This window comes from Hippoglossus hippoglossus, chromosome 11 (genome assembly GCF_009819705.1).
Source record: "Hippoglossus hippoglossus isolate fHipHip1 chromosome 11, fHipHip1.pri, whole genome shotgun sequence".
In the NCBI taxonomy this organism is placed as follows: domain Eukaryota; kingdom Metazoa; phylum Chordata; class Actinopteri; order Pleuronectiformes; family Pleuronectidae; genus Hippoglossus; species Hippoglossus hippoglossus.
Genome location: NC_047161.1, coordinates 7,675,116 through 7,819,294, shown reverse-complemented (window position 1 = coordinate 7,819,294; position 144,179 = coordinate 7,675,116). Strand labels below are relative to the sequence as shown.

The 144,179-nt window shown below is 41.9% G+C and overlaps 1 protein-coding gene across 1 annotated transcript; it reads right to left on the bottom strand.

The window, feature by feature from the left end:
• Window positions 1-24,768: 24,768 nt before the first annotated feature.
• trps1 (trichorhinophalangeal syndrome I) lies at window positions 24,769-132,201 on the bottom strand. The gene is given in 12 exon segments (XM_034599751.1): window positions 24,769-26,554; window positions 30,383-30,505; window positions 67,980-68,766; window positions 72,560-72,791; window positions 72,992-73,145; window positions 73,747-73,961; window positions 74,343-74,955; window positions 80,429-80,544; window positions 81,345-81,606; window positions 81,609-82,045; window positions 112,811-113,284; window positions 131,785-132,201. Coding segments are annotated over 11 exon segments (4,575 nt in total). The 5' UTR covers window positions 112,824-113,284; window positions 131,785-132,201; the 3' UTR covers window positions 24,769-24,931.
• Window positions 132,202-144,179: the final 11,978 nt, after the last annotated feature.

Genomic DNA, 144,179 nt, shown 5'->3' with positions numbered 1-144,179 from the left:
CACACACACACACACACACACACACACACACACACACACACACACACACACACACACACACACACACACACACACACACACACACACACACACACACACACGGAGTGAGTAGTGCTTCAGATCATTAGTCTCACACACAAACATACGGATACAAAACACTCGCACACAAGAGCAGACGTAGAGACTCAGATGAATTCTTGGATCGATACATGAGGTCATAACCCCAGAGATGAACCATATGGAACATCAATAGGCTCATCAATCACTGGAAATGGCAGGGTCCCTGAGGGACGTGTGTGTGTGTCTTGTGTACAAGCTGCTAGTCAGCTCATATTCAAAGGTTATGAATATATTTCCCACATCAACCATGTCTATGGCTTTGTCCAACAGAAACTGTGTCTTTCCGGTGTCCGTGTGTGTCTGTGTACTCAAGATCTATAGTCATTGATTACAGGAAGCAGCAGAGAGTGTGTGTGTGTGTGTGTGTGTGTGTGTGTGTGTGTGTGTGTGCCTTCATGAGATGCTCAAAGGTTATGAATAGGTGTCTGATATTGACTGTGTGTCTAAGTAAGCGCTACTGCATGCATCTGGGGCTGTGTGTGTGTGTGTGTGTGTGTGTGTGTGTGTGTGTGTGTGTGTGTGTACGTGTCAAATATAGACAACCTGCCCAATAAACATCTGAGGGCCCTAAACTTTTATCTTACACATAAATATTATAATTAACTCTTTGGCACTTCATTATCATTTTGACCCCTGGAGCCGGCAGTAAGTGACCTTTCTATTAAAGGGACATTGGCCCTGATTAAAGTAACACGGCTCTGCAATGGGGGAAGAAGATGGCGGGAGCATTTCTTTGTGAAAGGTGATTTTGCTCGAGAGCTCTGAGGTCGCTGGTGAAGAAAATATGGAACAGTTGAAGAGCAAAATGTCATAATTTACATCAGAAAACTACTTTACAAAAAGGTGCATTCAGCAAAAGAGTAATTTGTTTTGTCAGTGGCTGATAAGTGTTATTGAATTATATATTTTTTTACAGAGTGCCCAGACTTCTCTCTTTCTATTTTCCCTTTATTCACAACCTGAAGGCCATCACTTCCTCATCATCAGCTGCTTCATGGTGGACAATGAATTTGAGTGTTCGTACATATGAGACAATACATACTTTCTCTTACCTTTGGTGGGATCAACCCAGCAGTGATGTCAGCGGTTGTCGGTCGGATGTGGTGCAATTTAAAATAGTCAGGACATTGTATCTGGAAGAAAGTTAATTTCTCTACAACCTGTTGAATTCTAATTTTTTTATGCCTTGAAAACCATGAACAAAATTGTATTCAACTCTAATATAATTAAATGAATAGAATGGCATGTAAATATACACATTGCTATTGCTAAGTATGACGTAATTTTAATCTAAACCTTTTCATGAATGTTTCTATTGAATCTACACTTTTCTTCAAAGTCTTGATTAAATAAGTTTCTTTAAAAACACAAAGTGTGTCACAGTTCTCCAAGAGCTCGTCAATGATGACACTTTTTGATTTGTCAGCCTCACCGGGGCCAACATGGAGCCCTTGTAAACTAGTCGCACTAATCTTTTTTTCCCCCAATAAAATTATAGTTAGAATTCTTCCTTTTTCATTGCAAGAGTTACTCATTTAGAATTTTTCTATCTGGCTCTTTCCGGCCTCATCTGGGTCTATCGAGGTGGGAATCATACACACAACCGCATGAACGCACGCGCACAGAATCGCAGGCACAAACAAGGTCGATCGTCACACGAACACAGAGCACGGAGGCAATTCTCACCCCCACGATCTGTTGTCCCCTCACATGATATCACTTTATTTCTGTCTGCCCTGTCCGCTCCCTCCTCATTTCTCAGCTACACTTTCTTTTCCTCTCGCCTCATATCACAGAAACATCAGACACTGGCTCAGCCGCAGCCTCGACGTGACTCATCGATATCAACAACAAACAAACATGCCCTCAATGATCATTAATTTCCTATCGAGGCCCTTAACCAAGCTACAGTATGTGTTGCCATGGTAACTAAATACAAATTAGGATGTCTGGCAACACCACTTCCTGGGAAAAATTCAGTTCAGGTTTGTGTATGTGTTTGTGTGTGTCTTGATTATGAGCTCTGCTGCATCCTAGGCATATATATATATTTATTTTTTTTGTTGTTGTTTTAAAAAGGACACATGATGCTTCTTCAGTGATCCTAGTGTGTTAAATTGTTGTTGAGTATGTAAAAGGTCTGTTAAGTTAAAAAGTCAGAAGTCTGCGGTTAACGGAGCTCCACTCTCCCACAGAAAACACTGCTCCTGAATGCCTCGCCATTCAAAACCAGGTAAAGCAGCGAAAACACTGACATTTCCTTCACATGCTGGAAGAAGATGACCAATCACAACAGAGTGGGACTTCAAGAGACAGGATCTAAAACAAAGTGTTTCAGACAGAGGCTGAAGAGAGGGGCTGCAGCATCAGGAAAGTGGTGCATTTTCTAAACATTAGAGCATATAAACCTTTTCTAGTAAAAACCCAAATTCAAACCTGAATATGAGCAAAGTGTCTTCTTTAAGACATGACAACACAGATTAATAGGCCAGACAATGACCTAACTATATTGGGAATAAAAAAAACAGGTACAACAGCACAGCGGCCCATTTCATAGATTTCAAGAAAGAATTATATTCTATTGTACGAGTAGTCTCCCCCCCCTCCTACAACCTCCTCACACAGATGATGGCTCCTCCAGCGAAACCCTCTGTCAAAGCAGTCAAACTTGCCGATGATACCACACTGGCACTGATGCGAGATGGGTCAGTCGGCTGTCATGGTCGAGTGCAAACAAACAAATTGAAGCCTAATGTGCAGAAAACGGGAGAGATTCAGGTCTCGCACTTACACAGACACTCGCCTACTCATCCCCTCCCGGGTATTAGGGGCGGCAGCATTGCTCAGTTATTAGAGAGACATTATTCAAACAGCCGGACTTGTATTTCAGCTCCATGCTCTGACCTGAGCGGAGGTGAGGGGCAGAGTTAGTGCACGCTGATCAATAAAGCTTCAGTTTATTGTAAAGTAATAGTCACAGCAGTGAGCAGGGGAGAGTTGGTCAAGCTCCCATGCATGATTATTTAAAAACCTCCCAAAAACTGTGCCCACCGTCCACCAACTGAAAGGTACAATTGAGTTTAACTGTCACGCTTAGTAAGAATACATTTGTTATACTAGTCTACAGATGTGTTTGCTTAGCATCAGCACAACCTCAGTCCCTGTCTGGTTCCTTCCTGTCCTCCAGTATCCCTCAGAAATATGTGCAGTGTCGTCTGTCCTGCTAAGAGGGTCAGTAGCTGTTAGCTTCCCTCCATCAAAGACCTGCAAAGGGTCAGAAAAGTGTAGCAGAGATTCCCATGATCCTCCTCACCCAGCCAGAAACCTGCTTGATATAGCACACTTTGAGTGATGGTGCTTGCTCGTCACAGCTATGAGAAAAGCTTTTTCCTAAGAGCGGACTACCACCTTAAAAGCTACCTTAAGACCCCGTCTCAGCTTCTTCCCCCATGTGTAGAAAAATGAATCCATTGGCTGAATCTGCCGTTCTGTGAATTGTTACAACTTAATATCCAAGCAAGCTGATTTTTTCTCCCTTTAAGGAGCCCTGGATAAAAATCCTTTGTTTCTGGTCCAATTCCCACTGTAAATCATGACATGGGCAGCTTCACTGACTATTGATTCTGTGTCTGCAGTGTCTACACAACACAGATAATTTTAATCTGCTCTGGGACCAAAGCAATTTGTTTTTTGTTAGACGATACATTTGAGCAGTTTGGGTTCACAGCTAAGTTATACAGTCCAAACCCTCTCCTGTGGGCTTCTCAGTCACAGGGGCCCTAACGGCCCAAATCCACACCTGCAAGCTAGTCTGTAAGTCAATGACTCCATTTCTTGTAATAGGGGTTTGATTACCAGACAATTACACACATTATACACTATTATAAAATCAAATCAAATGTTTATCCCATTAGATGGTTGATTTTTCTGTTCAAGCTGTGTGTTTTTGCAGAAGAATAGAAAATCAAAACCTAAATCATTGGCCAGGAGACATGTGAATAATGCCGGGCTGTTGTTTCAGAACCACGGACAGCGCTGTTTGTTGTGTGACAGTGAAATGGGGCAGAAAAGAAAAATGACAGAACAGACAGAAAGCATCAAACTTGCTTGCCTTTGTTTGGTTGTGAATAAAACTGCATGGTTGTAAAACTTTCAGCACCAATTCCACCCCTCCACCACGATTGTAATGATCCATAGAGAGAAGAGAAACAACAGGAAAGTGAAGGGACGGTCGATAAGAGAAGATTCCGGGGTTTATACTATTCTAAAAAACATTGCTACTCCATTTCCTTTATCTGACAGCTGTCATTTCTTTGCTGCCCGACCACTAAAAGACACACAAACATATGATTGACCTATAAAATGTGACACTTCAGTGCAGGTGATCATATTTCTACACTTTGATATGAACTAACCGATTTTAGCAAAAAGTCTATTTAAACATCCAGCACAGAGATAAAATAGTTTATAAATGCTACCTTATGTTAAGCTAGCTGCTACCTTGGTGTGTCTGCTGTTTGCTGCAGGGCAGGTCATGTTCACTGGATTTTATCGGACTGTTATTTTCTCCAAAAACATCTGCATGCTGCTCCTGAAAACCACACTGATCCCTGAGAAGTGAAAGTGAAGCAAACGTGAAGTTGCAGGCTAGAAAGCCAAAACATTATAATTGCAATTTTAATCACTCCCGTTGCTCAGAGACCATTTTAGAGTATCCCACTATCAAACCTATGAACTTGTTTAATTTGATTTCAGTGCTGACACCCGTCAGTTTCGTGACACCAAAGCAAAGGAAGTATCACGTCACTGTCAGCTTGAAGACCACTGAGGACCTTGACTGTGGAAAAAGGAAATTCTCCTCAGCTATTGTCATTTTATGGCTCAGAAAAAGTCAAGTCATTAAAAATGAATAGCTGCTATATGTGTAAAAGAAACATGGGCGTCATTGTTGTATATCCAGAGTGTGGGTGTGTTTCAGTTTTGCAGCCCAATGCTGCTGTGTGAGCAATAATTTATACGGCTACGTTTTATGCTCAGGCTAAATTGTCTCAGTACGACATCACACTGAAGATGATATATTCAGTAATCATATTTATTTAAAGGCCATTTGGCTGGGAAGTGTCACAATCCACTTTACACATGGAGGACAAAGAAAAGCAGCAGTGGGGGATTGTGGGAGATCACAAGCAATTAAGCAATTGTAAACAACACCGGATGACGCCGCACAGACAGGTGACACGACACGCAACCCCGCAGGAACATACCAACGCCAAAACAACACAGCAAGGCAGGTTTACACCACATGTGTGTAAGGCTGGCTGTGATAAACAGTGAGGGAAGCGCCCACACACTGCATCCTGGGCTATTTGTGTTGCGCTGCGGTTACAGGGAGAAAACTGCAGCGTGTTCTGCAAATAATAATGACGATGAAAGTTATTCAGTGGAACAGACCAGCAGGGACTGACTCAGTGTGTCGAGCTGAGGCAGGAAATGAGCATCACGCCAGCAGCAAAGAGCGGTGTCGCGAAGAAACGAGGGGCGGAGCACTACAGAGGTGCATTGAGGTTGGATATAGAGGAGCCCTGCTGGAAAGAAAGATTCTCACTTCCTGTTTACATATCCCTCTTTTCTAATCTACTGGTTTTTTTGTCTTCTAAGTCCAGTCTGTGTCTTTACGCCTTCCAACTCTCTCACTGGAAACTGCCTCAGTGATATTCAAATATGAACTGCCAAGAGCTGCCTTAGAATATATACACAAACAAAAACAGACATATTTTGACTGAATATACTGTAAAACACACACCTACCTAGAAAGCACATTCTCACAGCCTGAGAGATGCTCAGTACAAGTCTACACACCACCACGTTTAAGAAGACACAAGGGTTCATTTGCCCAATAACTCGATCAAGCAGAAACACACACACGCACACGCACACGCACACGAGATAGCTGCAGGTGAGACCAATTGTCTCAGCATGGTTTTTCTCGCCCCTCTCTTGAGCTCCTGTCTTTTTCTCTCCTCCTCTTCACGTCTCACCTCTCCTGAACTCCACTCTCCATCTTTTTCCCTCCTTTTCTCACCCTCTCGTCTTCCCATTGTGGCTTCAGCTCTCCTCTTATCCTTTTCATCCTGACAGTTTGTCTACAACCTGGTCTGGCCTGGCTGCTTTTAACATTTTAACATTTTAACAGCACGCACACACACACACACAGACAACCCTCAGACGACGATGGTACATTGTAGACAACAAACTCGATGTCGTTAATTTTTAATGAGCAATTATGGTTGAATTGGACACTGCTGAGGCGGACTGCAAAGCAGCAGGAGCTGAAATCGTGGCTGGTCTTTAAAGCTCCACATTTAAGCAGGGCTGTAGAACAGATCCTCCAACCTATGTTAACAGTAACAGTAGGAAAGTCATCATTTCCAGGTTTGTAAACTTTTAAAATTCATGCTGTGGAAGTTTCTCTGGCTTATCTGACGCTCATATTGCAAAACCTCCCCTTCCAGGAAAAGCTGCTCAAACTATGTTATCCAACACTGACGGTATTATCCATCATCACTGTGGTTACAGTAATAAACACTGTTCTGGAAGGGTCATGGATGAAATAAACTAGAAACAGCAGTCTCATGTGTGAGTCAACACGCATCCTCCTTCTCCAAACACGTATTTTGTTGCTCTTTATATCACATCCCCTCACTTGAACCTTTGCTACCATCATAATTACCATGTCATGCTAAATGGACTGAATTTAAATAGCATTTTTCCATCCTTAGACCACTCAGAGCACTTTACAGTACAAGTCGCATTCATGCATTCATTCATACAGTGTTTCTATACACGCCACTTTTTTTTAAATCACACAATAAGCTGCTTGCACAGACAACAGATATATTTATTAAAATTAAAGTTGTTTTGGAGTTCATTTCATTTATAATGGAAGAATCAGCTGGTTTCCTATTCAGTCTACACTCATCAACCCATATTGACGAACACTTCCTGGCAATAATTGAAAATCAAAAACTCTTATTTACAAACAATGTCCTGCATCAAATCAAACAAATGGCTCTGACTGGAAACCTGACGGGTAAATTGGTTGTTCATTGCCTTGTTGGAGTCTGGGCTGGGAAATATCAACAGCCTTTATGACAGACTACAATTTGGACCAAGTGAACCAATGCAGCAGAAAATCAGCCACTGGCTATGTCAGGTTTTTCTTCCCTGAACTTCACAGAGGAAGGGATGATTTGAATTTTTCCCTGCAATTATTAAGGGCATCAGAAGCAAGGTTAGAGTTTTTTAAGCAGAGGTTTAATCACGGCTCCTTTGAAGGTGGAGGGCACAATAAAAGAGGAGAGGGAGGTAATAATTTAGTGAGCAGAGGGGGTCCTAATATCAGACGGAGCGCCGTAATGAATTTGGCAAAGAGAGGGCTGAATAGCAAGTCGGGCAAGTTCTGGGTTCTTTATTTGTCTGAAGGTATCGGGGGTGACTGTCTCAAACTGAGAGAGTATGTTGCAGGACCGGAGGGCAGCAGAGGCGCAGCGGGCATCACAACAATAATCTCCTCTGTGATATGGTCACAATCGTGATTAAAGACCTCTGACACCTCACACGGTGGCAAACAGCGGTGAGTACCAATCAGCTGACTGAAGCAGCAACAGCTACTGAGGGCCGCTACAGGGGGGGTGCATTACCATCACACTGACAGGAAATTACATTAGAGACAGGGAATTCTTAAAACAAGTTCCTCTCTTCTTCGGCGTAAAAAAACAATAATCTGTTGGTGGTTTGGGTCATAACCTACATTTACACGAGAAAATTGCAAGATAAATACACAGAGGAGTATTTTTGCATTGATCAAACATGTCCTAGAAATACACATCCCAGGCCAATGATAGAGGGATGGGAAACATTAGAAATGAAGAAAATAAGACTTCCTAGTAATTATTTCTTTATGCAAGTTAAACAAAGAGCCTGTTTGTAAGGGGAGAAGAAAGCTCTCACTCTCTCTCTGCTGCACGTGCACACCGAAAACCAACAATATGAATTAGGACTGATTCATACCATCTCTTCAGCCACACGATTGTTAACACAGTTACCACACTGCGCACACAGCCTGTCGACACATTGCCTTTTTCAAGCGCAGGTGTTCTGCCTGCCTGCTGAGGATGGTAAAAAACTTTATGGATGTTTCAACCGTCCAATGACTCAGTGCTGCCAATAGTCAGTCTTACTGTAACAGAAGGGTTTTTGAGTGTGTGTGAGAGAGAGAGAGAGAGAGAGAGGAGGGCAAAGAGCGGTGCACACAGCTCTACCAACATATTAAAAAATAACAAAAAGATCCAGCAGGAGTACAGTCAAACTACCATCAGAGTTCTATTAAAATCTAAACAATGCACATCCAAAAAGATTTTTAAAAAAGGTCCTTGACCAAGAATATAGCTCAGATTGATGGAAATTGAACTGCCCATTTCAATTATCTGAGCTCCCAACCTCCAAACCACATGCTGCAGCAGAGAGGACAAACTTAATTACGCCTTGATTGAAGCATTTAGGTCTGTTTAGTTCAAAAAATTTGCAGTAAAAGGGTCATTGCTGAATTTATGTATTTAACTCACTGCGTTGCTCCGATGGTTAAAGTGGACTGATGTTGTTTAGTTCGAGTTGAAATCATCTTCAAAGCCAATTTTCTCAATCATTTGGTGAAAAAGAACATTCAAAGCCATTCAGGGCCATTTCCCTGCTGCACCACAAATCCCACAGCAGACGTGCGCCGTTAAAATGACTTTCCATTGAGTTCTGGAAAATGTTAAAAACGCCTCTATTGATTTGTGAGGTAAAACTTAAAATTGCCATCTGCCTCATTGTAACCAAGAGTATCTGGGTGTCACCTGACCCCTCTGTGTGCACAACTGGAGAAGTACCACACATCGTGTTTACTTCACTCTCAAAATGTGATTAATGAAACAATATGGGTGACATCCATCATTTTTGGTTTATTAATGAGATAATTGCCGGAGTCTGACTCTGCTTACTCAGTAACCTCTCACTTCCCCACCTGCCTCTGTTTGAAAATCACAGCAGAGGCTGATTGCATTGTTGGCTCGTACAGTGATCGATGGTGGAGTTGTCTGGCCAAACAGGTTTCGTTGGTAAAATAGGAAATGAAAGATGACACATTCAAAAAATAAAAAAATAAAAACAAGGAAAAGATTGATTCAAATTACTGAGTAGTGAGCTCCTATTAACAAATTATAATTTCTATTAACCTTTTCCTGTTTCTCCTTTAATTGGTGTCACTTTAGATACAATTTGAATTCTGTTGTGTTTAGACTTTTGTTTGATTGATTGGTAGAGATGTTCCAATATTGTTTTTCCTTCCCAATACCAATTCCAATATCTTGACTTTGAGTATTAATTGATGGGGTTTCAGTTTCCAGAATCCTTCTCTATCCTGAACCATACAGAAGCTGTGATGCACGGATATTACAGACATTTTTGAAAATAGTGGCATTATAAGTAGAGATGTTCCGATACCATATTTCTCTTACTGAAGGAAGTGATGATTGCCACCATTGCTATGTGACCTGTTGCTAGTGTTGTAATTGGAAACATTAGTGACACTTGAAACTGAAGTCTTGCATACAGTACACGTTGCTTCTGGGACTTTCCAGATTGAAATGTTACCTTATTGCTGAGCTTTAAGTCTTAACTTTGGCTGAAGTTACATTACTAAAAACAATGTAACCTTAACATTACTGAAAATACTAAAAACAGCACCTGCCAGTGGCAGTACAGTGCAACTGCTGTTTCAGAGCGGTGAAGAAGTAGTGATTTTCAGGAAATAGAAAATTACTAGATTTCTGTTCCCGTCAATGCCCGACCCAACATTCTCTGTAGTATCACAGTCATTTCTAATGCTGGTATCGATATCTGAACATCTCTATTAATTGGATTGCAATTAATATTATAAGTAGTAGTAGTGGTATTGGTAGTATTATTAATACAAACAAAAACTTAAAGCTACTGTCATCAGAAATATAAAAGTTTGGTTTTACTCCAGGGGCCCAGAGCAGGAAACAGAGAGAACCTGCTCTTCTCACCTTTTGTGATACTTACTGCGTCTTTTAGTTGAGATTAAACAGCCATTAATCTTGTGTATTTCAATTTTCCGACATTAGCATTTGTGTTTGCATGTGTGGTAATTACGTGCACTTGTATTTGCTTCTGTCAAATTACCCTCTGAGGAATTAACTTTGTATCAAACGACATTAAATATTAGGTCTCACAGAACATTTCACAGTTGGTCAAATAAAAACAAATGAAATTAATTTTATATAAACAAAGAGGAAAAGGGAAGCAGGACCGAAAACGAAGCGGAGAAGGGATAAAAAAGACTGAGGACGTTGTGCAGGAGGGAAAAAAGAAGGGCTTGAATGATGGGATGGCGGCGGGTGATGTAGTATTAGAAAACGAGAGACTCGGAGACACGGGAAGAGAAAGACCTCCACCTTTCTATCTCTGTTGTCATCTTGTCCTCACCATTCATTTCCCTCCGTTTCCTTTTTCTCCGACTCTCCCCTCATCCGTCACTCTCCCTATCTGCACCTTGCTCCTCTCCTAATGCTCCCCCCCCCCCCCCCTTAACTCCTCGTGGATCATTATCTTCCCCTGCTTTCTCTCGCTTCATTTATTCACTCTTTAAGAACTCTCCCCCTCCTCCTCCTCCCATCCGATGCATTTGTACCCCATTTCTCTCTTCCTTTCCCACGTTCACCCTTCCTCTCCATCTCACTCCCCCCCACCCCCACCCCCGCTCTGGTCGGCGGCGCTCTGCTGTATCTTCCCTCACTTGTTTAAAATGCCTTCAGTTCTTCAGTGAGAGATTCTGCGGCCAATTCATATCACTTGGTGGCAGCTTTCATTTTCTTTACAATTCATGTGCCACCCTCAGTGTCGGCCGAGCTACTCCACTCGCTTCATAATTTATGTCCCTCCTTTGTCTTTCTTTGTCTCTCTCATCTCACCTCTTCATTTCCTGGACTTTCTCCACTTTTCAATTTTCAACGGTGAATCCTCTTCTCTTTTTCTTTTTTTTCCCCTTCACACTTACTCATGTACTCAACTTTAAATCGCTCATTCATTCCACAATTGCCGCCTCACCTCACAAAACCCCTTCAACGCTCCGACTGTGTTTTATCCCCCTTGCTTATTTAATTAATTTAGGAATCTAAATGTTTTATCATCCAAAGTCCATTCTCTTCATCACAATCTAATCATTGGAGCTTCTTCAAGTCCAGTTCTCTCTCAATGCTCCGCTCGGTCTCTGAAGAGTTCACAATATAAAGGCCTTCTCACACGAGTGGAGCTTTACACACACACACACACACACACACACACACACACACACACACACACACACACACACACACACACACACACACACACACACACACACACACACACACACACACACACACTACTGCAGTGGTTTCAATCACACCCTCTACACATTGGGACTGTGTTTAAAATAATGAGCAGAAAGTAACTACACCCAGGTATGTGCACACCATGTCACACCAAGGGAAGCTGGTGTGGCCAACAACTGAGTGACAGCAGGGGGTCGGGATGTGTGGTGTGGGGTGGGAATGGTGTTCGTTTTGGTTTGTGTGTTTAAATTGTGAAATTCAATAAAAAGAACATTGAAAGAAAGAAAGAAAGAAAGAAAGAAAGAAAGAAAGAAATTACACCTTCATCTCCTTCACATGGATTCCAATGATGCTTTCTTACATTACGTCATAGGTACATAAAAAAAAAATGTTGTAAGGGTTTTTGCATTCAGAGATTCATAGATTAGACGACCTTGGGTTTTGCTGCCGAGGCCCAACAGGGAACTTAAGGTCAATGAAACTGCACAAACTCAGACATCAGTCGCCTAAATATGCTTTTTACTGTTATTGTTTTCAATCAAGTACCATGAGTAATTCCCTGGGAAATAAGATAAATGTGAAAAGAATGCTCCATCTCACAATATTAAAGAAAGTGAAAAGTAAAAATGTACATCTGCCACCAACGTGCATCCCCACACAAGTCAAGTCTGCACGATGCAGAACCAAAACGAAATGACTTCATCCTGCCACTGGTTCTTGGGCATTTCTCTGTGATGCAAATGAAACCAGTGGGGCCACATAAATAATAAAAAGTACCTCAGGGCACCGCACCACAACTCCACTTAGCTTCTGTTGCTATGGTAATATCTGATCACGGCCCAGAGATGGCCCCAAACTGCTTCCACCAGGTGAACCCTTCACACCTGGAAACACCTGCATGGGATTAGCAAGGGGCACTGAGGGCTGTGGCTAATTGCTGGTGGAGTCCAGCGTCAGTACTCATGAGGACCCCCCCTCCCCTCCCCTCCCTCTGCACCAGTTGTTCCAGAGCTCCCACTCACCTGTCAGTGACGTCCACGTGTCTGTGCTCAGTTTGCATCAGCTCACTTGGTTTGTTTCCACTCGTGTTCAACGTGTCGCTGCGTGAGAAAGTTCTCGTTCCTCTCGACGCACAAATAAGTTCCCTGTTGTTTCTCTTGTTTCCACACGTGGCGCTGCTGATGACGCACCTGTGCTCCATATATGGTTCGCTTCCTGTGTCCTGCTGTTACCTGTCAAAGTAAAAAATACTTTAATGAAGTGTAACTCTGAAGTAAATAAAGACTTGTTTCGTAATGAAAGGGGGGACTTTAGAGGAATAGTTATTTAATTATTAAGATTATTTTGTCGGAATCCTGAGACAAATTTTCACGAACAAAAATCTGCTCTGTTCATCTGAATAAACGAGATAATTATGTCAGAATTCTGTGAAACGTTTTTCTGAGAAATCAAAACCCTGTATAGTTTTTTTCTGAATCAAAAAGCTGACCTTAATAATGATAATAATAATAAACTTTATTTATATAGCACTTTTTAAAAACAGAGTTTGCAAAGTGCTTTGCTGTAAACTCAACCAACAGCAATGCCCTCTGAAGTATTTTATATTGAGTGGCAGCAGTGACTTCCTGAAAAAAAATGAATTTACAAATGAAATGCAGAATGGCTCATGAATACAAGCCGACATTTTCAATTTGTCGCTGCCCTTATTTCCTCGTAGTAGAAAAGTAGAAAAACTGCCATGAAGTCCTCTATGTATATGAGAAGAGAAGAAGATGAATGAAGCGACGAAGAACTGTCACAAAACTTCTCCCGCTCAAAAAGCTGCGTGCATGTGCCTGTAATTAGAATCGTAAAGAAAGAAAACTGAAATACTTTTCTATAAATTTGACATTTCAAAGCTTGGTTTCTCATCCCTGAGGTAATTTCTGTGGAATATGAAAGGGTGACAGTCAGGGAGACGGAGAAAGGAAAGATACAGAGAGAGGAGTGCGGGGGGGGGGGGGGGGGGGGGGGGGGTGCAGTATGGAGAAGAGGAGGGATATGTCAAGAAGACACTGAGAGTTTGACCTGAAGGTATACTGAATAATGAATGGATGAAGTGGAGGGAGGAGAGGAGAGGAGAGGAGAGGAGAGGAGTCGCCAACTCCTCATTCTCACTTTCTGCTTTTCGTTGCTTGTGCTTGTTTTCTTTACTCCCTCTTTAAAAATTCTCCTCTTTCCTCTTTGTTGACACGACATGAATCAGTTGCTCACTGACATTGGAATCCTTGACATGCACATCTGCCTCCTAACTCCACAAACATATTTTCCATAACGTGATTTTTTTTCACAGCGTGCTGATCTCCGTCATGGAAACAACATTCAAAGAATCGCTTTCTACTTAGCAAGTTATTTCCAAAGTAAATTTCAGTGATCGTTTAGTTATGCTTTATACCGCTTTTATTTTGAAAAATAGCAGTGCTGCTGCTTGCTCTGATTGAAGGAGGCGGGGTCTAATGTTACCTGTCCACTCTGATTGGATCAGAAAATCGATTCCCCCTCTCGTTATTGATTACTTTTAAAAATATAAAAAGCAGTGTGAATATGTAATAAAATGATTTGTAAAAAAAATGTGGTGGAGTATAAGGTACAGATATTTGCTGATATATGTAGTGAAGTAACAGTGAAAAGTAATTAAAACTTAAGTTAAGTAACAAAGTAATTTACATAGTTGGGATGCAACATTGTCTGAGGAATCTGAGAAGATTTGCAGTAACAAAAAAGAGCATCTCTTATTTTCTGCCTGTGAATCAATCCCTTGATGATTTGACTTTTTCATTCCGGCCTCTCAACCTGTTGACAAACATATTCAAGCTGTAAGGTTGAATATGTAATGCAGGTTTCATTTTCACAGGTCAGCAGTCAAAACTCCCGTATCAAATAAGACCTTTTTGCAGTTTTAAGCTGCTGCTTGCTGATGTTTCCCTTCATGCACGCCGATAAAGCTCCGTGGCAGTTTTAAGATGCAACTGTTAAAAATCTTGATTGAGCATCGTGATGTGATCGGTGGAAGAGGGTCGATGCTTTCGGGGGAAAGATAGATTTGGAGTAAAACACCTACACAACTTCTGCTTCGGGACAACATCACTGGTGCATACAGAACGTGGCCTGGAGCTGGATGATCCCTTGAAACCCTCACTCATGCACCCACCATCGTTCTGACATCACAGCATGCAGGAGGGAATATATGAATGAAAACAGCTGCTTGATAATCAATAAGCACATCTTTAAAATCCTCGAGGAACTTTGTTTTTCCACGCCTCATATTCCTGTTTTACTGAGCATGAATATATTTGAAGTTGTTGCTGTGAAATCTCTGCGGCCCAGAGCCAAGTTAAGATGTATACATACTATTAGAATCATCATTGGAGAAATTAGGGAATCGTGAAGTGAAGGAAAGTGAATTTGCCCGTGGCTGTGATCTTTAAACTGGGTGTTTTTTTCTGTCCGTGCAGTAGAAAGTCTGATAAGCATGAATAAGAGATTAAATTGCCCAATAAGTTGGTCATTACAATATTTTGCAGGCTCTCATAACGCTGTGAGCGTGCTCCAATCGAGGTTTGTTTGTCCTGTTAATGGCTCTGAGTGTAACTCCATTTAAAACATGGATAAATGTCATTAGTTAAATGACTAATTGTCATTAGTTAAATGGCTAAATTGAGGGCAAAAGCTAATTTGGCTAAATTGTCAGATTTTCCTCATAAAGAAGGAATAATAATAACTTTATTTATATTGCACATTAACAAGGTGCTTTACAAGTTAAAAATGAAAAGTTGAAGGCAAACAACAAGAAACAATTAAAACTAATAGATATATATAAAAAACATGTTGCAGGTGGGAAAAGAGTAAAGACAAAATAATATAAAACATAATCAAATTATTAGATGCTAAGATCAGAACTAGAAGAAAGCACACCTATACAAATGAGAGAATGAGAGGATCTCCTCAGGAAGACATTTCCAAAGAGCGGGGGGGTCCTGACAGAAAAGGCCTTTGGTCCTCAGGAGGCTCTCAGACTGTGGAGTGTGGACAAAGACGTCCTCGTTCATGAACATAAATTAAAAAAGATTTTATTTTACAGTAACTTAATAAACGACTTGAGGCAGTATATAAGTGCTTACTCACTTTTCATCTAATTGCCAGAGAAAATTCCCTCTCACTTCTTTTCTCCATCACGCTGCACCGTAGTCCTGAAGTGCTACTTTCTTTATTAATGATATATAAAATGTTTTAGGGCACCTTGATGCTTCTTTAACTTATTCCACTGCCTTGGCTCTGATTAACTGCTGCCTCTGCGTACATTCAAAGTTGTACAATTATGTCGACACAACATTTTATTTGCTTAAAATGTAGGTTTTTCTATTTCCTCTATTTTTCATCCTCATATTTTCCAGAAATAAAAATCCACCATGTTGACTTCACCAAGTTCTACTTGAAAGTTTAACTCGTTTTATGTCCAACTCGCTACCCAAAGGGGACAGGAAATAGATGATGTGTCCCGTGTTGATCTGCATTTATAGCAGCGTTCTGACCAATTCTCTCCAATTTCCGAAGACGCCAGAATCCAGCGGGGAGATACATCAGTTTCCCTCAATTTGATCAGGTTCCAGTTGTTGGGGAGACGTCGTGAGATGAGATGCGGCTGATGACCGGGCGACGGAGACTGTGGGAGACAATAAAGCAGAAAGGAACACAAGCTCCGGTGCTGAGTGAGTGTGCAGCAGGGCTCTGAGTGCACCGAGCATTGTGGGTAATGTGTTGACTTTAACAGGGGAAGTCATCGTGTGCACCAGGTATCGCAGCTTCACGGAGAACATTAATGAATAAACAATCAAATAAAGACATGAACTTCTGAAAATGTCAAAACATTTTCCTTCCACATACGAAGAACGGAGCAGGAGACTGTCAGGGTCAGATACGAGGTCAGGACATGACGAATGACTTCCGCTACAAGCTCTCGAATCACACATCACATCACACACACACACACATCCCATGAAAACACACAACACAGGAAAATACATATCAAGAAATATAAGTTGGATATAAAAATGCAGAATCCTGATTAGAAACTGTGCAGCCTAAAAATAGCATCAGTCAGAGCAACAAGGATAAAGAAGACAAACAACAATAGTGAGATGAACAAGGAGAGAAAATATTTGACTGACAGCTGTTCGAAGCACACGCCCTCATGTCCTCTAGTGAGTTACAGCGAGAATTTAAATGTGTAAAGTTGAGTGTGTGCGGGTGAGGAAACCGAGCGAAAGCTTATCGGAGTTCTCCACAGAAAGAGAAACAGTCTTTTGAGGACACACACACACACACACTCTCACAGGTGCCTCCCATTATCAGTGTGACTGTGAGGAGATGCTATGAAGGGAATTATTATTAAAAGAACTGAAAGAGCCCTAATGTGAAGGACGGGGCGAGGATGAGCTGTGTGTTTTTGACACAATGTGTGTGGGTGTGACTGTGTGTGCGTTTGAAAGTGTGAAAGATATAAATCCACTTCTGCAGTCTGTGTATTTGCAGACACTATATGTGCATTTCCTCTACTCTTCTCAAGTGTGTCTGCGATATAGAAGAAAACTGAGGGCACCTTTGTATCTTCTCAGCCCGGACGCCTTGAGGACGGCGCCTGAAAAGAGGAGACAAATAAAAGGGAAAATCAAGAGACATCTTTTTTTTTATTCGAACCAAATACGTTAGCAGCTCCGTCAAATACAGAAAACCTAAAAAAAAAAAAAGCCTGTTGCAGTCGATTTCTAAAAGGAAACGTTGGGAAATCTTCTGTTTTCCACAAAAAAGGTCAAAAGGTCAAAAGAGAGAGAGAGAGAGAGAGAGAGAGAGAAGATTTCTCATCACATTGTGATACTGAGGCGATGTCGAGCTGTTATTTTGCTTTCAGCAGAGACCGGGGTTGGTTAGAGGCAGAGATGCATATTACAGCAGTTTATTTTGGTTTCATCTCTCTAAACCTGCATCCATCCATCCATCTATCTATGACTTTCTCTCTGTCAGGTTATGACATTTGGACGTCAATCAACTCAAATAAAAACCTCAAAACGCTGCTTCATGCACGAGCATCATAGACTGTACATAAAAATGTAAAACGATGGGTCACTACATCCTCCCACTCACCTCGTAATGAAGCCTTTTGGATACAAAAAGCTGCCATCTTGCGTATTTGGAGCTAGAGTCTTCGCGGTAGCGATCGGGGGGGCCGAGTCAGTCTCAGCTGTCAATCATGACGAAGAACTACACAAAATTACAGAAACAATTTAAATTGTACTGTTTATTTTTAGCTTGGTCCATGTCCCATCTATAAACACGGAGGAGATGGGGTTTCTGACCTAGGCCGGTACTGCAGCCGGAGATCAAGACGCTTTAGCCTCACTTTTGGGCAACAGTCATGTCATCAATCTTTATATGGTCTATAAAAAGCGCGCACGCGCGCACACGCACACACACACACACACACACACACTTAGAGTCCATCCCTCTGTCAGCGGTGTAGATAATTCACACATAAACATGACGCACAATGAACAGAAATGATGTTTGCGAGAGGATTTAAAAAGTCGGGTCCGGACGCTGCCAACATAAGAGGAAACGCACTGCAAAATAGAAGCCTTCAGTGTGTGCGGGCGCACATCTGCCGTCGGATGCGTTTGTCCCCTTTAGAGAATACACAGTATGCAAACGTGCCTGTGAATTGTTCCGTGTTGTTAAATTCCTTTATGGATTTCTCTCCTTTTCCTGGAACGGGTTCATAATTATGTGCTGCTGCATGTGTCTGCGTGTTGACCTCTCCAGTAGACACCAGGGTGTTTAGTATTCTGGTCCGACGCCGACTTCCTGTGCCCAATCATCACACACTTGTACACTCCCAACACACACACACACACACACACACATTTGAACAGTGCCCTGCTGTCACATAATTTCATTGCGGGCTCTAAAGCAGAGTTAATCAACTCTAATCAATGTTCATATTATAAACACAATGATAAATTGATAATGTCGAACATAAATAGAGCAAAGATTTGAGGCCTTTGTGTCCCGACAGAGTTCCCGACACAAAGGAGGATGGTGGGAGGCGCTCAGGTGATTTTCTGTGGTGAGTTTTGGTGAGAAATGAGCCTTTGGTTACGTTATGTTGCTTCTGCTATCGCATGTCTTTGATATGTTCAGTAACTTAGCTGTTGTCACTTCAACAAGAATAAAAGATGCTGTTCATTACACCCCTGAACGTGTTGCTCAAACAATTCCATTTGATCCGCAGCGAATAAAAAAACGTTTTTTTTGTCAGGAGGGTGGAGTTGAAGGAAAGTGTGTTACTATTTTATTCAGAGCTGGTTTGATTTCGACAGTGTGTTGTGTGTGTGTAAACGCAGGCAGGCAGCAGATCACAAGAGACACACAGACATAAATGTGGTGGAGCTCCAGGACACATTCAGAGAACACGGCAGAATGAAGAGTTGAAGGTTCTTCTGTTGTAAATCCTTCCTAAAAACACAGGTGGAGGATTTAAGCTCTGCATTGATATAATGAAAGACCCATTGTCTATTTCCAGTATGTTTGTTATTACTTTTATTAATTATTATCATCGTCATCATTATTTCTTCAAGTTTAGCTGTGTAACAAACTTTTCTTGGCTGTCAAAATATGTTGTTGAAATATCATTTTTTGCATGAGATAAAACCTAAAAACAATAACATACAGAGAAGTAGCAGAATAAAATACAACACGGAGGAAAAGAAAAAAAAAATCCCATACTTTCTATAAAAGCCATTCGACTGAATAGAGAAATAAAAATTCTACTAAAATATATTGGTTAAATGTACATAGTCATTGTGTGTGTGTGTATGTGTATGTATGTGTGTGTGTGTGCATGCGTATGTTTGTCTGACCAATTACAAACTGGCCATTCGCTCCCTTGTCTCCTATGATTAATACAGTACATCCCAAAATGTACACTGAATCCGTACCACTGTGTGTGTGTGTGTGTGTGTGTGTGTGTGTGTGTGTGTGTGTGTGTGTGTGTGTGTGTGTGTGTTATCCCTTCCTTGGCAATAAGAACATAATAAACTGAGTGCAAGCAACAGCATCAACTCTATAACACATTCGGACAGATTAAAATGAAAACACTTGTTAAGGCCCCCCCCAATGTAAACGCTGATGTGAAATGCCATCAAACCAAAACACATACAATTCAATAATGAAGTAAAAAGTCATGTCCCGTCATGTGTGACCTGCAGAACCTCCATTCTTAGCAAAATGTCCTCTTTTGGACTGAAAACGCTCCAATGTTCCTGCCGCCATTAAAGTCTATTTGTGTCTCAGCCGTACAGTATCCTCACACGACTCGGGAGGCGACGTTCGGCTGGCGAAGACGCAAAAGAAGATATTTGGATAAGGAATGAGTTCTGCAGGCCACTTACAATATGAAGATTGGGCACGAACAAAGGTTTTCATCATCAAGGCTGTGTTTGTTCTGCTCTCAACTCAGTACAGAGAGAGGATCTTCTTTCAAAAGTTAAACCATCCAAACATTTTGGCATCGGGATTCGTCTCCGGCCCACTGAGGGACGAGATGTAAAACCAGACTCAAGAAAAAAAAATGTAAAAGGCAGAACCAGACCATCCCGTTCTCCCACCCATGCAAATCCTCTTTCTGCCGTTTTCTCAGAAATCCAGTGAAAATCTTGAAAATTGTTACCAAAAGAACAAGAGACCAGAAATACACACATTTCTCCCACAAACAAAAAAAAACAATTGAAGGAGGAGAGAAACTTAACCAAGTTAACATGAACAGATTTTGTGGGTTAAAGTCAGAATCAATTATTTTGGGCACAAATCAGAATAACACAGTCAACGAACTCCATCTCAACCCTGTCGACCTGCTGAGAACACCTCAATTACTTTCATTGAAAGTAGGGAGGCAGAAAGGTGCAGGAGCACATGAGAGGTGAGCGGCAGAGGAGAGAACAGACGGGAGATAAACAGAAAGTAAAAGAGGTATGCGTCAAATTAAAGATAATAGATGAGGAAAAAGAGGAGCGATGTTAAAGTAGATAAAGTGAAAACAAACGGGCGAGAGGTGGGATGAATGGACGCATCAACTAAACCACTGAAAGTTTATTTTGATCCCATTCTCCGCCTTTCAATCCACATTATCTCTGTTTATTCTTCAAAGGCACCCAATCCATCCATCTCAGCAGGTGTCCCTCCATTCTTCCCTTTGTTGTCTTTTAGGAAAGCAGTGCTTCATTCCTTTTTTTTTTGCTACATTTGCAAATGTAAACAGTTTGTGTTCAGCTAGCAGCCCCTTGAGAGAAACCCCAAAACAAGTCTATTCTAAAAAACGTAACATTTGCACAAATGATTTCCAGAACATTTGGGATCTGCCTCATCAGTCCTTACACGATGGGACCGATACCAAACAAAGGCCAAAGTTTAGGATAAAAGTTTATCCAACCAATGCAACATGATATGGAGAGTGGAGCCATACATGATTAAGATGTTGAGCAAAATGTTTTGAGGACAAGAATTCTTGCACTGTCAGATATGAGGACGTCAGACTTGCTTCAATGGACACAGTTCTAAAGCAGCAGTGAGACGTCTTCACCCAGCAGCAATGATACTCATGAGAAATACTTCCAACCCCCTAAATGTTTCTTAGCATTTTAAGTAAGATATAACTTTTTGATTGAAGGGTCAAAATGTACGTTTTTCAGTTTAAAACGATTTTTACGTTTTGTGTTGTACCTCAGGAGGTAATAGTGAGTCACTGTGGCATCTGTCCTTGGTCCAACAGAGGATAGAGAATTGGTTACTGCAGGTTCTGTGTAAACCTGTGTTGCAGCCCTCCTCTCTCAGTGGGATCCCTCCACTCTTTCCTCAAACTAAGGGATTTCTCAAATAATCTGAATCCATGTTCCTCCCACTTGCCTTAACGCCGCAGCTGCTCTGTTGTCTGCAGTTCCAATCAATCCCGCTCAAAACTTCACATTGTAGACTAATGCTTCTCCTGGTGATCCTTTATGTGCACCCTGAATGACAGCTACACAGAACAGGCCAGAGGAGACTGACAAGGCCGGTAAAAACGTTATGGATTTTTTTTTCTTGACAGTCAATCTGCCCATCAAGATTTCTCTTGCTTTGCCTTATGGCCACGCCGTCTATGGCTCAGGGGAAGAGGAGGGGGTGGACACACACTAAGATTATGTGAAATAAAATATATATGCTTAGTTGTTTGGGGTATGAACTGAACAGCTGGCCAATTCTAACATATGGCCCCTTTAAGGTATTTAGAAATGCTTTGTTTCTATACATCAAGATGAATTGTTTAAAAGACTGGAAAATCTAATGTAAAAGGGTTGCTGCAGGGTGCGAGTACTCGACAGGGCAGACGGGGGAATTTATCTGATTTTCTACTTTGTTACGTTTTAGAAATTTCTGCAAGAGAGAAACCTCATCTCACTGCTGCTTTGAAAAAAAGAATGAAATTGGATCTTTTGCTGACACAAAAAAAAAGTCCTGAGTTAACCCCTTAAAATCGGATAGAAATGAATTAATAACAAACTCCACCTCAGAATAATACGTTAGAATGAGCTCAACCTTTAGCGTGATGTGGACAAACTGGCGACATGATTTCAAGCTGTAATTCAGCTTCTATCTCCAAATAAACCAAATACACACTAGAGAACATCCCGGTATTCAGGTTTTCATACATAAGTAACTGAGGCATACATTTCTACTTTTCTCCCAAGTAGTGTACATACATGTGAAAATGAAAGCAACAGTTAGCATAGCAACCAAATGGATTTTGGGCTGAAAATGCACATACGGAAAGTATCTGATCGGTGGGAAGCAGAATGTCAGTTTGTTTGTCCAACTTCTGCCCGACGTGGCTCATGACATAGAAAAACTTTTTGACACAGACAGACGCAGCCATTAGAAAAACAAAACAAGTTACCAGGCACTAGGCGGAATATTTTTCATTCATGTCTTTTTGGAAAAAGCATAGAAAAATATCTCTCTCTTTCTTCAGCTTCCTCCTTCCCGACTTTCATTTTCAATCAGCCTATTATTGTTTCCTTCAAAGGAGTCCCTTGGTGATTTTTTTTGTGTGTTTGTTTTCTAGCAACTAAGGCAGCAAGGCTAGAGAAGTGTTTTTTTCTGTTTTTTACAAAAATAAACAAGATGGCCACCGTGTTGCTTCTTTTTAAAGGACGGGGGTCGTTTAACAACTCTGTCAATGACAAACGTAAACTATGAGAAATGCAAAATTTGGTTTAGAGAGACTTAGCTGTGAAGAAGAGCAGGTGCATTTTAAAAGATGGATTTGAAGTGGGTCACGAGAGGCCAATGACCGCGCGCGGGGGGGTTTGCTTGAGTTGAGAGCAACATGATCCATTTTACTTCACTGAATTATAAAAGACGTAACAATCCTGTGTTTTCTTTAGTATTGTTTAGGTCTAACGAGTAACAGTTCCCATTCCGAGTTAAGGCGACTTATTTTGCAGATTTAATAAGACGCTAACATGCTACATAGAGGTAAACTACCAAACTCTCAGCAATATATCGGCTGAATTAAACACTGTAGACGAGAGGCTCCGTAGACTCAGTACAGAGCAAAGATTTATACACTTAACCCAAAGAATTGATCCTTTTGATAAAATTTAGGGTTTTTCTCCCTAAGTTCCTAAGTCTCTCTATAAAACCATGAATCCTAACAACATGTAAAAGACATACAGAAAAAAAAAAGTTACATACTGAGACCATGTTGATCTATTGGCACATAAAGAACATGATAAGAACATATATAAGAGAACATGCTAAAACCATTACACCATTCAACATGTAAAAAGGACGTGTCCCATGCTATGAAACAGGCGGGTTGGTGTGCAACACGTGTGACCCCTGAGGACTGAAAACAAAAAACCAAGCGCAAGCCTTCATTATGTTGAACATCATTGTTTGGGGACGGACACATCCTCTGATCCTCGCACACATAAACGACGCAATAACACAAATGCACACGGACACACAACCCCCCTTGTTTTCTCTGTACCATTTCTGTTAGACGGCTGTAACAAGTCTCCTTAAGAACGACAAATAGCTCCAAAAACGAGAAAACAAAAGGAAATTGCAAATAGACTAATTCTTATAGTACCAATTCCTGCAAAAAAGCATTATTTTCCTTTACAAAATAACGTATTATATAGGAAAGAGTAGCAAATTGCATGTTTTCAACTATAACATTATCATCATTATTATTATTACCTTTATTATTATTAATATAAATGTTAAGCAGGTTAATAGATGGTTGTTCTATTAGGCAGGCAGCCAGGCACGTAGCTAGTATCATGGCACGGAGGAAGGTAGAAAACATTGTCACTTGGTTCAATCCCAATGGATGAAGAGAACACTTCGATCCGGCTTTACACCGGTTCAACCAGTTCAAACTGGTTTTAAGTAAGCAGTTCAAAAAGTCATGGTCAAATCAAATCCAACCAGTCCGCCATTTTTGCACCACTTTGCAGCTGTGGTGAAATTGCATTGATCTGAGCGAACACTGTCAGTTTCAGCAAAGTGTGAAAGAACCCGACTGATCCTTTTTGTACCAATCCAACGGCCGCCCAGAACAAACTGGATTTGTTCTGAACTTCAAGTCTTTAAAATAAGTTTTGGTTTTGAGTTCATTTGCACAGCGGGAAAAGAGTGAAAAACATGCTCCGGGCGAAGTGACCAGATCAGATCTGGATGTACCGGGATATAACAGTCTGCGTGATGCATGGGAGCAGTCGTGGCCAGCTCGGGGTTCAGTTTGGTGCATAAGAGATCAGCTCAGTTCAGCTCAGCTCAAGTGTTTTGCTTCTAGCATTATTTTTTTTTGTATTTTTTGCTCTGCTGTGTGGTGGCTGTGCAGGTGCTGAGCTCCATAAACTCATCCTAAATGAGACCAGTCTCGCTTTCAGTCGAGCTTCCAATCCTCTTATTTGGAAAGCACACAAGTGGCTGTTAATTAATGGTGATTTCAGCTGCATGCCCAGACTCTGTTGTTGAATAAGTTGCTACAGAGCCGTCGAGGGATCCTTTGCTCGACAGACTCTTCCTCCATATTGTCCCTGCAGCCGTGCGGCGGGATCCTACGATGATTTTTTTGACCATTTGACAGCCGAGTGCTTCCAGCATAAGGATGTGTTCCGTTTAGTGCCCGGGATAGGCCCGCTTTGACATGAGCTAGCCTCCAGGAACGTGATGGCATACAGCTTATTCATTTGATGAAACATGTTCGTAAAGGTTTGTGAGAGTCAGAGGTTTCAGGGTTAGTTACTCTCCACGTTCTCTTCCTCGTCTTTAGACTCAGCGACAGTCGTGACCTCGATAGTTTTTGTGACGTCGGCGCTGCCGTCTGACGCAGTTTCGCCTCCTAATTCCTGGTTTGTTTCGTCGTGACTCGCCACTCCTACCTCCATTTCCGCTTCTGCTTCATTATCATTGACATCACTGCCTGTAATTTCTTCTGCTCGATCATCAGGACCCTCTGCTGTGACATCATCACTTCCGCACGTGACCTCATCTTGATCGCCTTCGTCCATCTTTTCCTCTGGAGTCACATCTGCAGACTCCTGCTGTGACGTCTCCACGATGCTCGGAGTTTCGCCCTCCTGCGATTGGCCCTTCTGTTGCGACGTCTTGTCCGTGTACCTGTGTAAGCCCCTCTGTATGTGTGTGGTGAAATCGTAGCGATCCGCACACGTGTGGAGGCAAAAGCTGCATTGGTATGGTCCCTGGTCGCCGTGGCAACTCATGTGCAGGGCATACATGACCTCATCTAAAAAGTAGATCCCACAGTGGATGCAGCGATTGGTCAGGTCATCCTGCGTGGCTACTTCCACCATCGTGCGATTCGACGAAACAACCTTTGTCAAACGATCCTGCTCTTCCTTTCCCGACTCCTCCTTCCTGTTCCCGCCTTCATCAGTACTCTCCTCCTCCTTTTTCTCTCCTTTCCAGTTGTCTCGCAACCTCTCAGCTCGTGGCGACTCCTGCTTTCTCCTCTCTGCCCCGTTTGTTGACACGTGGGCATTTGCAGCACTCGTATCCCTTTGTCTTATTGCGAGATCCAACGGAGCGTCGTTTTCTAATGATGATGATGATGAGGAGGACGAGGTTTGAGGATGAAGAGGAGGAGGGGGATAGTGAGGGGGAGCTGGAGGGGGTGGGAGAGGAGAGTATGGAGAGGCGCAGTAAGGCACCGTGTAGCTTTGCTGATGATGCTGTACTGGCGACACCATTGCACTAAGGTAATGTGCGTTATTGCCGAGGCTACCAGGGCTGCTTAGATTACTGAGGCTACCAGGAACCCCAGAGGTGGCCGCCATCTTGTACTTGGTCCAGAATCTGAGCCAATCGGACTCAGGGGTGAGATCAGGTGAGAGGGTTAACGGCAGGGGTAAAGAGAAAAGTGGATACTGATACTTTTCAATAGGTGACCCAGGAGGCGAATAACTAGACGGTTTGGACGGACGCATGTATTTTTCAATGGGACTGCCTCGTTCGGACCCCCCTCCCCCTTTAACTCCCTCTAACTTTGATGTTATTACACCCTCTGCCATGCCGCCATTGCCCTCGACTACCAGCGAGGAGGGGGGGTGCGAAGGGACGAGGAGGGGAGGCATGCGTCTGTGGATCTCCAGCGTTTGATTGGCTAAGAAGGCTTGAGTGGAGCGGGGCGAGCGCGAGCGAGGGGAGGGCTGCTGGTTTTTCATCGACGTGCAGCTCCGGTCAGACTCCTCCCCGTTCATGCGCTCCTCGCTGGTGATTCGCTGCTGCTTGGGGGTGGGGTTTTCAGACGACAGCGAGTCGGGGTTGAGGCGTTTGCGGGTTCGCCGTCGGATAATTTGTTCACCGTTGTTCTGCTTGATTATGTTTAGAGGTCTGGGTGTCTGGAAGAAACATGAAAAAGAGAAAGGTTAGCAAACATTTAATTGTAAATGTGGTGATCACTTTCTGTTTTGGAACTTTACACAAATCATTTAAAGTGACTTATGCGTAATGTACCTCAGCATTATGTGACGACGCTGAAATTAAAGTAATTGCATTTCAAAAGAAGACAGTTAATATTTGTCATATCGTCTTACACATGACAGTCAAAAATCTAAAACTTGTAATTGTAGAACAAAGTGTGTGCAGCACTCCTGTACACTGTGATTTTTGCCCAAACCACAAGGGGGAGCACTTACATCTGATGTAAATGGAGTTTGCCCTGAAGACTAAACTTTGACTTTGTTATCAGAAGCTCATAAACACGAACATATGTCTTCATTTCTGTCTCAGACATCATCACATAATCTCTCTCACTCAGTAAGTACACGGAAACTTCCTGTTGTATATTTTCGTTGAAGCGCAAACTTATAAAATCTATAAAAAAACTGAAAAATAAACAGGTTTTAAGAGTCTAGCAAACAACCATAAAAACTGCTCCGTAGCATCTGCAAAACTATTTCTGAAGCACTCCTCACTTAATCTATTCCCCACTGCAGGATTAATGAAGTTCTTGTAAAGATTTGTGCAAGATGAAACTTTTTTTCTATCGTGAAGTCCTAAATTTGTGCCAAAAAAAACAACTCAACTGTTTTAAGACAAATTAGAGACAAATTTTACTTCCTGGAAGTCAAATAAACACAGCAGTTTAAAGTGTCTTTTAAAGCGTCGGTACGCTTCGACTCAAAAGTAATGACTTGCTATCCTTTTCATTATTTAACAGTCCTCCCGTCTACATACACATTTGAAACAGTGACCTCCAGGCAGCGTTAATTGAAAACAAGGTCAAATTCAAGCGATATAAAGAGAACAACTTTTCAAAAGCTTAAAAAAAACACTTTCAGCTTATTTAAATGTACACTGTCACGCAGGCATAAATTATTAATGTATGTCTAGAAATTATCCGCTGCGCCTGTATGTGTGTGAGTGATGTAGATCCAAACCAATCACGAAAAGATAGATGTAGAGGGGTGAAGCAAGAGGAAATAGTGAAGGATCAACATGGAGGAATTGAAGTGGATGAAAAGCTAAAAGAAACACGGTGAATAAAAAATAAAAGAAATGCAGTAAAGCTGGCATATTTTTTTAAATATATGCTATGACTGCGACTATGCACAGGAAAGATTCATACGATTTTATACATTTATGGTAAAGGGTGTATCTGTGTAGAAAGGAATGTCTGTGACGGAGATATGTGTCTGATAAAGTATGAAAACATGCAAGTGTGTGTGGTTTATCTGCCTTTGTAGAGCAGCAGTTTCAGGAGAGAAAATACCAGGGATGTTCTGCAGAACATGTGAAATTGTGATCGCCACTTCAGTTCTGACAACAAATCAACAACCATGACTCTGACATGTTCATGTGCCCACAAAAATCTGTTTTGATGATATATTAATGCACATATATTCAGGACCAGCGGCTTCATGCAGCCGCCTGGATCCTTCACTGTAAACAAGTCAATCCCTGAGACGAGGCCGACAGCCAACATGAGGAAAAACACGTATGTCAGTCAAATCACAGAAATGTATCCTTTATGGTCCTTGTGTTTCTACCTATAGAGGAAGGAGGAGAATAAAAATAAAACCAAAGAGAGTCAGGGGGAGAGAAGAGAGACAGATGTGACGTGAATGAGAGAAGAGGGAGAGTCATGTATGTTGAGAAGAGGAAAGTGGAAAGAAGAGACATGAGATGCAGAGGAAGAGCGACAGGAAGGAGGGAATGACATTTCAGTCGAGGGAGAAAAGAACAGCAGCCGAGTCTGATTCCTTACAACAAATAGATTCTAAGGCAACATCCATACTGACAGATTCGAAAACAGCGATTTAAAGCCAAAACAATCCCTGTACAGAATCTTAGCTCCATGTCCAGACTTCTCTGCTTCAGGCGCTTGAAAGTCATTTAACCAAGAAATAAAAGCCGATTGTATCCATTCACTTTCCAAACAAGTCTTGGAAGTGGATCAACAATCTTTATCCAACCTTTTTCTTTATTTTATTTTAAACATAAATCGGTTTAATTTATTTGTTCATTTAATTTACACAATATGTTTTGCAATGGCAGCAGTTGGCCTTATTAACTGTACATGTACAGACTGTAAATAGCAAGATGTGTGTGTGTGCAACCCTTTAAGACACACACACAGACTCACACTCACATGGTACCTGTAATGTCATACATCTTTATGGTTGTAGGGTTTGATAAAATACCTGGGCTGCATTACTGGCTGTTCACACAACTCTCTCTCTCTCTCTCTCTCTCTCCCTCTCTCCTTGGTTGACCCCTCTCATCATCTCCTAATATCTCAATCCATCTCTTACTCCTCACACACACCCTCCACCTTCATCATCTCTGTCCGCACCCTTTGCCTGAATTTGTTCCCCTTTTCTTTGTCCTCCTCCTCTTCCTCCCTCTCTATTTGCCGTCCTCCCCCCTCCCTTTTGGGTCCACCTTTTTCTCTCTCCTTATTCATAACTCTCCCTTCTCCCTCACTCGCTCCCAAGTGTTTTACTAGCTGCTATCCTCTCTAATAATGTGTGTAGAGCATATAAAACTTTTATTATGGGATATAAAATATGGTTGTCGTGATGATTGCCAAGAGTGGAGGGAGCCGGGACGTGATTTGAGCAGCAGATGAGACGGACGGGTTGAACCGAGGACGTCTGCAGGGGCAGGAAGGAGTGAACTGCGATAGCTTGTCATCCTCTAAAAGGTCTTTAAAGCTCCATTCGATAATTGCGGCGCAGCGGCCGGGGCTGTGATACATTCTGCCAACTCCTGCACTTCCACGTTTATTAACACTGATTTATTAGACAGAAACATTTTTGTTCACTTTGAAATTTTACAAGCCGATCCTAAAAAGCCAATATATGAACATGAATCTATATATATATATTTATATACGTTGAGACTCTGAAGGCTCCTTTCACACTTAACTTGAGTTAAATAGGTACATTTGAAGTGTAAATTAGCTCAAACCCCTTAAAACCTATCCGAGGTAAGGAAGTTCAATATTCTGATGTAAACTGAATTCCTGGCTGACTCTTTATCTCATCTGTAATTCATGCAGTCTAATTAAATTTGGGATTTCCATAGACTTTCCCCAGGCTTAGATGGTAAAGTAGATTCATTCCATCATATTTCTCACTCTATGGAAATGCCTCACTGTGACTGCTGAAATGGTCTGTAACTCCCCGGAACCCACCAATCCACACACACACACACACACACACACACACACACACACACACACACACACACACACACACACACACACACACACACACACACACACACACACACACACACACACACACACACAGAATATATTCCTAAAAAAATGTAACTGCAATATGCGTCATATATTTTGCATCGTATGCTAATCAGCTAGACATGAAGAATTATAATTAGTGGTCAAAACCCACCCTGCAGACCCAACGCAGGGTCTATAAAATACTCTGAGCTGCAGTATTCCTAATCCAATAAACTTCATGAGAGAGTACTCTGTATGTAGACTGAATTAACTGATACACAGACGAGGAAGCTTACTTGTAGGTAACTGACAAGTTGAAATCAAACCTCACTCCTCTCATTTGTGTGAAAGAAACGTGGAATAACAGCCCATGTATTTATCCATTTGCCCCACAGGACTACAGTTTGTTTAGTGTAATCAGTGGTGTACCAGACAGCGGGTGCAGACACAGCATCTGTTGACATGCCTGTTTGTCACTTACCGAATGCAGTTTTTGGTATAAACCACATGCGTTGCAGACGTAGCCTCCGTTAGCGTTCTTCCTCCACAACGATGTCTTGGTGGTCAGGCAGTTGGCACAGAAGACCCCGCTGCCTCTGCGCCGCTGTGGACGAAGGAAAACACCGGCAGCGTTAGAGGGTGAAGGTTAAAAAATAAAGTTGGACGGAGAAACTGTGCGAGGGTTAGAACGACAGCAGAGAAGAAAGGGAACAGAGAAAGACAATGTGGATTTGGTTTTTTTCATATCACTCAAGAACAGTGGATTGATTGGTGGTCAGGTCAGGAGAGAGAGGAAACTAATCTTATTTCTTATAGCAAATGGGGAGTTATATTGGGGCTATTGTTCTCCTGTGCTGTGATCTTTTAAGTGTAAAACAAGTTTGACAAAAAGACCAAAATGTCCCAGCAGACATTGGATGAAAGGCTTTTTAAAACCCATCAAACATGGGGAGAACATGCAACCTCCACACAGAGGCAACAGTACAAACCACTGCACCACGTGAACAACCAGTGTGTCTTTTAAATGTGTGAGTGCGTCAGAGAGATACTTCTGAGATAAATGCGAGCTCCTGCAGTAATTTTGTCAAGCACTACTCGAGAGACGAGGATAGGGATGAGTTACTCTTTCACCTTGTGGCATGAAGTGCATTAGTGTTTGTCTGAACTGGAGCAGGTACTTTGCAGTCAAGCCTTTGACTTTTTACACACACACACACACACACACACACACACACACACACACACACACACACACACACACACACACCTCTGCAATTCACGGAGCAGCGGTGCGTAGAAAAGTTGTGTGTGCAAGGAATGGCAGGGAGGTGAAAAGGCCAATTGTCGTGGCACCGCGCTCCATCACAGTAATGAGCCAATCACAACGTTTCTCCATCCCATTAAGTCTCTGGCCCCATTCACCACCTTTATGACCCTGAAAGGACAGCACACCGCATCTTTCTCCTCCACGAGTCTGTCTACTCTCTATCTGCCTGTCTATCCAAACATTTCTGTTTCTCTCTCCGCCTCAGGTTTGTTACTCTCCTGTCGTCATTTTCTCCTCCCTTTCATTGACTTTTACTGGTGTAAGTTCGGTATAAATATACCAGCATTGTCCAAAGATACCAGAATGTATTTGTTTTGCCTACATTTTTGTCTCCTCTTTATTTTTTGGGTTGTAGTCCTCACATAAGCAGCAGCTGATGATCTGAATACTGGAGGTGCCTTTGGGTTCGGCTCTAAAACCCACAACACACCTTCTGTGTCTGCCATCTTTACCTCTGTCATTTTTTGTTTGTCTCTTGTTATCACAATATGTTTCTCCCCTTCCCATCATGGACTTGTCCTCCGCTGGGACCTCCTCCTTTCAGCGCTGCCTTCTTGTTGTTTTACGCTCGTGACAGTGCCGAGAGTTTAGCATATTTCTGCGGGCTCAGAGTACCCGGTTTTAACTTTTTCACAAAAGAGCTCCGCACTTCAGTTGTGCTTTTTTTTTGTTCTTCCTGTAGTCTCAGAGCTGCAGATGGAGCCACTACTGGCACATCCACTCTCGGAGCATCTGTTCCGTGATGCCGGCTAAAAGCAGAGGAGCCCGGTGGGAGTGGCACTGTTCAGTTTGCTTTTGCAATCTAATGCACCGCGAGGATCACAGCGCAATTAACCACTTTACATTTCTGTGGGAGCGCACACCACAAACATGCATGCACACATATAAGGGCAGCAATGCAGCACAGTTGTATTTGAAGAACATTGTTGCTCAGAATGGTCCAGTACGATAAAGAAGGATTTTTTGTGTTTTTAAGCATATTTTGCATGTGTAAATAAACCCCTCTGAGTTGGTGTTGGTGGTGAATGTGGAGAGATTGCTATTCTGCTAGTGTGTAATTGATTTGTGATAGACATGCACATGGATGCACTGTACAAGTGTGTGTGTGAACAGGTGAATGGCAAAAAACTGTATCGTCACCAAGACTAAACAAGCTACTGTATATGAATGCAGGACATGTACCATACTGTGATGGAAAAGATACTGTTCACTAGCTAAAAATCTAATATAGTAAATTACTGTGCACAATTAAGGCAATAATCCTGAATTCATTTGAGGTTGTTGGTCTCTGGCCTTTTAAATATCCATAGATCAGGAACTGATTGAGGATCCATACTCGAACGTGGAGACAGATTAGATATGACGGACGACTAATCAGACACCACATGCCTCTTTGTTTCCTCCCCGTTCGGCTCATAAACAGACATTTCGATGACATTCTTCATCGTGTCTGGATCAGGACGGAAAATCAAAGTTTGAGATTGATGCGCTTTTCTAGATGGAAAACAGCTTCTCTCCGTCTCAATGTGTGATTGATAAAACATCCTCCTCCTAAAAAGGTTTGATGCAATAAACACCTGAGCTAACATCACAGTATTTATGGTACATGTGTTCTCGTCCATCTGACATCAGGCAGCCGAGCACTTGCACTCACAGTCTCTGTGTGTGTGTGTGTGTGTGTGTGTGTGTGTGTGTGTGTGTGTGTGTGTGTGTGTGTGCAACACACCATACGGTCGCCACATGTAGAGCGACAGAGCCAGGTGATTGATTGATGTGTGCTTCCTGTGTCTGTATGCGTGTGAGTGTATGCGCATGTGTGTGCACGTGTGTGTATATGAGTGTGTGTGTGTGTCTAGAATTGCAAGCCAAACAGTGCGTCTGTCATCAGAATTCAGTTTCCCTCCGAGCACCCAAATCATTCACATATGGCCCCACAGCTGCCCCTCATCGCAACACACACAGACACACACAGACACACACACACAGATACACAGAGACACACACACCTGAAAAGATTTGCTTCCACTGGCTAATGAGTGCGAGCTACATTTGGATGAGAAGTGTGTGTGGGGGGTGTCTTGGCTACTCTAAAGCTACAAGGATTGCACAGTGTGTGTGTGAGTGTGAGAGAGAGAGAGAGAGAGAGAGAGAGAGAGAGAGAGAGAGAGAGAGAGAGAGAGAGAGAGAGAGAGAGGTTCAAGTGTCAATTACACAGGAAAGTACAGAAATAGCCCCCACCATCTTCCAAAACACACACATGCAGACACACAATTTGACTCATGATCTCAGACTTCCTTTTCAATCATCAGCTGCTTGGCTCCGCACACGCTGACACACAAACTTTATTGGGGATTCTGCCCCTTGTGCTCTTGTGCATCAGTGTGTATATGCAGAATGTGTGTGTATGTGTGTGCATGTTGTTTTTCTGATTGATTACTGATACCTGGCCTCTCCCACTCACCTCAGCCTGCAGAGGAGGGCTGCTGGTAATTAGAACTCAAGGCCCTAATGACATCTATTTATCTGCGGCCTGTGGTACCGTTCAATTAGCACGGCCGACAACGCCCTCTGACACGCACACATGCAGCACGTACACACACACAGATGCACACAAACGTTCATTACCCTGAGAATTAAACTCTTTATCAACTTCCTCCTAATCAAGGCAGATCCAAGCCAACAAATGAACGTAAAAGTTGAGTTTTAGACACAAAGTTTAAGTTAAGAAATAAGTAGATTTTCTGCTCAATAAAACAGTCATGTGGAGTTCTCTCATTTTTAAGTGCTCAAATATGTAGATAAAAGGAAGATAATTTACTCGTCTGAGGAAAAGACGAAGAAGTGTATAAAAAACGGAGTGAATTATAACACTGATAAGTTAATATTAGCAGTTTTTATCAGTCTCATAATGCCCATGAAAAGGCCAGCAGAAATTAAGAGTACATTAACTGGTTTAATAACCTTCACAATGGGTTTGGTCCGTCTCTCTGCTCTCATGCAGCTCTAACAGACCTTCATACCCTCATGACAGTAAATTCAATACATAACAGTTTGTTTGGGGGAAAATGTTTAAAAATAGACTCCATATAATGTTTCATGGCTTGTTTGTGATCAAGTCTAATTCCCCAATTTCACATTTTGTTTTTGCTCTTTATTGGGTTCATGCTGCCATACCAGCTTCCCGTTAAATGGGTTAAAATGATTGCCATCCTTTAAATTCAAACAGAAGTTATGGGCTGTTCTCTGTGACTTTTTTCATGACTCGGCTCATAAAACCAACTAATAAATTATAGCTTCATCCATGAGAATCAGATTTTTACTCAAACATCAAAACATCTGGAGGAACCGCACAGTGGCCCGAGCCCTCAGCTGTGGCTTTGAGTCCGTTCAGACATTCTCTCGTAGCCATAAATTTACAGATGTTGTACAAACTGTTTACACTGCACGGCCGTTTAGATCTTTATGGAAGAGCTGGCCTGAATAGATAAGTGTCCACTGATTTGGTTCTGTTATGCAGAGTCCCTCAAATTTACCTTCCCCCCCCGATGTTGCAGCTGCCATCTGCAACCAATGTGCGGTGGCATCTCTGAACTGCTGGTGGAGCTGGAGATGAAACGCATGAGCTGCCGGACGTCTAAATGCTCTGCTTCCATTATAAAAACTAAATTAAAGTTAATGCTCATCTCCCAGCTTATAAAAATATAGAGTTGTGCACAGACTGTCAGCTTTGAGTCTTGGGAGAAGATGGCAACTTTCTACGAGCAGGGTCAAAGAAATAAAAATTTAAAGGTTCGGAAAACCTTGGATTTTTTTTTTCATCAAAATAGATGAAGAGGGAAGTGTAGAAAGAAAGAGTGAGAAAAAGAAGAAAGAGATAGACTGAGGCGCCCTGCGGTCTTAAATAAATTAAAAAAGAGGGCTCTCTAAACAAAGTCTTTCAAAATGAAATTACATTTAATTCACTTAAAGAGTAAGTCAGCCTTGCTTTTAACACACAGACGCCGACACACAAACACAGATGCATACACACACAAACACACGGATTCATACTCCCACACACTAATACATGCACTGACTTGCATTAAATCAGCAATTATTTAATCAAGCTGGAAGACTAGCTGGAGGAATTAACTAAATTCCATACTGCCAAGTCTAATATCCTATACACTGTATCAGTCTCTTTCTCACACACACACACACACACACACACACACACACACACACACACACACACACACACACACACACACACACACACACACACACACACACACACACACACACACACACACACACACACACACACACACACACACACACACACACACGTAGGAAATGGAAGTGTGCACAAGGATACAGGGGTAGTTTCAGATAAAGATTCACCAAATGCACCCTTTCAACATGCACACACACACACAAACATGTGCATACACACAGACACACACACAGGGTTAGGGTTAGCATCTGGGACCAATCTAATAGAGTGGAGGTGCTACCAACCATCAACTATTTCTGTGTGTGTTACGCACATGGCTCCATGTGTGTGGTTTCTCAGACTACTGTGTGCATTTAAATTGCGTCTCCTAATAGAATAATTGGGTTTGAGTTGAACGGATTTAAGGCGAACCGACTCTAAATTTATTCGGCAAGTTTATTCTTATTCAACAGGGAGAAACGAAAAACCAACAACAACACTGACAATAAGTAAAAGCGAGGTACGGCACAAATGGCTCTAAGCCGGTTACATGGTGCCCTGCGTCTTGTAACTCTGTGACGGGTGCAACCAAACACCTCCCTGAAGCAATCAACAGATATTTGACAAACAAAAAGGAGGATAAAATAAGCTGTGTCTCAATTCAAGGGCAGCATTCTTCAGAAGCTGCATTTAAACACGACCAACTAATGCATGCTTCCATTCCAAGAGCCAGCAGGTGGGGACTGTTCCGTTGTAGCAAACGGTGCAAAGGTCAGAGGGGAACAAGCTGGTGTGGTTTGTTGTATTCTGTGGAGTAGTTCTTGTTCCACATAGAAACCACATGCTGTGTTTCAGAGCATCAACAGAATCATCAATAATCACAGTGAATGTCTCATCAACAGCCAGGAGTTGTCGCAGCATATCGACACTTTTATCAAAATGTCTTAAGGATTTCTTTGGTGATAAAACTGCAAAACTGGCGGAATGAAACTGTTGCTCTACGGAAAATGGCCGGTGTGGGTCCTGACACTGCGCCCACTGCCCAGCCAGCCCGGGCGTGACCTTCAGCTCAACGTGCGGCCGCTCGGAGCTCTCCCTCCCTCCAGCTCCAACAGTCTGCTCCGGCCGCCCTCACAGTCCCTGCACAATACTATCAGTGCAGCACATTCAGCTGCGTCTACCCTCTGAAGAGGCTGACACAACCTGCAGAAAATCTAATTTCAGGACACACAAAAAAAAAAACCTTGGTGATGACATGAGACTATTTAAAAACCAAGGCTGGAGGTGAGGAGGATTCGCAGAATAAAAATCCGTCTTCAGACATTAGCTATGCAGTGAGCAGCAGAGGAGCTGGAAGGCTCCTGTGCTGCGTTAAGATGCTGGATTTGTAGTCGTCTACTACAACAACACTCACAAGAGCATCCTCTGCTCTTATAACATACTGTATATATACACAATAATGATGTAAGAGGGTTTGAGGAAAAAGCCCAGAACTGTGCGTGTATTGTTCCTGAAAAGTTTTCTTTCAAACAACTATAGCTCCTTGGATGTTATCCTGGAGAGAGCTGAAACTTATTTAATACAGTTATATGATAATATAAACTTTATTCATATAGTACCTTTCTTATCGTCTGTTTCAAACCATTTAAACGTCACTGCCCACTTACTTCCATGTGTCCTCTATGTTGGAATGATTGTTAAGCAACACATCCACAAGAGGGCAACGGTGGAGGAAGTTGTGATGATCGCGGCCACATTGTTGGTGATGTCTGTGCGGCCGTTATATATAATTAGCGACATGTGAATTCTTCATTGAAATTTCTTCCTCGTCTTCTACGTTCGTCTCGTTATTACTAAAGGCTACGCTATTGTGAACCACCTGGTCAGAATGAGTTAGCCACCGACAAACAAGTCTGTTCCATTTCTGACAAAGGAAATCAGCTCTGACTGTATTTGAAGCAGGAGGAAGGGGATGATTGCTCGTCACTGATTGGTGCTGATGTCCAAGAAGACAGGGATTATGGTGACGATGGTATTTGTCTTTCACCGTTTTATGCAAATTACTTTCGCAAAACTCGTTGTCTACTGGAATAAAATAAAGTTGAAACTGGAACTGTAATGTGCAGGTGCATGATAACAGGACGTGCAATGAGAATATTGTAAATAAACCGACGCAACTGCTCCATAAATATAAAAAAAGACAATGATAGTCTCTGCACAGCGGAGGGGCTGGATAAGGTAGCAGAAGACACAACAACCCAGTTCCTTTGCACGCACGCGCACGCACACGCACACACACACACACACACACCTTTGTGGGAGAGGTGTCATCTTTCACAACAGGCCTGTCATTATGTGTGCTTGGCTATTCACATGTATGAGTGTTTGCATATTGGTTTACATGCGAGTGTGTGCATATTTGAGTGTCTTTGCATGTGTGTGTGCGTATGCGTGTGCGCGTGTGTGTGTAAACAGTGAATGAGGAGGGGGACTGAGAGTGACGGATGAGCGTCTTAAGAAAAGCAGCAGAAAACACCGGAACAAGATGACATCGTCATGATACACACACATTTCCACCTGACACAAAAGGGGTGAGGTCATAGTCTTTCTTTCTCACACACAGATGTGGGTCACACTGTGTGTGGCCCACTTCCCTCCATTCAACCTCCTTTCTTTCTTTCACCCTGTGCTATCACCCTTTTCCGGCCCTTTTTCCTCTCACTTCCGTGGCCTTTTCATCCTTCTGGGGTTCAGTTTGTACAGTAGCTGCTCCTTTTTTTGTTACGCAACAATGGGAGAGTGTCAGCTTACGAGCAGGAAGTGTGCACAACTTCGTACACAAACAAAAAGTGGGCCGCACTTAAGCAAAATCCTATTTTCATTGATCTAATTTTGATAAAGGATCGCGGTCGCATCGACTTCTCAGTTCTGTGTTCTGGGTAAAAGGCTGAACTGTGGGGGAGAGAGGGAAAGAGAGAGGGGGAGAGAGAGTGCAAGAGAAGCACATAAGCAAATGGAGAAAAAGAGGAAATCGTTCCACGTTGATTTAATTTTGATAAACAGCCTCAATACTCGGGAGTCCATGGACCTGGACCACCGTAGTGTGTACGAGTGCGTGTTCTTGTGTTATCCTGTTTGTGCTCATGTGTATTATGTGTCTGTGTGTGTCTATGTCTGAACTACTGATATCCAGTTATATGGGTTTGTGTTTATCAAGCAACTGATTCTAGGTAACTTATCATTTTGATGAAATACTGTAATAGAAATGATTCAATCTTTGACTTTCTCTGCGCACTGTAATACACAAAAATACTCTTTTTGTCAAGTTCATACAATTAACTTGAAACACAAACCAATTAGCTTCATTCTGTACAAAGACTTTTTGATTTACACCTTGATGACCTTGTGTGTGCCAATCGGTTGCAAAGCACTTTGAAAAGCAATTGATTTTTTTTAAAGGTTCTACATAAATAAAGTTTGATAGATTGAATGAATAAGGACAGGATGAAAACCAGCTGAGACTTTTACATGATCTAGTGCATGTGGTATTCAATATAGTTTTAAAAGGAATTAAAATAACTTCTCATTATAAATTAAAAAATATATTTTCTCCTAAAACTAATCATTTTTACTTGTATCAGGTTCTGTGTAAAACATATTCTGAACTTTAAAGCTAAATGTGCATTTCCTTGGTTAGAAGTTATACTCCTTATCTAAAATTATACTTTCTTCCTTATAAAACTTTTTCATATTTGTATCTGGGGAGCAGGGGCCCACTTTACACTGACCAGTAAAGTAGCATGTCTCTCTCTCTCTGTGTGTGTGTGTGTGTGTGTGTGTGTGTGTGTGTGTGTGTGTGTGTGTGTGTATAGAGTGTCTTCATGGGAAGGCCCTGAAGGTTGACATTAACACACATTGCTGCAACACACACACACACACACACACACACACACACACACAGAGCACATAATCGGGTGTGGAAACCAGGACACTGAAACCTTAACTCACCCCACTGCCCAGAGCAAAAGAGAGAGAGTGATAGAGAGAGAGAGTTATTATAAAGTGCATCCTTTATACCTGTGCTCTTATCCATTGGTATTAAGTGTCTTTATTAACTGTCCTGGACTCTATTTTCTTGTTTATCTGAGAATGGTCCAGTGGGGTGATTCCCACACAACAAAGACCCTCATGACCCTTTTGAGGTAGGAGTTATTTGCTGGTCCTGCTTAACGGTTAAAAACTGCCTGTTAAACAGGTTAGAAATCAACACTTTCAGAAAACTAAGTCGAACTGAAACCTAAAACACAAAAGCGTGTTGTCTAATAAAGAGAACTAACAGATGCCATTTCATCAACAGGAGTTCATGAATGGATGAGGTCTGCAGGTCATAATATAGCCTAGTAGTAAGTACACCACGAGAAACATGGTCTTTTTCCCGCTTTGGGCTCCATGGACCCAAAGACCTAACCAGCTTAAAGATAAGGTAGGGGAGGACTTTCTTGGTCCTAGAGGGATTTCATTTTATAAATGTCTGCTTTAATAGTTTGGTGTTGAGAAATATAAGTTGTAAGCTTAATATAGGACTTTATTATAAAAGCTTTCAGTGTGTAAACGGTATCTTCATTCAACTTAACTCTCAGCACAGCTCATTGGCTTTTATCAATTATCAGTACACGTATAATGAGCGAGCTCAACTGAATGTTCAGCCGTGTTTCAGTTCAGTGAATAGAACTATGCAGTCAAAGCTCTGGTCAAACACTGAACCAGTCAGAGAATTAATCTTTTTGAATGGAATGATTCTAATAATTCAGAGGAGTGAAAAGGACAATTTCACCGCACCACAGACACCACACAAACAAACTTATTTCTCCCATTTCACACCATTTCTTACATTTACGACTGATGCTAACAGCTGTAGAGACAATAGTTTGATATTGGTTTAAATTAAACAAGGTAAGGACGTGCACTAAAACACACACAATGGCAATACATCTTCACCAGACAACCTTGGAAAGTTAAAGTTTGCTTAATTGAGGTGAGAAACAGAAGAAGATAAGGGAAAAAAAAGAATGAGGAGTGAGAAAAGAAGATAAGAGAGAACCGAAAAGTAAAAAGAGGAGGAAGATGTAAAAATTATTGAGATGGAAGAAGAGAGAGGAAGAGGAGTGAGGTCCCAACCAAACTGCATAATGGATGGCACTTTAGAGTATTACACCTCTAAACGACCTCACATTCACACCCACACCCACACCCACACACACACCAAGCTTTGCCAAATGACTTTATCTCCCCAATTAGCACTAGTGATGAAGAGTACGGAGGGGAGACGAGGAGGAGGAGAAAAGGGGTGATGAGGAGAGAAGAGGGTAAGATTACAAGGAATCGACAAGAACAGAGGGAACTTTTATCGATATCACTGCCGTTTTTTAAGGCTTTAAATTCCACAGCAGAGCTGAAAGAAGCTCCTCTCGCCAGGTTTTTAATTTATGTCCCAACATGGCAGGATGAATTATTAGAATGAACTTTTACATTCATCACTCACTCAGCCTGTCGCCCCAATTTAGCTGTTTTTCCACCTTCTCGCCCACCTGGCGACCCGCCCGTCTGTTTCTCCGGGTGCTGTCAATACACGTATTGACAAGCGAGGCAAACACCGAATTTATGGCCGTAGCAAAGAAAGAGAGAGAGAGAGGGACGAGCTAGAGGAGGTTGGACGGTTCACAACATTTTCAGAGTCAATTTAAATCAATTCAATTGAATAAGCTTTATTGGCATGAATGTCAGGAGGACAATATTGCCAAAGTGTCATGGATGACTCTGTTCAATAACGAGTTGAGAAACAGAACAATACAATAAAATGGCCCAAAAAAAACCCTAGTCTCTCTCAGCCTCGGTTGGATGGTCAATTGTGTATGTGTGTGAGCGTGTGTATGTGTCGGAGGTCACAGTGGTGGGAAATGGGTAGATGCACAGGTCAAGGTGAACATGGAGTACAGGAAGACAATGGGAAAAGTGTCACACACACACACACACACACACACACACACACACACACACACACACACACACACACACACACACACAGACAGAGAGAGAGAGAGAAATATGAGGTAAGCAATATAGTTTAAATTCACTGTTTACTAGTATTTAGCTGCCTTAAATACAATTAAATCTGGAATATCAATATGTATCCCCATAAAACATCCAGTTTTCAACCACAGCCAGAAAACAAATATGAACAAGCTACAAAAATGATCTCAAAATAAAAAGATACCAACCCTATATTCTCTAAAGCCAAATGAGCAGCTCGGCAACCTCAAAGTGCTCCATCAAATTGAAGCCAAAAGGACAAATGATAAGGCTCGGCAGCTCATTAAGGCCCACTCATCAAAATGCACGGGACATATTGGACTCCTAGCAAAACAAATGAATACTCCCACAGCATTAATGAGAACAGATACAAGCTTTTACTTCAACAGCAGTGTGTAAAAAAACCAGCTCAGCCACAAAAGGAGAGTATGAATTCAAATTTCCACCGAGGGGTTATACCAGGGTATTGAATTTAAATCCGACACAATAACATTTTTTCAACCTCTTCACTCCGTCAATCCAAATCTCTGTCTTGTGACGGCTCAATCTAACCAGCCGAGTTTCAACTCGTATTCACTCAGCAGCGGAGGCAATTCACACCCAAGAGCACTACTGCCAGTGATAAAGAGGACCTGAAATTAATGAAATACGGTGACCTTTAACCATCATTACGGTGGAAGTGACAGCGCTGTAGCATTTCGTTATGCAGGCCTCAGTGTGACCGCACGGAACCGCCGGCGACCCTTCAGAATATTGCAGAGTGCTGTTGACTGTATGCTGAGCAGTGTCAACGATGGGGGGGCAGTTTGTCGAGTAGGTGCTGCTTTGCATGATTCGCCAGGTTTAAGAATATGTGTGAGTAAGGCCTGTATTATTATTATTCATAGGGAGGGAGTTAAAGTTAGAAACACTACTACAGAGAGAGAGGGATGTGGAAGGGCTGCTCACTATACACAGACACACACTGAAAAGCATAAAGCATGTCTAAGTAGTTTACAATGCTCCCAAGTAAAAAGACAGTCATTTAAATTTGGCTTGATATAAAAGTTGGCCTCGGGCTTGTTGCTGTGAATTCCTATAGAGCACGGTGAAAATAAGTGTGCTCAATAAGGTTTAAGGATAAAAAAAGACAAAGAGAGTGTGGTCATATTCTGGAAAAAATAAATAACATTGTGAGTAGAGTCGTTTTCATTATCAATACATCTGTTGGTTATTTTCTTGAATAAAAAAGGGGAGGTGGCTCATCAGAGCACATCCAGCTTTACCAGGGAGGGTGAGTAGCAAAGCTTAGTCGAGTTGACTAATCATGCTCCCAGCTAATATTTACCTTCGCAAAGGAGTTAATGTTTTCGTTGCCACACAGTGCCAGCAGGATTATTTACAAACTACAGAGCCAATCTCCAGTAAGTTCCTAGAGGAGGGGTGGGGCATGACCTAAAGAAGAACCCGTTCAATTTTGGAGCACCTCTGGATAAATGGGCAGATCCAGGATTTTCCTTTAACGCTGTGAAATGAGACGTTAGCTTTGGCTAAGACAAGGGATTGAGTCGACAGGCGTGGTAGCGACTCTGTGAAGCTTAGACACAGCCGGGCTTTGAGCTACATACATAGTGCACAGCATCAACATGGCACAGTGACAGTGCTGATTTTAGCTCATGTTCAACAATCTTGGTTACATTTTTTAACATTTGCTGATTGATGTTTGAGCAAAGTAGAGTTGAGTCAGATTAGTTTTTACGGGGACCTTGTAGTAAACCTAGTCCAATTTGACCCCCATGATAATGCTTACAAGTACAGAGGTGCTCACAATTCTTCCTGAGGGGAAAATGAACATCTGTATGAATCGGTAAATTCACTAGTTGATATTCATACATTCATTCATTATTTCCCAGGGCCATAAATAATGTGTTTAGTTCAAAACTGATGTAAAATTAATGAAAATGTAGCTGTAAAATGGTAAAAGCAGCAAGTATCGCATTTTAGAAGCTGGTAATTGATAAGGTTTGGACTTGATGACAAAATTATTAATGAATATTTTTTTTCTAGTAAATTTTATAGTGCTACTCAATAAACTAGTGTGTCATGTATGTATTTTGTCATTTTTTTCTACTGCATAAGGCATTAGCTTTTTACTGCACATATTTTTTTTTGGTGCCAGTCTTCCTCATCCATGTCATAAGTTTAAGCATCTGGAGACCTTTAACGAAAACGTATGATCCTGGGCTGTGCAGATATAAACAACTTAAGTATGCAAATTGTGTGGGGGTGAAATATTAGAAAATGTGAGCTGTAGTAGATCTGTGTGTATTTTAATAATGTCCCTGCCCCTCTAAATATCTATGTAGTTTAATTCCCAAACTCATTTTGAATTCAGTTTGTATTTTTTTCTGAGCCACCACTGTGGCTCCAGTGATGTTTGGCAGTGCGACCACATCAATATCTGAATTACTCTAACCCCCCCTTCATCCCTTCATCCCCCTCTCTTTCTCAAAGTCCTCTCGCTGCAGTGAGGCCACACACAAACACACACACAGTTAAAAAAAAAAAAAAAAAGATGGACACATTCTCAGGGTGTTGATGGCCATCCAAACGGATCAGCTATTCTCCAAGGAGCGAGTGCGTGTGTGTGTGTGTGTGTGTGTGTGTGTGTGTGTGTGTGTGTGTGTGTGTGTGTGTGTGAGCGTGCATGTAATCGATGTCCCATCTCTGTTCCATTTGCTCCAGGTAGCACCATGTATGATAACCTCTCGTTATCAGAGACGGAGGGAGAGAGATGGCTGCTCTGGGAGTATCACCTGACATCCTGTTTGTGGAGAGATTTTCATATTGTGCCTCACACAGCTCTCGATCCACTGAGGAGGAGAAAAAAGAAAAAAAGAGAGGTGTCCTATCTGGCTTCTAAAAAATGAGCTGTCACTTTATCTGAGGCCTTAATTAGACTCGCTCGTGGCACACAGCCGCCGCCAAACACTCGGATCCATCAACAGGTTGGAAACCTGGCGGAGAAACAAACTGTGCCCCGACACCTCCACAGGCAGCTAATGCAAAAAGCTACAGTAAAAGCCACATCCCCAGACGAAAAGTAAATTAAGGCTTAGTGTTCTATTTATACTTATTGTGTTTCTGCAATATGCAGCTTTTAGGGATGATATAGTTCTCAATGAAAGCCACAGTTCCAGCCACTGTGCACTTCTTAATCTCGGTTTTACATGCAAATAAATAGGTTGCCAGGTTCCATTAGGGCACTTTCATGGACCTAACTTGATAAGACCATAAGAGGTGGTCTTGAAAACCCTTTTTTGGGGATGGTTCGGTCTTCTGGACCAATGGCAGGAAGTTAAGACAGTTGAGGAAGACAAAGAAACGAAAGCTGCTCGCGGGATTGCTGGTAGTCTTTCCCTTTGATAATATAGTATTTGAACGTAAAGGACGTTCATTTTGCTGGTTGGAATACCATCATTATACAGTGGCAACAAAATTAATGCAATGAACAGGTTCTTTCATTTTCTCCATTCTAACCGAGGGACAGCAGACATTTTTTCTCTGCACCTTATTCAAAAAGTTAGCAAATACAATTGACGAATTGACGACACCCCAATGTCAGACACACGCACGTCTACAAACCAATCAATGTGGAGTATATGTAGAGGCACGTAGGTGATGACAGCCGGACGTACGTATGTCATACAAAACTCTTAAGTCTGCTCCCTGAATTACAAAGTGAAACCAAAACCAACCAAATCAAATGTAAACAATGTAACAAAGACATGGACTCTTAAGTATGAAAATCACATCTGAAGTGGTTTAAGTCAGTGTCTCCATGTCTCTGCGATAAACGGAAGACTTCTCTTGGATGTACGCCACCTCTCACCCGATGTCACCTGGGAACGATTTTATCCTCCTTGCAACCCTCACAGGATAAGCACTATAGCTATCGGATGGGTGGAAGAGTGTTTTAACTCAATTTCACTAATCCTAAAATGTCACACTGCCTTAAATATTGATGTAAACTGATTGTAAATTGCAGTGCGTTTACTGGGTGTGGTAATACACTGGTACATGAGCTGCAGAAACGACCTGTTGTGATTACTACAAAGGCTAAAACACCTACGTGATGCTAAATTCACATATTTAGAAAAAAAGCCAGATGTTAAATAGCATTCTTAGAGATAAACCATTTTAATGGTATAAGATCCCTGCTTCCCTGTCAGTAATAACTTCAGTCTGCACTTCAATATCCTGGATCGGCTGTTTGGATCATTCAGGGGAGGTAAAAAGAAAAGAAAAAGGCACACTGAGCAAAATTTATTAAATTCAAAAAAACCAATAAGAAAAAAACCTTGTAATGGAGACAGTGGTTGAAGAAAACTACAAAGCAGACTCTTTTTTTTTTTTTTTCCATTTTCAGCAAGAAATGGAACTGGGTCACTCAAGGACAAGGAATCTCAATTTCTCTCTCTGTCTATCTGTTCTTCTTCTTCTCTACCACCCCTGCAGAAAGCAATCTGTTTGAAAAAGAACCAGAGAGAGGGAGAGGCAGGGACAGCGAGAGGAGGAGAGGAAGAACAAGAGGAAAACTGAGGGAAAGAAACAGGGGAAGAGAGTGAACAAATTACCACTAGTGAAAAAGATTTTGGACGAACAGCTTGATATCCAGCATACCCACACAGACACATTCATCCAGATACAGCCTGAGGGATGACTTATTCCCCTCACACTGTTACACACACTTCTCATAATGAGACACACACACACACACTCGTACACTCACTAAAGACACCTCCAGGTAGCAAATATCATGACCTTTAAAGTGATACTTAGCACCTAGTCATTACTGAGAAAAAGAAAGAAGAAGAGACAGAGGGATGGGAGGACACAAGGGGGTGATCGAGGCAGACAGGAGGGTGGAGAGCAGGAGAAAACAATCACAGAAAAAGAGAAAGAAATCTAGCTCTGATTCTCTCTTTTCCTTTTTTTTTCCAGTTTTCTTTCATTATTTCATCTGCGGCTACATTTGTCTCTCGTCTCCTCACAGCGAGAAAACAAATAAAAACAATGGAGGCGCTACGCGGACGTAGTGGAGTCGACAGAAGGGAGCGGAGGAGAGATACCGGTCGTTTCCAACAGTAGCTGTGGCACCGAGCTACAGGGCAGACGGGCCGCCGCTGAAATCCAGAGCAGTTGGTCAAACTCTCTCCCGAGTATATCATGCAGAGCAGAATGTAGGGACCGGGGGTTAGGGATGGAAAAATAAAAGATAAAAAGTCAAGTGTCACACAAACTGATGACACCTCCAGCTCCTCTCTCTTGTTCTCTCTCTCTCTCTCTCCATTAAACAGTCTTTATTATTTTGTAGACATTTGGGACATTGGTTTTATATTTTTGTGCAGGAAGCCACAGCTCGATGCACCCTCTAGTGGCCCAGAGATTCATTTAGTGATGTACAGCCCCGCCCCCCCCAACCCTCCCTTGAAGAGACTTTAGATAGAAGGCGACAGGTTGGATGAGACATGGATATCATCAAAGTGAAACTCCATGTTTTTCAGTGCACGTGAATGTCCTCAACTGTGCAGTGTGAGACATTCTTTTAAACTGAAAGCCTTCCAGGTGACAAATGTGCTTTCGTCCACAATAACATATCTTTAAGAGATTATTTCAATTCAATTGTAACTGTATAGCACCAAATCATGATATACATTATCCGAAGGCACTTTACATAGGTCAAGATATTAAAAATTATAAAGGATTTGGCGACTCCCTCATTAACTGGAAGAAACCTCGAGCAGAACCAGACTCAACGTGGGCGACCATCTGCCTCGACCGGTCGGGGTGAGCAGAGACAAATGGGGGAGGAGAGGAGAGGTGGGTGGAGAAGAGGAGAGAGAAAAGAGAGATAGGGGGGAAGGAGACAGAGACCTGGCAAAGACTTATTTATTTTTACCACTGCATCATGTGATTGACAGTAATTGACTTAAGATGGTGTTGTGGGGAAAAAGAAAAACTAGGCAGAAACTGAACCACATTAAGGCTTCATGTGACACATCATTAGTCATCTTAAACTGTTTTTCTCAATAGCCTCAAGAAAGAACAATAGCCATCATATCTCAGCAGGTGTGAGGTAAAGAAGTTGTAGAAACAAAGATTTAGGAATAATCATTGAAGTTACTTTGTGTTGAGCATTTGTTGTGTTTAGACTTTTTTTTGCAGTCTGTTATTGTACATAGTGCTTTGTTCATTTAACAGTGAGGCTGAATGATTTGAGAAATATATCGAAGCACTGATATAATATCACAATATTTCAGTTTGAATGCATGTTACTCCCAGGGTCAGTGAAAGAAAAGTCAGCTCCACACTGTTAGCTAGTTAACACTGGTATGTGTGTTAAGTTATAGTTAAAATCTTGCAATTCCAAATTTCACTCTTTCAAAGTGCGATTTTGACAAAACCAAATAGTTTAACCCTATATATCATATAATGTATATCCACGCTCTGACTGGGCCTTGCTACAGCGATTGATTCCTAATCACTGCCAGCGATCCCAACTGGACCAACACAGATGAGCAAACAGAGCAGGAGCTCAACATCCTGGACACAGATGGAGTAAAGAGTGTGTAAATATATATTGGAACCAATTACACTGCAGAAAACTGACTCTTGTGTTTGCTCATACAGTGTGTGTGTGTGTGTGTGTGTGTGTGTGTGTGTGTGTGTGTGTGTGTGTGTGTGTGTGTGTGACAGAGAGAGTGTCCGTGTGCTGGCTCTCCATCAGCTCTGTAATAAAGTGCTAGGACGACGACAGGAAGCAACACACATACGCACACACACACACGAACACATGCGCACACACACATGCACACAGTGAGCAACAATGTTATGACAATAACTCTGAGTTTTACAGCCCACCGTTGCTGCACATCTGGATAACATCAGGACACACAGATAAAGAATCACACACGTGCGCACGCACACACGTACCAAGCAAACACAGATGCAAGTATAGAGATGATGTAGAAGAAGAGATGACCAAAAGAGCACGCACGCTACATACACACTAACACACACACAAACACATGTTGCCAAGAATAAGGCAAAAACCTTGTTTTCCTCTATCTCTCCTTCTGTCTTTTCTCCTCCCTCCATTATATCCCTTCCTCCATCTACTTCCTGCTCATTCTCCCTCTCCTCCTTCAGTTCTGTCTGTCTCTTCACTAATCTTATACGACAGAGAGACAGAACACAAATCTCTCTGTTGGCAGAGGAAGAACAGTGTGTTTCTACGGAGAGAGGGGGAGAGAGAGAGAGAGAGAGAGAGAGCGATTAACTGTTGAACACCAGTTGAAGTGATTTATGAGGTTGGAATCTGTGCTGGAACATATGTAGACACCCCTTGTCTTCCGTTGGTTTTTTCCCCTCTGGAACACACACACATGCACACAAGTGTGTCCAGCAAGCCGCAGGTTGTTAGTCGGTGTTCAGTATAGACACATACGTTGTGAAGTCACACACTACATTCTCTGTAAGTTACAGCTATTACTCATGAACTGAGCCACACACACACACACACACACACACACACACACACACACACACACACACACACACACACACACACACACACACACACACACACACACACACACACACACACACACACACACACACACACACACACACACACAGCGTGTGCTGGCAGCTCCAGGGATCCACATTTCTAAATCATCTCAGCTATGATCCAACAAACTTTCCTAGAAAAGCATCCAACCTAAAATTATCTTAATGAGAAAAATCCAGCGAGACAAAAGAAAACCACAAAAATCACACAGAGCAATGTGACTGACCTCAAACTCTGGGGGGGTTTATTGTTTCTTGACTTTGATCTTCGTCATTGTGTTTTTGTCTGTACATTAAAAAGGGCCGCACTGAGATGAGCCGCAAAAGCACTGATGACAGTTTGTGAGATTATTCATGCGACAACTGTCATCTGTTAGATTTGCACTGTCGCTAAAGATACAAATTATATAAGAGGGATATAATTTATCAACTGAAAGAAGCCGTCATCTACCTTGAAACATAGACCCCAACAAAAATGATATACCTTGTGTATATTAATAAAATGAATGACTTTATTACCAAATAAATGTGAATGCTTCAACACTTAATTAACCTAAGTGTGTTTTACTGCAATTGAATGTTGGCACTTGTTAAATAAACCCTCTGTTTATTGTGCTGCTCACAAAACATCAGTGTTGACTTTGGAATCTGCATAGTTTTCTATACCAGCCACTTCAGCTGCAGTCTGACTCTGACTAATGAGGAAGGTGCATAAAAATCCTTCTCAGTTCTCAACCTGGATTTAATGTACACCAAATATTTATGAAGTGATGGGAGGGTGACCTTTGGACGCTGCACCGTTAACCACAAGAACGTCCCTGAATATTAAATCAGTTGGGCCGAACAAATGTCTTTCAGGCAGACTCATGCACTTGACACTGATTTTAAATAAATCTGACCAAAGGTGAAGCAGCACTGCAGAAACGACTCACCGTACATGCATTATATTCACTCACAACAGCTAAAACAATAAGTGAATCAGTAAACAGCAGAAAATGAGCCTTCAGCAATTTAGACTGTAGATGAATTGCTAAATATAAGTAAGTTATGAATCTAATATTACAAAGAGTCTTTGGTCCCAGCATCTCAACTAATGTTTGTTAAATCATCTTTTAACCAACTGTTGATCGGGGCAAAATGAATCTGTTAAACAGTTTTGATTAGTTATTTAAATGTTAAATGCCTGTATTTTAAATTAAACTATTCACTTTAAACTACTCAAGAAAATAATCAACAGTTAAACCAATGATTAAAAGTAACTACACCCTTAGTTGGCTGGTTAAACTGAGGGCGTCACCTGAGGCTGTGAGAACATTTAATGGACAATGTTTTTTTGAGACAAAATAGCTTGTTAGCTGCAAGACTGATATATTATTAGACTGTTATATCTAATAATGCCATTTTCACGTATCTGATATATTTAAAAATAAATAACAGCTCATACAGCATGAAGAGAAAAGTAAAAAATGGTATTATCTGAAGAGAGAGAGAGAGAAAGAGAGAGATGAACAAACAGAAGCAATATTTTCAGTGTTGACGTGAAAGTATTTGTTGATTCTTTAATCTGACTTTGTCTCTTTTGCTCCCCTTTCTCTACCCCTCTATCAGTTGCTCTCCCTCATTCCCATAGTAATCATTCAAACCTGATTGCTCTGATCCCTCTATTCTATTTGTCATTAAATACAAGACACACACACACACATATATATACACACACACACACACACACACACACACACACGTTACACACATGGACTCACATACACACCAAGAGATGGAAACAAATGCCATTTAATCAAATGGTATAAATAAATAAAAGGTTTTTATTTCCCATAAGTCCATCTGGTCGCCTGCTTTTCATCACACACACACACACAGCCTTCATCTGCCGGTCAATAAAGCGCTCACACACACACACACACACACACACACACTAAATCAAAAGGCACGGATGACCACACACATTGGCCGCTGAATTTAAATGTAGATGAGTTCTCTCTGCTAGAACGACTGGCGGCAAGAAGAAACCTTTATCAAGCAAATCTATTTGTTTTCTGCTATTTCGCTCACCGCGCTCGACCATCCCATCAATGGGTTCAACAAAATGTTATCGACATGTATGCTTTGTAGCTTTAATTTCACAGCACTCTGCGATTTAGTTAAAATGTGAACAGTTCTGATCCAGTGCTTCAGTAACACTCTATTGTCAAGCTGGGGGGGGAGTGAAAACCGAACTAAACCGAGGGCACCACGTAAACTCGGGAAAAGAAAAAAACTTCATATACTAATTTGCTGATTTGTCTTTGATGGATTACACCTTTCAGGCGGACTAACTGTCTGTTATTTCTTTCTTTCTTCTTTTTTGTTGAAGCTGTTGGGCCCAGAAAAAGGCAAAAGCAGACATAACTTTACCGCTGGTCTTTTTCACGTCAGTTCCACTGTTTCAATTTAGACGACATGACTCAACTCCCAGCACTTTCTGACTGAACAGTTCCAGGTACGAAGGCGCAGCAGGTATTGAACTCAGGAAACAAAAAAGTCCTTTTTTAACTTCTTTGCTTTTTCACTGCATCTAAAGTGCTGTGACAATCTGGTAAATTGGCCTGATAATGGATTATAAAAGATTTTCGGAGGCACTGTGTGGGAGAACACAAATGTCAGAATCACCTGTTCTGGACATTTTACAGTACTTTTCCTCCCAGATCTCAAGTTAAGTGTGTGGAAAATGTCCGATGAGCCCATTTGAGGGCAGATTGATGACGTTTCTAACATGCGACAGATGCTAAACTGAAAAAACCCTCACAAAAAGAAATTAAATAAAAAGAAAGGTGCCATACACGTAGAAGACGCCGTCGTAGATGTCAACATGGAAAGACACTGAGATTCTAGAGTTTTTGGCCAGAAGGGCATCTTCCAGCCTGATGACTTAAATAGACAAAAACACAATTTTATAAATTTGATTTAAGATTAATATAGTAAATTATAAGAAATGTCCATTCTTCACCTCGATATTGATACTGGGTTTGCTTCCCTATCTTTTGAATGAAGCTGCACTCAACATGTTGCTGTTTTCAACCTTCAGGCCTGAAAAATCCACCTCATTCCCTCCTGAACCCGAGCAAAGTATCAACCACAAGACCAGGAACCTTTTTGGCACCAAAACCATCACAACGGAAAGAAATGTAGACAGAAGTTCCTAAGTTGATAAACTGTTTATTGGTCTCCTATCAGTGCAAATGGCAAAAACACCTCATTTTATCTCGTTTTAAGGGCAGATTTTGATTGACTCGATCAATGGAGAAAAACAAACGGTACTTAGTGGAGATTTATTCTGCATCTGTGGAATCACTTTTTGGCTCAAAAGTAATGGAACCACTGAGACGTGTTCTCACAGTCTGTAACGCTGTCAAACATTTTACTGCACATAGGAGGCCGAAGTCATCTGTCTTTAAAGTGAAAACACAAAAAAGGTATCAGGCTTGTACAACACTGGATTTCTGGGATTACCCGTAGTCTCAATAACAGCGGGCCGACTTTCCAAAGGTTTGATTAATACAGAAGGGAAAAAAACTGTCACTCACTGTCTCCCTAACACACACATCTACACACACACACACACACACACACACACACACACACACACACACACACACACACACACACACACACACACACACACACACACACACACACACACACACACACACACACACACACACACACACACACACACACTTCTCCTCTACCCTCCACCCCTCCCTCCTTTCTCTCTCGCTCGCTGAATGAATCGTTCCTTGTCTCTGAACTGATGGAGCGATAAAGTTGGTTTAAACAGCCGTAGACACACCAGCACACACTGCTGAGGCAGGAACATGTGTTTTACATCAGGAGCTCCCAGCTATACAAGAGCTAATGTTACCGTCTATATGCATGTGTGTGTGTGTGTGTGTGTCAGAACAGGAGTGCAACATGTCTTTGCGATCTCCTATCAGCTTTTAATCTCCCATCAGTGGAGAAAGGGGTGGAGGGAGATAGCGATAGAGAGAGAGGGGAGAGCAAGGTACACTCAGTGAAGAAAGTGATAACGTTCAGTGAGGGAAAGCGGCACAAAGTTATCCTCTATCTCTCCATCCTCCAGTTATTCACTTTGTTTTGTAGAGCTTCTTTGCTTTTTTCCTGCCTCCAGGGGCAAAGGGAGCAAGAGAGCAGGGTTGTCTCGTTGTGTGTGTCTGTCTGTGTGTCTGTGTATGTGTATGTGTTTGAGATTTAATTTACATTGTGCGCATACATACAGGAGATGACAATTTGCGTTTTGGCGTCTTAGGTTACTCCGGAGGGCTGAGTTGCAGGCAGTAATGTCAAGTCTCATTCCTCACCTCACTGGCGAGGTACTCAACAGCTTTTATTTAGCATAGAACCATTGACTCGCTAAGTTTGTTTAGACCTTTCACAGTAATGTTGCTGTACCGATACGCAAAGCTGCCTCTGCGGCGTTCATGTTTGTGTTATAGTTTACATGAGGAGTTGTCATTCAAAGACATGCACGCTAGAAGTACCATGTCCACACTTCTTGTGGCTCAAGGGTAGAAAACACACACACACAGCGATCTGCACTAAAACCATTACCACTCCATCATTTGGCCAGTATCTGTATGTTTAACTGTTTCACTTTAAAACATTTTAGATACCCAACTAAAAAGACACATAAACACAGACGAGATAAATCCTAAACTGTGCACGTTACAATGTTAGTCTTTAAATCAGATTACCGTCAAATAACAGAGGAGTCGAAGAGTTTCTCTCCTACTTTCTCGCATTTGGCCTCAAAACTAGATCACCACTTATTGCTCAGACCAGATAACGTGATTTGTACCTGATGCAGTCCACGATGGGTCTCGACTTTAACGTAACAGGTGTAAAGTGCTGCAGGGGCTTAATAATATTTAAATGGATTGTGAGCACTAAATAGAGGCTTTGGAGAGCTGAGGAGCAGAGAAGCACAATCTTCAATCCAGTTGTGGGGCCGTTTAGAAATAAATAAAGCAGACGCTCTAATTGTATGAGCTGCAGCTTCACATTACAACTCAGAAAATGCTTATAACAAAAGATGAGTTTAAATAGTTTTAACGCCATGGCACCTTCACGGAAAGACATCTGGGAAAGGTTTACAGCGTAATAACAATTCATATGATGTCCAGCACGCTGATAAAACTGCATGACGCTGTCTGCTAAATACTTTTCTGTGACTCACAGTGAACACACACGCTGAACCAACGTGTCGCTATCAGCACAGGTAAAAACAGCCTTGAAGATATGATATCTGCTGTAGAGTAGGAAATACGAGGAATGGATTAAATAGAAATTTTGCCGTCACAAACAGAAACATTTGGTGCTTTATTTACTTTGATTCCTAAGATGTTTCAAATGAGTAACTCAGCAACAATTACATACATACACATACATTGGATGACAAGTAATCTGTTGTTTTTTTGTTCCCTGCAGACTGAAAACCCTTTGTCACGCCTCTATCAGGTTCACAGTTTTAAAGAACAACATAGATGGAAGACATGTAGACATCAAACCATACACAGGGTGGCCACAGTTCCAGGTAAGTCTCAATTGTTTTGGCACGTCACCGCCAAAGGTCAAAGTGCAAGTTTCTCGACTTCGCCAAAAATGAATACGAATTATTAGCTCCGGTGAGCGCTGTATCGTTAGTCTCTTTCTGGGTATGTTTGTAGCCAGCCTGCTAGCTAGTGGGGAAATGCACGTTTTAACACTAAGGGGCTTGAGAATGACAAGAGCTCGTGGTGGTTAAATCCAAGAACTGGAAGTGCTCATGTTGCAAACCGCGTGTGTGTCAAAAACTTTTCCAACTTAAGACAACAGGGATCAAGGTGGTGGAATGTAACTTGCGTTTAACAAGTATATTTTATCTTTTTGGGTGTAGTTTGGTCTCAAATTTAGTTTCTAGTGGTTCCTTAAAAAGTTTAAAACCTAACTGGCTTATAGCTGCAGACCCCCTGATGCACACTGCAGGCAGAAAGGGGCATATTGAAGCAGACAGAACTGACTGTGATAAATAGTTGATCGTCTCGCACAGTAATCGTTTTGTTTTTCTTAACAACCACACACATTTTGCTCAAATCCAAAAAGGTGTGTTAATGCTAATTGAATTTGATATTGTAGAACAGCAACATGAAGCTGAAGTAGCTGTCAGACCAACACAGGGAAACACCTCAAACAAGACTTCAACATTATGCATCACAACAGTGTTCAGCTTTAGAGGCTCTGGGGCCAGATGTGAGTTACTGCTTACAGTTGCTTACTGCAGAAATACAGAGTCTGAACACCGGCCAAGTGTGTGTGTTTGTGTGTGTGTATTTTCAGACCTTATTAGGTTGTACTTGTGGTGATGCTTAACCCCACTCAGAGCTTGGCAGCTGCTACCATCTCTCTCTCTCTCTGTCTGCCATTATTTCTATCTACTCTGTCTCCCTCCGTCTTCTCTCTCATCTTTCCGTCTTTGTCGTCCCTCCCTAACTCTTTCCGTCTCTCCGACTCGTTTTCTTGTCTCCTTTGGCACTCCCTTTTCTCTCCCTCTCTTTCTCTATGTCTGCGGCTCGCTCGCTCGGTGGTCTTGAGGTAATGCAACACTTGTTTCCTGGTTGATCTACAAATAAGGGGCTTTAGATAATGATGATCCTTCACATGTGTTTGCAAGGCCTGTACATGTTTGCTTGTTTGTTTGCATGTTTTATACATATTCACTCGTATGCATCTTTAGGGACTTTTATTTTGTATCCAGTCATTTGTTAACAATTACACTTATTTATAGCATTGGCATATTTGTGGTTAATTTGTGATTAAAGTTTCCCTGTGGAGTTTCTGACCACCAGGAGCACTATTGAGCAGTGTTTTCCTGAGTAGGTCCCTGTTCTGTTTATGTTTGTCGTTGTGATTTTTACACCACTGTTTTCTTTCCATTTCACTGACTGTTGGTGGTGGCATCATGCTAACAAACATAGTGAAGCACTAACAAGGGCATTGAAGAAGAAGACAGCTAGTGAGAAAATATGGGTGTAAATAATGCAGGGGTTTAAATATTTAAAAACATGTTTTATGCCGAACGAAAAGAAAGAATCTCAGCACATTTGTTGAACCTCCAGGATACAGGCCATTTATTTCTGTGAAAAACACTGACTATGATCGACTTCCACAGGGCACCTTTAAATTGCTTAAAATGACAAAGATTCCAATTACCGTTGATGACATCATTGGATCTTATATTTGCAGGTTTATATCTCTTCTTCGGAACTTCAGGAACTAAGGTGGAACCCAAAGACTGTACAAGAGGACGGACGACATGACAACTCCTCAAAGTTTAAGCCAAACCACCTGGTGGCTGGCTGCAGTATAGGTCATAAATCCTGCTTTCTCCATGTTAAAGGAACATGAATCAAGTGTGTTTTGTCATTTTCGCTTATTCTTATCCTTGTAATGTTTTTTTGAGCAAGCTTCGTTTTAATTAGTTATATGATGCTACAAAACAGGCTGAATTGTCATGATTGACAGCTGAGAGACTCATGATTGGTCGAGAATGTGTATCGGCGAAACCATCCCCTGATTGCTAGCTGGCAGACTTCAGAGGCGCAAGATGGGGGCATTCTTACCCTAGATATTTTAGCTTCATTATTGAATAGTGGGAGGATGCGAAGATGCATCATCCATCATTATGTCCAGTCCATGTTTGAACACAAAGATCTTACTGTAAACTGTTTTGGATGATTCCAACAGACAGTTTGAGTCATTATTGTACCTTTAACTCAAATTATACCATCTACACCTTTTCTTTGAAATACATAACTAACCTGGGGCTTTCATTAAATTTTGCATGAACTTTTATCTGCTCATATTCCTTGACATGGCTGACTTATTGCCAGCAAAGTTCTCAGTAATTACCTTGGCGAGCGACTCTAGACTCATTATTGTTTAACATATCAAAGTAAAATCAAAGTAGCAATACCCAAGAATTATTATTTCTTCAACTGCAAGTATTACATGACATGAAAGACTAAATTTTACTTTCCCACTAAAAAATGTTCCAGTCTTCTGTTTATTGTCAGTAGAGATTTTCAGTCTCTGATTACCAGCAAACATCTAATCTGCGCCTCTCAGGTCTGTGGCTTTGAGAGAGACAGTTGCTCTTAATTAGTAAACTGTGTTGGATCAAAAAAATAACATGGGTCCACTTTCAGAGGAATGTTTTTCCCCTCTAAAATGTGTTTGGTTATCTTAGTGACCTGAGCTCCAAAAGAGAGGAGTTAATGTCGGACTGGATGCGGATGCTATCGGATTTGGCTTGAATTAAAAAATATATATCTGGTTACAGTTAGAAAGACGGATCGGGGTTCCGACATTTCAGAGAGGAGAGGAGATTACAGTGTTGTAATTGTGTTGATCTAGTGCGAATGGACATGAGGTCAGTTGCTATGTTTTGCTCTAATGGGAAACATAAACATAGACTAAAGATACAGCCAGACTCAATAAACACAGTGTGTGTAAACGTGTGTGCTCCGTGAGTCCCACTTTCATACGATTTTTTAGCTTTTAGATGTTCATGCTGCAAAATCACAACGACAACTTGGAAAACAAAAAAATTGCTCAGGGACATGTGAGCAACACAGACACACACACACACACACACACACACACACACACACATACACACGCACGCCCATTGTTTGGCTGCACCTGGTCTATTAAGAAACAGGATAGTTGGGACTAGGGGACATGAGTGTGTGAATGTTTGTGTCAGAGTGAGTGTGTGTTTCTGTGTGAGTCTGAACAACCTCAGAAGCCAAACACCTGCAGCAATGACGCATCTTCAAGTAACAGCTCTACTTTATAGTACACACACACACACACAAACACACACACACAAATTACACCATCATTACACCGATGTTTACAAACATATTTAGAGTAGTCTGTCACCTTTTGTCTCTTTCTAAATCTATCTGGTTTCTCTCTCAAAATTAAAAAATAAAGCCTGTATCTTAGTCACGTCACATCCAAAAAGAAATGTCCAACTAAAAGACTATTAACTATGAGTGTGAGCCCCAATAAAAACACAGGATTTAAACAAATTGTTATAATAGTCTGCCTTAATGGAAAAAGAGGAACACTTGTTTCATTAATTACATGCTGTAATTATTGGGGTATTTAAAATTCCATTGCTTTGACTTTGAGCTCAAACTTCAGATGGAAAATGACCTTTTTAGAACGGTGCCAAACAACGAGCCTTGGCCAAGATAAATATTTGAATAAACAGGTTTTTAGAATAAAAGTGATTAACAAAAACCTTTTGAAATGTCACTATGATGGCACATATACTCCGTGATTAGTACTCGACAGGAGAAATCCCACTGGTTTGACAAGTAGATGGTGCTTTTTCTGCTTGGAGTAAAGAGTAGACAGATCTAATCTTTGAAATAGAGCAGACTCACCTCACATGAAAAGTGACGAGTCTTTTTAGTTTTTGTGGTTTGGTGGAAGATGACTGCCTCTTCTTGCACCACTGTGTCACTGCTCCAAAATGAGACACTGGAAAAACTATTTTAGCCGCAAGAGAATGGTGGCAAAGCAAGCTACAGACAATACAAGCATCCTGTACCGACTCCAAGAGTCTGAGAATCTTATCTACGAAGACGTTTAACCTTTCAAATATCATCACCTCCATCCAGATCAACAAGGAATCTTAATGATCTCTTTCATGTCCCAACCTTCCACTAAGTTTCATGGAAATTTGTTAAATAGTTTTTGCATAATCCTACTAACAAACAAACCAACCAACCAACCAAGCAGAAAACCAACAAACAAATGGACAGGGGTAAAAACAACGCCTTCAAGATAATTACAAAAGTAGTATGGATTTATGTGAACAGTGTGTTGTCAATCTTTCAATCCTCCTTTTGTGCATATTCAAAATCTACAAAAGAAGTCCCACATTTGTGCAGACAGAGAGCCTCATTTGTTTCGTCTGTTGGACACATTCTTTGTTATGAGAACGTCGCCCATAGATGTACTGAAGTAGCAGTGGCACGAAGCCCAAAATGTAACTTGCGCAAAATGTCTCTTTATGGCGCCCATCAAAACTTCTTAGCTGTGAAGATGGAACAAAAAACAAGGCTCTCGCAGCACAACCAGCCAATAATATCTTCAGCACCGAGCTACACAGGACCACAGGAACACAATACCAGTTGATACACTGTGGGAGCAAACAAGTCTTGAACAGTTGAAGCTGTGCCGAGTTGTGTCAGGTCCTGTTGTGTTGCACAGCACAGAAAGAGAGAGAGAGGGAGAGAGGAGAAAGTGAGAGAACAGAAAAGAAAAGAAATGGTCTGAAGGGAAATCGAGTATACAAGATGCATCATGCCGGTGGAGCAGAATTCATAAACACACACACACACACACACACACACACACACATACTAGTGGAGAATTCATAATGAGTGAACACCTCATTGGGGACACACAGGGAAAGACAGGCAGAGAGAGAGAGGAAGGAGTAAAGGGGGAGACAGTGGGAGAGGGAGAAGGAGAGAAAACTGATGCACCCTTAGTCTAGCTTTACCCCGATATCAAGTATGCATGGCACCGTGAGTGTGTGTGTGTGAGTGTAACAGCGGATGAGTGTTGAAGAAGAGTGAAAATCTCCACTTTACACTTTACATTCAACTCACATGTGCACAAACACACACACACACACACACACACAGTTGGATGGCAAAATCTGTTGCACACTCACGTGCCCAGGGCAAACTTGCTGCCTTGCCAAGAGGGCCTTGGATCGCCAAGGTTGCCATGGCATTGCTGACTCACAAACACACAGATATATACACACTTTCTCTCTCGCTCTGTCTCTCACACACACACACACACACACACACACACACACACACACACACACACACACACACACACACACACACACACACACACACACACACACACACACACACACACACACACACACACACACACACACACACACACACACAAAAGCAGGGTGTGACTATGTGTCCTACAGCAACGTGGATTAAAGTGTCAAAATGACTGGTCAAGCCTGTATGTGTGCATGTCTGTATTACATATTTCTTTTAATTTTTGTTTTATAATTTCCTTTGGAGAGGACAGAGAGAGTAAGCTGTGAGGGGGGGGGGGGGGGGGGGGGCAGACAGAGAGTGGGGGGGAGACATGCAGCACAGGGTTCGTCAAAACAGAGGAGGGATGACTGGAAACTCACAGGGATGCAAATGTAGGTGGGAACGCAGATTGAGCTAGAATGGAACTCAGGAGAGTGCATACTTCCAACAACAGACCCCTTAAATTCAATTAAAATTGCACACACTCATAAATAATCAGTCCCCTGAATGTACCTGATTTTCCCTGGGAAATTGGTAAAATAAAAACGAAAAATTATATATAAAATGACCCAAAAATCCTTCCACCACATTTTGTGGAAATCTCAAATTTGTTGAATAATCCTGCTGACAAACCAACCAACCAACAAATCGACAGGGACTAAATCATAGCCTCCCTGGTGGAGGTAATTAACTAGTGTTCTTATTTGTTTTGCAGTTGTGGGTTTACAGGGGATCTACACTGCACCTGAATACAAGGAGTGTGGAGGCATTTCTCCTAAAGACATAAAAGAGAGTGAGCTCACGAAACAAATACAAACAGAGGAGTTCAAAATAAAGGGTTAAAGACAAGAAAATCTTTCAGCTAACATTGTGTGTCAAACAGAGGCACATTGTTCTTCATTATGTGTTTCTGCTAAGCAAGGCACTTTTACAATACGTGGCCTCGGAAACACTAATGGATAAACAGGGAAAAAGTCATTTGTACTCATTTTCTACTTTCAGTCATTTACTGGAAGCAGTTTTTACACATACTATTCACCATCATTTTCTCCAGCCCCTTTTTCCCTTGTTTGTCAAATTACATCAGTCACCATTAAAAAAAAAAAAAGGCTAAAAGGCCTGATTGTGTGAAAGAACCTCCGATTAAAATAGGAGATGAGGAAAGGAGACACGAGCCAGGAGACGGAGGAAAGGAGGAGGCTGGCATGGTTTTCAAATTAACTATTGGTCAGGGGTCAGATGGAATTTTAATCTAACCAATCAGCTTCCTAATTACACAAATGCTGCCAGAATGGTGTACCCTATGCATTTCTCTGTGTGTGTGTGTGTGTGTGTGTGTGTGTGTGTGTGTGTGTGTGTGTGTGTGTGTGTGTGTGTAGCTGGCTAGCGTTGCGTGTAGAGTTCTTGTTGTAGCAAAAGGAACATCTGGCCTCAATATTAGTTCCATGTGTGAACACACACGCAAATGCACGTCTGCGTGTGCGTCCACATGCACATGCGCACACAAACATAGAGCCTGTGGTGAATGGCTCCCGCCTTACACAAAATGTAGAGAGAGGACAGGGGGGGTGGGGGGGGGAGAGAGAGAGAGAGAAAGAGAGAGACATAGAATGACTGTAATGTAAAAGCCATGGCTGCTAAACAGCGAGAAATAGAAAAAGCACACGCATGTGCACACACGCATATGCACGCACACTTCCAGTAGTGTGTGTGTAAGTTGATTGTAACAGTAATTGATGTAAACGTCTAAATTACAGCTAGGAGCTAAAATAACCACTGTGTTTTACCGTTGCCATGTCGACATGATGAAAAACACCTGGTTGGTTCACTGGCGGGGAAGGTGGAACATCTGTGTCATGGGCGCCCCGACGAACCAATGAAGAGGCCGTGTGTGTTAGCGACATGTGTCCTAACCAATGAAACACTCAGTGGATTGAGAAGGGATCTGAATAGACGGCATGTTAGGCTCCAGTCAAACTCATTATATCACATTACATGATATTATGAGATATAAACTACCGCATGTTGGTTGGCTCTGTTTGTTCTATAAAAGGCATTTAAGATCAGGATTCTTGTGTAATCATACTTAATCGAGAGGGCAGAGCAAAAACTATATGAATACTTTTAATGGTTTTTCCTACTTTGGCGCCAGATTACTGCGGTTCGTCATAAATAGGACAGCTCTCCGAGTGCCAGCCAGCAAAGTTGAGATAATCACAGGAAAGTCTGTCTTATACTCCACTGATTCCAGAAGGAGTAACTCCTTATCTTGCTGACTCCTCTACACAGGAAGGTCCGGCTGCAGGGTCAACTGCCCAGCAGCAGCCCTGGAGGAAATAGGGATTCAATGTCTTGCTCAAGGACGCTTTAGCAGCAGAGACTCTTCAGGCACAAGGGGACTGAACCTGTGTGTTTGTAAATGAGGGACATGTGAGTAATCACTATGCCACACTGCTGCCAGAAATTAACCCCCCCAAAAAAAGCCACTCTGCCAAATTCTGGGATTTTAAAGTCAATTTGTTGCACTTTCCTATGACTGATGATTGACTTTACACGTTAAGAAGTTGTCTGATGCAGAAGCAAATCATGTTTTCCAAGCAGGTTGAAAGGGAACATTAGATTTCTTTTTTCTCTATTTATTTTTCAAACACAAGTCAGAATCACTCAATCAGACCTTGAAAAGAGGATTAACATTCGAAACGTGAGCCAGAATGTTGTCAAACAAATAAGCTAATTTTTGTGGTGAGTGGCGCCAAAGATGCCAAGCTGTCACCTTTCCCCGCTACACATGTTGTCAGCTGTAATATGTGTGTGCGAGCGTGGCATGTGTGCCAATGTGTGGAACAGCCAAAATAGGTTTAAATGTGGTTAAAATGGTGTAATTTGTTTTTCAAGCCAAATGTAATATTCCGAGCAGACAATACGACTGCTGTGGACTGTCACACAGCGTAAAGCCACACACGGGCTGTAACTCTGAGACACACACACACACACACACACACACACACACACACACACACACACACACACACACACACACACACACACACACACACACACACACACACACACACACACAAAGCAGAAACACACACACATAGAGACAGTCTTTCCACAGACAAACAGACGTACACAGGTCGAAATTACAGCAAACAGGTTGTCTGATTATGTTTCTGGTACACTAAACACAGCCTGGATTTAACACACAAGACTTGGTACCACACACACACACACACTACCACACACACATGCTTTTTTTCCAGGATGACTGTGTTTATTTGAGTCTATGTCCTGATGGGAAATGTGACTGCTACACAAACAAACGGAACAGGCCAGAACAGACAACCGTGTATGTGTGTGTATGTGTGTGTGTAAGAGAGAGAGAGAGTGAGGGAGGAGAGTTTGGCGAATATCAGTGTCTATCTTTTTCCAGCGCACACACACCCACACACACTCATAAACATATGCAAACAGAAAAACTGCACTTCAGTGACTAGAGAAAATAAAGCCAGCTCTTCTTCATCTTTTCCATAAGGGGCTGTGTGTAGTATGCCAACCCTCCTTAGCAGAGCATCTTTGTATATGAGCTCTGGGTTCAGGCTGCTCTTAACTGTGCTAGAATATTGATGTTTAATGGCTGTCGGAGCAGTTGGTCGTTATGGTGGTGGGTATTGAAGCATATACAGTATAATAACAGAGCAACGGCTCGGTGCGTTTTCACCTAGACTCAGTTCATGCCAAAATGTATCCAGATAAACAAATAAAGGAATAAAGCAACAAAGGTCAAAATGACCTGACGAGACAGTGATCATTGTGCACTTCTGTCGGGATTGTGCAAATGTCAGAGAAAGAGAACAAGGAACATCTAATTGTGAAATCAATATTCTAGTGTTATGTGCTCTTATTATGAAGGAATGAACACATAACATCGGCAGATATTTTTGATTAGGATCCTTTTTCCTTTGGTTATTATCTCTGCCAAGGAGGCTGGGTTTTCACACTGTGTTAATTTGTTTTTTGGTTGGTTGGTTGGTTGGTTGGATTTTCAATAGGATTGCGCAAAAAACTACTAAATGGATTTCCACAAAACTTGGTGGAAGGATGGGTTATGATCCAAGAAGGAACCCATTAGAAATTGGCATGGATGCAGATAAAGGGGCAGCTCCAGGAATTCTTCATCACTTTCTTTAACATGACGAGATAAAACAACATTGGCACTGACTTGCACAGCAGGAGACACCTTTCTCCTGGATTGGTAAGTAATCATCCATTAATGCTAACATTAGCTATGCAGCCAAGGCCAAACATAGTTACATGCAGGCAATTAAAAAAAACATTAAACACACACGCACAATGTGACAAACTCACAGGCTGAGTGGAGCATGAGATTCATAATTTCCTGTAGCGGATATAAAGTGGTTTTTAAATTATCAGCATGGTAAATAAGTTCAATTCATGGTTTAATTTCCTTACAAACCACATACACTCACTCACACTCGGGTAGAATGCCAATGCAGACGCATCACACATAATTAGGTACACGAGCAGCAGAAAGCACACACATACGGTCACACAGATGTACACTGACAATTTATGCGAGGGAAGGAGGCAAATGAGACACAAAATAATAAGAAATACAGTGTGTGAGTGTGCGCGCGTGTGTGAGTGCATATGTGTGTCTTTTAAACATAATTAGCTTGGTCGGGCAGAAATGTAAACGAGAGAAACTTTAATGAAACTCTTCTCTGATCTGCTGAAAGCACACATCCCCGTTCATCACTCTCAGCTCGTCTCCTCTACTTTCTCTGTCCGTCTCTCCACTCAAATGGAATTGAATGTCACGCATGGGACTTTTAAAACCCCGAAGGTTCACATTTCAGCAGTGCATTATGACCACATAAGATGAAGACAATTATATTATGTTTGTAAGGTCAGATCCACAACTCCTTCCTCTCCCCAGCTTGCGTCCATTTATCTGCTCTTCTCCGCTGTCCTTGAGGTGGAGTTCCCTTTGAAAACAATCTGGGACGTATTAGATGAGCCAAATTTTGGGGGCTGATTCGCATGTTTGGGTACATTCACATATGTTTGGCTCAGAGGTGGACCCTTCTCAGCCCCGCTTAACTCGAAAAACCACCATTACTCAAAGTCTGTCTCATTCCATTTATAAACTAAAACGTCAACCGAGCTTTTACTTTAATTTCATCTCTAAACCTCATGCGCTTTCTGTCTCATGGAGTCAGTCAAACAGCCAGAAAATAAAATTTCAGACTGAGAAAATGTCTTCATTGTAATAACTCACTATGAAAACAAAGCCTATAGCAGAGCAGTGTCTCAACAAGGCAGCAATTATACTTAGATCAGGCCTTTCAAAAGAAAATATTCTCCCGTCAGTACGCAGCAAGCAGCCTCCCATAGCAGAATAATAAGAACTGTGTGTGTGTGTGTGTGTGTGTGTGTGTGTGTGTGTGTGTGTGTGTGTGTGTGTGTGTGTGTGTGTGTGTATCGAAGGGAAAGGGGGAGAGATAGATCGATGCAGAGGAGAAGAGAAAGAACAAAGTGAGGATGAGGAAAACGCACAAGAAGCAGAACTGCATACACACATGCTGAAGGAAAAAAAAAAAACACACGTTAAGATGAAATATGACTCTGACCATTTGTTTCTACTTTTGTCCCTTTTTAATCCGTCTCCTCCTTCCAAATGACCCACTCCCTGCATCCTTCCATCATCCTCAATCCTCCCTCCATCACGTCCTGCAAGCTCCCCCCCTCTCTGCTTCTTTCTTGCCATTTACAACGAGTCAATTTGTATTTTGGGCGGATTCAACCTTTTATAATTCTGAATCTGCCCTGTTGCGTCAAAGGCCACATTCAAATTGGACTAAACGCCTGCGCGCGCGCGTGTGTGTGTGTGTGTGCATGTGTGTACTTAGCTATTTCTGATGATCCTTTGCATCAGTGCCCCTCCCTGACCCTGCCCAGTGATGAGTCAGTGATGAGTCAGTGATATGTGTGTGTGTGTGTGTCCGTGTTTGTGTGGGACCTGTAAGTGTATGCCATAGAAACTGAGAATAAATATTGTTCTGAGGAGGAAGAGAAAGACAGCAGCAGAGGCCATATCTTATGAAACTATTAAAGTAATGAGTCATGTTCCTCCTCTCTAATAAATTGTTTAATTGTTCGTCTCTTCCCTCGCTCTCTCCCGCTTTCCCCTTCTCACCTTTACACCCTCTCACTTACTGAGCAGTTAAACACCTCAAGGACCTGAAGGGCCCCAAAAATGGAAAAATGGACACAGGCGGCAGATGTGGTTTTACACATCACTGGGACATAATTTTCATGACACAAGGTGTCTACATATGCAGATGTCTTTGAATGTACAAGCCTGCACTAACCCTCGTGGACATTTAAAGTAAAAGCTGAGCTTCAACTCTTACTGACTAACTTTATTATTTTTTTTAAATGACTGAAACTCATTTTTTAATACGTCCATTTAATGGAATGACTTAGCCATAAAAATGAGCCTTATATTTGAATGTTTCACTCAGTGTAAACACTGCATAACGTCAATACTGAGCTGGAGAAAACTGTGTGAATGATGGTCTCTCAACTTTACTGCTTAAAAGGAATAATTGAACATTTTGGGAAATATGCTTTTTGTGGGTTAAGTGAGAAGTCAGAACATGCTTAGCCTAGCTTAGCATAAAGACTCGAAGCAGGAGGGTAACAAAAAGCCTGTTGGAGCAACCGATAGTTCACCTGGTTGAGCAGACGGCCAATGTACGGTGCCGCGAGTCCCCCTGCAGCGGCCACAGGTTCAGTTCCAACCTGGGTCTCTTCCCCTGCTATCTCCCCCTTTCACAGCGAAATTCTGTCCTACCTGTCCTACAATGTCTTAATCTCACTACACAACACAATGTAGGTGAGTTGTATTATCGGTGTGCCAACAGAAATGTAAAAATGACAATCTTCTTTAGCCGGGACTCAGTATGTTGAGAGGTAAAGTTTTTTTGCTACAAACTTTTATCTCTTGGGACTCTCCCTATCGTCCTTTCTTCTTCTTAGTTTCCCTCCCTCTCTCTCTCACGCATGAAGTCTCTCTGTCTGTCTCACTCTCTCTCAGACACAAACTGCCCCACCCACGATAATGAGTAAAACTCTTGCTGCCCCACCCTGCCCAGTCTGCCAAGAGACTGCCAACACCTCACACACTCAAGCACATGCACGCACAGACACACACATGCAAAGGGCCAACCCACAGCTTGTTCAAAGAAGCCACACACTCAACTTACACACTGAACTGTTCATGCACACACACCACGAACACAACTCTCTCACACTTAATACTGCCACTTACACAGACCCATGGCAGTGCCCTGACACACGCACGCACGCACGCACACACACAGTCCAGTCTATTCTGATCTAATGTGATCATAGCCAATAAGCTCTGTGGCGCTGGCGAACCACAGTCTGTTCCCTGCCAGTCCATGAGATCACTGTGAAGTGAAAAGCATTGTGGGCCACAAAGTAGGGTTCGGGAACTGACTGACAGTGGGTAACCATGGGAACTGTCCGTTTGCCTCTCTGTCCCCAAAGCAACGGGCAAGTTTCTTAGTGTTGTGAGTGGGAAAGAAAAATATATGAATGCAACTTATGGGAAAGAAAAATACGTAATGGAATCATGCACACGGACAAACTTGATACTTTCAATATGAAGGAAGGAAATATAGATTTCATTGTAGCTGCTCACTGCATGTGGTCTAATCCTCATGGGTCGTTTAAAGGAATCGAAGATGAAGGAGTATACAAACTCTAATCAGGGAGTTAATGAGACAAAGAAGGAAGAATCAGCTAAATAAGACAATGAAGTGAAAGTGGAACAGAGGGAGGTTGGAGGTTGTGCATGTGCATGTGTCCACCTTACCCGTAGCAGGGACTGGGACTCCTCTTTTGCAGCTCCTCCTTTGCCCTCCTGTCCTCCACCTCCTCCTCCTGTATACTGCTGAGAGGGCATTGGGCTCTGCTTCTCCCCTCCACCTGCAGCGCCACCTCCTCCTCCTGGCCGTCCCCCTCCGTACAGCTTGGCGTCTCCCAAAAACGACTTGGTATCTCCCAAAAATGACTTTGTGTCTCCCAGGTAAACCATGCTCGGTGAAGCCACGCCCCGTTTCTGCTGCGAGGCCTCGTGATTGGCTGAAACAAAAGACAATGGGAGGGGGGAGGGGAAAAGAGAGGGGCTCCCGCCTCCTGTTCCTCTTTCTACTCCTCTGTCAGGTCCCATTCGCTCCTTGGGCACCCACAGCAAACCATGGGCCTGCTCACCTCCTCTTTCCCCTATTCCTCTCGTCTCCCCAAGGACCCAGCCTTTCTCCCGCTCTCTTTCTTTCTCCTCCCCTCCCTCGCTTTTCACCACCCCTCCTCCCTCTTCTCTGCCACCTTCTGCCAACCGACCCTCAGGTGGCGCAAGGGAGTAGAGGAGGCGAAGATCCCCCTTGCTCTCTTCTTTAATGGCTAAGGTGGAGGGAGCTGAGCAGCCATTGGCAGAGAGTGTTAATGAAGGCGTCAGCGATGTGGGTAAGGAGGTCGTAACAAATGAGCTTAATGAGGGAGAGGAGTCGTGACAGTGGACAGAGTTAAAATGGTCGAGGAGGGCTGATGAATCTGGAGCTGTGAAGTCGCAGCGTCGACAACGGCAACACGCATGGACACGCCTGCGGAGAGAGAAAAAACATTGAGTGAATTATCTACATTAGTGATAAATGAATGACTGACGTCAGAACAGTAACAAAAATGGAAGTGAACATAGGAATAAAGATTCATGTGACAGGTTTTGTTTCTTTTTGAGGCTCGAGAGTCAATTCATCAGTTTCAAATGTAAAAGGCCTTCATTCCTAATAGCTTTTAATGGGCGGCATATGACATGTATTTTTTTTCCCCAAGTATTTTTATTGATCACATTATGAAGAAAACCCACTCCCTGAATAGACAAAATTTTAAGTGCATTAGTCGCGGCCCGCTCGCTTTCCTCCAACCACTCCGGTACTATTTCACCGAGCCAGTGGCCAAAAAGTGACTCAGTGTTCCACTAAATCACGATGAATTTAAGAGAAAACCGTGAGGAACGTAAATGAATCTGAATGAAAAGAAACGAATCAAGCATCAACAAACCACCTTCATTTCCTGTTGGCGAGGACTTGAATGAGCAGCAATACACACAATGTAAACAGACCAGAGCACCGGGGTATTTCCAGGCTGAGGAAACAGTATCGGCGCCGCTTGTGTAGGTTAATGAGCAAAATCAATTGGAAATCAATACCAAGAACATGGACCCTTGTTCACTATTGAAAACAGTTCGCTCACTTTTCTGTTCTCATATCTCTTGTGTCCGTGGATTCTGCTTTGGTTTCAAAAAGTTAAATTTCATACTTTGTAAAACTTAAATGAATGCGTATATCATAGACATGAAGGAATATTAGAATACGAGAACTACTCATACTTTCCCATGATTCCAAATAAGGGGAAGTAGCCTAATGGAGAAAAACCCTCCAAATGCTGCATTGTCACTCATACTACAGACAGAGACAGTAGGTATACATACTTTACATACATACTTTGATGTCTGATCAATTGATTGACACACAGCTCCTCTGGGTAACATTTAGAAAAGCTCCCGGTTGCAGTGCACGTGCAAACGCAGCTTTAGCCCGTGCACAGTCTCTGTCTGCTTCTCTGGCACTCAATGAACCGAGCAGATGTGGGTGTGCTAGTCACTCGCTGAGCAGCGCTGGCGACTGCAGGAAAGGTGTGTTGAGAAAGTGTCTTGATCTGTCACTGTGCTATTTCTTGTCACCACAGACGTTTGATAAAAGGAACGGTTTGCCGCCTTTAATTAAGAAAGAGCAAAGGCCAAACCCCAAACTCACACAAATTAAAGAATACGCTTTGCATTATACTTTTAATTTGTCCGTGGGAGTCAAAACAAAATAGATAACTTTGAAACACATAATCTGTGCAGATTTGTGTGTCTTCTTTGTCTCCTTCACATTGTGTCTGTTATTGTTGGCCTCGTCTCCCTCCCTCTATACCCTTTAGGAAATGCTGAGGAAAAGATGTGTCCTGGGCAATGACAGATTCAGGCTGGGGCTCTGAACAGCGGCTCCAGCAGATCAAAAAAAAGGTCTAAGGTCTGTTTGTAGAAATTAGTGAAAATGTCCGTGTGCAAAAGTACAACTCGTACATCGTGGACTTAAACGTCTACAGATGCTGCACAAAGACACATCAGGCGCTTATACGTCATTGCCATACACACCGCACATGTACACACACATGGATACACACATGGACCTCTTCAAGTTTCTATCATTCACTCTGCACATGTACAGCATCTACCTACAGAATTAGATTTTTTCCCAATTGTAAATAAGAAAAAGGGCATTAAATTTAGTGTTAAAACATTGAAATTGGTTTATTCCTAGTATTAATATATTTAATAATTTATTTGCACAAACACACACACACACACACACATTGACACCTATTTTAAAACTTAGCATTAACACTAAGAGCTACAAATACTGGTGTAATGCACAACGATGCCATGTGGTAGTAACTTCTTGTTGGTGTTTTGTGTCTTTGTCTAACGGGAAGTGTAACAGAAACCTGTGAAACTGATGAGTTTCTTTCTGGTATTTTTGTCCCCTTTGTTCTGTGCTTCATATAATTGCTGATTCTGTTTTCTAAAACTTGGCCTTCGAATCATTAAAGGTTCGGAAACTACATAGGTGGTGTGAAACTTTTTGGCTTTATTCCATTTAAGTTTTATTTCAGTTCCAAGATTCAAAGTTTAGATTCTATTAATGATGTTTATGGATTTGTTATATCCCCTCTACTCGTTCTACCTCAATCACCTTGTTGCCTTCTCTGCAATTTCTTTCTTTTTCCTCTGATTTTCTTCTTTGATCTACTTCCCTTTCCATTACACTTTTATTTATTTCCTTTTCTCTCAATCCCTCCTTTACTTTTCACCCTTGAATTAATCTCATTTTTAAAACCTTGATTTGCAGCAGAAATCTTGCTAAGGTGGCTCTGTCAGACTGAAGTTGTTCTATGTGTGTGTGACAGAAGAAAGAGCAAGTTGTGTGTGTTATTAATTATGTTGTTACATATGTGCATAAGCAACTCCAACACAAGTCGGTCCAGTTGTTTAGTTGCAGATGTAAAACTCCTGAAGATAAATATCTACAGTTCTCTGAATCTCTGTCTCCGTCAAATCAAACTTTCCCACAGCATCACTCTCACTCTTCCCACCCTAACTCTAACTCACTCTAGGTCTCTATCATTTGCTGGCTCTGTCACTGAAACCCCAGTGAGTGTGAGCATGTGTGTGTGCGTGCGTCTGCGTGCATGTGAGTGGGTGTATGTGCGTGAGTGTTGCTATGTCTCTCTGTGTAGGCAACAAACCTGCTGTGGAGTCTGTTCTGACCTTTCCAGGCTTTTAGATCAGTAGAACTGTGCTCATGACTTATTCAAAAAGCAATCATGCATATACTGTCACACACTGAAACAACATTTTACCTTTGTGAAGAAAATCTCTGCGTACTGTAAATTGTGGTTGTATATTTACAGGCTGATTTGCCTTTGTTAAAGACAAAGAATCAGTATAAAATACTAGAAGTCGTTATAATTATAGGGGAACTCCACCAAAGTCTGTGTCCAGGTCTCGGGAATACTTCTACATATCTGACAAAAAAGTTGTATAAGAGGGAGCTGTGCAAAAACCAAACTGCATCAGTAGAGACTGAAAACAGTAAAGAAATCTGTGTGTGTGAGGAGTTAGAAAGAATGGAGTTTTCCAGACTTCTGTTATCTGCTCCTAATCTGTGCTCAGGCCAAGAGGCTCAAAGCTACATTAACTGCTGGTAGTAAAACACACCCAAATCACGAATTGAGTTGGTTGGTTTGCATTGTGGGAAATCTAGGCACTAGGTTTTGACAAGGAAGGAAGGAATAAATCATTTTTTTTAATGTCTAAATGAAGCCAATGAGTGTGTGTGTGTTTTTAATGGGCTGTAGCTAAATATGAGTGTGCTCAGTCATCGTTTCCCGGATACTGAGTGCAAAAAAGAATAGAATTACAGGGGTTTGAATCCCAACACAAGCAATACTTCTATACACAGTCATTCACTTAGTGGAACATTCACTCGCTCTAACTGGAAACTTGACTCTCTGGATATCACTAATTCACATCTGGGCAGTCACATGACGCCACATTCAGTCGCTCACTGAAAGCCTGGCACAAAATCACTGGTTATTGGAAAGATGATAAAACTGAATGTCTTCTGAAAACACAAACACATTCCATCTATAAACCTTTACATTTTCAGCACTTTACTACATTGAATAAAACAAAAATGTCCTTGTTTCTTTTCAATATCCTCTGATTTCTGCAAATCAACCTTCCGGGAGAAAAGAACACAATATCAAATCAGATGGTCTCTCTCTCACCTGTAGTGTCTAAAAATATCTTCCTCCACTTCTGTGATGAAGTGACACTTTGTGCAAGAGTACTCCCTCTCTCCTCCGCCAACATCCTTGTCGACTCCGACCTCTTCCTCGGCCTTGACGTGCGGGGAAGCCCCCTTTAAGTTGATCAGGGTATGGCAGGTTTCGTAGTGCTGCAGCAGGACGTCGATGTCGGTGGTGGCGAACGCACACTGGTCACACAAGTGGGTGACGCCTGGGATCAGAAAAACCAGGGACAAGAAAATTAAGAAAGGCTAATGATGTTTGACAAATTAACAACAATATAGGGAAGCTATAAAATCCCCAAGACAGGAAATATTTAAGTAGGAATGACATAATCTTCCTTTAAATACTTTGGGTGACAACAGGATGAGCAGGGTTAGAGGGGGGGAAAAGTGGAAGCAGAAATCACACCTGGTTCAGCTCTAGGATTAGGAGGGGTCATGCTGGGTGAGGTGGAGGTGGCGGCAGGTTTCGGACCAGCTGCGTCCTGCTGTTTGGTGGACGGAGAGAGCTTGGAACAGCATTTAGGGCAGACGGGTTTCCGACAGGCAAAGGGGTGGGACACCTATTTAGAAAAAGCAGACAACGTTAAGAATATACAGTAAATTAAACACACTTTATATTACACTGAAAAACGAAAATTGTTGGAAGAACTAAAAAATAATTACTTTTTTCTGCATTGTTTATTCTATAAAATAAAGGTTTTCAGCAAACACTGATAGCTGTATGCCCACTTATATCAGCCAACATACAGTATATATCTGACTGGCTTAGTTATTACTGACAGTGCCGTCCTTATGTGGGAAGCTTTTCAGATATAGTGTCCTCCTGCTGTATCTCTCACCTTTGTGCTGTGATTGCCTTCCAACTCTTTGATATTAAAGAGATGGAAGCCAGATGTAGCCGTATGAACGTACATCATTAACTATGATGCCACGTTCCAGTTTTAAGCGGCACTGTTTGGCAGCACGCACAATTATGGGTGTGTGGACTTGGGGAAGCAAGGGAAGTTAACAAGGCTGGAAATTGGACCAATTACCTTGACACTTGGTCATATTTTACTTTCTTTTGCCTGCAAAATAAACCAGCTAATTTTCTTCTTCCGAGTGCCGAGCAAACACTGAAACGCTAACCAAATAAACATTTCAATAGTTTATTAATCTCACCTCCCCCAAGTGTTTGTGTGGCTGACAGAGCCCCTGGGGACAGTACATGCAGTGCTGGATGCAGCATCGGTGGATGGAGTGGTTGTGCTGATAGTGCAGCAGCAACGGCGCCACGACGATGACGTCAGCGCTGTGGGCCATCGAGTACCGGAAATCGCACAACTGACAGTTATAGCTGGTCACAACTGCTTCTGGGTCGCTGCTGTTCGGGTCTCCTAGGAGAGGAAAACAGATCAGGTCTGTTAAATAAAACAGTCTGGGTCTTTTAGTAAAGATAGTACAGAAATTTTAAGAGGGGTCAACTGTATTCGTGACGCTCAAGGCGAGTAAACAAGGAGGGTCAAGTAGCGCCATGGCGCTCAAAACAATATAAAAGACGGGTTCGCAGAGAATGACAGAACTAGTAAAAGTGAAAAAGTGGAGGCCAGCAGTGTCTAAAGTCTCAAAGAAGTCGAGCAGCATCATAACAGGAGAAGTAAAAACGTTAAGACTTGTATTTAATTTTGCTCATTAATCTTGTGCTCCATAAAAACAGCTACCATCTCCTGGAAATCACTTAAAGCAATCCACCACTGCACTTTCCCCCATTTTATTACCTTGGCTGGTGCTGGATGGGTTTGATGATGGATCTTTGCGGCTTTTGGATGCCGTGTGGTCTCTCTCGCCTCCTTCTCTCCTCCCTCCTCTCTCCCGCTCTCTGTCCAGCGCCCCAGGAGTAGAGTTGCTGGGGCTCACAGTACCTCCCACGCTCATTCTATGTCTCTGTTCATAGTGCTCCAAGAGCTTCGCCGAGCCCCCTGACCACTCACAACTCCAGCTGCAGAATTTACACCAGTAATATGCCTGCACGCCACCTCGACCCGGCTCCCCTGTCCAGCTTGACGAATCCGAAGACGCCCTGACCTGGATGGAGTACCCGACCACGGTATCGTCTTCCGCTCTCACTGCCACTCGCTCCGCCCCGTCGATGATCGGACTCCTGCCCATCGGCTGGTTGTCGTGCTTGGCCACGTTGTTTGTGGCCAGCAGGGGTGTGGTCGGTGGAGTTTTCACTTTGTTCGGATGCGAGGACAGGAAGTGCTGTTCAAGTTCTAAGGAGTTGCTTCCCATGTAGGTGAAGTTGCAGAATTTGCAGCGAAAGTACTTAGTGTTTCCCTGACAATCGGAGGTCTTCCGGCCAATCCCAATTAACGTGCCTCCCAAGGTCACCTGTTGACAAAAAAAAGACGAGAGTAGTTATTATTTTTTGGGGTTGCAGCTTTAAGTCGAGCTCGTTTTATAGACTGTCTAAACTCTTTAGCGTAAATGGACGTTTGCCTTCTTTTATAACAAGGTTGATTAGAGATGTTTGGGCTTAAGTCGATGCCAGCAAATACTGGGGGTTATTCCCAAATTGTTCTGATAAGGGATTTGAAAAGATGCAGTACAATGAAGTAGAAAAATACTCCAGAGATAGACCTACACACTGGAATTAGATATAAGACATTAGTTATCTGACAACAGCTTGTGTTAAATCTGTACAAATATGTGATGGACCTAATTGAAAAGTAAAGAAAATAAAGAAATTTGATGTAAGTCTGTTATTTTTTTTTAATTTCCTATGCATCAGGTATTTTGAGAAAATATCACATAAGCCTTCAGTAGATGCTCTGCTGAAAATTCCCTTCAGCTGCTTTCAGTACTTAAACTAACAGCAAACTTAATCCATCATTTCTTCTGTGTGTAACTGTAGACAATTAAAAGGCTGCTCTAAATATAACCAACCGACATATCAACAGGCTTCGCTGCAGAATGCACCGTACGAAGCCAAGACTTCGCATTACAGAGCGAGCAACCTGACACCCGTCTGCTTTTTTATTAGATTAGCTCCCAGACTGAAAGTGATTACAGTGCGCTGCTGGCTGTGTAGGTGAGCAGGCGACCTGGCAAGCCTTACATGCTGAACACTATGGATTTCTCTCATTACACATCTGTGGTTTGATTTTGACTGCAGGCTGTCTGGTAATATACTTTTTGCAAAAGTAAAATGCAACTGGCAAACTGCAAATATGAAGTTTCCATTAAGGAGCATTTAGCTCCATTTTTACAGTTTAAATATAGATGTATAGATTTTGATTTAAGTCCCAATTCCCAACCTTAATTTTGTTTATAAACATGAACGTATTTTATTGCAATAGATGGGGCTGATTGCATTTTCCCAGATTAGATTTTTTGGAGAATATCACTGAGGTACTTTACTTTTTCCCCCTTTTTTTTTCTTGAAGTTAAAGCTGAGTAATTAAACCTCTCAGTCCTTCTTTTAGCGTAAAGGACAATGAAAAGGGAAATTTGTATTCATTAACAGCTATCGCCCGAGTGCAGAAACTCAACTTTGACATGTAAGACAAAACATTTAAAGATACTTAAAAAAGAGTGAGGGAAGCAATACGAATAAAAAAAGATAAGGATGGTATATTTTAGCTTCACGAGAAAGAATAAATTCATGAAAGCCACTACCACGTGTGATCACGACACAAATCATCCAATCAACGCGACCCCCACAGACCCCGCCCAGGCAATTAGAAAAGGAGCTCTCTAAAGACATTTTTAGAGAGCAGAATGGACAGACAGACACAGAGGGGAATATGAGAGGGGAGAAAGAAAGAAAGAGAAGAGGTAGAGGTAGAGGGCAAGCAGGACAAGTTGAAGGGGAAAATGTGTAAGATGAGGAATAGAGGTAGGGGGGGGGGGAGAAAGAGGTGGGAGCGGGATGTAGATGAAATGCAAATTGAGAAGTTGGAGTAAAAGGGAGATTAGGGAAGGAAAGAATGAGCGGGCCGGAGAGGAGAAGGTGAAGGAGAGACAGAGACGGATGATGAGGGAGGCGGCTGGAGAACAGAGGGGGGAAAAAAAGAAAGTTAAATATGTCTGACAGCTGTTTCATTACGCCGCATAACAGCTGATTAGAACTACTGCTTTCAAAGCCTCTCTCTGTCCGTCCGTCCCTCTCACTCCCTTCTCTCCTTTCCTCCTCCTCCATCTCTCTTTTCTTCTTCACGGTATCCCTCTCCTCCCAGAGTCTTTTCCCCTGCCATCTCATTGGTTGACGGGCCACCTCGTCTCAGCAAATGACAACATGGAATTTTCCAAACGTGGGCGGGAGAGAGAAAAAGCGAGAGAGGGACGGAGAGAATAGAGACCTCTTTCATTCGACTTTTCTTTTTTTTTTAATACTTTCACTTTTTCTTCATAATGACGACTTAAGCCCACTGGATTTTCTATTTCTGACTGTGTGTGTGTGTTTCTCCGTCCATTACGTGACTTACAGCCATTACAGACTGGCAGGTTTAAATGAAATGAAACTCCTCCGCTATTCCCCACACACACACACACACACACACACACACACACACACACACACACACACACACACACACACACACACACACACACACACACACACACACACACACACACACACACACACACACACACACACACACACACACACACACACACACACACGTTTATTAGATCATCTTGTTTAAAGCTTTCAGACAAAACCCTACTGTTCCTGCACACTTTAAGTACTAATCCTTGACCCAATTGTTACCAAAGCTGGAGTCGTACCAAAGACAATTAACTATGGAGGAATTACCACTTAAGAGCTTATTGTTTCAACAATATGTCTTTAAGAAATCACACTCATTTTAAGAAGAGAAGTGCAAATACGCCTTCAGTATGAAATATTAGAATCTAAACGATATAGGATAGGTTTCCTGCTGAGTCTGTCATTAGAACTAATTTAGATTCTTGAAAACAATGTCCACACTTGTCCTCGGGATAAAGTAAAGCTGTGAATGGGCTTTTTAGTGGTGGAAAACTTTTGAGGAATACAATTAAAATGTATATGGAAACAAACAGCTTGATAACTATAGGCTGGAGACCTGGGGAGAACACACAGAACTCATAAAACTTGATTTAAGTATTTGTGACAATTGATTGAGGATTCTCATTCTAACTACACATACCACGGTGTTAAAATATAATTATATAAATTAAAATGATTGTGCAGCATTTATAACATCAAAGTCTGCTTATATGAAGCCTAATTAGCTGCAAGGACTTTCTTTATTGTGAAAGTCTATGACACCACCTTTGACACTCTCCACAGCAAACTAGTTGGTACATCAAAAGGATCACATAAAGACAAAACTAGGCAGTGGTTAATACGTTCTCAGTGGCTTTGCTAATTGTAAAAAGTGACAAAGTATTAGCCGTGGAAGCACATCGACAGCTGCAGGAGCACAGACGCTGCTACTTTTCCAAGAACACAACCCACCCAAACAGGACGACATCGCATTTGATGGGAAAGACTCTGTATGTAGCATGTGTGTTTAATCACCAATGACGGGACATGTGTTAACAAGTCAGGGCGGGTCTAGATTAGATCGGGAGATAATTGCGGGTAACGAGACGGAGCTCTGCCAGTGCAGATTGATGCGGGTTTGCAAAAATGCAGACACTTCCAATTTGCAATATTTTAGCAGCTATCATAAGCTATATATCTGCAAATAAAAACCGCACACATTTACATGATGAAGACGGATATTCACACACGCACATTTCAAATGTAAAAACCTCATGCTGCTGAATGTGATTTTTTAAAGATTAAAGCAAAGTTTTCCAAGTATTGTTAAAGTTAGAAAGCTTCTGCATACAGTAAGGTTACACAAGGGAATACATTTTATATGTGCAAACTGGAAAGAAAAAGTTTCAAAGCAAACACAGCAGCCAAGTGAGAAGTTGTGTGTGAGGCTTAAATGTCAGAGAATTAGCATGTTTTTGTTCTAACCACAATCTACAGCATTTGATTTAACTCATCATCTCCTGATTAAAAGTGCGGTAAAAAGTTAATTGCAACTTTATTTCCTCAGCCGGCTGAATGTCCTGATCGCAGGTGCAAATTGCATCAGACCTCTTCATGTGCTCTGATGTCGTATAAGGTGAAATTGATTAATTTTTAACTCTATGTGCAACATTTCTCTCGGAGATTGAATTTTAAATCACCACCAGTTTTCACTGTATTTCTGTCTTCACCCTGCAATATCTTTAAAAATAACAGCTCCCACCAGGCACTAGTTCCTGCTACAGGTTCCATATTTCACATTGTTTTATTTGAAGTTTTGATATCAATATGAAGTACTGAGAATCAATTTTACAGCCTCTAGTCTCAATAGACTCTCATTACAGTATTAAATCTCCTCTCCCACGCTTCTCTCGCGGGCTCGAGCAAGAAAAGGGCGTTTTAGGTCCCATCTGTGAGCTTCTTCTTCTCTGATTGGCCGACTGTTTTGTGAGTGACGCACAGCGAGGCCAACCGCAGGAAATGGATTGTCTGGTCAGTGAGCTCGAAAATGAGCTGAGCAGATGGTCGGATTCAGACTAAAATGTCCTGGTATTTGAGAATAAATAAACAGGACTCTAATATTAGGATATATTGGATTCTTGACACCAGCTGTAGTGCAGCTTTACTGTCTTGTAGCTAGCTCAGTTGTTGGGTGTTGTGTTGGGTGGCCTGTACGAGGACAGTGACTGTAAAGTTGTGACATCACAAAGTTACAGAAATCCCGACAGCTTGTTTGAACAGTTTCTGAAATGAAACTGTGCGCATTTATCCCTGGAATGAGCTTGATAAATACAATATTTACTGACCTACACGTGGTTTATAAATCAAAGACGACATTGAAATCTCACTTTATATAATATGGACATTTAAACTTTACAAATTGACCATTGGATATGAGGGATTAGTGCAAGATGAATTTATTCGCCATTGAAACACAACGCATGGGTCAGACAGCGCACCTAGTATGCCTGTGCATCTCTGTGCACCTTTACTTACGCACACACACACAGATACGTGCCTGTCTGCCAGGAGCTCTACTCCTCTTCCTCTCTGTTTCAATCCATCACGTCTGTAAAGTTTATAACTCGCGAGACAAGCCTCACTGTTCAAATCACACACACGCCCTCTTTTACAAATCAGCTGCAGATTGTTCAGCCAATAAATAATTCAGTTCAGTTTTCAAATTTACGACCGCATGTACTGATTGTAGCGGATTGTTAACTAAAGCAACGTGTCACTTGGTTTTGGATCAAGCCATAAGGATTAATTACTCTAAACTTTTATGACACACTTTCGTATTCAGCATTCGTGCAGTAATACTGGATCCTAGGTCTTCTAATTTATGCTATTAAAAATGAATTAGACCAGAAAGTAATTTGCAGTCACAAATGTCGGTAACATAAGTTCTGAAAGATATGAATCAATGTACTTTAAAAAAAAAAATACAAAGTACAAAGACCTTGTGCACAATTTATGAGCTCTTCGACTTTCAGACAGACCTTTGCACCAGAGGTAACAAAACGAGAGCTTTCCTGAACTAGTGAGTCTCTGTTCCCCCTCGAAAACATTCCTTCAAATAAACTCCACATGGTCTCACCACAAGATATTTGTGTAGCTTTATTCATTGCAGTTTTGTTTAACTAATTGTGGAAGTGGCTGTAGTTCTACATTGTGGTTGATTTCTGTCAAAATGTTGTGTATTGAGTCAGTTTTTATGAGTTCAGACTGAAAATGAACAAATTCCCGTATTATACTTCATGAAAAACATTAATTGATCGACGTGTATTTGCTTACCTGTACGTCATATGTGCCATTCATCATAACTGCCCTATGCTGTTGAGTGTGTATATCTGGCCTCCCCTTCCCCGACTCTTTGGCTTGGTTCCTCTGCCCTTGTCCTGTCTGTATGTCTGGGAGCAGAAATACAAGGAGGGGTCACAACTTGTGGAAGAAGATAAACAAAAAAAGGTGTGGAGGGGGGGGGTCAGGTTGCTAGAGGCAAAGAAAAATCATAGAACAGCTCTGACATTTGAGAAGGGGAAAAACCTTAAGATCAAAAGCAGTGGTGGCATGATTGTAAAACAAACTTTACACAGTCCAAACAGAACCAAAAACATAACACAGGAATTGATTAGTTACAACAGCTATAACTTTCTTATCGATGATGCAGTCAGATTGAACCGCTGCCTGAGTATGTATATTAATAAATAATGAGGTAATAAGTGGCTCATTTTATTTTAGATCATTTTGCTCAGCTGTGATTTGGTGTAGAAGAATTTTATGCATAAGTTTGTGTGTTGATTAAATGATGATACTAAAGTACTCATCTTATATTAGGAAACACTGGAGTATGTGTTTTAATCCCTGTATATTTGTAAAGTGTGATGATTTTTATTTCTGTATCATTGTGTATATCACAGGCTATGTTTTTGTGTGTGCTCGTCAGTTCGCAGGATTGCAAATATTAACTGCACAGATTTCCATGTAACTTGGTGGAAGGAGGTGTTGTGAATCAGGTAAAGAACCAATCCAGGAATTTAATATTGTGAGACATCATTTTAAAACATTTTGGTGTACTTTGGAGAATAATTCATGGATCTTGATGGGGGAAAAAGCCTCAATCAGTGGTGATTCTTTCATTAACTTTACTTTCTACCAAAAAGCAGCGATGTTTAATATATGAACTTAAACACATGAGAGCTGCAGTTACCTAGAGGTGTGTGTTGAGGGGCCATGTTGTGGAGGGCCAGGATGTGTGTGTCGAGGGCAGCATCCTGCCGTGTGCGGTTGTGCAGACCCAGGTGATACTTCCTAAAGTGCTTCACCAGGTCAGCGGGGTCGTTGCCATAGTAACCGTAACCGCACACGTTGCACTTGAAGTCCTGGAGCTTGGGAGAGGGGCTGGAGGAGAGCGGAGGGGTGTCGGTTGTCGACTCCTCCCCTCCTTCCTGTCTGGGGAGAGGTGGGGAGCGGAGAGCAGAGGAGGTGAGACGCGGTCGCTCCTCTCCCTCTCCTCCACCCCCTTCTCCCCGTCCTCGGGCTCCGACTGGCTCTCGGGTCTGTCAGTCAACGCCGCGTTGCCTTGTTTGGACCTGCCCCCTCCTCCTCCTCCTCCTCCTCTCCTGCCCCCTCTCTCCTCATTAGCGTAGCGATCACCCACTGATGAGGGAGAGACAGATGAGGAAACACACTCACTTTCTCCCTCCTCCTCCTCCTGCTCCTCATCGCCTCTGACCCGCTCGGAGGACTCTGGCTCAGAGGGTCGGTTTATCCGTTCGGCCTCTGCTCCCACTCTCCCCTCTTCCTCTCCCTCCTCCTCCTCTTCTCCTGCTGCTGGCCTCCTCCCCTCTTCTTCCTCCTCCTCCTCACCTCCCACACTCCGGATTGGGGGGTTCTTCTTCCTCACCATCTCTGAAAGCAGAGACAGAAAAGTTGTATTAATGGATTGATGTTGACATGATCTAAAACATGTAAACTCTGCACTGTGTTACAAGAGAGAGGAAAATATTATGCAGATTTTCATAACCATTAAAATCACGACATTAACAGACACAAGGAGTCTGCACGACAGAATATATACTGGGGATATGTGCATACAAATACAATTTTGTTACAATGGTGTATGTGTACAGAAAAGCTTTGATTCAATTTACAAACTTCTTTGAACGCTGAAATCTGTGACGATCTTCAACCGCAAACCTCGTCAAAAGAAAAACGCCCCATAAAATCAGAAACATCTTAGCTGTGAGATATTTGTGTGTGTGTGTGTGCTGCGATCTTCGTTGCATCCTTAAGTGCAATTCTTTTTTCTTTCCATACCAGGGAGTGAATCTTTTTATCGTTATGGAAACCATCCGTGAGAATCTTCAACACATGACCACATCAAAACCCAAACCATATCAGAGAGACTGAGAGGGGTGGTAGACAGAGGGGTGAGGGAGGGAGAGAGAGAGAGAGAGAGAGAGAGAGAGAGAGAGAGAGAGAGAGGAATGGGGGGAGACGAAGGGAGGAGGAGGAGGAGGAGGAGGAGACGGGGAGAATGGCCAACACGCAACCACATCAAACCGCACACCCCATATCAGAAAGATGGATGAGGAGGTGGAAGACTGCAATCCAGTCCCTCCAGCAATTTCCCTCTATCTCGCCCTCTTTTGCATCTCTTTCATGAGCTTTTCTTTCACTCTCTTCGTCCAAATATTCCTTTTCACATCTCTCGCCGTCTCTTGTGCCTCATCTGCATCACCTCCTGTCCTTGGTTTCCTCCCTCTTCTTTATTCTCTGCCTTTCTTTCACATTTCATCTCCCATTTTTCTTTGACCCCCCCCCCGCCACATGTCTCTCTTTCTCTCCCTCAACCTGTCCCTCTCTTCTTTTTTTTTTCCGCCACCACACAATTATATCAGTGTAAAAAATACCTCTAACAAAACAAAAAGGCAGCTTATCAGGGCCTTTGCCTTGTATTTCAGGCATTTTTCCGTCTCCACCGCCCACTTTCACATGTAAGAATAATTGCTGCAATAATTTAAGTAATTCGATCATTAAAATCTTTTTCTTTCTGTCCCTGCCCTCTCCCTCCCTTTGTCGTCCCACCATCCCTCCCGTGCCTCCCTTATAATCACTATACAGAGCCATCAAATAACCAAGCATATGTTTTATGTTAAGCCATAATCTTTCTTTTGTTTGAAAAGAGAACAATTGTGGTCGCTCTGTTCACAACAGTCGTGACAGAGAGATATTGCGTGAGTTTTTGTGTGTGTGTGTGTGTGTGTGTGTGTGTGATGGTGTGCGTGTGTGCGCCGTGCCAGTGTGTGCTTATTTGTGGTTGTTCAGTTCATATTCAGCCGTAAACAAAGTCAACCCATTGACCCATACTCTGCGTTTGTGTGTGTGTGTCTTCAGTCATAAACAGTCACACACAAAGGACGCCTGATAGACGCCAAATTCTGATCACTTTTAGATCAATGCAATATGACGGGAAAGACACTGTGTGGGTGTGTATGTGTAGTGCACGTCTGATGATGCATGTGGATGAGAGATAGCATGTGTGTAGCCCAGTGTGTTAGTGTAAGAAATAAATTTGAACTTAACAGTTAAATCATGACGGATAAAACACACACACACACACACACACACACACACACACACACACACACACACACACACACACACCACACACACACCACACACACACCACACACACCACACACACACACACACACACACACACACACACACTAGAAGGGAATTTAGCTGAAAACAAAATAATCTAATGACCGTAAACACAGAGATCCACATAAACAGGCCAGGACCACATTTTAACAAACCCTGTGATATAATCTAGAGGATCAGGAAGAAAAGAAAAAAGAAAACACAGAGAAAAGGAGGGGGAAATGACCAGAGAGAGAGAGGGAGGGAGAGAGAGAGAGAGAGAGACCAGCTCTCTTTCTTTCTTCAATCCAATTTTTTCTAGTGTTTTACCCTTTTTTTCTCTCTCCCTCTTTTTCTCTACCATACAACTATTAAAATAAAGCAATTTATGTCTGCAAGGGGCCACGCCCAGAACCTGGCACTCACTGTTGTGTGTGTGTGTGCGTACTTGTACATATATCTTTGTGTGGGACAATTTTGAGCCTCCAACCTACAGAATGACGACATTTTGCCAGTCCTTTACTTTCTGACCCACTTTTAATGGGCTTGTTAGAAGGTTTGGAACTTGGTTTAGGGTTAAAACTAAGTTTAGGCATTTAGTTTTTGATGGTTAGGGTGGGGGGCTAGGGAATGCATTATGCCAATGAGTGTCTTCACTAAGATAGAAGTACAAGCGTGTGTGTTGTGTGTGAGGGAGAGAGGGTGAGAGAGGGTGCACAGTGAGCAGACGAAAATCTCATCTGATGTACACCACACCCAGTCAGAATTCATCATTCACTTACACACATATATGTATACGCATGCACACAGACACACACACACACAGTGGAAAACTACAGATCGTTGTGGTAAAGCAATGAAGCTGAGATCCCAACCTAAGAAGCACTGCCCTGAACCCGACTGAGTTTCCATCTGCCCTGTATGATTTTTTCAGTGGCAGCTTAAAAAGTTGATCCAAAATGATGTGAACAAAACTGTGAATGACTTGGATTGAAGTCCATAAAATCAATAGAAGAGTTATCATCAAGAGCTTTTTTCTGTTCTTTACATACGTCAGACACACTTGCATGCTCCAGGATGTGGGCAAGAAAAATATAGGTATGTGTTTCGAGGCTGTACTGTGCGCGTGTGTGTCTGAGCGCGTGTGTCTGAGCGTGTGTGTCTCTGTGTCGCAGCCCAGCCTTTGTCTGCTTCAGGCTGTATACACAGACTGGAACCATTACTATCAGCTACAATAGGTGGCAACCCACCACAACATACGCATAACACTACTGCTACTAGCTACAATTAGCCCCTATACATCACAAAGGCCTCAAAACCACAGCGAGGATAAACGCGACAGTTTAATCACTTCCATCAACTGCAATTAGCCCAACGCCAGTGAAGCTTTTATCTGAAATTGTCAATTATCGCCCAAAGACAACTGCTGAAGGATGGACCAAGAGGAGCATGGTAAGTTTCTGCAGTATGTGGCAGATAACAAGTCATAGACTTTTATCACAGAGGCATTGTGAAACCATGACTCATTGTCACGTGGAGTTTTGCTTATTAATAAAAATCTGACCACAGTGCAAATATTTGGGGATTAGACAATCAAGTCATCATTCAGTCTAAAATATGAAGATAAATAAACTTTAGATTGACATCTTTAAATTGCCTGTTGGCTGTGGCTCTCGCTGGATGATTGGGTCGTCCACTAATCAGAAGGTCAGTGGTTTGACTCCAGGCTCCTGCAGTCTGCACGTCAAATTGAAAGAAAAAAAAAACTAGTAGTAACTTTTTCTGATTCAGATATTCAGTTTCTCACTTACAGAGAAACATAGATATCCCACTCAACTATTTTACCCACTGTATTATTATAAAGTCACTGTGATGGATGTGTTGATGCCGATACCGAAATACACATCCACATATTTCTGCCGGCTTCAGATATCTGCGCTCCCCACCCCGTGGGACAGCTGCAGTTGGCATCTCCAGCTTTCATAAACAAAGGATTAATGTGCAACATATGAAGAAATAATGCTAAAGGCAAGGTCTTGTTACACAGAGATCTCTCTGTAGCTTGTTTTTTTTTCTGTCTTTCGATCTGCGTCATTATGTCTCTTCATATTATCCTCGTAGTCTTTGTACCAACATTTCCTGCTCTTCATCATCTGTCCTTACTTTTTCGTTAGTTGCCATCCTTCTGTCTCTGATTCCCTGCATCGAGTTTTTGAAAACAGTTTGGGAAGATTTATCATGAGGGGCAGGGTCCAAATATTAACTTGTTGGTGTATCTGCCAATGGCTGGTGAACTGAAAGAAATCACAGGCCAAAATACTTTTCATGAGTCAGAGTTTGGATCCCGAGGTTTGCTGTGGGGGCAATGTGACCACGGGAGAGATTAAGAGGAGTACTAAATCATAGATTAATTCAATTAAAATATCTTCATTAATATACTTTACGCAATAATTTCATATATGACACTAAACATTTAAAGCAAAGGACAACCGAGGCTTGAATCTTGGAAAATAAGGTCAGTCTGGGACCCATTCAGACTTGACGTTTTTGGGTAATCTCATTTTCCTCTTCCCTTTCCTCTCCAACTCTCCTCACATCCTCTCCTTCTTCCCATCTGTCCATCCCTGATCTGATCTTCCAGCTGTAATCCATGTTCCCTTGTCATGGAGATGCACATAGATGGACAAATGTACGAGGCCCATATTCAGAGTCACATGTTAAGTGTGTAGATAACTGACCTGAGCCCTTCGGAATCAGATTGAACAGACACACTGCGCTCGGACACCAACTTTTGACATGATACCCGGGATCGGTCACATTGACTGGCCTACCCCTTATTGTTTAACATTACACATGTCTGTAATCATGAAAAACAAGCAATAACCATGCACATCAGGGACAGGTTATCATGGTGCCGCTTGCATTAACTGCATCGGTTTTGGGTTGGGTTAGGAACACAAAATAAGGAATGCCTGTTGGTTTTCCCTCTGTCGCACAGTAAATGAAAGCAAAGGGAGCCCGGATCAGAGTTGAGTAAACCCAACTTGGACCTAAAAGAGACAAGGTTTGTCTATACGCCCTCCACCCAAACTAAAATGCCGGCCTGGGCGATTCACCAAGACATCAGATTAGATAATTGATTGGTTAGATTGATTTTTCCCCAGTGGCAGGTTGCCACTGAGCGATGTTACCAGCGGAAACCCTGATAAAATACTGGCAATGTGCCGCCACATACTCTCTGACGCTCTTAGTGGTTAGCACTTAGGCTAGGTTTAGTTAGTGGTGCCAAAAATTACATCATCATGTCTCTTGTGTCAAGCTGTAAGCGATGGTGGACAGCGAGAGTCAATCAGCTTAACTGGTTTGTGGTGTAGTGATGAAAGTTTGTCCTGACGTAGGCCTATTTCCCCAACCCGCCAATCACGACGTCATCTTTTTATTCGCCAACCTATACATTTACGTGCAAAGTAGGTGCTAATTCTGGAGTGAGTACCCTTGATTAATATAAACAACCTAGCAATGACTATAAGACAGTGGGATATGAATGAAGGAGGACAGTTTGGATTGGAGGAGAGTTTTAGACGGGGAGAGACCATAATTTTCTTTATTTAAAATGAAAAGGGAGATTGTCTGGGAAATGGTAGACAGAGGAAAAGAATAAGAGAGGGAGTGCAGCAGGAAAGGAAAAAGCAAAAGGGAAGGTGCAGATAAGCTCCACATACTAATATGCATTCCCAAAAAGAGGATGACTTGTATGTGATTTACTTTGAACACTTTCCCAAATGTCTACAGAGAGTTTAAGTTTGAAAATGGAAAACAGGAGAAAACTGTGTGTATATAAAACATGATTATTTGCAACAACTACAAGTTACTGTAGGAAAACAAGAACAACTTCCTGTTCTTTCAATCTTTTTAACGGATTGCTGAACATTTTTAGTCAAAGCTATCAAACACTCAAGATGGTTTTGTACGTCAGGTCAGATGATAAGTACTATGTAAAATCGCAGAAACTATATTTGAGAAGATATTTGACATATACCTTGACTTTTTTTAGTTTGGTCCATGTCCCATTCACTAACATTGAGGAGGCAGGGTCTATGACCTATGACCAGCCAGCTACCAGGAGGCTCTCTATGGTGTGGACGTGTGGTGGGAGCAGCCAAAGACTACTGTGTCGAGTCTGAATGAGACGGAAGGATTGTCCAGTCAAACTCTAACATTACCTTATTTTCTCTCATCTGCTTAAAAGTGGTGAATGTACAGCTTCACAGTCTGTTGGCATAGTTAGAATGTGTTAGCTCATCAGGACAACTTGGCTTGTTTAGATATAAGCAGAATTTTGTCGCCATAAACGTCTGCCAAACCCTGTTCAAAAATCTGGCAGTTCAATAAAGCAGTGCTGGATAATTTAAATGAAAGAAAAAGTACACAACACATTGAGTATTCACCTTGAACAGCCAAATCCAATTTGTCTATTCAACCATACAGTGATAACCTTTCTCAAATCATTGTTTCTTTAAGCAGCTGCTAGAAATCAGGAACACGTCACTTTCTCTCTGTGAAAAAAAAAAGGACCTGGCAGACACCGGCTCTTGTTTGTGGCAAATGTTAAAGCTTTCATGATCATGGCTGTGCCGTATCACTCAGCAGTCATTTATTTATGTGCAAATGTCACAGATCGTTACTTCTTAGAAGGCCACCGATGCACAAAATGGCAGTCGCGATGAAACGGCTCGTGGCTTTAGGGTTACGTGTCAGTGAGTGGAAGCAGCTGAAGAAAATATTAACGAAAGTGTGCACGTGAGGCTTTTTTTAGTGCCCGCACAGACAAAACAGATCAGTCCGTGAAACCGAGCCTATTTGGGGCGGCAGGATAATAATCAAAATCAGCCGCAGGTGCACGGCTGGAGCGCCGCATGGGAGCGCGGGTGCGTCTGGCCACTTCCAGAAACAAGGGGGGGAGGATTTTTTTTGGGAAGGTTGGGGGGGGGGGGGGGGTCAGCAACAGCTTGGAATTGATTTTGCAGGGGCAGGAGTCTAATTGAAGTTAGAGTCGAGAGAGAAGCAGAAGGAGGGAGGGAAAGGGAGGTGGTCAACATAAAACCACTGTGAGACTGAGTCCACCTGCCATTTTAAGACTAAAAGCTTTCAGTTGCCAGAAAGGCCCCTAATCAATACCAGAACTCTTACACACACACACACTAGCCCAGAGTGTAGAACTCATTTGTAATGGGGTAACAGCATGCAAAATATGTCATCTTAAATGTCAAACTTAATCAGAGGTTCACGTTTCAATACCTCACTCTCATTATGAGCCTCTCTCCCCATTTCTGCTCCTACACTCTCTCTGCTTACTTCTCTCTGGTATGGATCTTGCTCACACACACACACACACACACACACACACACACACACCAAACCGATGTAATGCCACACACACTTTGCTCCTCCTCTTCCTCCCCTCGCTATCTGTCCATCTTTCATCTGGCTCTCTCTCAATTAATCTCTCCCTCTTCCCCTCCCTCCACTCTGTGGCTGTCGTCTTCTCAATCTCTATTTCTCTGCCTGCCGCGCGCCGAGCCTATCCCTGCATGAACCTTGATGTGTCCGTCGCTGGGTGTACGTGTAAAGGTGTCGAAAGCGCAGCTTCAATCACCGCATGTGACAGACGGATAGACACCTGGTAATGAATCATAGCAAAGAAACCGAAGCTCACTGTGTCAGTCAGTTGATGTATAAACAGTAGTAAATCACACCATTTCTTCAATTTCCTAATGCAAAGTGTACATACAGCTTCCAAAAAACACGTTCCAGAGCCTGATAAAAGAAAACAGACGTCTTGTGGTGATAAAGTATTCTGAAAAAAGATCGTGAACATGACAGGAGGCACTTCTGCAGATTCGCATACGGGCCAAAAAAAGTTTTTAAAGTAGCTTTTTGTAGTTTGCTTTGATTTACTTTGATCCAAGATTTAAAGTTTAATGTTGCTGTCTCCTTGCACATTAAGTGATTAAGTTTTATTAATGTACATGTTCAATAGGCATTTTACTGCTTTTAGATATGCGCTGAACTGTGGACATTATCCTCAAATTTTCTGGGGGGGCTGTGAGTGAGAACACAAGTTTTTTTCGGTCCCTCAGTGAAATGCCCGGAGTGAGCCAATGTGAGAATACAGCAGGAAAATGACTGATTCACAGTGAGCGGGTTGATGGACATTCAAACGTGACGGATGTGAAACTGGAAGAATACACATATCTCAGGATGAAAAAGAGGTGCAATGCACACATCAGACACAGAAGAAGATGTCAAATTGAAGAGACAACGAGAGCTTTTGATGGTAAGAGCCGACATCGTTGGCAATGTGCCACAAACAATAACACGTGATTTCCTCAGTGGAATGTATAAGTCATGTCCTGCCTTCTGCATGTTCTACAAAGACGCCACCCCTCGCCTGAATGTTCCGGACATTTTCCTGTTTTTGGGAACGCGTCCGACCCAGAATCTCCATCTGCGTTTTTCATATGCTAAAGACAAACAACAGCAGCGCTGGGAGCCCGTCAGGTGAACTTCAGTCTGAGAGTCACTGTACCTTTACTACTTCACTGTCATTGCATTTCCTGAGATATTGCATGACTGTTTTTATTTGAAAAACAAAGAAGCCATATATTGTACGCAAACTATGTAACACAAAGTGCACACAACTGCAATGGACCCCCACCACCACACACAGCCACATACTCCCAACCTCCCCCTCACAAACTTCATTAAAAGTCTATTAGGGGAATCTGACCTTGAATAGCTACATCGGATTACTGCACCACACAGGGTCTGGGAAGCACTGTAGTCTGCGTGTGGCTTTGTGCATATGTGTGCGTACGTGTATATGTGTGTTTCTTTGCGGGAGGGCTATGTACCCCTTACGGGAGTCAAAGCAGAACACTGGTTAACACGACATGCAGACAAACGTATAAAGTGGGAGCTGCCCGATTACAACCCCAGTCGTCTGGCTATTGAACAGAAACTACTGAGATTAGGAAAAGAGCGTTTCTCAAGTCACAGAGGGAGTCTGTCTGAAACTAGTCTGCAAATTGAAACGGCGGAATTTCTGCTCTCGAGCTCAATTTGAATCTTTAACTTTACAACTCTCACAAAACGACGGCTGCACAGAAAATGTTAAAAGCGACGAGAATCCACTTGGACGGTGACTTTCGTGGCACAACACAAACTAGCTGTTTCAATCTGCAAGGAAATGCAAATTTGAAAGCACTATGGTCTATAAAACTTTATTTTGAAGAGTGTGTGTGTGTGTCGAATCCCACAGGTGGGTCAGAGGAGTATAAAAACAGGTCACTCCCATCCTCAGAAGAAATGGGTTTAAACCTATTAGCCTGTGCGAGCATCTCAAGTGAAATCACAGGAGGTTAGCAGGTTATAACAAGGTACGTTTTGTTAGATTAGCCCACACAATAGACTGCCTGTGTGTATTTTAGACTATTACAATGAAAGAGCCGCCAAGAGTTCGGTTCCCAAAGGCACTGTAAATGATGCTGAAATAAATCAGTGTTACAACACACACACACAAATTCAAGCTGTTAGTTTAAATACTGGCATAGACAACTGCTTCCAAATCGTTCTCTCACACACACCTACGTTATTTTATTAACTACATATAAATGCATGTGTGTGTGTGTGTGTGTGTCTGGATTTCAGCTGATGTTTTTAGTGACAGAGTGGGAGCAGAAGACACACACAGGCACAGACTATATATCTCTTCTGCTATTTCAATAATCTGTGACCTGAGAGTTTATAAGACTCAATAGTCTCGCCTCTGGAATGGCTGTCTGGATTTTAACTTTAGACACACACGCACACGCACACACACACACGCACGCACACACGCACACAAAGACACAGACTAACAGACACAGCTCCCCTGCTATGGTCCTTAGAGCATACCCTGTCTGTGCGTGAATGTGTGTGTGTGTGGAGCATACCATGTGTGTGTGGTCACGTCTGAGAAAGCTCCTTTAAAATGGATCTCTCCTCTCTCTCTCTCTCTCTCTCTCTCTCTCTCTCTCTCCTCTCCTCTCCTCTCCTCTCTCTCTCTCTCTCTCTCTCTCTCTCTCTCTCACTCTCTCTCTCTCTCTCTCTCTCTCTCTCTCTCTCTCTCTCTCTCCCCCCATAACTGATGATTTCAACTTAACCGCTGTTTTTGCGGTGAGCAAGCAAAGTTGTGGAGTTGTGGTCAACAGCTGTGTGTGCGTGTAAAATGTCATTAAGAACTTTAGGGATAAATCACACAACTGTCATGAGGGAGCAGTTTCACACATGTGGAAGTATGGAAAAGACACACACACACACAGTCACACAGAGCCAGGAGTGTGTGTAATTACCTATTGTTAAATTGGCTGCAAAGAGATGGAGATTGGCAACGAGAAGAGATCCTTATGGATCGCACACCGGCACAGAAAGTGAAAACACATGTCAACACACAGACCTGCACCTATATATACTAAATTATAATATTTAGAATGGATTTAAACAGTAAGGTGCCTCCCAGAGATGTTGTAAAGCAGGAATAAACACATTATTTCACAATAACAACATCAGGAGGTGACATATCCCGCTGGCAACTTAAGAGAGCAGATCTGTTGGTGCGAATACGGTTACCTGAAGTAGTAATATTTCCCTCAGCAATAAAGAACGACTGAAAAAAAACCCACATTTCAGATAAGTAATCATATAAATACAGCGAGGAACGCTCGAAATAATCTTCTTACCCTACAACCTGAGAGCTGCCCACGGGACTTTATGGTCCAGTTTGCCTTTATTTGGTGTTTATTTAGTGTGCAGGTGTGTAGGTAGTGAGTAATCCTGTAGTTCAGTGCCAGTGATAACAACTTAATCCCCTCATATCCATATCCTGTAAACAGAAAGTTGTGTGGTATCTTTCTGTTACCGCTGAAAAGTTCTGAGTGGAGAGCCTCCTAAAAAATCTTTCAAATTAGACTTGTTGCCATGGAGATACAGAAAATAAACCAAGAAATCAAAAATATGAAAAGGCGTCAATTGACTTACTGATTAATGTACTTGTGAAGTTTCAAGAAAAGAAAATTGCAAATGTTATTCAGGCTCTGCTCCACAAACAAAATGATTACAGACAGACGGACGGCGTCACTACCTCACAGACGCAGAGACGATTGGTAGTTTGGTCGGTCGATAAGTTTGAATCTGATCTCATTCTTCCTCACAGTTCAGTCAATCATTTTTCAAAGAAGTCTGGTGTGGCTGCATTTTGTTCAAACAGGTGCTGAAAAGCTCCACTTTGAGTTCAAAGTTGGTATATTTCAATATGATTGGTCTAATAGTTCTTTATGCTTATTTATTATTAATTTAGGTGAATAACGCTACCGGATTTTTCCACCATGATCTTCTGGTTGGAGAACAGGTTCGATTTTAGATTTTCTTTGGTTGACTTCAGCCCTAAACGATTGTAATGAGACCACATTAAAAGATTAGTTCCATCACTTGCTTCCAATCATTTACATTGTTTAAAAATAAGTTAATTAAATCCTCATTTAGTTTCTTTCCCTGCATCAGCTAAGCACCACACACACACACAGACACACAGAGCTTTGAAATCTATTCTTGCTGTATTACAACTAACTGAAGAAACAATAAACTGAGGTTTTTTTTCTGGTGAAATGGAATTCTTCAAACTAAAAGCAGAGAATTTGATAAAAGTATTAAATCACAGCCTTAATACCAAAGTAAACGCACTGACAGTGCACAGATACAAAGCACATCATATACACAAAAATGAAAAACACATCAAAAGCAGTGTCTCATAAATAATTAAGGGACGTCCTCCAAATCCTCAAAAATATTGTATTAAAAAGGTGTGTATTTGAAATGCCTTTATTCACAGAGTAAAAGGGACAAAGTACTGTATGAAAGAGGAGAGGGGGGGGGGGGGGGGGGGGATGTTCCTGGTGATTACACACTCAAAACCACAGCAGCAGAAAGAAATGAATAAAGACAACCCACAATATCAGCATCACGCTGCACAACTGCTGAAATTGCCAACAATTTGCCTTTTTCTGCGCAGATACACATTGTACTTGTGTCTGGTGATTACAAACAACCAAAGGACAAACAACACATCTAAACCCCCAGAAACAGCCATTTTCGAGAAGAACATGATATTCTTTAAGCTTCAAAACAGAGGCCGAGACTTTCTGTGCTCTGGTTTAAAAGACAGGATGATGGAGTATGTCTCGGGATATTAATTTAGAGTGGAGGTATCAGAACACTAAGGGCGCACAACACTCACTATATATTGTTATGGCACAATTTTTTTGAAAGCATAGGAAGCCACGCACATCTAAACTTGAAAAGAAAGAAGCGACGAAAGCCAGGAGACAGCAAATGTCTGCACACTGACCAGTTGAGGCTCCCACTAAAATACTTTATTACCTCCCAGATAACGTTTCGGGCAAAGGCCCTTTTCATCATTCAGACGGCACTTCGCATTCTTCTAAACCACATGAATGAAGGCATGAATGAAGGCATGAATGAAGGCATGAATGAAGGCAGGAAATGTCCATGAAGACAAAACAAACAAACAAGGCGGAGAGTGATCGCAGAACAGAACGAGGTAAATCCTAGGAACTCTGATCAGTCGAGACAAATTGAGGAGCTCCTGACTACAACAGGGACTTCTTTTGTCACATGGACAAAGTTTATGGAAAAGTCTGACATGGACCAACCTGATTTTTTATTATAAATGTGTCCTGTTATCCTGCCACACTGCTGTCAAAGTAAGGATCCCTGTATCCTGGTCTCTGTCATGCTTACATGTTACCAGACAGGTTTTTCTGGTTTCTGTTCAGCAAGTTTATTTTACTGCATCCTGAGATGGGGAGTTTGCTGATGCCTCACAGAGAAGGACTGAGTGAGAAAGAAAAGATAAGAGTGTGAGAGAAGGTGGTGAAGAAGCAGACAGACTTCACACTCGACAGAGAAAGAGAATCATTGAAAAAAAAGAAAGAAAAGATCATCACACCTGAACAGAGTCCCTCCCATTCTGTCTCACTCCACTAAGATTTCTCCGACTAGTGTGAAAGCGTGGGAGGAGGTAGAAGTGCGTGTCTGTGTGTGTGTGTGTGTGTCTGTGTCTGTGTCGCGGAGACCCGAAGACTTCCTCTCAACTTCCTGTGATCACAGCTCGGGGGTTGCTGGGGGACAACCAGGAAATTGCACACAAACACACACTATGCAGCTTGGGTCGTGTTAGATACAACTTAAATTAAAGAAGACTGAACAATGACAAATGTGTTTTCAAGTCAGTGAATCAAATGTTATATAACAGTAAGAGCCACAAGCACCAGTGTGAGGTAATGCATCATACACTGATCCATAATGTGAGCAACTTTTGGTTGTGGGGAGGAGAGTTTGAAAATTACACACACTACGTCTACCACACAAAAGAACACACATACACGTGCACACACAGGACTAAAAAGGGGAAGATGGCTGCAGCACTGCCTAGTATTTCGCAACAAAAGCTGAGATTCAATCCCTTCATGTGTGAATACAGTATAAGTATCTGTGTGTGTACTTTTTTTGTAACGTATCAGTGTGTGTACTTGAGTGTAACAGGGGAAAAGAAAGAGCACGTGAGTGTATTGTCTTCTCGTCGTCGACACTAACTCGTGTTTTCTCACACACTTATTTATGGGAGCAGATGTGCTCAACCCCCCCAAATACACACACACACACAGACACACACACATGCATGTGAAGGACACTGAGACAGTTTAGAGAGCCTTGGGGCTCAGTCTGAGCTTTCATTTCCTCTATCCTGCATAACAACTGACAGATACACATGCACACAGATACACTCGCACAGCGGATGGTTATGAGACCTCAGTCTGCCCCAGAGGGACGACGGAGGTAGACAAGTTGCTTCGAGAGAATTACTACAGGATCCTGCACTAAAACTATCAGGAACATTTTCAACAACACAGACTGAACAATCATCATTTCTGTCTGGGATTAAAATGAACCAGAAACATTAGAGTTACAAAAAAAAGAACTGTTTTACAACTGTGACAACTATGGCTGAATGTTAATCATTAATTAAAGAACAAAAAAGTGCAGATAGTGAAGAGGTTTCCTGCATATTACTGGATTTGTTTTTATAGCTTCTGGGCTAAAAAGGCGATACCTGGATCTTTCGATTTCTAGAAGTTATAAAAGACACAGGAGGGGGTGTAATTGTCAGGCTGGAGTTTTAAGGCACCTAAAATTCTTTATCAAGTGTCAAATTCTTAACTTCAGGCAATCACTTTTTCTAAAAGAGCAGGGGAAACATTTTTCACGAGATGGAAACTTACAGGGATATCATCTTCTCATCCTATTAGAAGTGATAAAAGTTACTCTCCTAATTAAAACAGCTACTTTGTCGTCGAGCTGCACTGAGACGGAGAAGGTTTTGCCTGAAGAAATAAAATCTCCATGGGCGAGCTCACATCATTTCTCTCTTGCTCGGTGTCATCCCTACTTCCTCACTCACTCAGACACACACACACTCACACTCAGTCATGCACACACACTCACACGCGTCTCACACCCACACACACATGGTGAGCTTTCCTGGTGCCGTGGGAAGTTGCAGGTCGTTGCGACATCAGAGGTCTGAGATAAAAGCTCCGTGACTCACACAGAGAGGAGCACACACATCACAGCCTATGGATTCAATATAGGTTGTTTTGTTCATGTTTCACCGTGATGAGGTCTTGAAGCCTAAATTAAATGTCATAAAGAACAAAAGAATGGCACTCGCAAAAAACTCCAACAGTCCCCTTAAATTCAAACAAGCCGCACCAAATGGCAGAAACTCATAGATGTCGGTCTTCTAAATATTTAATAATATTAAATAAAGATTTTTTTTTTTTTAATCAAGATCCACACATTATACCTTGGGAAATTAATGAAAATGTTCCCCATAAAAAGATTTTTTTTTAAATCCCTGGATCAGCCCCTTTGTCTGCATCACCATTTTATGGGTTCTTTATAATAAAATAATAAAACAAACCTAAAACATGATCTCCTTGGCAGAGTTAAAAAATCTAAAACAAATCAGTAGCTTTTTTGTAGTCTGTGAATAACTGGCTTTCACTCTGCAAATCAAAGACATTAATTTGACCTAAAGGGGCTTGGTTAACGCAGCCCGTAGCATCAAACTGCTCATGCACAACTAGGTGAGTGTGATGCACATTGAGCTGGATTCATCCAACTCCGCGTTCCCAATGTGATAAACTGAAATCAATCACTTGTGATTATCTGTATCGGCAATGCCCTGGGTGATTTTATGGACGAGAGGGGCTTAGGGAGGTGGGGAGTTTTCAGGCAGCATTGCCATGACAGGGGGTCCTCTGACTGAAATATCGACAAAATAGTATCGGCCGTTAATTGTGCATTATGGAGGAGTCATTATGCCCTCCCCCCCCCGCTCTGCAATGCACGTTGGTTTGGACAATAACTGGAGAAAAAAGGCAAGCGGAGGAGCCGTGTAAACAGAGCCCTCAGTGAAATACCCTCTGTGGAAATGTACTTTTTTACCGTGTTCTGACCTGCGGGCAGACACAGCATTACACCCGCTTCGTCTAATTCACGCAACATGCACAGTTCATTATGTAGGATTACTGCCGCTGTGTACAGATACAGATCTCCCACAACTCTACTGTGCTGCTCCTGCATGAAAGGTCAAACCAGCTCTTTGTGTCTCCTCTCAATATTCCTTTACATTTGCTTTACCTATGAAATGGAGTAATTGGGTTTCCGAATGTAAAGATAAGCAAGTTCCAATGTCTGTCAGTTGCTAACACCCAATAATAAATCTAGACAGATCCTGTTACTCAGAGGATTTGGCAACGAACACTCAATTTCCAAAGACATCTGCAGATTTCTTGATCTCACCTTGGAAAGCATTTCTCTCTCAGGGCGTGATGTGCAGGATGTGTTATCTAACAGCTCGTCAGGCCACAGAATAATGACATTGTCACATTTGTTAAAAAGATGAAGCTGGATTCAACCGTTCTCGCCCGTATTGTGGGAACTTATCAGCCTCTTTATCACGTGTGCTGAGGATAAATCATGGGACCTCTGCTCGATCAGGGCACCTTAAGTAGGTCAAAGATTTGCAAGAGCTTCAGGTGTGGATCAGTAATAAGAGCACAGGTATGTAATCTTTAGTTCTCACACCCATCTAAATGCCGGTACACCCTTAAAATCCACACACAGACACACAAATACAAGCATGGACGCGCACAAAGATAGAGTTTAGTGCGTAAACCTATCTATCTCTTGCTACACCCTAAATCTTTTCATCTCTTGTTTTTTTACCCAGCTCCTCCCTCTGTCTTCTTTTTATTGTTCTCTCCAATCTCTCTCAGATCTATGCCGCTGATGAATGGCATTTGAAAAAAAATAAAACAGCACGCCCTTGGTATGCAGGGGAGATTTTCGTCCATGTTACATTTTTTGCTGCGATTGACAGCTCTTGAATTTTCGAAAAATATTTTTGCAGCCCTCAGGCTGAACCATAGCATTATGTAAAATGTCAAATATAGAGGGGCATTAATGGATGAATTAGCCGGAGGTAAATCTGACTGTTCCTTTCTGTCTGCCTTTCGGCTATGCACTTTGTCGTCAATCATTACATTTGCATCTAATACATGTATGTGCACGATTAAACTGCAGTTATGGATCAATCAAAAAGCAGCAAACCACAATTGTGGCAACGATTCAAAAGACTTGAAGACGAACAAAACTGAAAACTCTAACGCTTGACAGTGTTTATCCTCTGGGACTGATTTACACCAAAAATATCAAAGCAGTTTGGCAGTCGACCTGAAAGGCTCTCGACGTCAGACAAATTCTCACCTCTCATTCTCACCGCTAAAGTCTAATCAACTCGTGTTTTGTGAGAAGTTCCCAAAACTACACCCAGATCTGTCCAAAAAGTGAAATACAGTATATTGTCAGCATACAGAGAGACAGCAGTGCTTTCAAAAAGTCCATAAAGACCATAATTCCTCAGAAACTGACCAGGGCCTTTTATTACCAAAACCTGCAGACGTTAACAGGCCTTTATTTGAGACAAACTTTTATCTTATCAAACTTTATCAATTTTTAAGAAAATTGGTCATATTTTATCATGAAGTCTAACTTTCAACCTTTTTCGCTTCGCCCTGAGTCTCCGTCCTCTCCTCCTTGGGCGGAGCTGCTTATGCACACACACTGTCTCTCCTTCACTGCTCTATCAAATAAAGGCTTCAAAATACCAAACAATTGACATTTTCAGCTGTTATTAGTCTCTTGTTTTACACAACCACAGCGCTCTGCTTATGCTAATGGTAAATTGTTGTGGAGAAGCTGAAATGGACAAAGTAAAATACAAACGCTTCACCGGCGAACTTGTTATCTTGGGTGTTTCGACCTGTCAAACCTGAAACTCTGCATGTTTATACAGGCATCGTCTCGACAAACAAAATATAACTTTGTGAGAGAAAGTAGATCAACAGCTAGATAGAAAAGTGGAGTTTGAAAACAAAGATGCAGAGATACAAATATTTAGTCCAGAGCATGGCTTTTTATTGCATTCAGTTTCAAGTCTTTTTGGCAATGAACACTGATAATAACTGATAACTGTTCCTTGACTAGAGAAAGACAACAGACAGATCGAAAGAGAGAGAGAGAGAGAGAGAGAGAGAGAGAGAGAGAGAGAGAGAGAGAGAGAGAGAGAGATTAACACGCAACAGGAGACTTAGAGAGATTTAGAAAGGGAAGAGATGAGGAGACAGAAAGAGGACGAGATGCGAATTCTATTGCCTTAAAAGCAGCTCCGAGTCAAACGGTGTGATAAGAATCAGACGGCACATACACACACACACACCTCCTCGCACGTGAACACACGGACACACACATGATCCATGAATCTTTACTTTGAACCTCTTAAGAAGTGTTCAATTACTGTTCAATTATATGGATGGGGGGTGTGTGTGTGTGTGTGTGTGTGTGTGTGTGTGTGTGTGTGTGTGTGTGTGTGTGTGTGTGTGTGTGTGTGTGTGTGTGTGTGTGTGAAAAGTGTCACAGACAGAAGAAGAAAGTCAGTGTGAGACAGGAGCAGGGATGAGATTCTTTCCACCTATGTGTCATTTCCTCTCTCTCTCTCTCCCCCTCTTTCTACTCTCTCGCCATAACTTCACTGTAACAAGACTTTCTATCTCTCTCTCTCCCTCTGGACGAGCCTGCATTGCTCTATCGTCCTGCCATTCACATCACATCTCCCTGAAGCAATAAATTCAACCATCCTTAAAAAAGAAAGGAATAAAGAAAACAGATTAGAGCTGTCAAATAGAGTTAGCAACAAATACATTGTCGATTTGGAGCCATCTGATAATGTGACAGTGGCTGATGGCATGAAAAGGACTCCTGTGATGTGATACTCCACTTATCCCTGTAGTGGAATTGTCTCATGTCTCACTGGTCTAAGAGGAAGATCAAATGTCAGGGTCAGCTCTGAGCAGCACTTCTGGAGCCCGCGGGGACGCAGTGACATACTCCCAGTCCTGTTAGAGGCCGAATCTTTAACCTGGTGCAGTCCTGCTCCTTTCAAACGATGGTAGGTGATACGATGATTAACAGGAGAGGGCAAAAACTGGGTTCTCATTATACAAGTCTATATGTTCGGGTTCGGAATTTGATTTTAGATCGATTTATAAAGGTTAAAGCAAACAATAATCGATGGGGGCCTGCACGTTTAGAGGGTTTAAATGCACGAAACCTCAATATGATATCTTCAAATGACTTGTTTGGTCTGAAACACAGTCCAAAACCTAAGTATATAATAAAGTTTGTACTGTAGTACCTTTTTCTGTTCTGCCTTACAGAGTGAAGAAGAGGACAGAGCCCCTGGTCCCAGGGGTGTTTTTGTCAGGAGTTTATCAAGACACAAGCCAAGGGTGGCAGGGCAGGGTGGCAGTATGACTAAAGACTAAAAGCATCCTTCAGAGAGAAGGCCAAGTTATTTCCCCTGCGACTGTAAGGATCCACCCCGTCCGAGCGTCCTTGAGCAAATCACCGAGCCCCTCCTGGTCCCCGGGGTGCTATTCTGTAGCGGAGGCTGCAATCGAACGGGGGGGGGAAACGAAAAGAGAGATTTCACTACAGGGGATCAGTGGAGAAGAAAAAAAAAATGTCACCAAAGTTCCACGCCTCACCACACCACAAAACACTCTGGTGGCAAATTATCTGCCTCCCCCTCCTTCTGTCTATGTGGCACTCTTTTCTCTTTCTGCCTCCCTCTTTCCCTCTCCTCCTGTCCTATTATGGACATAGCGACAGTGTTACCGACAGGACGAAAAAAAGGTTTGATTCACCGTCTGTCCCTGTCTGAATGTGCACTCGTGTGTGTGTGTGTGTTAGATAGCAGATAAGAGCCATATATAAACAGCACTTGAAAGCAGAAATGTAAATGTTTAGAAGTCCCTGCAGAACACAGACCATATCAAGATACCAGAGAGAGCAAGAGAGAGACGGAGGAGGGAGAGATTAAAGCGCGAGTTCACACCAGGAGAACTCGCATCCTGCTGCAGTCGGGACTCCAGTCAGAATCCAGTCGTCAATAAGGCTTAGAGGAATTCAGCATCTCAGAGCTATACATCCAAAATCCTTAATGTGCTGCTGAGTTCAAGTGAAGCACCAAGTTAAGAGGAGATACTTTAATGTATTAGACACCTGAGCACCTTCATGCAATATAACTTTTTAGTGACAACTCTTGTGAGTATGGAGTAAAACTCTACACTGTATTCAAGCACTGACGACATTCTCCTGTCAAACACTTGTAGCGTCATGTCGACTACTTTTTGAATAAAGGGAAGGTCATTCTGTCTTTCTTGGTATTGGTTGTTATTGCATCATGCACATACAGAAATTGTACGACTTCCAATCTACTATCCAGGCCTGCTCTTATTTATTTATTGAGAAAAATATTTAAAATATTAAAACTCAGAGCGTATAACCTCCACCAAGGCTAACACGCTGTCTCGCGCAAATATTAATTCCTGGATCTGCCTGTTCTATCTAGATAATCTCAAAAATGTGATAGTGTCTTTTTGCGGTCATGACCCACCCCTTCACAAAAGTACATGAAAATCTGTGGGGGTTTTTGCGTAATCCTGCAAACTGACAAACACAAACAGATGGAAACATAACGTCCTTGGCAGAGGTAATGATGGCATGATGGGTGATGCTATTGGTTGCAGCAATGTGATCAATAAAGCAGCAGGAGCTACTGGTGCCCGCCCTCAATCTCATTCAACCATCATTTGATGATTTTCTTTAAATGACGTCCAAAATGGTCTTCAGCATAGAAACAGAAAAGTCTCCTGGATAATTCTCCAGGTTTATGTTAGGGCCTGAACCACAGCAGAGGTTTCAGGTTTCTCCTGCTAACACCAGTACTTGGTTCTTCAGGTGGTCTCAAAACTGTGTGTAAAGGTGCGTGCATGCGTGTGGCTTTGTGCATCCTTGTATGAATACATTTGTTAGTATATGCTTACATTTGTTTACATCTGTATATACTGTACATGCTTACGCAAGTGCATGTGAGTGTTTGAATAGTTGCACAAGTATATGTTTGTGTGTGTGTGTGTGCGCGCGAGCATGTGCGAGTGAGTGATTGTTAGCAGAAGCTCGTTAACCCCAGAAGTCATTACCACAGCCCTGAGGTTTACACCAATTAGACAAAATAAACGACGAGCGAATAACAAAACAGACAAATGAAAAACAAGACGAGGGAAGAAAATGATTACTGATGGAAAAATTTAAAGAGAACATTTTCACTAATTTGACAACAATACCAAACACAAAAAAGCTGACTTAAGTGACAATGAGAATCGATAAGCGTCTGCTGAAAAGAAAGATCTTATATTGTTGGGGAAGTAAAATTAGAAAGTGATCGTTGAAGCAAAAGACCACATTAGATTCAAGGTGAGAAGAGACAAAGAAAAAAACACTATTATCAAAACCAAGGGAGAGAAACGAAAACAATACAAGAGGAAATAAAATTTAAAAAAGAATATAGCAGAACAGTGGCCATGCATATTTTCATGGGTGTATGTGTGTGCGTGTGTCAGACAGAGAATGGGGTAGTATTTGACATCACTGCTCCTATGCGGCTTTTTTTCCTTCGAGACGTTTTTGTTTTTACAGCTTCACTCTGGGCAGACCAGACCGCTGTACACACAGTCATACACACAAATACACATTTTCCCCCTCTCTCGCTCCCTCTCACACACACACACACACACACACAAAAACACACACAGAACATATATCCATACACACAGGCCCCTAAAGGGGCCTTTTTCCACATTGGACCATATGGTGCAGACAGGCGCACGGAAACAATTCTCTAAAAACAACACACACTCTGCACTTAGAAACCTGCCACACGGCCACACACACACACAAAACACACAACATACACACAACAGTTAAATCTGCTGAATGAATTGCTGCCTTGTTCAGTTGTGCACTAATGGCAAGGAACCTGCCATGAAGATTACCACACGTTCAAACACACACACACACAAGCACGCGCACGCACACAGAATTAAGCATTCTATGGCACTTATCCATTAGAGAGGTTGGTTATTTTCTCCAGTCTAAAAGTAGGTATTAAAGTTAATATTCCAGCAGTAAAGTTGCGCTGTTAAGCAGCTGGGGCAGATGTCTGAGAAAAGCAGGAACTCTTCAGGGCCAAAGAATGGAACTTGACCAGTTATACTGGCTAATTTAGTATTGGACATGTTTTGGCATTAGACAGCAGGGCTATCAAATGTTAAACAGAACGTCTATCAACACCTGACTGCTGAGCTCACAAGGCTCTGGACTGCTAAATGGAATATATATGCCATATCATGATATCTGACACAACCTTGACTCAGAGATATGCAATGATTGCTGGAGAGTCTGCTGGACAAATTGGTAAAGTTGATATGAAGCCTACGGGCCTTTCTGAAAATTGTATCTCAGGAAAGAACTGCCACATATTTTGCAATCAATACATTACAAAGAATCGACAAACACAACTCTGATTCCTATCTCTATAGTGCACATTTTTGTATTTATAGCATCATCTCTACTTTTGTATATAATATTTCTTTAATTTTTAAAAAAATATGTTGCTGCTACTTTCTTTTGCTGCTGGGTCATTTGTGAATTTCCTCTGTGGAGGATAAATAAAGGTACATCTTATCTTAGGTACGAAAGGTCACTGCCCAGGTTCTTCCATGGTAGTTAAGCAATACATCCACAGCGGGGCAGCGCAGAGTCCGAGAGTTTCTGACAGCAACAACCATGGCCACAGTGCAGGTTATGATACGCAGCTGCGTCGTAAATAGCGATGGTCCAACTAAGTTTCGGAAGTTGCCATTGTTGAAATTCCTTTCTCGTGTCCTATGGTCGTCTTATTTTAATTATTGGCAACACTGCCTCCCATGATTTCTGGTGGTACTGCTCGGTTTCTGTTTTTCGTCTGTATCCATAAACTTTCAGAGGACGTGCACTAATACGGACGAAATGAGCGCAGAGTACGAACAGACGGCTCTGTCCATGTACGTATCCAACGTTGAGCATAAATTAGCCTTAATGCTTGTCTATGTTGTATATATTGCTATCATCCCTATTTAGACTTGAAATTTTAAACACGAGAAGTGACCCAACAGCAAAGTTAACAGTCAAAATTCAAAGCATGACACCTTCAGCAGCTGAGTAAGAACCACATGCCAAACCTCAGCAGGTCTTAGCTAAACAAAGCACAGACACCTCCTTATTAAGTCTGCATTGAGATCATCACAACATTAGTCTGATGGTAATACACTCTGTCTTGCATCTCCCTCCCTGTCTCTAAGTCCAATTCAGTGCTGTCCTTCTTAGCATTTCCATCAGTATGACACACTTCCAGTGCTTTGGAAGTAATTAGCAGTAATAATAAAAAAACATTCTCAACCAACCAATCTTTCAGTCACTAGTGTTATTTTCTCCGACAGTAGTCGAATCCATTTCTTTCTGCCAATATCTCACATGTACCCTTTTAGCCCGGTGCAGTCAAAGACACAGCAGGTTCTCCAATACCCTCAACAATATGGAACTTTTCATGTTCCATTACCGACAATTGGCCCTGAAAAGATTCAGGAGTCAAACTCAACAGAGTTTGTTATTGCAGTCAAACATATCCGAGGGACACGAAGCAGCTGGAGTCAAAAACGTCTGATTTTCCAGTTCGACCTACTCAGCAGTGATTCATTAAGACCAAATAAGTGACTTTTGTAAGACACGATGCAGAGAAAGAGGACAACGATGCCTCAGCTCACCGAGAGGAAAGCTTCCTTGAGAAGAAAGTCCATATGATACACTGTATAAAGTAAATCACTGTATAAAAGCTTTTTCTGTATATCAAACTTCTGTATAACAATTATTTTCATGTAAAATTTCTCTACATTATTTGTTAATTAATGTACTGTTGGATGTACCAGAGGATTTAATATGCAAGTCAAACTCCAGGAAACATTCATAAATCCATGCACAATAGACGCACATGCACATTGTTACACTGGCACACTGAATGTTGGCTAAGCATCTACACTTCCTGTTTACAGATAGAAAACATGCAGTCATTAATGTCTATAGAAAATCATTACATACTTATTTAAAACAGGGCAACCATGAAGAAGATGCAAAGAGTATTCATCACCAAATTGCAAAAGTGCAGTCAAGTGGTTAAAACATACTCCTGACTGTGACGTGAAAGGTTTTTGCCTGGGACCCACCATATGGCAAAGAATCTCTATGACAAAAGGAGATGACAGCTGCAGTTAAAACTTCACATCTGCAGAGCATGGCCCTGATTTTCACTATCGAGAAAGTAGGCAGAAGTAACAAGTAAAGATATGTACCTCTATCTGGGATACGAGAGTGTGGAAATGTCACACAGCCTACAGCTCGATATACACACAGAAACATCCAATCAACATCTCTCTGGCTCCTGTAGGCGATGTGTTTTCTCTTCCTGTTCCATCTCTGATGGCAAATTTGTGCCCACATTGTTCCACACACCCGCACCCTCCCTCTGCACTGGCACTGACAACACAGCCAAAGACACGCCGCAGTCTACCGTGAAACCCACTGCTGCATGGTGACTGAGTCGCTTGCGTGTTGGGCACCTGGACCTAAAAAACTACCAGTTGGAACTATCTGTCAGCTCCCAGCTACTCTGTTGTTATTGTTCTGGTGAGCTGTTCTGCTGCTGCCAGGAACCCTGGCTGCTTTAGCTGGGCGAGCTGGATGCTAGCTGCTGCACAACACCGCTAGCCACTGGCCTGTCAGCTCCCAGCAGCTCTGTCTTTATCATCTCGGTGGCGCTGCCTCTGCTGACGATCTGGCAGAGGCACTATCAGCAGCCGCCTGAGAGCTTCTGTGTTTCTTTGCTGACAATCCAATCTGACAACATGTTATAAAATGTGAGGTAACCCATAAAATTCACTGTTTATGTCTAAGTGTAAGTTGGCTGGTCTCGGCCAAACTTTCACTATGATGTCAGGGTTTATAAGTGAGGGCTGAAAGTTACCAGAATGTGCTACAGTGGTGCAGAGGGAATGCATGTGTACTACCAGTAAATGCATGTCTCATCTATGACTAATACTTGGTGGGAAAAAAATATTGATACATCAGCAAATCGCTCCTTTAAGCAGAGAAAAATTGCAATTTTTTGTCAAAATAAGCAGCCACATTTGAGCTGACATGGCAATAATTCCTGCACCTCAGACAAGGCTCCGACTGCCGAGTGATTTTTCCTTCCAGACATACCAGGAGCAGCACACAGCTGTACAGTTCACCAGCATATGGATTAAATAAATACAGTCTGCACAGAGCTTGTTAACACTTGTTCACTTGGCTACAGCCCACAGTTGTAGCCAAACTGAACAAAAGACATACGCACACCCACATCTGCACCCGGACAAAGGCGCACATGCAAGATGCATGCACATGCACACAAACAGGTATAGCCTCACACACAAGCAATCATCCTTAAACAGTAAATTATCAGTGAAAGGGTGCAGCACAGGTTATTGTGGGAGCAAGTAGTGACACATACGGGTCTAATGGGTTGGAAAGCATTAGACAAACTGCACGAATATAGACAGAGAGGGAGAAAGCTTTTGATAAGGTCTAAGTAGCGTGTGTTTTTGTAAGCAAAAACTCCACAGTGTGTGTGTATGTGGTATAATGTCTGACTAGTTTGTCCACCGACGGAGTGTCTTTTGCTTCCAGACATGCACTGAACTCTGCAGCTCCTCCGTATTTTCTCCTGACTCAAATGGAGTGAGACGCTCTGCCGTCTCTGCAGAATTATTCTGCCTGACCTCCTAGTATAATGTCAAAAAATGTACGTAAGAAACAGCAGGAGATCCCTGCTGGATTCACTGTGAGAAAGTGGGAGGGTTGATGATGCTTCTAGCAAGCGACAGACACCAAGAGAGTTTGTGGTGATACGAGCCGACACCGGTGTCTCTATGGTGTCAAAAGAATCATGTGATCTACAAAGTGGAGTTTATACGTCACTTCCTGCCCCTGCCTGCTGCACCCGGCTGCTCCACCTCTCGCCTGAATAATGCAGAGGATTTGTTGCTGTTGTCTGTGCAGAGAACCCCCCCGCTGTGTTGTGCATGTGTGAAAGGCAATCTCTGGGTAAACTCCATAGCCAATTTTCCGGATTTTACCCACAGGTCATGTCTGAAAACGGATATATAGTGTCTGTGCAGTGTGCGCACACACATATACACAGGCTTGGAGTGTAATTATGTGGTACAATAACACAGAAATAATGAACCACTATTTGGGGTCTGGTCTCCCTCTAGCAATGTGGTCACTCGCTAACCAAATCTGATTAATGGATTTCAACCCCGTTTCTGCTACAAACACAGAAAACAGACCGAGACAAAGATAAATTGGTCGAAGCTTCGAAAACTAGGTTGAGCCCATTGCCCTTGTTTTGCCTAGTTACTGTTCTTAATCTGATTAATGGATTTTTCTCCTTTTCCCCAGAGCGGTTGGACAACAACAAAAAAGACCATTGAATCCAGCAGTGGAAAATTAACACACCAAGCTGCCAATGAGTTGTGGCTCTGTAAAGCTGTCGCTATAGACAATCTGCTAAGACAGGTGGATGGGAGAAGAGAGTGAATTACAGAGGTGATAACTCCAAGTACAATTTTTAGTTCCTGCTGCCATGACAGGGTCAAAGGGGCTCAGACTCAATCACTGATTCAGAATGTCTTACCCTTCTCCTGACAAATAAGGAGAAAGTTAGTATTTTCTTTTTATTCAAATGTATGCACTTCTACATGATCTATTTTTTTGTTTTACAACTATCTTTCTGGAACTGTGTGCCATATATGGATGTGCAATTGGGCCCACATCAGTGTTGACGTCATATAGCCAACAAAGGACCTCAACTTTACCAGGCTATGCCACAAGTCATTTGATAAGCCAAAGGCTAATATTGGCTAACTAGCTACTGCAACATTATACCGACTGTTTATTAATCACATTGCAAATTAGAAGCCCAGCAGAGCCAACTGGGCTGAGTGTCAGTGTACTCAGCTGCGTTCTATCCACAAACGGTATGAGCCGTGTCTGGCTCATATGTGACTGCCAGATTTGACAAGGTATCAGGGCAGAGAGTGAGCTCCAGTTAGCGGTGCTCGAGGGGTGGCTTCAAGTCCAAGGCAACAAATGGAAGTAGCCCAAGATTCAGAATAGGCCCAAGCTGGCTTGGATCAAAATATCTGATCACTTGATATGATAGTCATGATGAAGGACTATTCAAATTTAGCAAACACCAAATTATGGCTGCTGTAGGGTCCGGTCAACCACGTGGGTAAACTTCTCAGCACTGAATGAAAAGTACAACTATTAATTATATTCAGTATTGATTATTCTGCTATTTTATTGACTTAATGGTTTTGTCTAAAAAAACAAATTAAAAAAGTAAAATCAGTTTTCCAGAGCTCAAGATGGATTCTTCAAAATGTTTTGAACCAACACCCAAAGTAATTGAGCTTATTTTAATAAATAGATACTGAAACTGTGGAATTTGCCTTAAAAGTCAATTCAAATATAAATGGATAATAACTATATTTGCAGATTAATATTGCTGGGTAATTAACTGTCTAGTTCATACTTTTCACAGACAAAAAAGACGTGATGAGAACTTTTGGTGATAAGATCTAATGTGCTGCAAATAAAAATGTGTTTTCCACAGCAGATATATTTATACATTATGCCCTACCTCCTGCATTGCTCTACCCAGAAGCCACTTTTCATTTTCTGAACATTTTCAAGAGTCCATGTGTTAAAACAGTGTTATTTTTGTAAACCAGTGGCAGGTTTAGAAGCAAGTTGCTGATATACATCAGTGTTCAGTCCAAATTTCATTAATACAAGAGACAGCGCAATCAATTAACAGCAAAACACAACAGCCACCTCCTAATTAGTGATGTCACACTGATTTAAAGCCCTGAGGTAACAGCGAAGACCTCAGACACCTCAGAAACACACACGGAGAATGAGACACACACATCTGTCTCTTTGATTTGTGATTGAATTTATGTCCTTTAAGCAAGTCACTTATTAACAGACTAACAAATGAAGTCATTAACTGCCCTGACAGCAAGTGGCACCTCTTTTCTTTAATATTTGTCTGTATGACGAATAAGCCTTAATTGTGATTAATTGTTTGGAGGGGGGGGCAAAGTAATACTTGCTCTTTGCATGTGTGTGTGAGAGAGAACTAATAATGATACATCTTGTCGATGCAAGTTGTAAAGTTATGAGAAGATGACATCACATACACAAAGAACTATCGGGTGACCCATTTTTTGCAAATAGGTCAACGGGTAGCTTATGTACACAAGTTGGTTCACACCTCATTCACACTTTTTCAACTGAGCCGGGTTCTACTGTGACTTTTGTGTGTAGAGGAGCCAGAGACACACACAGAGACATCAAGAGGAAGACGAGGAGAGACACATATGAGGAAGAAACACGTGGGGATTCACTACCTCTGCGGAGCCAAACTCATCACCGAAATAAACTTCTGCATCTTTTGATAACGTGTGTGTCTGTGTGTAAATGTGTTTGCGTGTAGCATGAGATTTAAACTTCCTTGTGGGCCAGGATGAATTGTCTCTACTCAACATTCCCCCCAAAAAATCCGCCAAATCTGACTTGCACGACCACATCAAAGACAACGTAATGCCACAGCACACACACACATGCATACACACGCATGCACATGAGTACATACACAGCGGAGGGCATGCGAACATGCACATGTGAAGACACAGCTGGACACGCAAACACACACAGACGAACACAGACCACAGCTAAAAGCATCAAGCAGCTCAAAGCAATCCGCCCTGCCGAATAACATCACCAAGCAAAGCCACCATACCACATAATGAAAAACATACACACGCGCACACACACACACACACACACACACACACACACATGCCTGCACTCAAGTGTGCAACAGGCCTCATACGTATGCATCCAGTGCCATATACTGAGGCTTGCTCGAATAATTTCTCTATACAAAGACAACTAAAATAAAACAAACTAAATACAGTTTAAATATGGCAATGGAGAATTTTGAAGAAACACAAACTGATAACAATGTACATATACAAGAATGAATAAACAAAAGTAAGTCAAAGAACCTCCCTGCATTTACGCTTAAAAGGTCAGTTGGCCCAGTTACACACAAAAAACTTTTTTACTACTTTTTTCCACTGTCCTGTTGCTGTTTAGCCTTTTAGGTAGTTTGAGTTACTTAGTTAGTTTTTACTGGAGGAGATTTTGGCAAATTCTCCATTTAGACTTCTGCTACATCCAAATATAATATATCTCTCCAGAAGTAATGTCCCAGTTAGTCAGGTAACTCAGAAACCGTAGACAGTGTTCACGGTTTTCCATTTTTTAAACTTTAGTTTATAAAAAAAACTGTTGACAGCAAGAAAAGTAAGTGTGTGTGTGTGTGTGTGTGGAAACAGACTGAGGGCTCTTCGGCATGTACGGTGACACAAGTGTGCAGTTGTTTGAACATGCATGTGTGTGTGTGTGTGGGTGGGTGTGCGCACAACTGACAACAGGGGGAAAACTACACAGGCCTTAAATTCTGATATTCCAACGTACGTGTGTGTGTGTGTGTGTGTGTGTGTGTGTGTGTGTGTGTGTGTGTGTGTGTGTGTGTGTGTACCTTAAATATACAGTTTTACAACAATCATTATGCGACAAAACACAGTGTGGTTAACGTGCATTATACTGCACATCACTATAAAATAACATACACAACTGCTGACTGTACTGAAATCCACAAACTCACTCTCTTCGTCTCTCTGACACATACATAAACACACAAAAGTACAGTGCATAAGTGCAGAGTGAAGGATTTTGCATATACAGCATAGAGTCAATAAAACGACTCCACAAACAAAACATATAAAACACCGCCGTAATTATAAAGCAGCCGACACCACAAACCACTGCAGCTTTGTACGCACAAACCTCAACTGTTTTCCTGTAGTACAATCACCTGTGTACGTGTGACCGTGTCCTTGAATGGGTGAATGGACGCAGCCTGTGTTCACTGTAACCCTCCACTCATACATCATCATACTGTAATTGTAGGCTAACTATCTCTTTATACGAGTTTACTCCACTGGTACACATCACCATTGCTCCCAGTTCAGTGCAGTCATGTCGGAGGGCCTCAGAAACGGCTGCTAACAATTACATACATATTTTTTTGCTCCAAGCACGTCTAATCTCACTCAGCCGATTAAACAACTGACCAAGCTGCTACCACAGAACTTTACTGTGTGTATAAGGAACTAATTGAGCTCTGCTAATGAGGTTTAGTGAAGCGGAGTGCAACAAAGTGGGCGTGAGGCTGGTGCAGGTGACATTTGGCCCGGACTCAAGAGGCTCCAAAGTGTTACGCGCACACACACACACACACACACACACACACACACACACACACACACACACACACACACACACACACACACACACACACACACACACACACACACACACACACACACACACACACACACACACACACACACACACACACACACACACACACACACACACAATGCAGATCAAAATCTTATAAAACCACAGAGAATGGGTTGGATGTCGTGGCATCGCAGTCACTTCCTCCACCAGCGGTGACTCAGAGCAGTTTTTGGTAACGCTTCACAGTTGCTCGGCATAAACGCCTTTCCAACAGCAGTCATTTCGTAAAATGTACAGTAAACTGTTCACGTTCTAGCTGAAGGAAACTACACTGATCTATCAAGACTCACAAACTAATGGAGCTCGACAGAGGGATGCAGATCACGACCTTTTTCATTTAAATTAAGAAATGATTGCATGTATTCTTTTATTTATTTGATGTTTTAAAGTTTAAACTTTATCATGACTCACTGAACTTAACATGTAAAAAAGTTTGTAATGTAGGCTAAAAAAAGTGGAATGTAATTTTAATCTAATCTTTCAAATTAAAGCTACAGACTGAATATAAATATTTAATGTGGCAACGGCTAGAACCAAAGAAAACAGGGATCAATCATGGCTTAAACTTTGATTGATCAAGTGATAATAATTAACATTGTCTTTATAATGTATATTAATGATCAATTAAAGGCAATAATCCCTCCTCTAATTAGTTACTAAATGATACCTAAACAAATGTAATTTAATTTCATCATTTTGATAATAAGGACATTATGTTATTGTTCTAATGTTTTTAATGATCACATTGAGAGATAAATAAGAAGTAAAATGACATGACGTGTTTTCAAACCTATATACGTGCCCTACCTCTGCTGATCATCAGGTTATAAACACATCATGGTTGACTGCGGGTCTTGGCCTCAGTTCTGTGGAAGTGGCTCGATTCAGTCCCGCGGCGCCACGGTCCGTCCAGCAGCACGGTTCGGCTGCTGGCGCGCCGTACTCCACACTGCAACAGGAACCAGGTGCCAGGTCCAAACTAATATCCTTCCATTTCTTTCATCAGGTCCACGTAACTCCACTTTTTTCAGCGTCTTGGACTTTTCTTCAAGAAGGTCTTACACTCCACGAAGCATCGGTCGACCTTTGGTCCAGGGCTGGTGCTGCTCTAATGCGTAACAGCTGGGCATTACAGTTTTGAGTTTGATCAAGTGCGTTGCAGGTCCGTGTGAGAAGTCGTACGCAGCCTGCCCTTCTTTCTGTCCTGACAGGGTTTTTTTTTTCCAGCTCTGGTTGAGGCTCTCAGTCACGGTTGTCAGAGTCCACCATCACCTTAACAACCTGGAAAGTGACAGAAAGACAAATAAAGTTAGAAACCAGCCTATTCTGCCACATTTACTGGAACCCATTTGACGTCAAGCATTTTGTCCATATTTAACATTTACAGGAAACAATTTTATCCAGACTTTAGACGTCCGCCCAAATTGACCGGCTGATCAAAAGGAGCACAAGGAGTAGAAGAAGAAAAAAAGAAAGTGTGCCCGCCTGAGAACTCGGCCGGTCAAACTCGACTAATCGCACCAATTTTGTTTTATCACCAGATTTGACAGCTGACAACGCCTTCCATATGTGAAGATTGTTTTAGGGCCCCCGGATAAAGACCAGCCACTGATAATGTTAATCTTAAAGTAAAACATGCGTGTCACTGACAAGGAAAATTACCAACCTGCATAAGTGCAAGAGCAATTTACTTTCACATCGTATATAAAAATGTTTTAATTAGGAATGGTCTAAACTGTGTCCCATCCTCCTCCTTAAAAACTGCTCAAGGGAGCACAATTAAAAGCAAATAGTTCTGTGTGTGTGTGTGTGTGTGTGTGTGTGTGTGTGTGTGTGTGTGTGTGAGGAAACTTGGCACAGTCTAATGACAGCTATCTGTGGCGCAAACTGGTAACGTACAGTCAGCTTAATACACTTTAAATAAAGCATTCAGCACAGTTTGCTGCCAATACACTGGTGACAGAGAAGCCACTAATAAAACCGTGAGGAATTAATTCAGATTAAGAAACCAGTCTGTGGTGACAATCAGCGGCACCAGCGCTAAATCTCTCGTTCTCTCTCCACACTTATTATTCGCTCCATTTCAATATCGACCGCTTTATAAACGAGAACAAAACAGTCGCCGCTGAGCGATTTCCAGGTATTAATAAACAAAATAAATGACTGAATATCCTATTTCCCAGTGTGTCCTGTATCCGCTGACGATTATATTGTCTTTATTTGGTAATTCTAGTGTTAAATGTCAGACTCTCCAGTTCTCTGTTCCCCCTTTTGTTGCCCCAACCACAAAAATCACTCCACCCTCTCTCTCTGTGTGCCACCCTTTCTTCTTCTTCTTTCCATCCATCTTGACTCCCTCTCTCCCTCTTACCGCAAATCTAAATCTGAGTCTGTATTTATACAAAGCCGGTTTCCTTGGGTCAGTTTGACTTGTGTGTGTGTGTGTGTGCGTGTGTATGAGAGGCAAATCCTTAGTCTTCACACGTACGCTCATAAAGCCCCTGTTTTATCAGCTTAAATGATAAAACAAAGAAGATGGCAGAGGCTGTGCATATTAGCCTGTCTTTCTCCTGCTGATTTGATACTTACACTTAAAGTTTTTAAAAGCTTGAATACGTGTAAAAAGTTTTTTTTAAAGCTAATGGATGTATGGGATGGGCTTTCCACCTGTTCCGTGGTTTACCTGGTCGGCCTCGGACCCGACCACATCCTCGAGCAGCTCTAACTTTGTTTGGACTACAGGCTAGAAAACGAACACAGCAGCCATTTGAGAACTTGAGTGCGTCATTATCTGAAAAGGGATATCTGCTGGTTTGAAAAGAAGAAGAAAACAGAGAAAGAGAGAGAGGGAGAATGCTGGCATCAGTATTAAAGCACATTATGAGTCATTACTGAAATTATGAGTCATTTTTTAAAGACCCTCCCATCTTAAAGAGTATTGTTTCTGATGTTATAAACATGGTAGATGATGAGTTCCAGGTAGGACATATGGGAAGGAAGTGTCACATGGCCCCAGGTAACCTTATCCTGAAATAGAAGCTGATATCAAAGTGTCCTGAATTAGAACATCTTGATATTTCACTGCTTTAAATGAACATATAGAGTTTAATGATCCCTGGCTTAAAACGCTATGACATACACCCACCTACAAAAACAAAGATTACATTGATACATTCTGATGTTTTCTCCAGGCTTTAAAATCCGCACTGTGAAATTACACCCAGCACACACACACACGCACACACACGCACGCACTTCCGGTTATTACATGATTGACCACATAATAGCATTAGCCATTAGAGCTGAAAGAAAGTGGAAGAAAAATGTTCTCTCCGCAAGTAGAAAGAAAAGGAAAAACTGTAGGGCGACTTACTCATTAGACGTTTTCACAACAGGGAAAGAAAAAGGGAGAAAACCGTTTTCTTTCTGTTAGAGACTGAGTGTGGGTCTAAATATTTTCCCTGTGGAACTCTGACTCAGTCGAGCTGCTGCTTATTCATTTACTCAATCACTGTCTTTCCCCGCCAATCTGGATTTCTCCTTATCCTCCTCCTCTTTCTCTATTCCTCCACCATGCCACCATGACTTATCTCTTTCTTTTTTCTTCGTTTTCTCAGTATTACAGCTCTGTCCCTCTCCCTCCTGCTTTCCCTCCCTCCCTCCCTATCTCCACCTCTCCCATCAATCCATCACTGAGCTCTCTGTCATATTCATGTGCTTCTTCTGTCTGTTTTTCCAAACTGTCATTGTGGCCGAGCAACCCCCCCCCGACACCACCACAGCCGCTGCCTCCTGAGCTCCGACCCCCCTCCACGAATGCGTGTGGTCCGGTCCGACTATAGACCGTTACATTGTCCCAGACAGGTTGGACTGCGCCACTAGCCAGCAGACGTGGGGGTGGAGGAGGTGGGGTTGGGAGGGCGGGAGGGGGGTGTTCCGAGGGAATGTTTGTTTTTCTGTTTCCAATTTGGTCCAGCCCGAGGAACTCCACACTCCGCTCCGTCTCAAACACACCATTCATGACGGCCTGACGTACATGATTACACACAAATACCCACTCACCAACTCTCCCCTTGACACACACACACACACACACACACACACACACACACACACACACACACACACACACACACACACACACACACACACACACACACACACACACACACACACACAGTCTGACATGTATGCATGTAGCCATACATATGTTAAACACCTAACCACTCAGACACGCATCCTGAACGCACACAGGTTGGTTCTGTCGTTTTTTTTAACCATGAACAACAAGCCCTTTAATTTATCTCCCTTTCATCTCTAAATTTTTCCTGATTTGTTATTGCTAATGCCGTTTCAAATGACATGGTGGTCAAACTAATTACGCTCGTTTCTTCCTCGTCCTTTGAGTGATTTTTCTCTTCCCTCGTTCGTCCCCGAGAAAAAGATTGTCTTTGAAAGGCCTTTTTGATGTGTCTCGCTGCATTTTTAGACATTATGTAGACACAGTTAAGCTCCATGTTCCACCAATTAGAGCACAGAGAGCACATTGTCTCACTCTCAACCCAACTGTTCCATCTGAAGTGGATTATTTCAGTGACTTTTATTTGAGGGATTTGAAATAAAAAACGCTGATGTTTGCATGTACTTATAAAGCTATAGAGAATCAACACAAACAAACAGAGCGGCCGACAGATCAACAGATGTGAGAGCGTCTCCTGATGCCGATTGGTTTGTTTTTAAATGTCATGTAGACGGAGTTTGGTTCCACATTCCATCAATTACACGTTGGATGGACAGGAAACCGCGCTGTTTTTTCTCTTTATTTAAAAGCTGCGTCTGAAAATTACCGGATGGTTCTGTTGTTTTGACTGTTTGCATTTGAACTTCGCAAAGCAAGATGTTCAAATGTGTCTAAGACAGACGGAAAATAAGCAGAGAGACGGGATTGACCAGCAGAGTATACCTTGCCTGCTGCTCTCAGGCTCCAAGCGCATTAAATAAATAAATAAAAAGGGCATTTGCATATATTTATTTCATTTTTTAAAGTTTCTCAATTGGTTGTAATTGATTTTGTGTTTTGAATGCTATAAATAGCGCAAAGGAAATTTAAGTTACAGCACAACATCTGCCCTGGATACGCAGGCAGAAATGCTGAAGTAGGTGGGTTTTTTTCCAGTTGTTGACTCATCACTACTGCAACATGGATTTAACATCAAAAGCATGAATAAGAGGCAAAAGAGCAGGAAAACACACACAACAGGAAAAAGGAGATGTCTCCCTCACTCCAAAGGGATAGAAATAGCTTTAAAATGTTCCCAAGGTGAGCCTGAAACTGACGGAAAGAGGGAAAAAAGTGTTTAATATTAACCTTTTCTTCTGTGAAGAGCCAACTCTGTTGTTATTTTACTGTCCCCTATAGGCACGATTATCATAATGATTAAAATGACTGACTGAGCAGAAACAAGACTTAGGCACTCCAGTTCTTATCCCTCGACTAGAAAAAACTAACATGATAGCTCCCGGTGGAGGACGTGTCAGAAAACGGACCTCGCTACGAGCAGCTCGGAGCAGCTGACACTAACTGCTGATGTCCGTGTCAAAACAGAGTAGTGATGACTGTCTACGGTTACACGTGGCATATTTAGCTGTTCCTAATGGATTCTTTTTATACAGTGTCATCACTCGGCTTACAGTCACAGTTGATCAGCAGAAATTTAACAACTTTTACAATTTATTAATGCTTTTAAGTCATTTGAAGTCATTTTAAGCAAGAATTCCAACAATGTTCTAGTTGTGGCTTAGCCAGAGTGAGAATTTTCTGCTTTGCTCTGATTTCGTTGAAAGGAAACAGAATATTTCTTTCTAGTTTCTGAACATTTCTTTCTAATGAGCAGTATTAAGACATCAACTTGAAATCCGGAAAACTGTATGAACTAAATGATGAATATAAGAAATAATTAATAGATTAACTAATTATGAAAACAATTAGATGTGATTAGATGTGGCCCTTATTAAAGCTTAAGTAGTTACTTGATCTTAGTTATCAAATCAAGTATGTCAAGTAAAGGACCTTATTATAACGTTTTCTGACAGAAAATGAACCATCGTCTTTTATATCGTCCTCATTAGCAACCAAATTTGAAATTAAATCAGTTTATACATATTTTTCTCACTCAGACTTGGCTGGTGTCTGGTTAAGTGGCTCCACCTCTTAATTTTAACAGCTATCCGTGTATGAGAAGAGACAATTTACAACAAAGCACAAACTCCTTCAGCCAGTTTGTCTTGATACAAGAACCCGTTGTCCTGACGGGATCGTGACAGCGATTTTCACCCTCGGGTGAAGATCAGTCAGTGACCCGGATCAACCAGATCTTTAAGCTTGTGGAGGATAAAAACCGAGGGAGCGGCCTGTGTCTTCATTACTGTGGGACACACCCAGAGCTGTCGAGTTGTGCTGTGACACAGAGGCACGTGCAAGTTACTGACACATGCCACTTCCCGATAACAGACCTGTTCCTCTCTGTGCCCAAGTACACAAGCAAAGCGATGATATACCTTCACTTAATGTCATTCTTTCCAGAGAATACCAACTAGCTAGGAGCTAAAGTAGCTACGCCAAAATGGATCTTTGCTCGAGCTGCAAATTAAACTGAATCGAGAAAACCAAACATTGTATTCTATTTATAACAATATTTTTCATTTAGTGTGACGGTTTGATTTCTGGGGGGGTTGCAACCCCTCTATACCCCCTCATATATTACATCTTAGAAACAGGGAATACAAATATTCTTGTTGTAACAATCTGCACTTCTAAAACAGCGTCATTTTACAGTTTTTTCAAATTGCACACAGAGTTTTTTTTAACAGACAAAAACTACCAACCACAGTCAAGACAATATCCGCATTAGCCTGTGTATGGTGTTAATGTCCTTCCTTGATGTACGGTAGAAGCAGGAAAGCGAGAGCAGCATAAATCAACGCAGGACTGTTGATTTTGACCTTGCTCTCCACCGCTAAGACTCTCATACATCAAAAATAATGGAGAACAAACTCTGCTTCAGTGCTAGTTGTAGGCGTAATGGAAGGAACTAGTAGCTGCATAAATCAACATGCTGATTGTTGACTCTTGCCGGGCTGTCTTTTCCCCCCCCAAAATACGGAAAACAAACTACGGCTCTGCCAGTAACACACACACACTCACGCACGCACGCACACATATATATATCTCTCACCCGTCTGCAAGTCATGTCTGATGAATTTCAACACAAACACACAGGCACAAGCGTACGCGTGCACACACCCCTGTATGTATGTGTGTCATGGTTTGGTTCATCTCTGTCTGGGTAAACTCAAACATTACGTCAGACACACACGCACATCAACAGAGAGAATACACACACACACACACACAGCTACACACTCACAACTAAACACAACTCTCTGCCATGTACACACACACACACACACACACACTTTCCACTCCTGGAGAATCGGACGTTTCCTGCGAGCGCCGGGCCCGACGGGAAAAATGTCTGGACAAACTTAAAGACGCACAAGCGCGCGCACACGTACACATGCAAGACACATAAACGGAACATTTTTAACCCACAATGTTGACTTTATATTCCTTTCCAGAGCCCTCTCTGTCGGAGCGCCGGCCAAGTGAAGCAGCCTTCCCCGCTGAACACTATCGGGAAGGCAAGACTGGGAGGGTTCAGGGGGGCCTCAGTGATGTCAATGCGGGGCTGGACTCCGTTCAAAAAACGGACTTTAATCAAAATCCAAAGCCAAATACGATCACTGTAATTTCTTTAATGCAGAATTTTCACAGCAATAAAAACACGCTTTAATATTTCTCAGTGTCACAAATCAAACAGTGCCTCGGAGCCATCAACTCTCCCTTTGATTTGATTCTTCCATAAAGCTCTTCTACAAAACCCTGTGACTGATGCCAAAGCATCCGGCACTTTTCCTCGACTGGAGCGAGGAATGCTTTCTATAATGATTTTTGCGACAAGAAACTGAATGAATGCCCTGAGCCATATAATTCCTTACATAATCTGGGTTTATAATTTAGATTCCACGAACCGCACTTTGAAGCACACCTGCAGGAGGATTAACAGCCACGTTTAACTGCGTAATTTCGCCTTTTTCGGATGCTTTTTTGCAAACGATTTATCATAATCAGTTCTTATTCACGTCATGACAGGTGCATGAGGAGTGTGCATACACATTAACAGGATTGGAAATTACAATTATAACATAGGTTTGAACTCCAGGTAATATAATTAAACATATATTGCTGCATATCCACTGTGATAAAAACACCATTGGTATTTGCTATTTTGGTGTTGATACCCGACCGGGTCCAGCTAGGTTCCGAGAAAATATTAGATATGATATTCGGCTTCAGGTCGGTCTCTGTAAAAATGTATCTGGGGCTGAGAGAGACAGAGGATTGCGACCCCTGCTGCACTCTTTATTTGTCAGTGCTTTGGCCCGGTCTGAATTGTTAGCAAGAGGCTGCTCTGATGCTGTGTGGAGCAGGGAGGGAGCACTGCACTCCCTGAAAAACTCAGTGCACAAAAGGCCTCTCAGAAAGATTTTGGTTAAAGAAATACATGTGCCATTAAACCGATTGATGGTGTAAGTGGTCTTCAACAACACTGTGGTTCCTCAAAACATTTATGTTCCACTTTTCAATCACTGCTGCTAACTCATCTGGTATCATGCATCACTTTTCTCTCTTTCCTTTCCATATGTCCTCCTCTCCCATCTCCTTCTGTAAAACTGAACGTCATCAAAGCTTCCTCACTCTTAAGTATTATTCAGGGGAGACTCTTTACACCCTCAGAACTATTTGAAACACTTTGCTTCATAACCCCACATGTATACTCTAGGTAACGTTGGTGGCCCACGGCGCGATATTACTGAAATACAACCAGGATGTGTTCCAAAAACAAAGAGAAAGGCACTTGTTTTATCTTATCCTTCACGACACGAGTCAAATGTTAAAGCTGCTTTAAGTGCCTGGTAAGATAAACCCAGAGTATTCTCCTGCATCACAGTATGCCAAACTAATCCAGAACATTTTTATTATTTGAAAAACAAAAACATGTTTTATCTCATCCCACAACAGTCACGTCCCTCGAGGGTTGCAGTTAAATGTGGTGAAGTGCACATCAGATATGTGAGAGCACACGCCCCTTCTTGTGTTTTACACAGGTATAAAAGTTGTGCGCGTCCAAGCGACTGAGAGAACAGAAGCCCGACCGACAAAGTCCCAACGCTAAACTGTCACCGCCACTCCCTGACTCGTCTCAAACAGCGAGAGAGAGAGAGAGAGAGAGAGAGAGAGAGAGAGAGAGAGAGAGATTCTCACGACGAGGTGAAATCATCCTCTAAAGAAAAGGGAGAAGACAACTTGTGTGTGAAGCAGTAAAAAGCCCAAAAGCCATGTTGCAGAACAAACGCCATGCCCCCCACTGTGCTATTCCACCCATCGCCCCACCCACACCCACACAGTCCCTAAGTAAATTTAACTGTCAGCCGTAAAGTTTTTGACTATAGAAAGTGATTTTGCCCCTTTTCTCTCGCTCCACTTTTCCTCCTCCCCCTCCCGTGTCTATGTAAATTAGTTCCTCGTCCATCCTTCTGTCCAACCATCCTTCTACACTTCGTTTTCTATCCTCTCCTCCCCCCCCCCCCCCCCATGTTCTCTCATTCTGACAATGTTTGTGTCACTCATTCCATCTCTGCTCATCCCTCTCATTTCATTAACTCTCCTTTATTTTTCTCCCTCCGCCATACCTTCTTCCCGCAATGCATCCATCCATACCTCTGTCTTTCTCTTTCTGTCTCCCCACACCACAGGCAAACTCTGACCGCAGACACCACCCATTTGCTCCCCCTTTCCTTATCTCCTCCCTCCCACCTCTCCCAAAATGAGAAACTACGCTTCCCTCCCTCTTTTTCATCTGTGCCTCCTTAACCCCCACACACTTCTGACTGTGGGCCTCTGACACCCATCTTCTCATCTCCCCCCACAAAAGTCTCAAAGACCCCCAGATGTGTGCCCCCTTAATTTCCATTTCAAAAAAGAGTCACCTCCCTCCCACCATCATCCACATAGCCACATAGCGCCACACACACACACACACACACACACACACACACACACACACACACAAACATCAGCAAAAACACACACACCACCCCCCAAAGAAAATGCTGACCATGACAAATATCACTAATCTAATCCTTGAAAAGAGAGAGCAGGACTGTTAAAAACATTTTATTATCAATACTACCAGAAGTGATATTTATCAAAAAATGCTGACCATAAAAAATACTATTTATCCCTAATTTAAGTTGCATTAATATTTTGATAAATGTATTACTTAAGAGTAAATTTACTTTGATTTTCATGACAAACGGTCACATCTCATTGAGTTGTCCTGGTCTGTCCAATGATCTAAAAATCTAAGATTTTACCATCATAGATGTTGGATAGAAATCCATAAAAGATTCTCAATTGAGAAGCTTAAGGAGGCTATTTTATCATCAGGGCCTGGATATATTTCACTTCATTAATTGGCTGATCAGTACTGCTCTTCCCTAGTTGCAATACTACAAGAAAATATCTATAGTTAGGAGCTGGACCAGCTCAACGCAGGACTAAATGTCTCAAAATTCAATCAGATCTCTATTCAAATCCATTCAGCAGTGTTACACAGACACAACCCCATCACTGGCATCAAGCACTGCAGACTGGGTGACACTGGAAAGAAGAAAAAAAAAAAAAAAATCCACCCATGGTTGTGGTTTCCTGCTCAATGTCAAACGTTTCGCTTTACGTCAAAGGATTTTCCTCATCACATAAGTCACGCACATTTAAGTTATCGTACCCGGTCAATATCCTACGCCTTCAAAAAAATGCTGCGTAAGAGAAAATGAACTGCAGTAGACAGAGATGAATCCCCACTTCTTTCTGACTTGATGTGAAGCTCTGAGGGCATCAGCTCACACTGTGTGCAGGGGCTGTGGCCTGTAAAGCCCAAAGCTGCTGCTGCTGTGGGATTATCAGTATCAGTAAACCAAGGCCGGCCCCACGTCGCAGAAAACAGGTGAGATGGTTTAGCTGCATCCAACCGAATGTCACTGGTTCTTTCAGATTTGGGCAGAAATGTCCAGCAGGACCAGATGGAAGTTTGGTGGGGGTGGGGGTCATATCTCACTTTGCTTTCTTTGCGCCGTCTCGTGGTTATAAAGCGGGCCAGCCAGGGTTACATGAATAAAATAACACAACAGGCCAGACGGGCCATTCGTCAATTACAGTTACTAGATCCATGCTTAATTTTTCCTAATGTTTTTTCAACAGTCCACAAAGCCAGAGGCACACACACACACACGCACAAAATCAGCAGAGGCTATTTGCTTATATAAAAAAAAAAAAGAATGTACATGTTAGTCGTTTAAATCATAGTTTTAATTTGACGGGACGCCGTAAAAAGTCTGCCCCTTATTACACACACACACACACACACACACACGAAGGCCCACACTCACAGACACACGCATGTATGCACACGGAGTGAGGACAAAGACTACTTTGAAAAGTTACTCAGCCACCAGATGTTTTAGCCAGATCCCAGACTACAATACTAATGGGGCTGTACGTGTGTGTGCGCGCACACACACACACACACACGAGGGGGAGTAAGTGCAGTGCTTTTTAAAAAGGCAGAAATGAGTCCCCTTCCACAACACGTACAGTGTATAGTCATAACTATACACTTTCAGGAATGAAATGAAAAGTATTAATTTAACTTATCGTGCATGCAGACACACACACTTAAAACAGATCCCTTTACCGTAAAAACTGGTAATTTTATAAAATGAAACGCATCATAGCTGACAGGGTTGCGTGCACATAAACAAACGCACGGGATGTAGAGCATTTCTCTCTCACACACACACACACACACACACACACACACACACACACACACACACACACACACACACACACACACACAATAATGCAGGACGACTGCGAAACACACACCGGGAGAAAACACACATTTGCTGCAGAAAAAGTTTAACAAGTCAAACCTCGGGAGAAATATTATTGTGACCGAGAAGGAAACAATAGCAAACAAATGTCAGCGTGTATTTACACTCGAAATCAGAAATAATTGCAATCTCAGAGCGAGTAAATTGAGTATTTTGACAGAGGCTGTAGTCTGATCAAACACACGTGACACTAACAGCCTTTCTCAGTTTGCATTACGGTAAGAATAAGAGAGATTGAGAGATAAAGACACGGCAGGAGGGAAAGGAGAAAAGGAGAGAAATGAATGTGTTTATGCGAGTGAGCAGGTTCTTGGTTTGACTACACACACACGCAGAGGAGACGGTTGACCTTCAGGACAGAGATATCGAATCAGTGAGTCAGATCTGACTTCATCGAAGAGAGATAAGCGCTGATAGACTTTTACAGTAACTGATAACTATCTATCAACAATGCTCAACTGTCTGGAAATGACTGTTCTCCAGCACTGAAAAGCCTGTGGCCACGAGAAGTGGTGTGCGTTTCTGATTTATTTGAAAGACATACAGGAGCAGATGCCATATTAATGAAATATATTGAGCTGCAGAGGCTTCAAATCACCTGTGAACACACAACAACCACATCACAAATACCTGCAATTCAACAGACAAAGTCATAACTCAGACTTATAGCAGCTCAACAAGAAGCTGATGTAATATGAAATACAGTTATTTCAGCCCGCATCTGTTGCAGCAATTCTAACTTGTTGATAGAATACAACAAGTCAAACCTGGGGAAGTGAAAAAAGCATTTTCTTTTCTGCCACGAAACAACAGGTGGATTTGTTGATTCACATAAAATCAAATGACTCTTTGCCTTGGAAAATGTTGATTGTGTGCTGACTTTGGAGTGAGACAACTTTTACTTTTATCCGAGCAGCTCTTTCGATAAAAAAAAAAGAATAGCTGCCACTGCTACTCGAGAAAACTCTCACTGAATTAAGCAGTAAGGACTTAAAGAAACCGCTCCAGCACTCCCTCCATCTGTGTGTTCGCAGCCTTTTCAGCCTCGACACAAAGACGCCTGGAACATAAATCACGTCCAAATTCATGCCACTTGTGCAAGTGTCACATTTTACATGGCTAATTTTCACCATTTATCTGCTGGATATTGTGTGAAAACTGGAAGGAATTACAGATGGAGTCGTGCTCATGGGAACACTGGAGAACAGTTTACGAATGTTCTCCAGTTTAAATCCTTTTTAAAGTATTCTAAAGAACATGTTGTAATAACCTATGTAATCTCTACCTCGCTGTATTACCTGATACAACACTAAATATATTAAGTATACAAATCTGTGAGCCTACACTGGCTTTTGAATGTGTCTAATATATGCATTGAGAAAATTATTATTAATTCACATTTAGGATTACTTATAAAAACTGTCCCTTTTTTCCCTTCTATGCATTAAGTTATTTCTGCAAATTGTGAAAAACATGCTATATTTTAACAAACTTAATTTAAGATACAAGTTTCTAAAGACACCTATTTTATATCACGACATCCTGACACAGACGTGCTCTGACAAGTAAACACCAAACTGGTACAATTAAGTAAAATTTTTAAATAGTAACCTGCAAAATCTAAATTATGCTTTAAGATAGATTATTTTGCATTGTTTTAACATGTATAAAATAATATGTATATTGAGCAGGAGTGCTGTATAAGAGATAAACAGTTTAAGCATATAACCCAAGTAAAACATTTTAGCTTCTCTGCATGTGAACAATGGTGTGAAAAATACACCACGTGAAAAGATGAAATGATAAATGAATCTATTAGGCCCTGGTGTGACAGCTGGAAGTATTTTGGGTGCACTCTACTAACCACGATCTTATAAAATACCACTGCTGTGGGGAAAAGCAATATTGGAGCTCATTCAAATTCATTATGCAAGGATTAAAACTTTAAAAAGGGCAATTGAAAAAATTGATTCTCCTCTAATGATTTTTGCTGCAGGTTTTGGCTCAATATCTATTGTGACAAGTTATTGTAATTGGACGTTACCTTTTAATGTGGAGCCACATTTTCAAAGGTGAAAAGTGGAACGTTTTATTGACCATTATCAGGATGAGAGCCACAACGCCGACACAAGATACATCAAACTTACTTTTAATGCACCCCCAGTGTAAACAGGCTGACAGACCGTATTTATAGACTCAATAAAAACCCATTCACAATTATCCTACAAAGCAGAGTTAATACAAATAAACTGGAGCTTCCAAACTTTTCTCATTCATATTAAGATCTCTTTGAAACCAACATTTACAACATCTCCGTCTGTTTCATTTCAAGATAACTGACAACTGTTTAAAGCCACGTTTCTTTCCCTAATGACAAACAGTCATCAACATTCAAACGCTTTTTCTTTTCTTTATTCCCCTTTGCAAAACCTTGCAACACCTGCAGTACAACTTGGGGAAAGACGAGCAGCGGTTCAAAGCCACACAACCTATAGGACACGTGGAAAATCTATATGATGAAAGCATAAAGTCATAATTTGTCTAACATAAGGAACGTCAAGGAAAACCTGCTGCTGTGTAGTTAATGTGACAGAAATCTTTCCACGGGACAGGGCTCTTAGGTTGGAAACAGCCATTCATTTCTTCATGATTGAGCAAATGAGCGCTGATTCGTTTTCAATTAGGACAGGATTTATTTGAACGTTAATTGAAAGCAGCACTGGAGCAAATCACTCGCTGTGTTTTGGTTGTTTTTTTTTTTTTTTTTTTACACAAGGTCAAAACTCACATAAGCACTGATTGATAACTTAATGTCTGTGGTGCACCGGAAGCATCAGCGTCATGAGTACACTGCTGAGTCAAAACAGACGAGAACTCGCAACTCAAAACGCAGCACATGACGAGCCAGCAGGTTTCCCCCGACCCGGAGAGCGTTCATCGATCACTCAGGAGCCACAGTTGTGTTCAATGAAGATTAAAATACAGCATATGCACATTCAGAAACAATGATCTACTGCATATTTTAGCAGTAACTTTCAAGGGGCAAGCTGGTGTTGAGTATGATGACCTTTTGAGTCTATAACCACAACTGCTGCCGGTGTCACAACCTTCTACAAGAATATACACCTTTATCTGCTCAGCCACCACTTTATCAGTCTGCTCTGTATCGTGACAGATTTATTTACTGCCTCGGATCAAAAGGAGGAAAAAAATTGTCCCATGCTTGGGATTTGTATGTCCCCAGAAAAAAAAGTGGGAGGGAAAAAAGCATCATTTCACCATAAACCAGGACCATGTGCTCGTTATCTGAAGCAGGCCGTCTAAAAGGACTTAAAAGTCTAAAATAGACCAAAGACATTAGAGACAAACTCAAGCCTAAACAACGCTGTACTAACCACAGACGGAGAGTGGGGATGACATTTTGGGCATTTAGCAGACACTCTTTTCCAGACCGACTTCCAGTAACTGCAACAGGAGAATACGCTCAAATCCCTGTATCACTGACGTTACAGGCAGCTAATATAAAGCGATCAAAGAGCCAAAAACAATGTGCCCAGACGATAAAAATAAGTTAAAAACAATTGTGTCCTTGGGATATGAGCAAAACAAGAGAGCTGGTCATAAAGAAGTGCTAGCTGCGGAGCTTTGAGCCAAGAGCGCCAGAAGCCTTGCAGAAAAGCTTTTTTTTTTTTTTTCTTTAAAGAAACTATCCGTGACAAATGGATGTTTTCCTTTATCTGAACTGCAGGCAGGGTTGAGATGAATAACAGCTGATTGCTTTAATAGATGTTATCTTTTACTGCTTATTTGAAACTGTGAGAGTTAAGACGGTTCACGTTCATAAATAAATAGGAACAGAAATGAAAAATAAATCGGAGCTCTGGATCCACAAAACAGAAAAGGTCCTTGAAAACTTGAAATCCCATGTGATCTTTTTAGGTTTAAACAATATGACATGTGTTACATTACGAAGATGGACTGAGTGCAGACCTTATTTGAGACAGGATCTTAATTTAGGGGTATGGAGATGGTAATTTAATGTCACCTGTAAACATGTCTGCTATAATATCTGAGCAAGGCTTCCCCACGTCTAATTATCTGACGCATCAAAATACACAAAGGAAGACAGCAAAAATACACAAAAGTAGAACAGGAGAGTTAAACACAGGAGTAAAATCTAAGTTTTGATTTGAGAAAGCAGTGGCTCTTAGTTCCACTTTAGTCACAGTTCACTATATTATTCCGTTCAACAGATTATTAGAGCCGTTATCTCCTCAAATCAGGGAAGCGACTGTTTTTCACTTCCTCAGACACATCTGCGCCGAGCAACAGGTTCGTGAATGAGATTACCCAATTTGCTAGACAGCGATAACAAGCCAAGATAAACTCAAATCAGGCCTTATATGTTCACTGTGTCGTATAATTTAACACAATGAAACGGGACAAAGCGTGGAGAGAGGACGCACGTCGGTGGAGGGACGGCAGCAAATTAGCAGAAGTTACAGCTGGAATTTTTCTGAATTATTCCCTTTGCTATTGATAGATTACAGCTGGTAATGTAAAGCAGATTCAGTCGTGTATCACGTAGTGAAACAACAGAAGAAGTTTTGCAAAAGTTTTACAAACTTCCCTCAATATTATAAAGGCTTTCCAGTTGATGATAGGTTCGTATCTAGCGTATGTGAGAATATTCACTGCACAATGTAAAATTCACAGTCCCATCAGGTTTCTACAACTTTTTCTGGTCTGAAACAACTACTTGTAAAAATGTCTTGTCATAATGTTCACAGTTATTCCTGTCTTCTTGTATTTCCCCCCCAATTTAAATGCTGATAGTAATACATTTTACAAGAAATAAAAAGTTGATTTCAACTCTGATTACTCCAATTAAGGTTTTTTTTTTTAAATGATGGTGTACAACAAATATTTCCATGCCTCCTTCATTTCAAAAAGGCAGCAAAACCAATTGCGCGTCTACTGATGAAAACGCCACAATTCTACCCCAAAAAAGTGGCTTGAACTGGGCTGAAGTCTCCTTTTACACTCCATCTCACACTGGCCCTTTTTTTCCCTCCTCTGGTAACGCAGCACTACTATGAAACGACCAAAGACAAATGCATGGCAGCCCACAAAATCACTACAGTTGTTCCTCATGTCTTACAGAACATCAAACCATCAATAAAACTCAGGAGATACATTCCAGCTAGTTGAACAGGACGTTTCTGACTTCCCTCTCTCCATGTGTTCTCTCTCTCCCTCTCGCTCTCTCCCCCCAAAACTTTCTCTCTTCCCAGTTCCACCGCAGAGGCTTCACATATTGCAGCCATATGAGTAAGCCATGGCTGCCTCCGCCGCTCGTACAGACGCAGACACACACACACACACACACACAGACAGGAAAAAGTGCTGTGCTCTCTCCCACTCTGTCTCACACACGTACAGGAAAGACTTTTACAAGCAGAGGTTCTCTTTAGGAAGTCGTCAACTGTTTTGACGTTTAATAGGAGCAGCGAACAAGGCCGTAAGATACAATAATATCCAGTGTCTGGAAAGAGGAACATTTTAAGAAAGGTTATAGAGCTGCACTGTTACATTGATAGAATTTTTTCTTACCAAATTTTATAGAAACTTGTTAGAAGTTTATAGAAGTTGAACAAAGTGCATGATACCTTTTCAGAAATAAGAACATGTTATCTGGACATACAACTAAGAGCAACAATATGCAGGCTGGAGTGTGTTGTATCTAACAAAACATGAACACACAACTCAGTCACAACAGGGCAGCAACTTTGCATCTAAAACTATTCCCAACTCCATCAAAAGTAGACGTCTGTCAAAAAGCACTTGATCCTGCTTAACTTACAAAGTGCCCTGAGGTGCTGTGCTGATTATCAAACTACCGCCTCCGCATCACCATATCAGATTACCAAATAATTCAAAAGTAATATCAATAGGAATTTGTGGCACCATCAAGAAACAGATCACTATTACGGATGTAAAGCGGTGGAAAACAAGGCAGTTAAGAAGTTACACATGGAGCTGAACATGCCACATAAATATACTGGGTACTGAACTTTAACTGAGACAAATATTCAAAGCCTCTATAGCAAACTGTCCCAAACTTCATTTAACTTTGACAGCGTTTTAGGAACTTTGAAACATAGTTTCTTTTCAAAGAAGTAATAAAAACAACAATGTCGTCATCGTAAATCTCACAGAAGACAAGCGGCTTAGAATCATGTCCGTCCTTAAGTAAAATTCACAGATGTGAATGGCTTTGAAAAGTACTCTGAATTTACAGCTTCAGAGTAAGATTAGTGCCACAGAACGCTGACTTTAAAAACGTGAAACTAAACTTAAAAAGTCTTGTGAATCACTTTCACTGCAATTGTGTCTTTACTCAAATGATCCCTGCAGTTACACACACGCATACATGTTCTCTGCTGCTGCGGAAAAACATGGAAAAGTTGGAAAAACAACCATTTGTCAGAGGGAAAACTTTTTAACGAAACACTGGAAGGCAAAGATACTAAACTTGGTTTGAATTTTTTTTCTAAAGTCTGTGAACTGTTGCTCGCGAAGTGATTTCTGCTCCTCACTGAGACGCTGTGAAGCCCAAAGCAGTAGATATACTTTATATTTAAAAAGGACTGGTAGGAATAGGCAGCAACTATTTTACAACTACACAAACTTTTTTCCTTATGACTAAATTAAATAGTAAACCACTTAGTAAAATTCAGAAGTGTCAGCATTTTTAAAACAGCTGTGAACAAGTGTTTGGGGGGGGGGGGTCACAGTTAGGACCTGTTTTCTTTTTTAAATCTGAGGTTATCTGCTGAATAAAAGTCGCTCCACACACACACTCAGTTTTTTCTTTTTTTGTGGGGGGGGACCAGAGTTGGAGAACTGTGAAGGACTATGTAAAAAGCTTCCTCGCAGTGTGTGCCTCATTGTACTGGCTTCACATACTCTGCTCTCCCCTCAGAGTTGTCATGCCTACCCGGCTCCCTTATCTCAAAGGAACATCACAGTTTCTTACGACAGGAGGAAAGAAGAGGGGAGCTGGGTGAGGAGGGGAGGAGGGGGGGAGAGAAACTTTTTCAAAGTGGAGTGGAAATGGCAACTCAGGCTTCCCAGCATCACTCATGAAAAAAAAGTTCAACGATAACAACAAACAAATAAATAAATGTTGGAGCTAGTGCGTGCTTGTTGTCCTTTGAAGCTGATAGGAGAGGATGTTTTTTGGGGAGGAGGAAGGGGGGGTCCTTTTACGACAATCCACATCCACCATGCGCTCCAAACAATGAGAGAGGTGCAAGAAACAGCGCCATATCTGCTCTTAAGCACCTAATAAACACAATTGCCTTTGATCGCCACTTCCCAGCTTGCACCCCAAACAAACTACGAGCATCCAAAAGTAAAAAGGAGTTCAGCTTTAAAGCGCAAACCTCAATATCTGCGACGTGCGGCAGCAGCAAATCTGAACTTGAGTGTGCGGCGTCCGATTTTTTTTTTTTTTTAAAGAAGTTATCAATGAAAACGGCACAGTAAAAGTGAGTTGGAGTAGTTTGTGGGCAGAAGCTACCGGGCGACAGACGCCACACCGCCGGCTTCCTCGGGCTCGGGATGCCGCTGAAGGAGGAGAAAAATAGTACAGAAGAGACAACTTATAGGGAGAAAAGGAGTAAAAACACAAAACCTACTTTGAGGCGACTAAGTCACTCCGCGTCCCCTCGCTGCCGCCTCCAAACTCAGCCTTTAAATCAAAGCCGTCCCCCCGGTAGCCCCCTTTCAATTTGTATTTGTGTAGCGTCTGTGTGTGTCTGTGTGTGTGTGTGTGTGCGAACCTAAATGTAAATGTGCCATGTGAATTCAAAGCAAAGCGGTGCTGCTCTTTTTTTTCTCCTCTTCCTCCTCCTTCTCTCTCTCTCTCTCAATCTCTCTCTCTCTCTCTCTCTCATTCAACCCAGATCCCTCTTTTTTCTCTCTCTCTCTCTCTCTCTCTTCCTGACCGACGCTGCTCAGGCCGTTAGTTACATAAGACGCAAAGCGGCTGCTGCCCGTCGTAAAAACTAGTAACGGCTAACGCTGTTGATATTGTCGCCCCCCCCCCCAACCCTCCCCTCCCCTCACCTCTGTTAGCAAACACATCTCCGTGCTAGCGTCAACTCTCCCGAGGACGGGACCCTCCTCTTCCCCGCACAGCACCGCGCTGTTTCCCCCCCTCGCCATCTACGCACCGAGCATCGCCACCCGCCGCCGCCGCCGCTTTGTTTTCTTCCCTTCCGCTCACTCCGACTGCAGCAGCTAGCAGCGAGCAGCTAACGTTGCTAGCGGTGCTGTCGTGGAGCCGCTTACCTGTTGATCACAAAAACAAGCATTAGCCTCTTTTTCTCCCTCTCTCTCTGTGTGTCTGCAGCCTGTTAAAGATGGACGCTGCTCTGCTTGGCCGCTTCGTCTCTTTCGGGGGGCTTTTTCTCTTTTTTTTGTTTGTTTGTTTGTTGCTGGTGATGATGTCGGACGTTGTGACTGTGGCTGGCTCTTGTGTTTTTTTTTTTTTTCTCTCTCTTTGGTCTGAGGGAGAGTTGGAGGCTAATTTTGGTTGTGAGTGCTGTCGCAAAAAATCCCCCCCACCCCACCCCACACGTTCATGTAGTTTTCATAGTTGTTGTTGCTTTTTGTTGTTGTTGTTGTTGTTGTTGGGTCACAGCGAACCGAGGCCGATGGGAGCCGCCGGTTCGGTTCTGGTGGGTTTTCGGGTTTGTGTTGTGGTTCAGAGGAGAGTGACAGCACCTCTCTGCCTGTGGCCATGACGTCACAGGAGGAAGACACAGCAGCTCTATTAATATCAAGAAGCCCAAGTCTTAAAGTGACACACACACACACACACACACACACCGTCATCACTTCTTTACACAGATGACAGTAAATCAGAGACACTGCATTCAGGAACTGTGACTCTTAAAGTGGCACACACTCTAATCGTGTTTATGTGTAAACTGACACACTCTTATTTACATAGATAATATTTCCCCCCCAAAAAAATCAAAGACACTGAAATCAAACTGTAACTCTTAAAGTGACACACACTGTCATCTTGTTTATACCAAAACTAAATAGACAACACTGAGTCTGTCTCTTAAAGGGATAGTTCATCCAAAAATGAAAATGCACTCATTCTCTACTCACCACGATGCCGATGGAGCGGTGGGGGAAGTGTTTGAGTCCACAACACACTTTTGGAGCGTCATGGGTGAACAGCGTTGCAGCCAAATCCATTACGATTGAAGTAACTGGTGACCGATTCTTCAAACAGAAAAAAACTGAAAATGCTTCTTCCGAATCCGATGTGAGAACACAGCAGGGGATCTCCCACTGGAAACACTCACTCTTAAAGTGACTCACTTATTTACATCATAAATTGTAAACCAAAAACAACCACACTGAAATGAGAAAGGACGACTCTTAAGGTGACGCATACCCTGTCATCACAGTAGCCGTTTTCGGACATGAACTCCGGAGAATGTCCGGACCCATTTCTACGGACATTCTCCGGCGTGCATCTCTGAAAACGGCATTTGAAATGTAAATCAATCTTTCTCTGCCTCAAAATACATTGGAAACTCCAGCTGAAGTCTAATGTCCCTTTAAAATCAGAGGCCCATACATATTAATAACTCTTATCACTACCCAGTTAACCACAGGGTAAATCAATGGTTTTATAATGAATTGATTTATAAGATGATATTTTACCTTGTCAAGAGAAGCTAACATATCTATTTGGGTGATTTAACGGCTAAGTCAACATCACTTCCTCCTGTCAACTCCTAATTTGATATTATCAACTGTTGCTACAAACTGCAGAACATCTGGTCACATATTATCTCATTTAATGGAAGATTTCACTTAAGCCACTTTACTGGGTTTATGAGTGTATGCAGATGTTTAGCGTGGGTGGTGAAATAGAAACCATGCAAGATAAAGACAAGATTAAATTCTACGTGTGCATATTCAGTCAGGCCTTCAAATGTTTTATTGTTGCCATAATGCAAAAAGAATAGTTTACAGAATGTTGTGGGGATCCGGGTGACATGAATAATAAATGCACCCCTCTTAGCTTGGTATGAAATACAGGCTCCGGCGAAGTCTTTCACCTTCTCCTTCCCAGTCCTTTCCCCCCGCTGCCCCATGGGGCGGGAGGGACTGTGAACTTTTTAGTCCCCTTTTTCAAACACTGCCCTTCAAAAGCCAAAGGTAAGAATGTTTTCCCTAACAAAGGCAATCTTGCAGCCTCCAGGCATACACACTGCAGGATCCACCCCATCCTGAGTGGTGCGGGCTTTGGACGGACTACAGAGAAAGAGTCACATTGAGGAAATAATGCACCTGCCACCTGCTGCATGTCTCGGATATAAACCTCCCATTGATTTCTTTTTCCCCATCCCGTCGCCTTCACCCTATTATTATTTAAAATCTTCAATTCTTTCCTCAAGAAAAAGATTGTGCGCCCGTCCCATAGTTTCACTCTGTTATTTATGACTAATATTGTCCTGTTGGTGAGGAAAACATGCAGTTTATAAGGTTATTTTCCACACAGCGAAACAATCGTCCTTGAGATGACACATCTATACTGACTGTCAAAACACTGTCTGTCTCGCTTGTGTTGATTCAACAAAGTTTTCTTTTTGTTTTTAGGTGTTAGTTTCTAATGTTTTTTTCAGTAAAGTTGTAAAATCCCTATTCTTTTCAGATGTATATATATAATTTTTTTTTCTTTTCAATGTGTTTCAATACATACACATTTAAAAGATATATTTTTCAAATGCCTCACTCCATCATATGCAGTATATGCGGGAACTTGTGGGTTTCTCTCAAAATGTTAAGGTCTCGACCTTAATATGTTGTGATTTGGAGCTTAAAATAAACTGAATCGAATATCTTTTATTTTCATTCATTCATGTATTGCTATGGATTTTGTGAAGCACGTTGTAACCTTGTTTAGACAAGTGCTTTACAAATAAAGTTATTCTTTTATGGCAACACCCTCCACAGCTCTCTCCTGGAATGGTTAAAGTGGAAAAAAGAATTGCATAGATTGTAAAATCACCCCATCGCTCATAAATAAGATTTTATAGTCAATCTATATTCTATAATCCAGGTAATTTAAAAAATAATAGAACATATGCAAAACTCAATTTCAGACCAGTCAATACATGAAGGCAGAAGCATTTTATTATTGTAGTGAGCAATGTTTCCCACAAATGTTTGTCCTGCAAAAACACAATATTACAAATTAAATTTATGACAGCTGCATGGCAGAGAGAGAAGCAAACAGCAGGCTGGTGGGTTTTCGAGTGTGGGAGTAATAACTCCTCTCTAATACAGGGGTGGTGGTTGAGGACTGGCTCGCAGAGGGTCGACACTTGACCACAGAAACAATAAAGACGTTGTGGAAATGTGCTAAAGTTCCTAATAGTCGCGCATGATTTGTGGTAAACGAACTAAAACATGCAAAAGCACACGGACGGCTCCTTCAAGCTCAGCTGAAATGTAAAGCAGCATTCACAGCAGCGATGAGAAAAAAGAACTGCGTATATTTTATTTTCTAATAACAAGGTCAACTGAAAAGAAAACCTTTTGACTCCAATGTCTGAAGAACAAATAGAAGGAGGCCTCTGCAGCCTCACATCTCGGCTGCGGGTGGTTTTTCATCCTTTCTGCCAAGTTTGGATGTAACTGACCTTAATCAAAGTACACAAAGACGGCAATAAACAAGTTTGTACGCACCTAACAACAAACCATATCCCGGTATTCAGCAATATGCATAATCCCTGTGAGAACAAGGGCGTTTGAGTCAGCATATAGAGAGAACTGCATTTCTTACAAAATATTAGCATTAAGTCTTTTTTTGTTTCTTGAGTTTGTACACAAACCTTCACACATCTAAAGTGAGTAAAGAGGAGAAAAGGTTTTTTACAAAAAACATACAAAATAGATGTAACAACTGCGAGCGGTAGATCAAAGTGTCTGCAGAAACTTAGATAACTTTAAATAATACATTAAAATATAAATCAAATGCCGCACACAATAGGTGTATTATATTTAGTTAAACTGAGTTGCGAAAAGACACACAAACAGAGACCACACAGAAAAGTATCAGTAAAAGTCATCTCATATCTTGTGTGTTTAATAAACCTTCTCTATATTAAATGATACACATCTCTCAGGCATTTTCTATGTACTGTACTGATCAGTGCTTAAACCAAGATACAGACATGCACAGACAAGCATCCACTAAAACAACAGCACAATAAAACACCATAGAAGAGCTGTTACGTTGAGTTAATCCAAAAATGTTTTTAAAATACTAAGAGTTATAATAAACCCTAACAAAATAAATAAGTTAACTGTCTGCCTTATTCATCTTAAAGCGGATTATACTTTGCTGTGCCTAGTTTCTTGCATTTGTTAACTTAGTTTAACTCGACACAGCTCGACGATTTGTTCCAGTTGGTCAGTCACAGGCACACGGCTGCTCTGTGGACGGTCACTTGCACGTTCTTACTCCGCCCGCTGATGTTGCAGTGCAGCGTCGTCCATTTTTGTTTCAGAAAATGTCTTGTTTCACTTTTATTACACGTCTTGAGGTTCAGCTGCAGGGAAGCCTGAGTTTAACAAAGACGCTATGTTGGACACAACATTTGGACGCTGCTTTTACAGGGCCACTACCTTTGCCCGCTGAGTCACCGGGACGTCCCACCCTTCTTTTTTTAATATAGTTTCCACATTAGATTCATTGTTTTTTGTCAAACATAAAACCAGCTCATATTTCTGTCTGCCAAAGAAATGTTTTCAAAGTAACATTATTTATTCAGATCAATGACCCTCAGTTTCCCCACTGGAATGAAGTCCAAAATGTGGACAATTTGTATATTATTGCCAAATTCGAACTCATTAATCTGTAAGACTTTTGGTGTGCACAGTCTAAGAATAAAAATAATTACAATCACCTAATGTAGTGATACACAACAGTGTCAATATTTATATTTTAAACTAGTGGGATAATCCCCCATCCCTCTGCTGCTCTCTGTGTATTCAAATACTGAATACGTGAAATAATAATTCCTGTAAAAATCAATTAGGAGTTCCCTGAGACTCTTGTTTTAAGATGGAAAAACCTCATTACACTCATCGTAAAGTCCGTCACTGCAGTGAGAAGTTGAGGAACTGCAGTCCAGCTATCAGCCAAAGCGACGACCAGCCAGACTGCAACTTTAAGCGAGCTTTCCCAAGGCAAGACTCACTTTCATGTTCACTCCTTGCCAAGTGCTTTATCTGCAAGCTGGGCTGTACCCAGAGGCCATGGAGTTTATGTCGAAAAAAAAAAGAGATGACTATTCCCTGAGGTGGTCCAGCCAAGAGATCGTAGCCAGGACCATGACCACAGCCATCACAATCAATGGAAGGAATGAGCCAAAAACCCACGGTTGCAATTTTTACGTAATTGTGCCTCATCGCCGCTGAAAAGAAAGACATCGAGTGTTGCAAGGATCAAATAAGTCAGTTAACATGGGGAGGAAAACCTAAAATCTTTTATGGCTGAATTTGCTGTAAAGTAAGGAACATAAGAAGGATTACAGCGAAGCAGTGTCAGAATCAGACCCGTCATCTCTGTTCCTCTTTGGAAGATGCAAGGGGATTTCTACTCTTTCATATCAACTGGCCTTCAGGGAAATGAGGCCATCTGATGAGATTACATCATCTGTGAGTCGGAGGTGCAGTAAAATCAGCCGTTACTTAAAGGTGATGTGCTGTAACTGCTTCTGCACAACATCCAGAAGAGCTTTATCATCTCATCCCTGAAGTCACCATGTTGAGTGCATCCCCAAATTTCTCTCCACTGAGGAATTTGGATGGTCTTCTAGCAGTAAAAAGTTTTTTTATTGGGAGCTGACACTGGGGTAAAGTTGGCTGGTGATAAGATACCAGCTTCAAAGTTACTCAAAGCGTTCTGTTTTTTGAGGATGTGAAGATTCACTGCAAGTTTGAGACACTAATCTTTCAAGAATTCTATTACCAGCACAATATTTCAAGAAATTACATTCACATAAACACATGACAATGCACATCACGTGACCATTCACAGACACTGGGGAATGTGTGTGTGTTGGCTTTTAACAGGAAGCAGATTGTCCACTCTGCAGTTGGTTGCTTAGTCACAGAAAATACTGAACAAGAAACAGCAATGCTGAAATGTTACAAGAAATGTAATTTCTCGTACCAACGACGACAGTAAATGTTGGAAAAAAATCTGCATTCAGAGCTGGAACTTGAGTCGGGCCTGATAAGAACCAATCAGGAAGCCAATGACTGCGTAATCTTGTCCACTCCACAAAGCAGCCCCAGAGTTTTGAGACTAAAACAATGTCAGCTGCGTTTCCAAAGTTCCTCATTATAGGGGCTCAAAAACTCTGTGGAAGTTCTGTGAAAGTTCTGTGGAAGCCAGACTTAAATGTAGCGACACTAATGTATTTTAAAATGAAAATGAAAGTCAGATATTCATACCATCCACCACCTCAAACTCCACATTTTCCACCTCAACACGCTGTTAAAGCCACAGTGTACGAATGAATAACTTAAAAAACATGGTGTCAAAGGTAGATTGATGAACGTCACCTGAATCCTTCATCACTGTCCATCAGCATTTTGACAGAATAGTGTTTTCACAAAAATAAACCTAGCGAATAAATAAACACAGACACTAGCTGACATATTTCCTGAGATTTTACAGTGTTATAGCAGCAGGTTCAACTCTGTGCCTATGGGGCCACGTACAGCTGAGAAATATAGTGTCGGTTGCATCATTCTGTAAGAGTGGTACATGTCTGGAAATGGGAGTCCTGTAACAAGATACCTCATCATTCTGCATTCTGTCACTGAGGTCTGTGGTGTTGCTGCCACAACGTTAACTATCGTCATCCTTGTTGTGTGTCCGTGACAATACGTGCCAGTTTGAGTGCAGGGTCATGAGGCGCAGAGCCCTTCTGCATCTTTAGAGGATGATACTCTATAGTACAGACCCCATGTGTTTCCCTGCCTCTCGCAGCATCACACGCAAGCACCTCCTCCAGTGGAGACGAGCAGAGAGGAAAAAGCAGTTGAGTTATGTTTGGGAGGTCAAAATAACGCTGGAAATGAAAGTGGCCGAGCGGCCGATTCGTCTGTGCAGCAGGAGATGCAGCTCCGACAAAACCACGGGGTTGATGGTGAGACCAGTCCCCCAGTTAGAGCTGAACGCCCCCCCCCCCCCCCCCCCCCCCAGAGGTTAACATGACGAGTCTGCTCACACACACAGTGTCAGAGACAGAGAAATCCACCCAGGGCAGGTGAAATGTTGGGTCATCAGCATTTACGTACACAGGCTTCATTATTTAAAGCAACACTGTGTAAGTTTTACTGAGCAACAGCGCCCTCTGCAGCCACACCTGGTGATTCATTCTGTTGGGCTCTGTGGCCGAGCGATTAAGTGGGTTTTTATGTCGAGAAAAAACAAAGTCTATCTCTAGACTCACTGAACCGACACACAACTGAACGGTGAATATCACCCATGATCCCCGGCTTCCTGAGAGGAGAAGCTGCTGCTGTAACAAATGCACCAAACTCTATTGAGCATTCTTTATAATTTTAAAGTTTCCCCACTAAGTATTGGCAATGAGTGCTAGTTTTTAATGATGGCGTCTTTTTCACGGATCTACAGTGAAGTATCACTCTTGAAATTATTATATTATTATACTATAGCCCCTTTGCTACTGGTCAAAAAATGCTCCAACACCTGCTAACATCTGGCTTCTGTCTGCAATGGGAAAGGATAAAATCGGAATTCACTCCCGGGTCAAATGACTCTGTAGCAGCCGTAGGTTTTTATCAGCACTGGTTCTGATCTGCAGTGATGGAAACATGACACCTGGCTGAACGTGGTAATTTCTTCCCCTTCTTTAGTTTGGCAGTCCATACACTGACGCTGCACCTTTTCCAGCGTGACGTTATGACGTGCATTGAACCTCTGGGTGTTGGAAAGTAAAACGCCTTGAATGTTAGTATAGTTATTGCTTTTTACATCTTGGGAACAATGGGGAACAGAGATTTTTTCTTCGTATCGTGCAAGATGCAAGCGATCTTGAATCGTTGAGTCGTAATTGAGATTGAAAGAGGGACTGGGTTACGACTAGTTGTTTTCTTCTGTTGTGTGCTGTGTTTCCCCACTTGTGATGTGTTGGTGATGTCAAAGGGGAAAAAGAACAGGAAGCCAAACTCCTCAACTGGCAATGGGAAAGGAGTCAATCACCTTTTTAAAAAACTGCAAATACCTGCTAATTTCGGTGTGAAATAGGTTTAACAGTCAGTTACATACTTCTGACAGGAGCTCGTTCTCGCTCTATAAAGTTATGTAGAGCATTAACACATGTTTGGGTTGAGGAGTGGGAATTAAAGTGGCAACGATCTCCAAACATATTTTGAAGCTGCTGTTTAACGGTAAAAAAGTAGGTGATTATTATGATGAATTACTGTGTTGATATAAATGATAAATGAAAGATGTTTTCTATGAAATAATTTATTTCTCTTTCTATATTTGGAACGTATAAAGCAGTGTAAGTCCAAACTATTTGCATCAGCGGATGATTCCATTCAAATCCACTTAAAGCGTCATTGTTTACAACAGTAAACAAACATTCCAAGCACTTTATCGCCTTGGTGCTCGTGAGATACAAATACACAAAGTGCCCTCTGGGTTCGTGTCATGTGCCTCGGGCTCGTTTTGGATTCACACGCCAAGCAGCCCTGTCAGATCACACGTTTTAATGAGGTGACTCATTTTCTTTTTGTTTTTCCAGGAGAGTTGGACATCAACAATGCAGGGCGGTGCAGCTCTTGGAACGGCAACCTTCCAGAATGGACAAGCCCACAATGTCATTTAAGTGATACTCCACCCAAAGTGTATCTCTTGAGTATCAAACAATCCGCCCTTTGTCGACCTGCGAGGAGGCTGTAAACGCTTGTCATTCACTCCTTTGTGCACGGTGCCAGCTGTCGACAGTGTGGAACCACAGCACAGCGATGTGAAAGTGAAGATCCTGTTTCACAGCAAATAGGAACTTACAAAACCAAGTGATCTGGTTTAATAACAAAACCAACAACTCAGATTTTCATGCGCGCGATCTTTTGTAACTGACTGAATTGCAATGATGAAAAGGAAAAACCTTTCAAGTTTAATGTAGCGTCGGTTTGGGTCATGAAAGGTGTCTCTCTTTATCTTGTTCTTCATTAAGCCCGTGTGGAAGCTTTGTGGCTTCACAAACACACAGAGGGGATCGTCCCTGCACCACCGGGAGCGTCTTGTGAAATGGCCTTGGTCATTATGACCACGCAGCGCACTCACATAATCGAACGACTCTCATGAGATTGCTCCCATGCTGCTACAAATCCACCCCTGTGCCTAACAACGCTGCAGATATTTGGTGTAAAGCATCTTTCCTTACACAAAAACATAAATCCAAAAAGTATAAATGTCCTTTTTTCCATTGCTCAGAGCTCCTGCTTTCGCTCGCTTTACGTCACGTCGTGCGTATTTGTGTGAGACTTGTGAAGCTCATGTTTTGTTTATATTTAGATTTTGTCTTGATGTGGATTTTTTGTGGTGTTTCACGGCGATATTGTTGAGTGTCAGTCACAGAAGTTCATAATCTGAAACAGCGGTGAAGAAAAAATGCTCATGTATAGAAATTACTTGCATACGTGTGTATATTTTTCATACATATCAAAAACTGTGGTCAACATCTTGTTAGCAAAGATATGAGTTTGAGCAAAGTACTTTTCATGACATCAAACTTATTTTGGACGTTAAAAAATAGTTTTAGTTTTATTCTATCATGGCCGAAAGAACCTAAAAGTGTCTTATTTGTCATGTTGAGCTGATTTCCCTCTGATGGGGGCAGCCTGTCAGCTCAGTGTTGTCGTGCCATCACTCCAAACTAAAGTGAAACCGAAGGTACAAAGAATTTCGATGCAGCGGATGAAGACACAAAAGTCAAACAACTCTAAGTTCAGATTTTTCCCCAAACAGCAGGATGAAGGAGTCGAGGTTAAGTATGAACGTGGAAAATACAAACTAAGTGTGGACACCCTCTCTGAACCATTTCAATCTGGACCTTTTCAATTATTATTATTTCATGGTCAAAACATGAGGTTACGTGTTATTTTCTCCATGTTACAATACAAAGATTTTAATGAACGAGCTGAAGTATCCGACATAATCATATTGTCTGGTATGCTGCAAAAGGAACCAATGTAATGTGAGACTGGTCTGTTTCTTTATCCTTTTTGTTTTTTATACGTACATTAAAAATCTTTGCATTGTTTGGTGAACCTATATGATCTCTGTCTTCTCTTGCAGGGAACTTTTCAATATTCCACAATTTGTATTACTTCATCAGATAAATATAATATTTGACTGTAAATACAAGAAAAGTATTTATTATTGAAATTAGAATAATTAAAGTACGTGTGGAAACATATTGTAAAAGAATAATTCACACAATACATCTCACTGCTAATTTGACTGAAGTCACTTTGCTTCAACAGGGTTCAGTTCACACTTGTGTGTCATAAACAACCAAGTAAAAAAAACCCTGTTGCAAATATCATTAAATCTGAACGTCTGCTTTTAACCTGCAGGGAAAAGGAAAAACGATATCACTGGAACTTTCTATAGAATAGATTTAAACTATGGAAGGATTTAGTGAAACTCACATAAAGAGAAAAGGCGCAGAGGGGAACAAATGTGTGTGAGAGACAAATATTGAGAACAACAAAGTAAATCTGTTTTCAGTTTGCATGTCGATGGAATGTGTAGATTTTACATACACACCTCTACACACAACTCAACAGTCTGTCCCTGTCTTCTTTCTGTCCCATTGGCTCATTGTGTCCCTCGGCTTATAGGCACAGAGTAGGCGAAGCAAAACACACACACACACAGACACACACAGACTCTGTGTCTGGGCTTAGATGAGATTTTAACATGTTGTTTTGAAACTTTGAGGCTTTTTGCTAGAGTCCAGATGTAAATCTGACTCTGTCCCATTACGACATATACGGCTTTAACCAGAGAGGAGACTTGTTTGGAACTAGATGAAGTTCTGTGTATTAATTTGGGATAATCACTGTTGACCAGAGAAAATAAAATAAGAAGGAGATTGTCGCCAGTTCAAAGATTTTTCCTTTTTCTCAGATGACTTGAAGTGGATGAAATATAACCTGTTTTTCCTGATAATTCTGGGTTTATTTAAAAACAACTGTGATGACATTGAGATCTATGGAGGCTGTGATAAATCTTACCATTACAGTGACCACATATTGTCATTATAGATCCTTCTCCACTAGTCCAACCCACTATCCCCCATTAACATCTGTCTTTTGTCTGCTATGGAAAGGCAACTTCTCAACTGGTAAATGGGAAAGGAGTCATTTTTGTTGGCATGTTCACCTGCATTTAAAATAATTTTGTAGTGTAAAAGAGGTTTTCGTCTCTTTCTCATTATCATTGTGTCTTTTGAGTTTCATGCATCTGCACAAAACTGCACATCATCACTGAGCACACAAAGCATTACCCTTTCAAACATGGATCCTCATGTTTCCCGCCTTTGGACACACTCAGGTAACAGAACTCTGCAGGAATAATACACTTACGATCATTGGAAAACATGTTAGTATGTCGGCCTGTCAATCCAAATCAGGTTCCTCCTTACACTTCTGCTTTACTGCTGTTATGTCAACGCAGGTATCAAAGATTTCTTGCATTTAATTCTTGCACAGTCTAACCCTGGCGATGCCGAGTGTCCCTGACAGAGCACATTTGTTAGGTTTTTTTGTCCCGTTGCTTTTGTTTAAATTCTGAGATCTAGTTTTATTTAATTCCTGTATCTGTTTCCCTCTATTGTAATGCAGTGCGCTGTTTACATAAATACGCATGAACTGAATGTCAACATAAACCACATTGCTGATCAGCTCTGACTTCTGCTGCCACCACAGGGATCATCGT